General features: G+C 40.7%; 3 protein-coding genes and 15 non-coding genes across 24 annotated transcripts in view; 17 read left to right on the forward strand and 1 right to left on the reverse strand.

The window, feature by feature from the left end:
* sting1 (stimulator of interferon response cGAMP interactor 1) overlaps positions 1 to 15,537 on the forward strand; it is a 19,362-nt gene extending 3,825 nt beyond the window's left edge. The window contains exons 2-7 of the mRNA XM_053641973.1: positions 768 to 1,006; positions 4,228 to 4,402; positions 6,922 to 7,030; positions 9,930 to 10,159; positions 11,627 to 11,813; positions 15,278 to 15,537. Coding sequence (XP_053497948.1) covers positions 780 to 1,006; positions 4,228 to 4,402; positions 6,922 to 7,030; positions 9,930 to 10,159; positions 11,627 to 11,813; positions 15,278 to 15,537 — 1,188 coding nt within the window. The 5' untranslated portion in view covers positions 768 to 779. The remainder of the gene's footprint in view (positions 1 to 767; positions 1,007 to 4,227; positions 4,403 to 6,921; positions 7,031 to 9,929; positions 10,160 to 11,626; positions 11,814 to 15,277) is intronic.
* Positions 15,538 to 34,432: 18,895 nt separating this feature from the next.
* si:ch211-39i2.2 (DNA damage-inducible transcript 4-like protein-like) lies at positions 34,433 to 36,591 on the forward strand. The gene is made up of 2 exons (XM_053642342.1): positions 34,433 to 34,686; positions 35,753 to 36,591. The coding sequence occupies exons 1-2, from the start codon at positions 34,536 to 34,538 to the stop codon at positions 36,205 to 36,207; spliced, it is 606 nt and encodes a 201-aa protein (XP_053498317.1). The 5' UTR covers positions 34,433 to 34,535; the 3' UTR covers positions 36,208 to 36,591.
* Positions 36,592 to 37,006: 415 nt separating this feature from the next.
* On the reverse strand, positions 37,007 to 60,996 carry brd8b (bromodomain containing 8b). 7 transcript variants are annotated; one of them, XM_053642335.1, is made up of 20 exons: positions 60,847 to 60,996; positions 60,121 to 60,217; positions 58,101 to 58,170; positions 57,963 to 58,012; positions 56,828 to 56,950; positions 54,996 to 55,076; positions 54,625 to 54,689; positions 54,365 to 54,504; positions 53,969 to 54,160; positions 53,352 to 53,454; positions 51,790 to 51,915; positions 51,042 to 51,217; positions 50,309 to 50,806; positions 49,859 to 50,049; positions 49,654 to 49,746; positions 49,486 to 49,554; positions 48,913 to 49,195; positions 48,649 to 48,747; positions 47,773 to 47,883; positions 39,407 to 39,464 (listed from the first exon to the last, which is right to left on the reverse strand). In XM_053642335.1, exons 1-19 carry the CDS (start codon positions 60,863 to 60,865, stop codon positions 47,773 to 47,775), a joined length of 2,586 nt encoding a protein of 861 aa, XP_053498310.1. In that variant the 5' UTR covers positions 60,866 to 60,996; the 3' UTR covers positions 39,407 to 39,464. The 7 variants fall into 7 exon arrangements, with proteins under 7 accessions (XP_053498312.1, XP_053498316.1, XP_053498310.1 ...); XM_053642337.1 differs by lacking the exon at positions 47,773 to 47,883 and having other exon boundaries at positions 37,007 to 39,464; XM_053642336.1 differs by lacking the exon at positions 39,407 to 39,464 and having other exon boundaries at positions 46,035 to 47,883; positions 51,790 to 51,885.
* Positions 60,993 to 61,065, forward strand: trnaa-agc (transfer RNA alanine (anticodon AGC)). The gene has a single exon. It is a non-coding gene; the product is annotated as a tRNA-Ala (tRNA).
* Positions 61,066 to 63,994: 2,929 nt separating this feature from the next.
* Positions 63,995 to 64,067, forward strand: trnaa-agc (transfer RNA alanine (anticodon AGC)). The gene has a single exon. It is a non-coding gene; the product is annotated as a tRNA-Ala (tRNA).
* Positions 64,068 to 65,115: 1,048 nt separating this feature from the next.
* Positions 65,116 to 65,188, forward strand: trnaa-agc (transfer RNA alanine (anticodon AGC)). The gene has a single exon. It is a non-coding gene; the product is annotated as a tRNA-Ala (tRNA).
* Positions 65,189 to 66,758: 1,570 nt separating this feature from the next.
* On the forward strand, positions 66,759 to 66,831 carry trnaa-agc (transfer RNA alanine (anticodon AGC)). The gene has a single exon. It is a non-coding gene; the product is annotated as a tRNA-Ala (tRNA).
* A 4,327-nt stretch (positions 66,832 to 71,158) lies between these two features.
* Positions 71,159 to 71,231, forward strand: trnaa-agc (transfer RNA alanine (anticodon AGC)). The gene has a single exon. It is a non-coding gene; the product is annotated as a tRNA-Ala (tRNA).
* Positions 71,232 to 73,919: 2,688 nt separating this feature from the next.
* trnaa-agc (transfer RNA alanine (anticodon AGC)) lies at positions 73,920 to 73,992 on the forward strand. Its single transcript has one exon. It is a non-coding gene; the product is annotated as a tRNA-Ala (tRNA).
* A 1,515-nt stretch (positions 73,993 to 75,507) lies between these two features.
* Positions 75,508 to 75,580, forward strand: trnaa-agc (transfer RNA alanine (anticodon AGC)). The gene has a single exon. It is a non-coding gene; the product is annotated as a tRNA-Ala (tRNA).
* A 4,281-nt stretch (positions 75,581 to 79,861) lies between these two features.
* Positions 79,862 to 79,934, forward strand: trnaa-agc (transfer RNA alanine (anticodon AGC)). Its single transcript has one exon. It is a non-coding gene; the product is annotated as a tRNA-Ala (tRNA).
* Positions 79,935 to 81,316: 1,382 nt separating this feature from the next.
* Positions 81,317 to 81,389, forward strand: trnaa-agc (transfer RNA alanine (anticodon AGC)). Its single transcript has one exon. It is a non-coding gene; the product is annotated as a tRNA-Ala (tRNA).
* Positions 81,390 to 83,614: 2,225 nt separating this feature from the next.
* trnaa-agc (transfer RNA alanine (anticodon AGC)) lies at positions 83,615 to 83,687 on the forward strand. The gene has a single exon. It is a non-coding gene; the product is annotated as a tRNA-Ala (tRNA).
* Positions 83,688 to 88,716: 5,029 nt separating this feature from the next.
* Positions 88,717 to 88,789, forward strand: trnaa-agc (transfer RNA alanine (anticodon AGC)). Its single transcript has one exon. It is a non-coding gene; the product is annotated as a tRNA-Ala (tRNA).
* Positions 88,790 to 90,300: 1,511 nt separating this feature from the next.
* trnaa-agc (transfer RNA alanine (anticodon AGC)) lies at positions 90,301 to 90,373 on the forward strand. The gene has a single exon. It is a non-coding gene; the product is annotated as a tRNA-Ala (tRNA).
* Positions 90,374 to 92,602: 2,229 nt separating this feature from the next.
* trnaa-agc (transfer RNA alanine (anticodon AGC)) lies at positions 92,603 to 92,675 on the forward strand. Its single transcript has one exon. It is a non-coding gene; the product is annotated as a tRNA-Ala (tRNA).
* A 1,289-nt stretch (positions 92,676 to 93,964) lies between these two features.
* trnaa-cgc (transfer RNA alanine (anticodon CGC)) lies at positions 93,965 to 94,037 on the forward strand. The gene has a single exon. It is a non-coding gene; the product is annotated as a tRNA-Ala (tRNA).
* A 2,922-nt stretch (positions 94,038 to 96,959) lies between these two features.
* Positions 96,960 to 97,032, forward strand: trnaa-agc (transfer RNA alanine (anticodon AGC)). Its single transcript has one exon. It is a non-coding gene; the product is annotated as a tRNA-Ala (tRNA).
* Positions 97,033 to 144,179: the final 47,147 nt, after the last annotated feature.

A 144,179-nucleotide genomic window follows, 5' to 3' on the forward strand; every position in this document is an offset into this window, starting at 1 on the left:
TCTTGAGTAGCCAAGAATGTAGTCAAGTGTCAGAGAGAGGGATTTTCATTAGTATATAGACTAGACCTCCACCTTTGAATGTGGAATTGTTCACTTACCTTTAAGCCCTCAAAAAAAAAAAAAATCAGGGATAGAAAATGCAAACTGAAGAAGGAAATAGGTGTTTGATGTTTGATGTCATATGATGTAACGTGCAAAACTCTCATACACTGAATAGATCTTAAGTCTGAGGTCTGAATACCGATGTGCACAATTTTAGTATTAAATCGGCACAATACACGTTTAACTCAACCCGAACAGCAAAACCTGACTATTATCTCTTATGATTGAGATTACTGAAATTTGTTCTCCTAGCAACGTTAGCATGGCAGACAACAACAAAGTCTCACAGGAATAACAAAAATACACCACAAATGTGTTATGTGTTAATTAATGTGTTTCAAAGGGGAGTTTTTCTTTTAATTTATTTAGGAGATGTCAGTAATCCAGTAGCGTAACAGCAGTGGGCATCAAGATTGTTAGCTAACCACTAGCTCTGTCAAGATTTTATACAGTTTTATAAAGTTTAAAGTCAGGCCAGACCTGCAGAACAGGTTAGGATGTTTGTGGTTTGTTTACATTTGAATGATTAATTTATCATTTTGGGGAAAACCTGTTTGGCAGTTGGACTCAGATGGTGGAGTACAAAGAAACTATTCACTGAATGTGAGCATACATGGATTTCCACTTTTCTCAAGGCATTGTGAAGTGAAATGTATTATGTTCAGACACAGGTCAAGATGGCGGAGGAGTGTGTGGTTCCAAGGCCTCGGGGCCATGTGCCGGTGGTGTGTGCAGGGGTGTTAAGCAGTCTGGCGCTGGTGACAGTTTGGCTGCTGGATTCCAGGTTCACGATGGATGAGTTAACACTTCTCATAGCACAGGTCATATTCACTCTGAGCCTGGGGGTGACACTGCACAACCTCTGCCTGCTTACTGAAGAGTGGCTGTTTCATTCACAACAGAGGTAAGTTTGAACCTACTTTTATAAGACTATAATGTGTGACAATAATGGATAAAAAAAAATAAATAAATAAAATAAAAAGAATTGATGAAAAATATCACTAGTACTTATTGCAGTTATTCACTTTCAATATGTTTTCATTATAAACATATGTTATAAAGCTTAATAAAAACAGGGTTTCAGTCAAATTAATTGACTGCATCAACTTACTAGAAATATCCATGAAATGTCCATTACTGGGCCAGTCTGACCAATAAAAAGATGATGTTAATGATCTAGTTTTGGTCTCTGCTGGTACACCTTAGTTTGGAATCAGATGCACTACCATTCGACCAGCACTGCACAGCCCTAACCGCTGAGCCACCAGGATCATCTTTATGCTGTCATCAAAACACATATTAAAAACGATAGGTTACCATTAATGTCACCTCAGTTCTTGAGTGGACAATCATGGAGTGAAGAGATCAATGTGTGGAAAGATAAATCTTTAACTGACCTCTGTGGAAGCGTGCAATTGCATCGAGACTTGCTTGACAGATTTGAAGGAAAGGTCCTACCGTGCTTTCAGGCATATCGGATCCGGCTGCACTCACGATTCTCAGTGAACCTATTCACTTCTTGTACATCAGGCATGGATCTGGGGAAACTTTGCACTCAAGGATTCAGAAAAAAGACTACAGTAATGCTAGCTCATCATCTTGTGTTTGAGATTGAACCCTCTTCCTTGAGAGCTACCTTTTTGCATGTTTCATCTCCAGCCAAAATCTAACACACCTGTTTAAGTTGATAAAGAACTTCTTAAGGCAATGATTAGATGGTCAACTGGGCACAATTATAATTGGAGCTAAAGTCTTCAGGAGGGTAGATCTCCAGGAACAGGGTTGGTAACCATTACTTTATGCTATATACTGGAAAAGGCTGATCCTCTCACAGAGGTCCTGATTCATCCTATGATGAAGGTGGTTTCACATCCAGGATACAATGAGTGCACCCCCCCCTGCTGGTTGACATATTCTACAGATGTCATGTTGTCATGGCACACTAGTATATGGTGTCCCTGGGGACCTCATATACAAATGTCTCAGAGGTATCCAGAGAAAAACTCCAGATAATTTATGTGAGTCCTATTCACAGTCCTGAACTACTGGGTGGCTTCATAACCAGTAAGTGATGCAGCTGTCTTTCCCATTTCTAGACTTCTCCCAGAGGGATCCTGTGGGAATAAAATGCAGCACACGTCCAACGATGCAGCGATATTGCATGTGTAGTGATGGAGGTTGCTAATAAAGTTGAGGCGAAGAGATGAAATCAATAAAGCCTCTCATTCTCAGTAGCCCTAATGATAGTATCTGAATGGTTGACACCACTGGGCATCCCTTGACAGGTGTGCATGCATAAATATAGAATTCAACTGCAGTTCCAGGAGTAAAATTACTTTTTGTTTCTAGAATGAGCAATAACTTATCATCTATATACATCTGTCCCATTGAGCCCCGCTAGTTTTAACATTGATAATCCCACCTTTACGTACAAAATGATCATCCATGAGTTTAGGGAAAACCTGGGGGGAATACATGGGAGAACCATGTGCTTGTAACAAAACAAGGGGATCTGAGGGATAAGATATCCTTAAAAAAAAAAAAATTTGTGAGCCATTTGTGCTTATGAATGGACATACACATTAACATCTTGAAACTGTATTTCTTTACATCTGTTCAACACTCTGGAAGCAAGGAAATATCACAACTAAAATCCCTGTTAATATTGAACTGAGGGGAAGCACCCAAATTTCAAGAAAAATGAAATACCCTCCAGTAGGAAAAGAGCAGAACTTTTGTTGGTGCAAGAGAAAACGATTCAGCTAAAACACAATTTGGGTTTGTGGCAATTTGGAGCTCCTGGTTATTGTTTTGACAACCCACCTGGTTGATATACATGCAGATTGCTAAGCAGTCAATGACCGCCATCTATTCGTGAAGCTGTTGGCGACACATTTATCTCCTGGAGTGATTTTCCTCCAGTAGCTGAATTTCACAGCCTTAGGCTTTAACTGAAATGAGTGAGTAGTGTTGTGTAAATGGTGTGGGAACAATGCTTGTCAAGTCTCCTTCCGGCATGATAGTCCACAATGCTGTGTGCTGGAAGGGGCCACTGTTTTTGGTAGCACGAAAAATGAGGAACTGTGCTATAACATAGGGTGGATACCCGTGGTTGGGGAGGGGATGTCCCTACTGAAGGAAAGATTGCTTTTTTGGCAGGAGGGAAAACCCGGACTTAATTCCTCGTAAGATCACATATCAGGCAGGCCTTGGGGAGAATTTTTCTTGGGGAGACTTGGGGAAATTGGGGATTTCCCTGCCATGGCAAAAACATTTAACCTCAGGCCTTGTACATGGGGTAAGGCTGCTTGCTGATGGCTTGATATGGGGCCTGCTCAGAGCTTTGATGCATCAGGCCAATGTGGTGGCTTGTGAGGGTTGCATAGAGGGTGGCAGGTGTGGCATTGCCTTCCTGGTAGGCAGAATTCATATGATTTGTACTTCCTCTTCTTCTCATCACATGTCTGCTACATTAGAATTAATCCTGCGCCAAAGAGAGCTTGGCCTGACTCAACAAGTACGAAGGTAATTTTGCCAATTTCCAGACACTAACTAGCTCTCAGCTATCATGCGACAGCTACCATTCAGGAGGGTGAGTGCTTCCTGTGAGACATAAGAAGCCAGACATCTTTTCAAACTGCTGCTCATGCTATATCACAGGGCAGCTGGACACGCTCGGAGGAAAGTGCTGACTGCACTTTTCTGCATACATGAGTTCACAGTGGGCCACGATTGGCTAGTGTTGCTCTGATTGACAGGGAAGAGAGTAATGCCATCCCTCCTTGCCCATGTAGGTGAAGATATCTTTTTGTGAAAATGGAGTTGTTGACTTACACAACGGTGTTCTTTTAATGCTATCTAACATCATCCTATTAGCTATATTTAGCTAAATTTCTCAAAATCACGGTCACTTGGGTCTAATTCATTAAAGAAGACAAAAACCATGATTAAAACGTGATTAACTGCATAGCCCTAGATCATGCTATATGAGTGTCTGCCCGTCCATGGACAATACACTAAAATAATCACAAAAAATTTTTCTTAAGGAAATACCTATTTTAATTTACAGTATATGTATGTATGTGTAATCAGATAAACGACTCTTCATTTTGTGCTCTCTGTCAGGTATGGTGGCAGCATCCAGCAGATGCTCCAGGCTTGTTTCAGCCGTGCTCATGTAGTAGCAATGTGCGTGGGCTTTTTGCCGCTGCTGGGACATTCTGAATGGACAAATGAGAAGTGGGTCTTATATGTCTTAACCAGCACTTCCTACCTGCTGCTGAAGACCTTTGGATGTCTGGTAAAGACTGCTACATATCTCACACAAATCATATCAGCACTATACAAACTCCTAACTTACAACTCACCAAAATCTCCTTAAGATATCATGCCCTCCCAAACATCTATATTATATTTATATTTGTGGTGTATTCAGGGGTCCAAGCACCTAGTACTGGGAACCCTTTTTAAAATTTTCCTTTTTGTCTATGCAAAATCACAAAATATAGAGGCATGAGAATTGGCCAGTAGATAGTACTCCCCACTACTAATCATGCTAAGAGAGACCTAGAAATCTATATCTCAAGAACCATGAGTCATAATTTGCTAGTTGGACCTTTATGCTCCGGCTCCGCCGACTTTGATTTTGAGAAAATTTGCACAGTATGCTACACATATTTTTGCTGGTATACCTTCACAAAACTGGTCTCTAAATACTCAGTAGTGTCTGTAGCTTAATAAGGATCCAAAATGTTTTGAGATTTATAAACAGTATGGCCACCACATACTAATACATTCTAGCCTGGCACAGCTAAATTTTCTCCAAATGCTGTAACCTAATAATTGGTGGCATAGGCTCACATGAATGTTGAAATCCATATTCAGGAAGATTCTGTGTGTAAAATATAGGACATAGCCTTTAATAGGGGGTGCTATAACATTCAAATAACGGGAGCAGTAATTCCAAACAAGCTATCATTTTATACGCTAGTTCGTAAGTGGATTTCTAATGATTAATTGGAAACGGCAGTCATTTCACAGGGCTAATACTGACCTATCATAAAAAAAAAAACCTCTATGTTCTTCTACGGTCTACTGCTCTGTACAACTTGGCAAGAACTGCCCACTGGAAGCATTATTTGCAAAGTGTGCTTGGACCCTGCACATCGGCACTTTCATTTATATTTATATAAATTTAAAGTTGTTTTAACAGACAGAATCAATAGCACATTCTTCTGACTGATCATCTTTACCCTCTGATGAAACATTTCAATCCTGATGGAAATTATCTAATCCAGGATGACTCCGTCCCCATCTACAGGGCATGAGGGCTCACTGAATGGTTTGATGAGGATGAAAATGATGTAAATCATATGCTATGGCCTCCACAGTCACCAGATTTCAACACAATGGAACATCTGTGGGAGATGCTGGGCTGACTTTTATGCTAGACAGCACTATCCATCATCATCATCATCATCAAATTATCAGCAAATCAAAAGGAATATCTTTGAGAACAATAGTCTTCATTTTTCCAGTAGCATTCCAGATACTTGTGTAATCAGTGCCAAGGGGCAGTGAGTCTGTTATGACAGGTCATGATGGTGCAACACTGAGGTGCTTAATAAAGACTTTATGTTGGTTTTTCCTTTAGTTTGTCAACCATCTGTATAGTTGTATCGGAGTTATATTTGTTTCTAGTTATAATTATATTTATACATGAGCTGTAGTTGTATTGAAAGTGGTTGTGCAGTTATATTTGTATTTAGGGCTTTGCACCAGAGTTTGTGGCACTGTATATTTAGACATATATGTCAGCACTATAGTATTTGAACCATTCACAGGACTGGACTGGTCACGGGACCGAAGGGACTGAACTTGAGTAGTAGCTTAGAGACATGGGTTTTAATTGGACATGAAAGTCCTATGACAGGAATTGACGTAACTACAACTGTTATAAAAAGCTATTCTGATCACAAGGTCAGGTATACAGCAGAAAAAGGTTTCTCAGTAATTCCAGTGAGGGAAGTGATATTTCGAGCTAAGCTGCTTTCTATGTAGTGAGGGGAAATAAGTATTTTTTATTATTTTGCCATTTACTGTAGTTCCAGTGCATATATCCACGTTAAATATATAGACATAATGTAATTATGTATATTTTTGTAATAGAAAATTTACATTAATAACATCTATCTATCTATCTATCTATCTATCTATCTATCTATCTATCTACACATACACGCACACCACACACACACACACACACACACAAAATGCTTGTCTACCTGAGGTTAAAAGGCGCTATATAAGTGCAGACCATTTACCTACAGCCACGCTCCAAAATCTAGTGGAAAGTATTCACAGAAGAGTGGAGGTTATTATAAAGGGGGACTATATTTATAATAATAGATGTTGGACTTCTGATCGGAAAGTTCAAATCCCAGCACCACCACTTCTGCCACTGCTGGACATTTGAGCAAGGACCTTAACCCTCAACTGCTCAGTTGTATAAATGAGATAATTGTAAGTCACTCTGGATAAGGGTGACTGGCAGGTGTCCACAAACTTTTGGCCATGTTAAATAACACTGTTATTTAACCCCTGTGAAAACTATCCATCTGAAGTCATTTGTGAAGTCTATTGAAGAGATTTTATTCTGGGTTTTTAAAAATATGATGTCTAGACAGCTTTTGTCTGTATGACTGTCATGTACTGTAATCAACAAATGGCTTCTATTTCCTGTTTCTTTGATCCTCTTTCTCTTCTCTTCTCTCTCTCTCTCTCTCTCTCTCTCTCTCTCTCTCTCTCTCTCTCTCTCAGGGCCCTGTGCCAGTGGAGATCTCAGAGGTGTGTGAGAGCAGGAAGCTGAATGTAGCTCATGGCTTAGCCTGGTCCTATTACCTAGGTTATCTAAAACTTGTAATACCAGGTACACCCTCACACCCACCCACACCCACACCCACCCACACACACACACACACACACACACACCTTTACGCCATTATGAGAATGGTACACAACACTTCTACACATTCCTTGAGCAGAGCTGTGTTGATAAAAGACTACTTGGTGGCAACACACTTAAAGGGTCATGAAACCTCCCTCCTTCAGCTCAAGTGTACCTCTGACTATGTTTACATGGACAGTAGTAATCTAATTATTGACGTTATTCTGAATAAGACAATATTCTGATTAAGGTGTTTACATGAGTCGCTTTTAGAATACTCCTTTCATGTTCCCGTTTTACATGTTATAGAACATAGATCGATTAACGGCACATGTCATTACGTCCCCACGCCACAACATCCGATGTTCCCTCCAGAATTTCAAGTATCGACATACAGTTCGTCTTCGTTATGGTACTGTGTACAGTTATGGGTGTTTCATTGTGTGTAATTTTACGAAAGCTTCAAGTGCAGTTAATTATTTGTCATGCTATATGTTCAAAGAAGGGGAGGGGGAGTGGGCGTGGCAGGGAAAGGCAGGGGAGGAAGAGGGGGGTGAGCCTTCAGAACACTCACAATAAAGATGGATAGTGACAAAAAGTTTGCAGATGAGGCAGAGGACTTCTCTCCTCTTGAATCCCCAGGGCTAAATGGAGACACAATAGATAGTGGTGCAGGCCCTCAGCCCTGTCTATTTGAACCATTAACCCTTGGCATGATTATGGAGGAAAACAAAACAAAACTGGAGGCAGTGCGGATGCGAGTCTGAATGGTAGCTAGCTAATAGGCTCGAGCTTTTCAGAAATAAAAGAGGGAAGGTTCTACCTTTCGACACGGACTCTCGTTGCATAGTTTGCACGTGACGGCCTGCAGAGCTTTAAGAGGTTTAATTATTTCAAAAGGCAAGTAAAACTTTCATAGTTAAAAATTAGACACACACCTCATTTGAAGGGATGGAAAAGTCCTCAGAACTGAGTACCGCATCATTGTGTAGACACAAACTGCTTTCATGAGCAAATCCGAAGTCCACCTTTCTCCAATTCTCATAGTTCTCCCGAGAAAACACACTCAAACTCTTACACCACTGAAACAAACACTTTGGACCCATTTGAACGCCTCTCTCATCTACTACATCTGTAGGAAAGTACCATGTGCTGTCATGAATAATTAAGAGACAGCATCTTCTCATAGGATAAGAACACGCAGGCTCATGAATAATTATGAGACACCAACACGTCATCGATGTACTGTAGTACATTGCCATGTCACTGCCTGTGACCTGTGACAGGACAAGATTTTAAACCAGAAAGACTAAAATAGTGGAAAAAAACCTCAAAATTAACCAGTTTTTCTCCTACAATTAAAATGAACGTATGCTAAGATTGTCTTTTATGATGTGTGATATCAACACCTCTGTTAAAAATCTCAGAAAATGTAGTTTAGTGTTTCATGACGCTTTAAAGAGCTTAAATACTGCATACTGTAATCTTACTATCTGGTGTCACATGGAAGAGGATCCTTTTGGGGCTGGTCCCTCTCAAGGTTTCTTCTTTGCCACTTTCATCTCTTACGTGTATATGTTTGCTTCAAACAACACAACACTGTTAAGACACATAAAGAAGAAGAAGAAGAATCTATGGAGTAACTGCACTGCACTTAATGGATGTGCACAAAGAAGTAAATAGTTTCCACAGAAACAATGCTTCAGCAAGTAGCAGGGAAACCCGATATGGTTTCACTGTTGTAGCCTATCTACATCAAGGTTTGCAGTGTTGTGTGTTCTGACATACTTTTCTGCTCACCACGGTTCTAAAGAGTGGTGAGTTGAGTTACTGTAGAGTTCCTGTTGGCTCAAACCAGACTAGAGGAGCGTTTCTCAACCACCGCTTCATTGTCTGCTGTGTCACGAGATCTTTTCAGTCATGAGTACAAATTATCAATTAGAACTGTATATTTGCAATGTTTAGGGCAACAGTGAGCTCTATCGTCGAATCGTGTTAATGTCGCTAAGTTTACGTAAATGACTGTAAGTAAAAGGCTGAGGTCCGCTGTTAGTTGTTCAATCATAGACCTCAATCAAGGTCTCCTAACACACGGGTTCCCAAACTTTTCCAGGGCAAGGCCCGCCAAATGGCATTTACATTTGACTGAGGCCCTCCTTTTGCAAGATGTCTTTAAAACACATTAAAAATACAGACTTCTGAATATATCCCCCCTTTTTTTTAATTAATAATTACCGCTTTCATCTTTACATTACATTACATTAGGAATTGATTGTGTGTGTGTGGTTGTCTGAGAGTGAGAATCATGTATTTATTTTTCACACCAAATTGTTGAGGCCCCCCGGGCAGCCCCCACTTTGAAAACCACTGTCCTAACATATCGTTGTTGTTACGTATGGGCTAGCTCCATGCACCGTGCTAGACTGAACACAATTCAGTGTCTGCATACTTTCTTTTAAAAGAGCAAAATGGGTTCACAAGTACAACCCGGAGTATATTAAGTACGGTTTTACAGTTACATTGGACGAAAAACCACAGTGTGTGTTATTATTATTATTACATTTTTTTTAGAAAAGTGGGCCATGGTGACAGGTGAGCCATGGATGACTTGGATTGTGCCTGATGAAGACCTGACAGTCGAAACGTTGCACTTTCAATAAAAAGTTGTTTGGAGCTGTAAATTCAGTGTGTGGACATCACGCTTCTTTTTTCCATGGATGACTACCATTCCAAAAAAGTGGATCACAGTGGGCGAAACATTGAAAAACCCTGGTTTAGAGCTGCTTAATTTTGGCCAGCAGGTTGGTTATTCAATTATTGTGTGTGTGTGTGTGTGTGTGTGTGTGTGTGTGTGTGTGTGTGTGTGTGTGTGTGTCCACAGTGCTGGAGGAACAGTTGAGGAAACACTACAACCAGAACGGAGAGATTCTCCACTCTTCCCGGCTGCACATCCTCCTGCCTCTAAGCGCAGTGGTCCCAGCCAAGGTGGAGGAAGAGGACCATAACATATGTTTCCACCAGAACCTCCCGGACATACAGCTCGACCGGGCTGGTGTCAGGAAGAGAATCTACAAAAACAGCATCTACAAAATCACTGACAACCAACAAGAGGTGAGGAGCAAAGCACTGAAAATCCAACTTATTCAACTACATCATATAATACACTGATTGGCTGACATTTGTCTTGCACCTCCAGGGGGTTGGGGGTTCAATTCCTTCCTCTGCCCTTTGTGTACCAAGTTTGCATGTTCTCCCAGTGCTTCAGGGGTTTCCTCTTTCTACTCCAGTTTCCTTCCCCAGTCCAATGACATGCGTTGCAGGCTGATTGGCATTTCCAAATTGTCCGTAGTGTGTGAATTGGTGTGAGATGGTGCCCTGCGATGCGTTAGCACCCTGTCCAGGGTATCCCCTGCAATGTGTTGGCACCCCATCCAGGGTGTTCCCCACCTTGTGCACCAAACTCGACCCTGTGTAGGATAAGCGGTATGGAAAAAGGATAGATGGATTGATTCATCCATCAGGATTTGGTTTCAGGAATGTTCTTTTTAATCCAAGGTTAATCCAAAGTTATACTGAATATGAGATTTGTTAGCTCAAGCACTAAACTGATTCTTTCAGTAAAGCGATATTACTCTTTTTTTTGTTGCAATATTCATAAATATAGCTCAAAATATATATTAAAAAAAAGTTATCTAAAAAAATATGGGTCAACGACAAATATTTGCATATAATCTAAAAATATATTTTGAAATATGTTACCTTTCCGTATTGTTAATGGGGTTGTTGTATACAAGACTAACATTATAAATGAATGAATAAACATAAACATTATAAATGTAGTAATAAACTCACAGCCTTGCTTTAAAGTCTGGGTCATCTCAATTATTAATAATATATAACAATATGTATGGAAATAGACACATAAATGCCTCTTCACACACTTCATCGCTCCTTGTGGCAGAGATTAAATTAAAATGAGATTAAACATGTGACAGCCTGTAAAATCACGGTTTATGTTTTACAGCACACATAATCTCTGTAGTATCTGTAAAAAAAAAACATTTGTTTGCGTTCATTAGTCAAGAAATAAGGAATCTGTATAAGAACCTGTATAAGGAAACTGACATTGCTTTATTAAAATGTTTGTAACTGGAGAAGCAGCACCACTGTGTGGATAATGTCTACACTAAAATGCTGCACTTTCTTACAGTCCCAGACGTCACTCAGTTACATTGCATTACATGTACATTAACATTAACATTAAGTTTGCAGAACGTTTTCTGAACGTTTCAGTCAGAAAAACCTTTCGATCAATTAACGTCTTTTATTTAAAATTTTCCTCCGACAACATTTGGATTGTTAATGCTCAATGTTTGATGTCTAGCTGGGAAAGTTGTATGAGAAATGTTTTAACACACCACTGTTATGGTAGATATTTTTAGAACATTGCAGAAACGTTATGTTTGTAACATTACAGTAACATTACCTTCTGTTTTTTGTTCGGTCTTTCTTCTAATTCTCTCCCTGTTGTCATGTCATTAGCTGATCTCTCTAACCCCTCCGTGTCTCCGTCCCCAGCCGTATTACTGTGTGGTGGAATACGCCACTCCTCTGCTCACGCTCTATCAGATGTCTCAGGACAGCACTGCAGGGTTCAGCATGCAGGACAGGAGACAGCAGGTCCTGCTCTTCTACAGGACTCTCAGCCAAATCCTGGAATGTTCTCTAGAGTGTCGCAACCGCTACCACCTTATCCTGCTCGACGGTGAGTCTACGTTCACACTGAAGTCGCCGCTGTACTATGAAGTCGCCAGTAGGCATTCCTACTACTGCTTGCCATAGTAACATGGGTGGCACAACTAATATTCCACTTTTGACAACAGACCAGTTTTCTTTCTGCTAAAATGAAACGTTCTGGAGGGAGAGCGAGCTCTTATAAAATTCACCTGTGTGTGTGTGTATATATATATATATATATATATATGCATCATATCCTACGAGATGAAGGAGAAGCAGTGTGTACTCTTTGCCATTGCGACCATCTGTCTGCAGCAAAGGCGCAAGCGCCAATTAGCTTAGCTTAGCTTATAGCCTTAGCGCATTTAAAACAAATTAATAATAATAGTTTAACACTCGTTTTTTGTTACAATTGAGCAAAATCCCGGTGTAGCTCCTATCTCAGTAAGTGAGCGTCACCATCAGGGTGCCATTCACTATACTGTATGTTCGATGGTGACTGGGAGCTGGACCGCAGCTCTTTGGCTGCGGCCTCTGTGTTTCCTGGCAGAAGACACTTCACCCAAGATAGGAGCTACACTGGGATTTTGCTCGATTGCAACAAAAAGTGAGACTTTCATTATTATTTCTTTTATTATTATTATTATACATTTTTTTTGCTTTAAACCCACTAAGATCCTAAGCCAAGCTAATTGGCTACTGCCGCAATGGTGCTGCTTCTTCTAGTGAGCACGAGTGGCTACGGATCACGTGCGCGCTTCTCTCGCATTGGTAGTCGTTGCAACAATTCACTCCAAATTTGCATAAAGTTAAACTTTTCTCAACTTTCAACTTTGCGGGACACACCAACATCTAGTGTTGTTTGCCGTCGCTCATGTCGCCGGAAGTCGCCTTGAAACTCGCATTGAACTCGCATTGAAAATGAACAGTCTCTGGTCGCTTTGTCACTGCGAGTCGCTGTGTGTGTGAACGTACCTTTACTGTAACTTAAACTTCTCATGCTGGAGAAGGCTATTATCGTTAACAAAAACTATCACAAAAATAAAACTATCAGTGAAAAAACATTTTCATTAACTGAAATAAAAATGTGAATTTCTAAATGAATACTAAAGAAAATAATAAAATAGGTACTCAGAATGAGGTAGGATAATATGGTGTAATCTAGCTAATGACACCCCACATATATTGTAGCTAGCTAGCTAATACATTGCAATTTCCCCAAAATTATCAATATCACAAGTTAGCGAAAAACAGCCTTGTATTATGTTATCTAAGTTTTATTTTAATAGTTTCCATTATTATCAACTACAAGGTTGTTCACACTGGACGTCCGGTTCACTCTGTGCACTACAGTGGCATGTAAAAGTCTCACAATAATTGATGTGTATACGTTTAAATCAGTTCAGTGCGCATTAATTTGGACTGTTATTATGCCCTGTGGAAATTGTTTTAATGAAACAATCATTTGATCAGAAATGCTTGTGGACAAGAGATAGATTAGGCAGATAGATGGATGGATGGGTGGGTAGATAGATAGAAATATAGATAAGCAGTGGGAAAATATGTAATGACAGTGCAGATGTAACAAAGCTGAGGGATTTCCCGCCGTTTATTTTTTTTTAAATCTTTTATAATTTAATTAAAAAAATATCAGGAAGCATACCCATTCACACTTCAATTCAACCCCCCAATTCAACTCGCGCTGAATTTAATATCGGCCCTCCCACTGAATTTAATATCAAACCCCCACTGAATTTAATATGAATCCCCTACTGAATTTAATATCAAACCCTCACTGGATTTAATATCAATCCCCTACTGAATTTAATATCAATCCCCTACTGAATTTACTATCAACCCCTCACTGGATTTAATATCAATCTCCTACTGAATTTAATATCAATCCCCTACTGAATTTAATATCAACCACCACTGAATTTAATATCAATCCCCTACTGAATTTAATATAAATCCCCTACTGAATTTAATATCAATCCCCTACTGAATTTACTATCAAACCCCTACTGAATTTAATATCAACCACCACTGAATTTAATATCAATCCCCTACTGAATTTAATATCAAATCCCTACTGAATTTCATATCAATCCCCTACTGAATTTAATATCAAACCCCTACTGAATTTAATATCAACCACCACTGAATTTAATATAAATCCCCTACTGAATTTAATATCAATCCCCCACTGAATTTAATATCAATCCCCCACTGAATTTAGTATAAATCCCCCACTGAATTTAATATAAATCCCCTACTGAATTTAATATCAAACCCCTACTGAATTTAATATCAATCCCCTACTGAATTTAATATTCATACCCATTTAATATCATTACCATGATATTAAAAACTAAAGCGATACTAAAACTAAATACAAACTAAAATTAATTTAGTTAAAAACGAAATCGTAACTATTTATGCACCATTAAATCATATTAAACCATTAAATCATGCACATATTAAAGATTTTTAATAACCATGCTCCAGAGGTGGGAAAAGTACTGAAAATTTTAAAGTATAGATAATGTGTCAAAATCTCTCAAGCTTCCTTAGGTCGTGTGTGTGTTAGGAGATTTGTAAACTCAAATGAAAAAAAAAAAACAAACAAACAAAAAAAAACCCCAAAAGTTGCTCCTTTTAAAAGTATTAAGAAATACAAAGTGAATGTTTTTACTGATGAAATTACATTAATGTCATGTTTTTATGGGGAAAAATTCCTTTAAAAATATCATTAGAAGATTTTAAAGGTTTTAAAGCAACTATACTGTTGAAAACAAGTGTGCTTTTCTCATGATTTATCAGATAGCTTCTGCACTGTCACATCATCAAAACAGAGAAGAGCACTCACGCACTCACAGCACTTTCAAGTTTTAAAAGTTTAATAAAGCACAATACAAAAAGACAATAATAACACGAAATTTCCCCAGCGATGTTAGCATGAGCAGAGATCAGTCGTGTGAAGAGATGACGATGAGGCTCGAGTTTAAATCAGAAATGTTGGGTGGGTTTATTTACCTCAGTCGATGAGACAGAGGCTGATGTGGATGATGCTAATAATCAAAGTGAGAACTCATTTCTTCTTGTAAAATTATAAATCTTTCAAATTTGGCAGTAATGTTGTTTTCACTTAAGTAGGTTATGAGGTTATAAATGTAGAGCCAGTCTTTCAGTGGAATTGGAATTCAACCTATAAATGCAATTTTCTTGCTTTGCACTTTTGAGGATTTTAAAAATGATAGAACTTTACTTCTTATTGAGATATAGACAAAAGAGAAATATATTTCAGTCCAGCTTTCTGAACTATATAAAGAAGAAAATGTTTAAAAAAAAATTGACCACGTGAAGGGTTTTCACACTTTTAGGTAAAACTTTCTATGAACACTTTTTTAAAAAAAAAAAAAAATACATTGCTAATAATCTTCGTAAGCATTTTCATTAACTCTAATGATGTATATATTTTTTTTAATTCAGACCAGCGAGCTGATGGTGACCCTCACTATCTATCCATGGAGATCATCAAGCACTTACAGCAGCAAGAGCATGAGATCCCCATGGACCTGCCGGAGGAACTGCCCCAGGCTGTACCAGAACAGGGCGTGAATTATATCCACCAGCAGGAGGAGCCACTCAGCTCTCTGCCCAGCCTGATGATTAGTGCACCATGTTCACTGAGATCAGAACCTGTGGAGACTACAGACTACACCCACTATAACCACAACAGACACAGATAAACTAATGCTCCATGCACTTCCTGTACATACTGATCCTAGTGTATTTAGAGATATGTAAACTAATCTCTACACACCTCAAACCTGACGTGGACTACGTTTACATGGACAGTAATAGTCTAATTATTGACCTTATTCTGAATAAGACAATATTCTGATTAAGGTGTTTGCATGAGTTGCTTTTAGAATATTCTTTTCATGTTCCCGTTTTACATGTTATAAAACATAAATCGATATATGGCAAACGTTATTGAGTCACGGTGCCTTATAGGGATGAAACGGTTACCGGTTCGACAATAAACCATGATACAATTCCCCTACGGTTAGTATTACCGTGTCACATTTAATTATCATTAAAACCGTACGCGATGCCATCCACACACTCCCAGCATGAGTGTGATGCAGGCGCACGGCATGCAACATTGTTTTTTGAGCATGCAAAAAACATTACAATGAAAAACTGAACGCGAATGAGTTAGAGTCGCAGCACAGATCAGCAGGAGTCAGATTTCATTCATCACGTGATGAAAGTGAGGTGAACTGACTGACAGGAAGAGTGAGGCAGGCTGACTGACAGGAAGAGTGAGGCGAGCTGACTGACAGGAAGAGTGAGGCGAGCTGACTGATAGGAAGAGTGAGGAGAGCTGACTGACAAGACGAAAGATTTGGTTTAATATAAGTGAGTTTGTGTCATTGTACTGTTTTGTTGTTGTTGTGTTTTTCATTAAGAAGAATAATAATGAACCCACCATTTAAGCAATTGCCACTCCCGAATTGCCTCTAATTCGAAAGCAAAAGTGAAATTTAAAAGTGAGGAGGAAAAGAAGGAAAAGCGCCAAAGTCCCCTTTCACAACAACTTTCTTCTGGCAAGCTCTGCACACAGGGTTAACATCTTCCTTTAAGTTTCCCTCAGCATTTTTATAAAATCCAAAATATGACCACACTTCAGATTTGGTCCTCTTGGAATGTCCAGAGTGCTGTCACTGCCTTCTGCCATGTTCTCAAAGTGAACTAAATTATTTTTAATACTATAAAAAAAAAGCAAAACAAGTAATGTTATCGGTGTACGACTGCACACAGTGTAACACCGGGAACACCGACTATGGCATCAAGCCTAGTGACAACCATCCATCACTTTATAGTCAAATATAAAACCTGTTTAAATAGTGAAATATAAAACCTTTCAATGATTTCACTGTGTGTATCAGTACTTTTTGTAGAGTTTCAGCACATTTGAAAAATACAGTGATAATACTGATAACCGTGATAGTTTTGGTCACGATAATCGTGATATTTTCATACCATTACCTCTCTAGTGTCTTAATAAAAATGAATAAACATTAAAAAAAATCATAAAAACTTATTTTATTCATCATGAATTCATGACCACTAGGCTTTTTGAATTTACATTAAGGTTATCAGAACACATTTCACTGTTAATACTACTTGAATTATGATCATATTTATGCATTCAAAGGTAAAAAAAATCTCTATCTGAGTGTTTAAGATTTTTTACCTTATAGTCTGTCAAAACACAATTCCTAAAGTTTGTGGTGAATTCCGCATTTTGTCGAGAAATAATTTTGTCAGACATTTTGTTCTCACATATTTCCTTATAAATGTTCTATTTCAATTAAATAAAAACAATCCAAGACGTTGAAGTACCAATTGGAAGGTCGTGAGTTCAAACCCCAGCACCGCCAAGCTGCCACTGATGGGCCCTTGAGCAAGGCCCTTAAACATCAACTACTCAGATGTATAAATGAGATAAATGCCGCTCTGGATAAAGGGGTCTGCTAAATGCCATAAATGTAAATGTAAATGTGGTTAATATCCAAAAGGCACTTGTTTATTTTACAGTTTTTTGTTTGTTTTTTTTTTTGTTATTGTTTATGTAAAACATTGTATTGGTTCTACATCTTGATTCACTGTGAATGATATATGTGTGAATATAAGCTAAACATCCTAAATGATTTTATGTATGCCAGTTTTCATAAAGAATGCAAAATTGAAAAATTTTTATTTTTTTTTTACTTTTTAGGTTGTTTTTTCCCCCCCATTAAATATTGTAAAACGTTTAGCTATTTATATTCGGAAACATATTAACATATTAAATATTACCATAAATTTCTTTTCCATATGGATTCTCTCACTTCATGGATAGCTGCAAGAACTTTTAGAAAAAGGGTGAAACATTTCAAGATGGAAAAATGGAGACCTTCGAGAAGGTGTATCTTTTGCTGTATTTTCATTATTCCTGTGAGAAGCCTGCAGTTGTCTGATGTCACAGGAAGACATTGCTAGAGCAATTACGTTGTCGTTTAATAGAAGAAACAAATGCAAGGGATAGCTGTCAGATTTCACTGTTGAAAACAAGCATGATACATTAAGAGTCGGGGGGGTGGGGGTGTAAACTTTTGAACAGGATGATTGGTGTAATTTGTTATTATTTTGTTTAAAGATCTTTTTTTTTCCATTTAGTTTCACTTTCACTAGTTTTCATTCCTTCAGAAGCTACATAAGATATTTACATGTTTCCACAGAAGACAAAACAATTTACACTGATTATCCTGTTCAAAAGTTTACACCCCCCTGATCTTAATGTATCGTGTTGCCTTCTTGAGCATCAGTGAATGTTTGCACCTTTTGTAATAGTTGTGTTCAGCTGTCCTCAATGTGAAAAGATAGATCTCGCCATCATATAGAGACTGCTGGAAAGGGGTCAAATATGCAGAAGATGCTGGAAAAGTAAAGAATGTGCAGGACCTGGAGGATTTTTCTGAAGAACAGTGGGCAGTTTAACTGCTCAGGACAAACAAGGGACTCATGAAGAACTCTCACAAAACATAAACACAATTTTTGATCATCCAGGTAACAACACACAATATTAATAATCCAGCGTATGTAAACTTTTGAACTGGTTCATTTGAGTAAATCCAGTCTAAATTCAGTTTAATCGTGTCACGTTTAAATTACAAAAGTCAAATAAAATAAATGTTTCATGCCACTGAAGAGCACGTTAATTGTAAAATGTAATACGCAAGTTGTTCAGGATGGATTTTCTCTTTTAAAACTTATTTACTTATTGTCCAAGTTAAAGAGTTGTTTCTAATGAAATACATGGCAAGTGACACATAGGAAGTGGAGAAATATCATGCTGACACGTACATGTGTGTGGTGTAGAGTTCAGTACCATGTATGGACTGACATGTGGACTTTGTTAGACAGAAGTGGGAGACGACTATGCTTACAGAAAATGACATCATCATGAAGCGTCTTTCCCTTTGTGGTGTATCTTTGGTAATGGTATTAAAATATCCTTGTCTGGTGAGTCACCACTAACCTGATTGCCAGGTGTCTAAATTATATATAGAAAAAAGTTGCCCATTTAGCCTCATTTACTGAAACATTGTTATTAACACTAAGTGGAAATTAGAAGGAAGGGCAGGGATAGGAGCATTATGTTTAAACATAGTAGAAAAAAAATTCACAGCAGTCATATCCACTGAGACTAACTCTAGAGCACATGTGTAATTAGTATATTTATAACTCTATAGTTAGGCCAATTATCTTGATGTTTCTGAATGTTGTTGTTTTTTTTTTATCTTGTCACAAACTTAACCACTCCTGCCTGTTTTAAGTCTTAAAATATCTCATCAAGTGAAAATATCTTGAATATAGTCATATACCAGGAGACCATATTATTGTGTCCAGTTTTGGTCAGTCTGTGCCCATTGTAGCCTCAGATTCGACAGGAGTGTAACTACATGCTGTTGTAGTCCATCTGCTTCAAGGTTCAATGGGTTGGGCATTCTGAGATGCTTTTCTGTTCACCGCAGCTGTAAAGAATGGTTGTTTGAGTTACTGCAGAGTGCTTGTCAGCTCGAACTAGTCTGGCCATTCTCCTCTGACCTCTCTTATCAACAAGCTGTTTCCGACCGCAGAACTGATGCTTACTGGATGTTTTTAGTTTTTCGCACCATTCTGTGTAAACTCTAAGGACTGTTCTTTGAGAAAATCAAAGGATACAGTGGGGGAAAGAAGTATTGAACACGTCACATTTCCAATGAGGCTATTCACATGAAATTTTTACCAGCTCATTTGGACAAGCCTATGAGATACTGGGAGAGTGTAGTCTGGTCAGATGAGAGCAAAATTGAACTTTTTGGCTGTCATACTACACACCATGTTTGGAGAAGAAATGGCACTGCACATCACCCTAAAAACACTACACCAACAGTGAAGTTTGGAGGTGGAAGCACCATGGTGTGGGGCTGTTTTTCATCACATGGTACTCGCAGACTTAATATAATTGAAAGAACGATGAATGGAGCCCTTTACCGGGAGATTCTTGAGAAGAATCTGCTGCCATCCACCAGGATGATGAAGATGAGACGTGGGTGGAGCTTCCAGCAGGACAACGATCCAAAGCATACAGCAAAGGAAACTCTCAATTGGTTTCAGAGAAAAAAAAATCGACGTGTTAGAATGATCCAGTCAATCACCTGACTCGAATCCAATTGAACAAGATTTAAAGACAATATGTTTAGAAGAACGGGCCAAAATCACACCTGAATACCGCGGCCCATTCATTTCTTCATACAGGAAGCATCTTGAAGCTGTCGTTACAAACAAAGGCTTCAAGTATTAAATAAATTTCAGTTAGCGTGTTCAATACTATTTTTTCCCCGTGTCATTCCCCTTTATTACACATAACTTCATTTATGGACTTTAATGTTTGGATTTCTTTAAATGTGTGGATTTCTTGCGTTAATACCAAAGTCTGGTGAAAATTTCATGTGAATAGCCTCATTGGAAATATATTTACTGAAACAAATGTTGACGCGTCCAATACTTATTTCCACTACTGTATTTCTGAAATATTCAAACCAGCCCATCTGGCACCGACAGCCATGCTACGGTCCAAATCACATTTTTTCCTCATTCTGATGTTTGATTGTGAACATTAACTAAACCTCAACCTGCATCTGCATGATATCATGCATTGTACTGCTCCCACACAATCGATCGATTAAATGAACAAGTGTACAGGTGTGCATAATACACAGTGGCCGTTGCATGTATATATAATATTTCTAATTTTGAAATTATTATAAAAACAAATATAAGACTACTAACCCTTTTCTGGACATTTTTTTAAAATTTTATTTATTTTATTTATTTATTTTTGCCTGGCTTATTTTTCCATGGGATCTAGAGGAAAAGAATAAGAAAAAAACATATACATGCAGGTCAGATCAAGTGAGTCACAAACCCTTCTCTTCAGCATTATATCAGATTCAGATTCAGCTTCCCTTCTTTTTTCTTTTTTACATAATCAAACCATCGTACCTGTCAGAAGTGAGCCATTTTTAAATCTTTTGTCTTAAAATAACCCTGAAAAAGTAATCGTGCCACAGATCAGTAGATACGTTTAAGTAGTGTTAAGATGTGGAAATGAACTATGAGGAAATATTAGCACCCTGCTTAGAAATGATCCTTCCTCTTAACTGGATCATCAAGTAAGGGCAATAATGACTATAAATAATAATAAAGAGCAAGCAATGACTGAAAAAGTGCTGAACCTGGGAAGGAATTAAAATATTTACTAATGAATCTGATTTAGCGTGACATAGTGGTTATTTTTTAATATGGTGTGGCCATGAAATATGACAATTAACTGCGTAAACTAAGCGAAAAATGTAATATATTGTGAGAATATGTCATACATAATGCATTGTCTTTAGTTAATTAATTGGTGGAAATGGGCAAAAAAAGTCTATTCACTTTGAGAATTTGCTGACATGGGTTAATGATTAATGGTCAGATGCCAGTGACTCCAGTATGTCTTTATGAATCATTCTAAGATTGTATTAAAGTGCAATATCATCAATCATCTCCATGCTTTTAGGTTCCTGTGACTACAATGTCTAATCTAATTCATTTCTGTCTCTCACTCATTTTAAAATACAATAGTAGCCATGAGTGACCACCATGTTGACCAATATATAAAAATAATAACCACCGTCACCTCAGTGTCTCCGTACTCCTTAAAAATGTGATTTTTTAAAATTTTTTTTTTAAAAAAACAGTTATGTCATTTTGAATGGCTGCTTTAAATTATGAAATTTGTGTTTGAGTCACAGAAGCAACCATTTAAAATAGAAAGGATTTTAGTTCTCCTGAAGGAAAAAAGAAGAGATTTGGGAAGTCTTGCGTATGAGCTCAACTAATGACATCAAGAAGGCTCAACCTCTTAAACCTCATGTCGTGGATTATCTATCAATTTTTAACCAAAGAACGTAACTAGCTGACTTAGCCAATGTTGGTCGTTGACAAAATCTTGGGTTTATGGGAATGGTTATACAGATTGAGACTCGTACTGTAATCCCACTAGCTATGCCAGAATAGCAGGAGAACATGGGAGCATTTCTGAAAAGCATATTAAGCAACGATTATTCAAATGTAAATCAGAAGCCTGATAAATCTAGACTATACAGATAATCTGACAGTTTTATGACTAACAAATGGTTGGTCTGTGTCAAGGCAAAAAGTACTATAATTATGAACATTTAATAGGACAGTGTGAAACTGAAAACCTTTTTAGGTTATTTATATGTACATTTAAAACATTAATTCCACCAAGAGATAAAATTGCTGCAGTCTATGTAACAACAATCTAATGCTTACTTTGTGCAAAATTAAATATAAATGATTTTTAGACACTACTTCGTCTCATGGAATAAAGGCGGCTTCCTACAACTACGTCTTGGGAACATGATCATAAGGGGGAAAAAAATACTATTACTTACTAGTCTTTCCATCCATCCATCCATCTTCTATACCGCTTATCCTTCAGGGTCAGAGGGAACTCTTGCAATTTTTTTTTATTGTGAGTATACTAAGTACAGTACCATACAAGTCCCAATGTAAGTTACTATAGAAATTAAATGTCATTTTCGACTTCAGAGCTGCCGTTATAGAAAATTAATCAACAGAATGAGTTAGAATCGATAGTTTAATTGCTCTGTGCAGTATACATGCAGTATAAACATGACACACTGTGTAGAGAAACTTTTGTGATGATCATTATATCCGCTTTCCTGCTTCGGGAAAAGCAACGGGGAAAAAAATTATACACATAAAAAAAAAAAAAGCAGAGAAACTAGTTTAGGAGTAAATGGGGGGAAGAAATTATTCTTAGATAAAGTTTCAGATAACTTCATCATAATCTGAGTCAGGGACAGGAATTTCTGCTTACTTAAAACTGCAATAAGATAAACCAGTTAAGATTTAGAGACTTAGATTTAGACCACGGTTAAGTTATTGGGACCCGAAAAGCCATAATTGTTCACCATAACAGATTGTGCAGCTAACCTGGATTATCAGACATTAATCAGGATGGTGATCAGGAAGCCTGAAAAAAAAAAAAGCAACAACAACTTGATGACGATTGGAAAAATAAAAATAGATAATTTACATCCATGGCATTTGGCAGATGTCCTTATCCAGAGTGACTTATGACTTATTTATACAACTAGGGCCTTGCTCAAGAGCCTATCAGTGTCTGATCAGAAGTCCAATGTCTTAACCACTGAGCTACCATGAATGAATTACTGAACATCTGGAGCATTAAATAAAACACTAAACACAACAAATCAACTACCGGGAAGAAGTGTGAGTAAGTAATGACAACGAAAATAATTTGAGCATGATGTCTGAGCATTTCATAAAAAAAAAATAATAAAAATGCAAAAACTGCAATAACTTTTATATGCTTTATACACCAATAACATCCTAAATATTTGTTATGTTTTTCTTAGAATTATTTTAGAACAATATCACCAACATCCAAAGGTACTGTATCAGAGAAACCAACAGCATTAGGATATTTAGCATGTGTTTGGCCTGGAGGTATTATGAAGACGTGCAGGTTTGCAGTCATACATAGATCATCTGACTAAGAGAACGTGTCTGTCTGGTTCTGTCCCACTGGTTTGGAACGACATTTCATCAAAAATGATAAACTATCTTTCTCTTGTGGACAGCTCGTGATGCCATGTGATGGATCACGAGCTTGAGCAGTACGCTGTCTGAAATGAGGCATGTCAGAAATCGCTTGAGAAGCGTTGAGTTTGGACTGGGTGGTTTCTTAACTGTTACTGTTAACAATGGACATTGTCAGAGAAAGCAACTTTACAGGAATCAGGATTTAGATTTAGATCCCTAATGAGCAAGCCAGAGGAGACCGAGACAAGTAAATCTCCCTGAGACAACATAAGGAAGAAACCTTGAGAAGAACCAGACTGAAGAAAGAACTCATCCACTTCTGGATGAAATTCTAAATCATTACAGTATACAGGTGTAGAGTAAAGTCAAACAGTACTAAATGTATTGAAAGGATGCTCAGTATGAGTGCTGAGATGATCACAGGACAGACTTTATGATCACAGCACATGTTAACAGTTAAATGAATGGCATGTGCTGTAACTTTTGAGACGTATATATCTGTACTGAGGCAGGATATTACATCATCCCCACAGAACATTGATCAGTTTCTTAGCATAACTTCAGATTCTTAGAGGCTAAAAAAAAGTGCTGTATGGCATCGCACAATGTTATGGTTTAGACCCTATATTGTTTTACACGTAATTCATAAACATAATGCTGTTTTTCACATCTACACTCTTATATCTGGTCTGAATCAGCAGCACAGCTACGCAAAATATGCAAATTATCAGTATCTCAGAATCAAATGAGAAATTCAAATCATGTCGGTTATTCACACAATAACTTTTCATCAATTCCGGTGAACGAGATGTTTATTATTATTATTATTATTATTATTATTATTATTATTATTATTTCATATAGGATTTTTTATAAATGCAATTCTAAAGAATATTATAATTATATTTCCTTACAAGCTTTTGAAGCTCATCATAAGCCCTTTGTGACAGCTACACGAAAGGTATAAATGAAGAACGTGAAATTAACCTCGGTAAATAATATGCAAAACAATGCTAGGTAGAAAGTACTAATTTAGATACAATGACAAATTAAGGTAAAACATTAGCTCTGTTATTCTGTGGGAGCCATTTTGCTGATGATTTGGCTCCAATTGTCCCCTTGTCCCACTTCTTTCTTCTGACTGAGCACCTTTATGCTACGATGAAACATTTCTATCCAGATGGGCATGTTCTCTTCCAGGATGACGCTGCCCCCATTCGCATGGCACGAGGGCTCACCGGAATGGTTTAACGAACTGAGCAAATATCTTTCGGAAGAATGGTGTTTATCACCCAGTACAGTTCCATGGACTTTGTAGCCAACTAATACTTTACTAAGACATTTTATGCTGCTCTTAATCTATGTGACAGAAAGCTTGTCTGGAAAAAAATACTTTATTTATTTATTTATTTATTTATTTATTTTACAGCTCAGCGATATGAACTTGTGATATAAATTTTGCAAAACAGTACAGTAGTGGATAGCAATGCCACATCGCCTCATCTATTTTTGTACCAGCTCCTTGCATTTTTTTTTTTTTAGGTCAAATATTTAGTACTACTTAATGCTCGTTTTCTGTCTGTCTCTCTCTCTGTCTCTTACGTACACACATTCTGTGGTAAACCATTTCTTGTTCCCGTACAGTAACTTGCTCAAGTGGTTCCTACAAAGCCTTATTTCCAAATTACTGTGAACACACAGCTCTACACAGAGTACACCTTTCATTGCACTAAAGAGTGTTCATGAGCAAAGGTGAGGTCACTGTTAAGGGGAAAACACCAGTGTGACTCACACAGATGCGTGCACGCACGCGCGCACACACACACACACACACACACACACACACACACACACAGACTACTGGCAGACAGAGAGGTGTGTGATACATGCAGGATACATGTACAGACTGAGCAGTAAAAGTGTGGATTAAAATGAGTTTATTACACACTGTTCACTGTTTGGAATAGGTTTACAAATGTTGCTTTACATTAATTTGAGCACTTTGATAGATGCTAAGTAAAGACTTAAAGAATTAGCTCAAATTAGCATGATGTCTGATGACTCACATGTGTAACATCTATCCTACATACACTACCAGCTTCGACACGACCTGATTTTCTTCTAAAAAAAATTGTTTATATTTGAAATACTTAACATTATTGTTCATAAACACAATTCTTTTACACTCTCTCGGCATCTTCTCACCCAGCTTCATGACCCATGAGGCTTTTCTTAAAGTTCCCAAATCAGCCGAGCCGCTTTGGAAGCAATTTCATATTACATAAAAACTACTTATCAAAAATGGCTTTTGATTTAGAAAGAAATGTATACATTGGCATTAACTTCACTATTTACATTTGTCTTAGAAACAAATTTCAACCATAAGCCTTAATCAAAATGTCTTTAAGACATTGACAAGGATATATTCTAGTGTCCAATTGTTTGATTGGTAGTGTACATCCATCCATCCAGATCATACTATTCTCCTTGATAGACTAGAATATGTTGTTGGCATTAAGGGAACAGCCCTCTCCTAGTTCAGGTCTTATTTGACTGATCGTTATCAGTTCGTAGATCTAAATTGTGACTTCTCCACACATACCAAGGTTAAATTTGGTGTTCCACAAGGTTCTGTTTTAGGCCCACTGCTTTTTACTTTATATATGCTACCACTGTCTCAAATTATTCGAAAACATGGAATTAGCTTCCACTGTTGTGCTGATGATACACAGCTGTATGTTTCAGCGAAGCCAGATGACAGAGAGCAGCTTAATAAAGTTGAAGAATGTTTAAAGGACATTAGATACTGGATACTTATTAACTTCCTTTTACTTAATTCTGATAAGACAGAAGTACTTGTACTAGGACCACATGTAGCTTGAAGTAAGCTTTCTGATTACATAGTAACTCTGGATGGACTTTCTGTTTCAACATGTGCAGCAGTAAAAGACCTTGGTGTGATTATTGACTCCAGTCTTTCATTTGAAGCTTGTGTAGATAATATTACTAGGATAGTCTTCTTTCATCTCAGAAATATTGCTAAGATAAGAAATATATTGTCACTACATGATGCAGAAATACTAGTTCATGCTTTCATCACCTCTAGACTAGATTATTGTAATGCCTTACCATCTGGATGTTCCAGTAGGAGCATAAACAAACTCCAGTTAGTACAGAATGCAGCTGCTAGAGTCCTAACTAGAACCAGAAAGTATGACCACATCACCCTGATCTTTTCCACACTGCATTGACTTCCAGTGAAATCTCGCATTGATTATAAAATACTACTACTGACCTATAAAGCACTAAATGGTCTCGCGCCACAGTACCTAAGCGAACTTTTGGTCTTTTATGATCCGCAACGCCTACTTAGATCAAAAGGTGTGGGCTGTTTGTTGGTAGCTCAAATAGTGAAGGCTACAGCAGGGGGAAGAGCTTTCTCTTATATAAAGCCCCACAGTTATGGAACAGCCTTCCAATTCATATTTGGGACTCAGACACAGTCTCTGTGTTTAACTCTAGGCTGAAAACATATTTGTTTACTCAAGCCTACCCTGACTAGACTTTCTTTTACGCAAAGTACACAGTCTTATCCATCACGGGATAGCATATCTAATAATCTCTCCCTCTCTTTACCTCCCTCTCCCTCTCTCCTATCGAGCCATACATGATTTTATGGAGATGCCAGTGATTCTGACCCTTTCTGCTCTCCGGACTTGCCTGATCCATCCAGATACCCTACCTCTGGATGGAGCTCTCATCAACTGGAGGCTACAGCCTGGAGATTGCTGAGAACGGTACCACTTGAAGTACCATGGAAATGGTTTTGGACCTTGATTCCACACGAACATTCTCGCGGTGGTTGCTGGGACTACGGTTGGTACTATGGCCTTGAGACTGCAATTACCACATTTGCACTCAAGTCTCCTTTGGTGAACAGTGGACTAGTTCAAAAAAACAGACTATATGTTAAAACCATAATTACCTTTTTTTTTTACTTTCACACTATCCATTGTTACAAAGATGAGGACGGGTTCCCTTCTGAGTCTGGTTCCTCTCAATGTTTCTTCCTCATATCATCTTAGGGAGTTTTCCCTCGCCACCGTCACCACCGGCTCGCTCAATAGGGATAAATTCACACACTTAAAATCTGTATCCTGTGTTTATATGTTTCTGTAAAGCTGCTTTGAGACAATGTCCGTTGTTTAAAGCACTATACAAATAAAAGTGAGTTGAATTGAATCCATTTTCTATACCTACAGTGTTGTGGGGAACCTTGAGCCTATCCCAGGGAGCATTGGGCACAAGGCGAGGTACACTATGGACAGGGTGCCTGTCGCAGGGCGCAATCACATACACATTCACACACCCTTTCATACACTACGGACACTTTGGACATGCTACAATGTCAGTCTACAATGCATGTCTTTGAACTGGGGGAGGAAACCGGAGTACCCGGAGGAAACCCCAGCAGCACGGGGAGAACACGCACACGCCACGCACACAGGGCAGTGGCAGGAATCGAATCGCCAACCCTGGAGGTGTGAGGTGAATGTGCTAACCACTAAACCACCGTCGATGATGAACATGTTGTAGTTATTATAATCAGCTATTTAACTTTTTCTGTTATTATATCTTGGGCATTTTCACAAACACAAACTAGTAGACCTATTATATAATGAGGTGCTTATTATATATAATTGACATTACTAGACATACCACAATATTATTATATTATGCCATTATATTATATTAGTTAATTCCTTTAGGTCTATTATTCAGCTATTTATCTGAAACAATATTATTCACTATAAGTACTATCAGTTATTGAGTAACTACAGCCAGTAGCCAGTGCTAGTAGAAGTAGTAGAAAAAGTGCAATATTACAAGTGTAAGTGTGAGTTTAAAGGACTGTTTGTGGAAATGATCAAATATTTATTACTTATTATTAATTATTAAACCCCTCACCTTCAGAAAGAGTCACTTTTTAGCTCTTTTGTTGGTGCATTTTCTCTCTTCTGTAATTTGCTACCAATCCTCAGAGAAATTCAGTAGTGTTATATGTTTTCTTTATCATGAAAGAGTCTCTTAAGTAATGTGATATTATAATTCTTCAATAATATTTGATGAGTGCCCTGTGACACTTGAGATCATGCCAGGACTTTCCCTGTGAGGTTAAGTCAGGTTGAAGGTGGCCTGATCCAGTGATCTCAGCAACAGGGAAAGCAGTGTCATCATTAACACTGGTGAGATTTTCAAAGATCACTTCCCGTCTTAGTCTGCTCACCTGTGGCTCACGTCTGACTCATACTACTTCAACAAACTACAGCGCTAAAGTCTGACTCGCTGCCTTACACCTGCCTGTACTTGCACCTATATATCAACTTATCCATGCCTGAGGGTTATAGGTGTGTATATCTCTGCAAGTTTCATTAAATGTACAGCTATTTCAGAGTGACTGATTTAAAAGGGGTCGGGTTGGGGGGGGCGGGTTGGGGGGGGGGTGGATATGCAAAATATACACTCTCAATTCACATCTCTCTATTAAAGATTTTTAAATGGCAAACATAAAGCCTGAATCTTCAGTTGCAGTAGAAGGTTCTGTGCATGTTCTACCAATGTCTGCGTGAGGTTCCTCCAGGTTCTCCAGCTTCCTTTCACCTATCAAAAACAGGCCAGTAGGTCTACATTGCTACTCTAAATCAAGAGGTTACTGAAAATGAATGAATGAATGAATGAATATAGAGATATATAGAGATATATTCCATTTCTCTCTAAATGGAATTCCACATTTTTTTATTAATGTGAAATAATCTTGAAACAAAAGGTACTGCTTCTGGACAGAATGGACCTCACATAGTATGTAGGACATCACAGAGTTGCTGATGTGTTTGTTAGGTTTTGTTTTTGTGGTTTTGTTAGAATGGGGTTTTAGGGTGTTGGTGATCTTGTTGTTTGGTCTTTTTTTAAATGTAGCCTGAGCCAAAACAATGAAACACTGCACAGCTGATTTTAAATCTTGCTAAGTTGTCTTGTTGCAGCACTTCCTCCATTGGCTTCCTGTATATGTCCACATCTAGATTTAAAACATTACACAGGCAAAAATGCTACCCCCTACCCTACATGAAGGCACTCATCACACCATTCTCTGCACCATGTTCCCTTTAAACCTCGAGCACAGCATGACTTCACCCGATATCACTCAAGGTACTCATGCTTCAAGATTCTTCTCTGATCTGGCACCAGGGTGGTGGAATGACCTTCCCCTGACTATACAAAGAGCTGAGTCAGTGGCTGCCTTTAAACGAACACTGAAGACCTATTTCTTCACTGAGCCCTCAAATGAACATTAACTATAAAAAAAAACCCTAACAACTTGTATTCTTTCTTTTTTTTTTTTGCTGTACAACTTCATCCCAGGTAGCAAACTGACCAAACATTAGCCCAATGTAATTTTGTCCATTGGGAAACGGACCAGGGCCAACAGATATTCAGCCATCCAGGGTCCGCCAAACTTGGTCCAACATTAGTAGGGTTGTTATAAGAAAGTGAGCAGAACATTGTCTAGGGAGGTCAACATAGCCATCCAAAATAGACCTTGGGCCAAAAATCAGTTTGCTACCTGGGATAGTAGACCTTGACCTTAATCTCTGACCTATTTGTACCTATGTGAGGATCTCGTTCTGATGGAGTTACAGGTGCTCTAGATAAGGGCATCTGTTAAATGTCTGTATATTTATGGTATACTGTACATCATAGGAAGAACTCTTTCTTTCTTGTGTTCTTCACTCACCACACCCACACACTTACGCACTCATACATACCCAAGTCATGTTTTGGCCCAACCTAGACTGGGGCATGACGATAGTACGGGAACTTCTCTGCTCTTCAGGCTATTACAGCCATCTCCAGGCTCTTTCATCAAATCTGGAAAAAGTACCTAAAAAAATGTATCTTGCAATGTCTTGTCACTGGAGTGAATTCCTCAAGGTTCTTTAGTACCGTTAGTTACCTTTAAAACTAATTTAGGAACCACAGTTAAAATATTTGTACTTGAATTTATACTTATATTTGAATGTAGGTCTCCCAGGACGAGAGTATGTACCCTGTGTGTTGTTGTTACGTTATTCATTTTTTGTAGGGAAAAAAACTACTTTTATTTGGCAGTCAGGCTCCCTAAGATATATGATGTAGTTATATGTTTCAATAAAGTACTCCCACAAAAATTGTATTCATATTCTCATTTTTCATTAAAAAAAAAAAAATTCCAACAGTCTAGTACAGGGGTGTTCAATCTTATCCAGAAAGGACCGCTGTAGGCGGAGGTTTTCATGACAACCAAGCAGAAGCCACACCACAACCAAGCAGCTTGGACACCCCCGGTTTAGTCCATCTAAGACTAAGTGTCATGCATGTTGCCTGATTGGCACTGAACATGACCCTCACCCTTCAGTTTCCAGGTGATGAGCCCATAAGATAAGTGATAAGTCCCATGTCACAATTTGGGACTGAGCCCGATCAGGTCACATTTCATTGTTCTTTTTTTTCTTAATTTTTTTCAGTGTATATTTCAGCCAACCACCCAGCGTCAGCTGACCTTACCCAAGATTTGTTGTATAGCGAAGGCCAACATAACCACTCAAAACAGACGTCAGATTGCTAACTGGGATTATTATCTTAGATGCCGAGCTACTGCACTAGTACAAAGATTTATTTTTGATGAGTCAAAGTCGCACTATACAATATAAGGGTGTCTGGTGTACATCATAGGAAAAACTATTTCTGTCTTGTATTCTTCACTCACCACACCCACACACTCGTACGCTCATACATACACCATTCATATTGTGACCAAACTAGCCTGGGGTGGGAGTATCACAGACACGTCCCTACCATCACTGCAGAATGCACAGTATACCACACACGAGCTTCTCACTCCCAGTGAAAACAATACTAAACTAAATACTAACACCTATGTGGCACTGATGTAGATTCCACACAGGTGTGTCTCTTGTACATTTAGTACAATAAAGTGTCCTTTGTACACTCATCACTGTTGTATCCTGGAAGGTACAACATGTCTCTCTGTACTTGAAATGTACCAGTGTATGTACCCTGAGATGTACAGTTTGTTGCGGAGTAATTTATTTTTGTAGATGTTTGTAGACTTAAAACCACTTTTTATTTGACGGTCGAAGCTCAGATCATTCTAAATATATGTTTTTAAATGTCAAATTAGCATTCGTCTTCTACATCATTCGGGGGTTTTTATTTTAGTGTAATTTCCCATCACATTCACCCATAAACAGCCCGGACTTTCACACCATTGTTGCGAAGTCTTGCTTGATCAGTGATGTCACTAAGCCTTCGTTCTCATGATCCTGGATTTCCCAGGTTTGACTTTGATAGGTTTGTTTATTGATCTCTGCTTCTGTCTCATTTCACCTGGTTGCTGATTGTCTGATTTTCTGCCTGAACAACATTCCTGATTATTGCTCTCTCTTATCATTTTTTTTACAGGTTACATTTCATTCTACATGTGCATTTGAGCAGGCTATGGAATTTTACTTCAACATACAGCGATAGTAAATTACAGGAGCTTACATGAGAAAATTATTAAAATATGATGAATTGCAATGTTACATATTATCAATAGATAATTCCTAGTCTGGGTTATCTATCTAGAGCAATGCAACAACAAACAGGCTTGATTATCTGTATAATGCAAACTTCAGCAGAATGAGGTTTCACGTTGAAAGAAAAAAAAAGTTCTACACTGTTTCTTCTTTTGTGTAAAATTATAGCCTGTGCTTCACTGAATAAAATCACAGTAAACATTGATGTTGATCCAAAAAAATAAAATAAAAATAAAAATAAAAAAAATAAAAGAAACATTTTTGAGCTTGTAGGTATGAGATAAATAATAACCCTGTTGAAAAATCCAGCTTGGTCTGACTTCCTGCTTCCAGTTGTGAAAACACAGACTGAGCTGGTCAAGCTGCATTTTGTAACAGGGCAGTTAGACGGAATGAAGAATTAATGGTAAATGATAATGGAGATGTAAAAGGTTCTGTTTTACTCTCAGTTAAGGATGATTACATTTTCTGTTGCATTTTGGTTCCTAGCATTGTTCCAGTTTTCATTTTCTTTCCTTGAACCCTGGGTCCAGGCTGTAAAAACCGTAAATTACCTTCACCAATCAACATCCACCATCCACCCACCACAGTCTGATGCAACTCCTTCAACTGTTTATCCACACAACAACCCCCACTAATTTTGCCACCTAATTTTTTTGTTTGTTGCAATGAAGAACTTCAAAAGGATTTCAATCACTGAATATTCACTGAATTCTTCAGCCATTTCTACAATACACAGTAAAATACTGTTTATTATTAATAAACATATTATATATATATATATATATATATATATATATATATATATATATATATATATATATATAATTTTTTTTTTACATTTTTATTTCTTAAAGTATAGGGATATATATATTTAACTATATATAGAAATAGAAACATTTTTAGAAATCTGCAAGCCTTTTAATCATTTTAAACATCGCATTACAAAATTTTTGAACATCACAAGCTGATTCAAGTTTGTAATGACGCACGTTGCGCAACACTGTGGTGAGGTTAGATCAGCTTCTGCTACACGCAATTCCCAGAACCTCTTACATCTCTATAATACTGCTCAGCTATATTATTACACTTTATTATATGTACATTTATATTACGGCATTACATATTATAGAAACTGAAAGGAAATTCTCTTATATCATGTACTCTCTTATATTATGAATTGCTATCAAATACCTATAATGAATGTATGCATTTAATTACCTCTTTAAATAAGCTGATCAACTGCCATTTTTCTTATAGCTGGCACATGTATTTTCTGTGTCTTGAAAAGACTTATTTTCATAGTGTGCTGTGTGTTTTGTTTTGTCTATCTGGCTGGCACCTGCACCAGTAGAAACCATCCACGCACTGCCGTTATCAGTGTGTACAATGTGAATAAATACTTCTGTTTTGAATGAATAAACCGGAAGTCTCTGTGAACATTCATATGTGTCAGTGTGTGTGTTCATTCGGACTCTCCGGGCACCTGAACTCTGCAGTAAACCACACTTTCTAGCTCATAGCAGCACAAAACTAAAAGTTAATAGTTAATAAGTGTAGAATAGGCTGAAAGGGCTGACGGAGATCTGGAAGACACAATCTGAGATTTGGAGATTCCTGGGATACATGGAAATCTAACAGAAACTTTATGATATATTATCGCTGGATGCGACATAGCAAGGGCGATATGACGATAATATCGATATCGCGACACATTTTCTCAGTACGCTTTTCTGAGATTTTGTGTAGGCCTATATCACAATATCCTTATTAGCAATTAGCAAATTAGCAATTAACTACTAATTTTTCTATCTAGATAATTGTGAAAAAATTAACAAAAGGATATCGTGATATCCACAAAATCTCAGAAGTACTGATATGATGTCACGATATCGATAATATCGCCATATCGCCCATGCTCTGTAGCATCCAGCAATAATATCCAATAATATCATTAATTATAATAGATATATGATAGTATTATATAACATTCAATGTGGTAGTTTAATGTACCTATATAATAAAGTGTAATAATATATCTGAGTGGTATTGTAGAGATGTAAGAGTTTCTGGGAATTGCGTGTAGCTGAAGCTGATCTAACTTCACCACAGTGTTGCGCAACGTGCGTCGTTTCTATAGAAGCCTGCGGCCCTCCTACCACGTGCGAGAGCGCTCCCGACCAATCAGCGCGCGGTGTCTTCCAGCTGATGCAAACGCCGGCGTATAAATACGGCTCGAGCGCTGAGAGGACGCGCACTTTAGTTTCTAGAATGTACGAGACCAGCGTGAAGAGACAACTCGTGGTCGAGGAGGCCGTAGAAATCTCAAAGTTTAGTCAAGAAACGACGCGGAAATGGTCTACAGTCAGGCTCTGGTGTTCGGGTACGGCTTGTCCGCTGCTTCCGAAGAGGATAACCTAGCCGAGATGTGGAGGAAAGTGCTGCAGCACTTCAGAGCCGGTAAACAAACCGCTGGACGCCTCAAGAAAGCGACTAGCTCCTCGAGTAAGTGTAGAAAAAAATGTAGAATGAAAATAATTTTTAAAATTATTTTTAAACACTTAAAATAATAATAATAAAAATTTAAACAACGCCGACATGGACAATTACAGGCTATACCGCGAAAGGAGGGGGGAAAACCACCCAGTTTCTGAACTAGGCTATACCTTATTTATTTTTAGATATTTATATATAGATAAAAATAATTATCTATGTATCTAGGTGAATTTATTTTTGCTACTACGGTAAGTAGGTACCTGCCTTGTGTGCGCATGCGCAGTGTGGCTATAAGAATGGGACGTTTCCAGCTGACGTCATCAGAGGTGAACTCAGCTGATAGCAGCGTGACGCACGCACACACACTTGCTGACAGCTGCGGTTTCTCACTCAGCCAGCTTATTAAGTCAGTCAGTTTGGCAAATAAAACAAAGTGAATACTTGCAGTTTGCTTGAAACGTTTATGTAATTTTTAGTACTTGTGCTATAATGGTTATATTGTGTACACACTGCAGAGGGAGAGTGCTAGAAAATTTAGAAATGCCTTGATGGACCTGCATGATCAGTCCAACTAAACCACTGCTTTAGGTCAAGAATAAATCCAAGTGAAATAGGTTTGCAGTATTTCGTGCTGCGGTATGCAGCCAAATTGGCAGTGAAGTTGTCTTTGTTACTAATGACGCAGCCTCGTATGTATTAAAATTATGAAAGTCATGACCACTAAAATTCATTCATCTTCAGTAAGCGCTTCGACTTGATAAAGGCTTGCGCTGGATCCGGAGCCAATCCTGGACACAGGATACTCCCTGGTACACACGCTTGGGTTCATATCTGGGGCAATTTAGCATACCCAGTCCACCTAGTGACATGGGGTGTGGGTGTTTGGCTTTTTTTTTTTTTTTTTTTTTTTTTTTTTTAGGAAACCCCTCATGGACCTGGGGAGAGCATGTGCAGAAACTGCTCAACTGCATGTGTAGCCACAACTGCTTAAGTGTCATGTATTAAATTATAGCCTGTACAACACACGGTGTTCAGGATGCAGCCTTTTTAAAGTTTCATCACTTCCTCCTGACAGGTCTGGAGTCTGCGTACAGCTTGGAGGATGATGACCTGGAAGCGAGTACCCAGCTGCAGCAGCAGGATTTGGCTGTGCAGTTCGAGAAGTGTCTTGTGAAGGCGAAAGCATCGAGTCTGCAGTGCAGCGAGCTGCTGGTCCCGGCTCGCATGAGCTTGCGTGTAGCCAGAGACGTTCTCCGTGCATCTGAGGACGAGCCGTGCGGTTTGAGAGGAGCTCTCATTCACCTGTTCACCGAGACCCAGGCGGGTTTACAGAAAGTGGGCACCGTGACGCGGGAGCACAGCGTCACGCCCACCTTCGAGCTATCTGTGGTGTTCAGAGCCGAGCTGCAACGCTGGCTGCCGTTAAAGCACCTGCTCGGGTCTGACAGGGTCCTGCGGCTCCGACCCGAGTACCGGCTCATCAAAAGGAAGCTGTACTCGTCCGCCAGCCCTACAGTGATTGAGTTTTAAGCACTGGAGTACAAGCTTGACTGTTACATTTATTTATTACCTGTCTTACTGAAGATACAGTTTGAAGTTGTTACTGATTATTTTTTTGTAACCTTTTGCTCACTACTGCACTGTTTACAGCGTGTATGAATGAAGTTATTTCCATGTCTTCTGTTTGTGAATGTTTTCAGATGCACTGTGTAAGGGGGACAAGTATATCTCCCTAGAAAACACTAATTTCAAACAGACAGGTTTGACGGAATAACTTGGATGTGTAATTTGTGCCCATTATTCCCATGCCCTTTATATTTATGTTCCCAGATGTTAAAGGAGCCAAGCTGGGTTTGTCTCCAAGGTGTGTTCCCTCAGGATTGAAAAATAAAATATTTGCACTGTATTCAAATGTTCAATATGCCTCGGGGGGGGGTTTGTTTTATTTTCAAACTTGTTTCATTAGGTCAATTTAATGTTTACTCATCTGAAATCTAACGCTTCCCACTTTTGAGGACAAACTGAAATCCAAACTTGACTTTTAACTCGCTTGTATGACTGAAGCAGCTCCTATTGTGCTTGATTCATCAGTATCACTTCAGAATTTTATTTCTGTAGTAAGATTTAAGTCTCATGTACATTTTCAATATTGCACAACGATCCTGTCACGTTACTTCACTTACAGCATGCAAAAATGCTGAGTTTTACCTAGAAATGCCACATCACATGAGAAGCATTATGTATTTAGTTTGTCAGTATTTCAAAATGGGCAAATGTAAAGGTTGTTGATCAGCCGCATTAAAAACAAAACCACACAAACTCGTTTTTAAAAAGTTAACACATCCTTTCAACAAAACTCTGTTGAAAGATGCAGACTTGTGTTTACATCTGTTTGGGACAAACAAGCTCAAACAACCAGATACAATTTCTAAATTTTTATTAGCTCATAACTTAAAACAAGTAGAAAGGTTCATTTACATGTACATTTTGTAAAATATATATATAGAAAGTTTCCTTCGCTGTGTTTTAACCTGTCTTAGGAATTGATCTTATCTACAAGTTGTCACTTGAGCACAAACATTTGACTGCACACCTACTGAACTGATTAAACAAATACAGTTTACTCACGGTTTCCTTTTACCACAGTCAACCAAGAACATGCTCGACATCAAACATCTAGTTTTTTTTTTCACTGGAGTAAATACATTCACATTATTAAGAACACCTGGACATTCATGCAATTAACCAATCCACCAAACGTGCAGCAGCATTGCAACGTGTATAAATCTTGAATTCAAGAACTTCATTTAATGTTCACATCAAACCTCAGAAGGAAGAAAAAAAATGTGGCCACAGCCTTGGAATGAGGTATGGTTGTTGGTGCCAGACAGGCTGGTTTGAGTATTTCAGATACTGCTGAGCTCTTGGGGTTTTCCCACACAACCAGTTTCTAGAGTTTACACAAAATGATGCAAAAACAAAAAAACCAGCCCAGTGAGCAGAAGATCTGCAGGTGGAAATGCCTTGATATTGAGAATGGTTTGAGTTGACAGGAAGGCTATGGTAACTCAAATAACTACTCTTTAAACTGTTCTCAAACTTGGTGAGCAGATCTTGAGGCAGATGGACTACAACAGCAGAAGACCACATCAGGTTCCTCTCCTTTCAGCCAAGAACAGGAATCTTGAGGCTACAATGGACACCGAAACCGGACGGCTGAAGACCAGATAAACATCACCTGGCTCTTTTTCACTGAAGCTCCTGATTTATATTAGCATGAGTGGATTGGTTGTGCTGCTGCCGCCACGTGATTGGATGATTGGATAACTGCAGGAGTGGTTCTAACACAAGAGGCAGGTGAGCGTATAACTGCTATCCAAATTTTCATCAGCTATGCTATCTCGTATTTACAAATGAAATGGAATGATGTTAAGCGATTCCAGGTGTCTAAGATGGCAGTGTTCAGCTATTCGGTGAAGTTTTTTCATGTTTAATAGATTACAGCAAGCCACACTGTGCTAAACCACACACCCCACCACCTTGAGACCACGGCTACATTAAAAGCTACACTCACTTCGTAGCAAAACCTTGGACACCAAACACTAATCGAACTGGGTGATTTTTAAAAAAATTTTGTTGCGCCAAACCTTTTCCTTTATTAGTGGTGAATTTGTCTACACTGGTTTAGTATTGTTTTCTGATTCAGCAGAGAGATAATGCTGACTTCAGCTTTAGGAACAACATTCTCTTCACTCTAATGGGACCAGTGACACTGTGTCCTGGAAAAGACGATACTGCTGACAGCATGACTAATCACACACACCCCTATTTATCCAGCTACTCAAAACACCTTTGATCATGAACCAAGACGATGAAGCTTCTCCAACACATAAACGTTCCTTATACTGAATCTGACACCGTGTTCAAGACGCATGCAGCTGTAGAGTCTGAAGAACTAATACACGTTGAGGAACGTTCACACCCAGATCGGAGAACGAAGATAGACGGTCAAGACTGTAAACAGCCCAAAAACAAAGCCGTACCATACTGTACGTTCACACTAGCAAGAGATTTTTCTACATATGTGTCTGCGTCACGCGGAGCCACAATTTTGAATAACGTCTAAATGAGATTATTTATTTTTTATTTTTTTAAACGTATAAAGTTGTAAAGCGACAAATCCAAATGACTTCCTCGGACCAATCCTACAGCGCGTGCGGACTGATGTTTCTTCAGTTCCTCGCTCAACTTTAGTCCCCAAATCTGATGAGCAAAAAATGTAAGAAAACCCAAGCACGGTTTCATCTCATCCCGTCATCTGTGCCCTGCTGTTACATGTCTACAGAGGCATTACAAGGAAAAATAAAGCTTGCAAGGATGGAGCAGAGACAGTTGATGCCTCTGGTTGCTAGTACACTACTTATCTTGCTTTGCTAATCTACCGACTAGTACAAAGCAGAGCATGTAACATACAATTAAACCAAACTGCACACTAATTACTGAAATATTTCAATTGTTTTTGAACGACAAAGCTTTAGAAGATATTTATAGCTATTACTGCTTTTCACAATAGACAAAATATACATATGCAAGAGATTTGTTGTTTGCTAGTGTGAAGGTAGGATAGATTACCGAGATCAATTACACACACACACACTTTGTTCTGTAATAGCTCCAGGGTCATTCTGGGAGAGAGATCAGTCTGTAAGGCCTTGTGGACTTTCTCGTCATTTCTTCATCTTCATATCAGCCTCTATAGCACTGCGGCGCCCCCTGGTGCCTCCGTCCTGGAAGAACAGAAGAAAGCAGAGACGAAAGGAGAGACATGAGAGCAAACAGGAGCTTCTCTGCTGACAAAATGAACTACTTTCTGTTAGCCGTGACACACCAGACTGTACACACGGAAACCAACAAAGAAAGGGGTTTAAATATTTTCTTATTTAGATCAAACGTGACTTGCCGCTTAATTCTGTTACAACTAAGCCAAATAATCGAAGAGAATTCAAATTTATGCATAAACAAATTATGTATGTATGTGGTCTGAGCACATCTCCATTCAGTCTTACTACAACAGGAGAAAGTGAGCGAGTATATGTGTCTGTGTGTGTGTATGTGTGTAAGAAGCAGAAAGACAGGCCTTAAGGGGGCAGAGAGAAAAGCTCGGAGCTGGATACTTACAAAGAGAGAGAGAAGGAAAGCAGGAGAGGCCATGGGGAGACTGTCCTGTAGGAGGACAAACAGCAGTGAGAAAGAGAGTCTCACACACTCACACACACTTCTATGCAACTCGCAACAGACAGGTTTTAGCCTACAGAGATTCATATAACTACAGACACACAAACAGTTTAACAGACAGACAGACAGTTAAAGCAGAGTAAAGCACATATAGAACAACAAGGAACCTTGCTGTCTGTGGGTTTATTGAGTAAATTTACTCATAATAAATGAGCGTTTTCACATCAGGAGCTTTTCCACGAGAGGATCCGGCGCTGGATTTATGCCGCATTAGAGGCGAAGTTGCAACTTGTTATTCCTTGCCACAGAAAACATCCCTCAGTGTGAAACTTCAACTCGTCGACTTGGGGTGGTCTTCTCTACTGCCAGTGCCTTCCCCAAATCAACATGGCCACTCACACGGTCAACAATGTAAAGTCCTCCTTCTTTTAAATCAGATTATAGCAGTATTGGATTTAGATAAGTTAATATACAGATACAGTACTTGGTTAAATCTATAAATCACCGTTTGAAGTTTTCTATAGTAGAACAGAACCAGTAGGCACTCAGGCATGTAACTGTAAAAGTAAGATTAAAGTGGCGTTTGAGGAGCTTTATGTGCTCCAACAGAGCAAATGAAAGATCCATCATTGTGGGGGCGTTCATAGTTTTTTTTTTTATCTTCAACTCCCACAACGAGGTGGGAAATGACGCCATTACGAATTGCAAATGGCCGCTTACAAGGCACCATGAACGCATCATTAGCTCCTGAGCCACAGTTTCAGGAAGCTTTTCTTATTTCTCACTTTACTGTGGAGTGCACCATATCCGCTCGAAGTCCCAGAAGTCATTACGGCAAAACAATGGCAGATGACGGAAGCCTGACTCATAACTAATTTTACCGTCTTTTTAACTCCAATAATCTAAATATGTATCTAAAAGGAATGATTCCATTCATAGGACATGCTGAATTAACTGTTGGTTAATCAGACAGTTAACAGTAAATCTATTAACCAGCTGAACCATATTATTTAGGGAGCACTGAAGAGACGATAGTCTAGTCCGAGTACTAGTAATGTACTGGGACGGTTCCTGGGCGCAACAGGAAGATCGCAGCACATCTGAGTTCTCGCAAAGATGTGTCCTATGTCCTCCTGTCCTTCTGAGTTCATTCTTCCAAGGCAAGACCGGTCTTCGCGAGAAGTTCTTAGAACTGAGAAACAGCCTAATCCTTCATCGACACCAAGTTTATTCCAACAACCTATTACATTTTATCTGATACAGTGGGAAGACATGTTTACAGTAACCCAAGTGTCCAATACAGACAATTTGTACATTTATAATTTAATTACGTATAATGAGAAAGCACCTGAATGAAGCTCTGAACTTCAGCGAATGAATGAATGATGTCCCGGCTATCGTGAACTGAAAAGCTTGATGCACAACAGGCTAAAGAAATATTAAGGGTTCGTTTGTAGAAGAGATTCTTTGTTGTTGCCTGGTGCTGGACTTGGGTTGATGTTAAATGTGCTTGAAAAACTTTGTAAATCTAAAGAACACTTAAAAATGAATAAACGGTCATAAGGAGTTCAGAAACCATGGCTACATGTGCAGGAGTTTCGCAAAAAAGACTTCTGCATCAGTTGCCTTGGTAGGGTTTCAATACTTAATGTCCCACTGTTATCTCCGATTTCTCATTTATAGCCTAGCAGTAAACCTTCCCACTACCTGACCTCTAATTTAGTGATTTTCAGTGATCTCTCATCACTCTCTCATAGTGAAACCTTGATGAGTGTATTTGTGTCAGGGTATAAAGTTACATTTTGAAAGCGTGGGAAGGAATAAACTCCTTCCCAAGGATGAACCGTCATCACAGTGTGGCACTCTCGTCTAAAACAAACCTTCAACTGTTTCTGTAAAATACACTACTAATAAAACATGATTTAAATATATATATATATATATATATATATATATATATATATATATATATATATATATATATATATATATATCTCCATAGATGAGAGATAATACACTTTAAAACACCATTTCTGCTGAATTTTTAATGAAAGTCACAGTTGTTCTATAAGCACCAGTCATGGTTCCGGCAGTATAGAACAGGAACTGCATGGTTTTTATTAAGGAGATTTCCAAAACTCGAAAGATTCCAGGACCTCAGTGGAAACACGTCTAATGAAAGATTACAGACTCCGACGAAGATGGATATGAAAATGAGAGTGGTGTTAACTTTCATGGACTTCTAACGGTTTGGCTGAAAGCAGGGAAGTCACAAAACATAAACAAGACAAAGCACTGTATGTTCATAAAACACACAAAACTAACACCGGGAGAAAGCTCACAGACACATATTAGTACACAGAAGCTTGTGAACACACACACACACACACACACACACACACACACACACACTCACACACACAGAGGAGCTCAAGTAAAGGCGAGATGGAAATGAAAGCGAAAGAGAGAAACGGTGCGTTTCAGTGCACTTTTTGTCACGCCCTCGTCGACACCCCATCCTCTTTGTCTCTGTGGAGGAAGGTGCAGCTCCGAGTTTGTGTAGAGCTCTACAGTTTGTATAAATTTGAAGGAGATGAAAGAGACTCATTAATGTAACCCTTGATTCATTGATCATAAATTTGGCAATTTTATACATGGATGTGTTTCAACTGCATGCACAAATTTCATGAAAACGTTGTGGACAATCAGTCATTTCGTATAAATGGCACGATTACAAACCAACCCAAACGAAATGAGTGATCTTAATCGAACAGCTAGACTTATTTAATTCAAAGTAAGAACACAGACAGACCGGTGTGTCTGTGCCTGAGCTGCATTGCTGGAATATTTAGTTCATGCCACGCTTAAGAGGCTCTCTTTCACCGTTTAGTTGTTTTCAGGTTCAGAGCTTTTTACCTTTTATGGAGTTTTGTGGGCGTCAATAGATGTAAATCAGCTGTGCTGTGAACATGCTAGGTAATTTTACAGCTGACTGGCATTTAATCAACATGCACCCATGGATAAGAGGAAAATCTGTGTTGATGAAACCTTTGTAAATCGAGCTAGAATATTGACCTACAAAAACATTAACGCACGGGTTTATTAAAAGATTTTTTTTTTACGTTTCATTTTGAAAAGGAAACTCCTGATTGGAATGCCATATGGCACAGCTTTCGCTAATGTAGACTCGATCTCCTGGGCCATCAAGGAGTGATCTACCAAGGTTTATTTCAGTTAATAACGTAGGGGAACGCAGTGGCACGTAAGACAGAGAGAGGGGATTCCACAAAAGGGAAAATTGTGAAGGAAAATCAACAAGGGCGTGTTGAAAAGTGTACTGAAAGGTGGGGAGCCACTGATGTGTGTTTTGTCTGAGATGCAGCTGAGAAAGAAGACAGACCAGTGCTTGATAGGAGAATGTGTGAGAGATGACTGGTGTGTGTGCGCACATTAAAAAAACAACAACAACAACAACAACATCAACACTAATGTGAAGTGAATTGTGTTTGATAAAATGTGAGTTGGGAGGATGCAGTAAAATGTCTGATGTGTGTGTGTGTGTGTGTGTGTGTAGTTTTCACAAATACTACAACACTGATGCAAATCACAACTGTAAACAATGGCTGTTAAAAATAAAAACAATAAAAAAGGTTTTAGGGCCAAGTTTTCCAAAATCCTTGCAGTGAGGAAATCATACACACGTTTAAGACATTTTTCCGCTTTTGAAGCCATTAATGTGTGGTGTATGATTGTGAGGTTTCCATGTGAGGAGCTGAGGGTTCCCTGGCTGCTGATGGATCCACATGGATCCTATATTTTCTAGTATACTGAGCGTCCACCTATAAGTATAGAAGCCAAGACTGAAGAAGTGAGAAACACGATCAATTTATTAAATAGTGGTGACTTCCTCATATTTCTTGTATTTACAATTGTATTTTATATTTGACTAAATAATCATGTGAATTTTTTTTTAACCTGTGACCAGTAATAAGTGAAAATGTATTTTAATTCATCTGTATTTTGAAAACGGTCAACAGACCTGAAATAACTGTCGTATCATATAACGCGACTAACCAGGAAACCGCGACACTGTAACAACCCTTGTATCAAGAGAACCAGAAGTGCCGGAGCAGAAATAAGCAGAACATGAACGTGACTGTGCAAACAGTCCATTCTGTTGCAGCTAGAGGTCGACCGATAGTGTATTTTACCGAAACCGATAACTAAGTCGGACGGTACCTGCCGATAACCGATTAATCAACCGATAGTTTTTAAAACTGATACCGAATGAAAACCTAACACTCAAAATAAAATATAGCTGAACTTTATTACAAAACAGTACTGACTGTACCATGAAAATATGCTGTACTTTTTTTTTTAATGAAATAAATATATAAACATTAATATATATTAACTATAAATAATATTAAATTAAATAAAATATATACATCCAAACCGAACCAAAAATACTCCAAATAACAAATAAAAATAGAGACATCCAAAATGAATATAAGAAAATCAAACAAACAAAATAAAAACACTTCAAATATCACAGCAAAATGTGTCAGTGATATTGTCATTTCGCCTCTAGAGGCCACTCTCGTACTGTACAATGACAGCGGACCCTTCTCAGCCGCTCCTGCAACAGATGCAACCGTGAAAAACTATCGGTGTGGATTTTTTTTTGCTAATAAACGATAGTTCCAGCAGTTCTGGAAAAACCCATCGATCGGTCGACCTCTATTTGCAGCTGATATAAAAGTGTTTAAGCATTTAATGACGATTCCACAGTTTTTACATTAAATCGCAGACTTCCTCTTAAATAGGTGGAAAATAAACTAGACAAGTAGCACCCAACGAGACCGTTCTGGTTTTGAGAAACCTGGCCCTTCACTGAGCCCTCAGGCTGCTTCACCATCAGCCATGTTCATCACTACACCACAACATACACAGTTTATTTAAACTGAAATAAATACACACACGTCATCACAAGGCAGGAACAACAATAGGGATGGAGACATAATGGTGACGTGTGTTTGTTACAGGTCTGGTGTGTTTTTAAGTTTGGAGTACACATGACTGGAGGGCACAGAGAGGAATCATGCATATGAAACGGGTTCATGCAGATGATAAGGCCACAAACCGTTACGGACACGATCACGTACTGCCCAACTACAGCAATAAAGGTTTATCCATCACCTTGTGTTTGTTACGTTGCTTTTTAGCCAATTTCAGCTCAAGAATGGGACAGCGTTTATGTGCCATTGTGGCAATACACTAATGACATATAACTGAGTATTTAGTGAATTAACTGTTCTCAATGACAAATATCATCACTGCTCACATTCTAGCTTGTTGAAGACTTACCATCAGGTGATCTTTCTAGAAATTTATGGCAGCTGAGCGTTTATAGTTGTGTCGATCGTTTTTATGAAAATTCATGCCAGACATTTGTTGACTGGCTGATGATTCTTGCTTCCTGAGGTGTCCAAGACCATAATTTACACCTGGCATTCTCGTGTAACTGCTATTGTTAAAAAATCAGTTTGCTGTATTGTACATTATACGCAAAATCACCGCATAACGCCTTGACCATCAACTTCCTGTGCTGTTCCTCGCTTCCATCCGTTTCTAATGAAAAACATTTTTTTTTGCATAGAACATTGTGATTTTTGCATGGTGTTTTTAATTTCTTCCAGGTCATGAGGACGGAGCCAACTTTCAGAGAGTTTAGTCTGCTGCAGCTTCACTTAGGTGTGAGGACGATGTGACGATGCGAACTGTCTTTGGTACCTTCACTGAGGCAGACCTGCTAAACTCTCAAATACACAGGCCAGTCAAAATAGTTTTTAACATGTTGAGGGTTTTTAAAAACATTTTATTACAGGTTATTGACTACCAGCGATTATGCAACTGATCTATCAAATGGCTCAATCTTCACGGTCCGCTCTCAGATTGTAACGGGATTTTTAATAAAAGCTTTATTAAAAGGTGACGTGAACTTGTTTGGTGGTGCATTTTCCATAAGTTGTAAGATCAGTCATTTCTAGTTAGGAGAACCCATTGTAATGCTGTTTATGCACAAATGTGTATGCAAGGGTTTCAAAAAATTATGACTGGCATTGAGTGTACAGAGCCTCTTTTAATTACATACATTACAAAAAAAAAAATCTATTGTTCATTATGCTAGAGAGATATTTGTATAGATATTTCCAGCCCAGTTTGACAGAAAAAATGTTCGCACCTTCTATACGATGAATATCCACGTCTACAAATTTCTACTCAAATGTAAAATGGAATTTTAAAAATATATCGGGCCTCATTTATCAGCTGTATACAAATGCATTCATGTGCAAATCGTTCGTACGAACGTGCGGTTACACAAGAACATTGATATTCATGAAAACGTTCATGTCCCACACATGTTCTTATGTGTGTGTGTAAATTTACGCATAAAGGCCTGTTCACACCGGAAAGTTTTTTTTCAGTGCGTAAAACGGTCCGTTTTTCGACGTGTTTTTTTTTTGCGTTTACACCCACGCGTTAAAACACTAGTGCTGAATGAAAGTGCAGATTCACTCCCTGACAGTAGATGGCGCATATTGAAATGCAGAAACACCCCCGTACACAAGGTGGCGCTGCACAACTTTCCGTTTCTGACACCCGCTTATCACTGAGAAGAAGAAGAGAGGCAGTCTTTACGTGTTTGCAAAAAGCCGTTCACACTCTTTTTTGCGAACTGGCTAACAAAAAATGGATTTTTCAGACACCAAAGACACTGAACATCCATCTTGCTTATTGCTTGCATCTTCTTCTTCGTCTTCTTCTTGTTATTATACAGAAGAAGAAGAAAGCGCGAATCTCATTGATCAACCAGTTTTTAATGCAGCTCGTCCAAAAAAACCCCAGAAAAACTAACGCCGAGACGCTAAAAAAAGTCGATGCTTTGACACCGCGCCTTTTACACACTCCCACTGACAGACATTGTTTTAGACATGGGGCGTTAAACAGACCGTTTAACGCGCTGAAAAAAATGTCCTGGTCTGAACAGGCCTTAAGAAGACTAACTAATGTAAACCTCGACTCGATCGTCTTCAACTCATAAATTGCACGGATTACTGTACTCTTATATACAGAATACCACTGACAAGTTTACAGTGCTCGTTTTTATTACGTTTACAGCATTTAACAGACACCCTTATCCTGAGCGAATCACAGAAGTGATCTGGAGTCAAAAACACATCCTCGTACTAGTTCACTCGCTCCGGGACTAATAAGAATACCATCCAGAACATTTAGTGAAAACCAAAGTCGTTTTATATTACAGAATATGAAAAAAATAAAGAAAGCGAACCAATACAAATTCATAAATTGAGTCTTTCCTTACAAAAAAGAAAAAGAAGTGATGGCGTGTAAATGGAAGACAGGCCGGTCTCTCTCTGTGTCCGCGACTAGCCGTAGTACCTAAACAAATGCCTCGGCAGATGGAAGATTTAGTGCTCACTTAATGATTATTAATATTATATATGATCCAATATTTTTGACCAAAAAAAACCCTTCACTACAAGACTGATAAATGAGGCCCATTGAGTATAACCCACTTCATGCCCAACGTCTGTGCTTTTCACATCTTCTCTTCTCTGCAAAAAAAAAAAAAAAAAAAAAAAAAAAAAAACACAAGCAGGCTTGGAAGTGATGTGGTACCGTGGTGCGATTACACGTGTAGTTTTCAAAATGCAGAACATTTCGGCTACGGAGATTACCGAGACATTCTTATTCGATCGGGTGGGCGTGCTTCAATTACACCGGTGCAGAACATGTCATACAGAGCAATCGAGTGAAAGTTTGATATGTTTATACCTAGTTTGCTTGTGACAGATCTTTGATATTCATATAGAAGGTGCTGCAAAGAAGTTTTCTGTGAGACTGGGTTGGCATTTCTGTGCTTCTCCAAGTAGTCTGTAGTTTATTCTGTGTAAAAAAATAAAATAAAAGAAATAAATCTCTAAGCACTTTATATACACTAACGGTCAAAAGTTTAGACACATTCTTTATTTTTATTTTCCACATTTTATTATAATAATTATAAATTCATCAAAATTCTGGAGTAACTCAAATGGAACTATGGGAATTATATTGTGATTAAAAAAAAAAAATCTAAATAAATCTAAATAATTTAGTATTTTAGCATCTCCTAAGTAGACCCCGATTTTGCCTACAATTTACAGAAATGTATTCTTGGCGTTTTCTCAACCGATTTCTTGAGGAATTTCCCTGAGATGCTTTTTAAACAGTATTAAAGGAGTTCATACCGACGCTGCACACTTACCACCTGCTTTTCGGAATATTTCGCTCCGAGTCGTTTGTTTCAAAAAATATTTATTTGTAAATAAAATGTTCGTTTTCTAATGAAAGAAATGAATATGTCGGCACAATTATATTTTTTCTACAACACCGATTTCAAACAATTAATCATACATCTTTTTTTTAAGATCAAGAGAAACATTTCAGTCAAGTGTCTCAAAAGTTTTACCGGTAGTGTATGTGGATGTGTGTTGATGTGTGCAAGTTTTTGGGAGAGGCTTACACTTTGTATGGACACCTCGGACAGACAGAGCAATCCGATTTTAATGTATTTTAAAGGGGCTTTTTTCCCCCTTTTTCAGATGCAAGTTGCATGAAACTGCCAGGTGTAAACAGATTCTAGTGCATATGCACATGTTTAATCTCACTGACCTGTTTGTTAGTATCTTGTTTGGAGTTGTTCCTTTTCCTTCTGGGCATGGCAGCTGGTTCTGGCTCTAAATGTGCATCTTTGTGTGCCGGACTCAGGCTCTAAGTATATGAGACTGTGGGTTAGGGGAGTGTAACGCTAGCCTTATCGACAGGGACTTTTAGCAGGCTTTGGGAATTGTTTCCTCCAGCCGTGATGAAATGAAATCGGTTTTCTGACCGCTCTTCCTTTCGCCGCAATCAGCATGTCGTGTGTACACGTCTCACCTTGTCGTTAGGGTCTTGTTTACGGTTGGCCTCTCGCCCACGCAGGCTCTTGGCGCTGATGCCCGATTCGGACGTCTGCATAATGAGCTGAGTGGCCAGGAACTGCTGGATCTGCTCCAGGACATCACGCTGCATCTCCAGGGCCATGTGGTAGACGTCGTGGTCCGAGCTGTTGTACATGACTGCATTCTGAAACATGAGCATGATGTCTCGCTGGAACTCGGCTGTCGTGCGGATCTGCCCCGTCTCGATGTTCTTCTTGATCGCAGACAGGTCCATGGGCCTGATCGAGGGGACAGGAGGTTTGACTGACTGACTGATAGCTAGTTGTTCTAATTTAAACAGTTCTACAAGCCAGTTATAATACTTAGCTCATGCGAGATAAACCACAACTTCCCTGAAAACATTAACAAGACCTTTCGTTAAGTTCTGCACACACCCCTTCCCTTTGATCACCTAAAATAAATAAAAGCTCACTGCTTATTTTCCCTGCAATTAGACTAATAAAAAAACCATACTAGTTCAGTGCTTGCTCTTAGAAATATGACCCCGACACATCATGTGTTTTAGTACCTGTGTACGATGCTGTGGTAGCCAGGAGCAATGTCATCGGATACAGGTTGCAGAAACACACTCGCGTACCTGCGCATATGAACGGATAGAAATCTCAAAATCACCAGCCGGGAAGTAATACATCATTAAACAATCTGCTTTAATCTAATCTAATCTCTCACGGCTAACCTGTGATTGGCTGCTGCACGCCACACTAGCATGATGGCCTTCTTCCAGATTTTTTGGGCCTGCAAAGCCTCCTGATCCTCGCTACACATTGAACTGGCAGACAGATAGCAAGAACGAAGAGAGAGGGTGATTGGCAAAATGATATTCGCCTCGTTATGGAGTCCATTCTTGCTCGAAATTCTGCAAACACTCACACACTACTCACAACTGGGATGAGGCGGGGCTGCTGGCGGTGGAGTCTGCGGTGGTGTAGCGCTGGGAGTTAGTGCCATACCCGTCCTCGCTCTCGCTGGCTGGCGGGTCCACCTCCGAAAGATATGGCCCCTCTCCGCATTCTTTCATCTCCATCCCTTCATCTGCATCCACCTCACTCCCTCCGTCTTCATCCTTCACCTCCTAAAGTGAATAAGAGAAAGAAAAAGAGAGAGAGAGAGAGAAAGAGAGAGAGAGATCAAAAGATTACTCGTCACTACGACACTGAATTATTCACGTTCGGTCTGCTTTAGCTGAAAAAGTGCAGAATTTTCACACGTCTCCTTTATCCGTGTAGTAAACACATAGATGTCAGCACCTCTGTTTGTGTAACCATGGAAATCTGGTGGTAGGCGTATTACTTTTTATCCATTTTCGAGAAATCGCATTTAGAATCTAGTACCTTCGGGTCTCTCCCAGAGGCAGAGCTGTCCTCCGAGTCAAGGCAGGGTGTCTCGGCTTCCGGCTGCGTCCACTCCTCGCTCTCGCACTTCACCGACGGACTTGGTGTTCGGTTCTCCGTCTGTTCCTCTTCCTCCTCCCTTGGTCCGTCCTCCTCCCTGTCCCTCTCTTCGTCGCCTGCCGTCTCAGGCTCACTTTTCACGTTTCCTGGAACTGGCGGAGGTGCAGAATCGGACGCCTCCGTGGGTGTCTCAGACGCTCCGGTCGGTCCTACCTCTTCCACCATCACAGATTCCACCACGATAGCAGTGGGCACGGGTGAGGGTGCGGGAGAGCTAAGCTGGGGACCGGTGAAAACTCTGGACTCTGGCTCGGGTGGTTTAAAGGGCTGGGATTCCCAGGGGTCTGAGAGAGAGTGGCCCCCGGCCACCGCCTCCTCGCACAGAGAGAGAGCAGCCTCCACTGCTGCCGCGTCCAACACCTCCACTGAGTCATCCACCTGAGAGAGAGAGAGAGATAGGCTGAGAAAGGAAGCAGCATCTGCCTGCAAAATCAGAGAGGTATCTATACATATGGAGTACCATCAGAAAAAAAGTAGCTAATCTGGTCCCTATCGTAATTTCTCATGGGAGGAGGAAGAAAACTATCATCCCGGCCAATCTGGACTATAATGAAATCACAGAGTAGTACCTCCAAATTATGTTTTTGGGGGTCTCTGGGTCTGTTATTTGTACCTTTTCTTCAATTATGGCTATAATATCCCCCACTGTCTCCAGGTCCAACTCATCCTCCATGTAAGACACAGCCACCAGGTCCTCCACCAGCTCTCCCTCTCTCCCCTCCGTCTGCTCTGACCCAGACTGTACCGCCAGCACCGACTCTGGACCAGAACATTCTGCTACCGCAGCTCCTAAACACACACACACACACACACACACACACACACACACACACAGAGACAGAGTTTAATTCCAGAATCAAGAACATCACTAATGTTTCTCCTTGTGTTTTGGTGATGGTGGTGATGCAGCAGAAAGCTTACAAACGCCCATCACACTGATATCTCGATGGGGTTTTTAAATCAGTTAGCAGTCTGACTGATGGGCATCATAAATTGTAGACTGTGCACAGATGGACGGGCAAAAAAAAAAAAAGAACAGTTTAACAACAACAACAAAAAAAACCCATCCGACATGAAGCTAGTAGCCAGCGATCAGCATTATGCAAAAATGTATCGTGCAAGTATATGGCCAAATTAAAAGGAACACTCTTACTGCATCTCTGCACGTCTACATGACGTTACCATGTGTTTCACAATTAAAGTATTTCATTTCATTTCATTATACTGTATAAGTCTCCATTAGGTTGAAAAACACTGAAGTGTTCCTTTAAGGATTTTGCGCACATCAATCCCTTTATAAATGGACAGACAGAAAAGGAAAGCTACAGAGAGGTGTAATAAAGAGTGTGAGAGGCAGAAACCTGTGCTGGATATAAAGTGGTGTCCGGAAGCAGGAGGAGCTACAGCGGGGGGGTTAGAGGGCTCAGCGCTGGCTGGCATCTGGACTGGGGGAGCGCCTTCCAACAAACGTGATAATGTTGGTGCATCTGACACACACACACACACACCCACACGCACACGTGCGCACACACACACACACACACACACACACACACACACACACAGAGATAGCGCTACAAACACACAAACACTAAAGCAGCAGATTCACTTCTATTAGGCAGAAACTATGGACTAGGGAAAAACAATCCAGTTGACGATGCAGTGCAAGTCTATCTCGGACAATTCTAATCCTAATCAAACACATCTGATTAAAAATAAATAAATAAATCTTACAGCCTATAGAGGTATGTGTTTGCATATTATAGAACTTGTACTTTTACACTGACAGACAGAGCAAATGTTAGCAGTAGCACTAACACACTATAGCTTCAAGCAAAGGGAATATACGAGGCAATATCCTGCTTAAGTATTGCTTTTCACATTCTTTGCATAAATACACACCGTCAGGGCTGTTTGCTCTTTCTGCTCACTAATTATAGGGTATAATATAATGGTATTGTAGTACATGGGATTCAAGGTGCGTTCACACATACAGTCTGGCGACGCAACAAAGTTGAGAAAAGGTTGAACTTTATGCAAATCTGGAGCGACTTGGTACGGCAACTACCGATGGGAGTGAAGACAGTAGAGCACACGTGATCCGCCACGCTGCCTGCGAGTCCGAATTGTTTCTTGGACCCGGACGGTCCGGCACTTGCTCTTCTGCCGCAGATAGATGGTCGGCAATGCCGAAGAGAACACACACACACACACACACACTGCTTCTCCTTCATCTCGTATGATATGACGCACATACACTTGAATTCTACATATAAACGCTCTCCCTCCAGAACGTTTCATTTTAAGGGCACAAAACACCAGCCGCTGATAAATGTTACTATGGAAACCAATAGTGACGACTTCATAGTACAGCGACTGGCGATTTGCAGCGATAAAACCGCTGTGTGTGTGAGCGTACCTGTAGTCAGAGGAACCCGTGAATTATTATATATAACCTAATATCACTTGCAGGACATTATGTAAATGTTCATACATAATTTTAAGACGTGTGAAAATAACGCATGCTGTTAATGACGCACTTACACAGAGCATTTTTACCCAGAAAGCTTATTATCATGTGTTTTCGACTTATGGTAGCTGAAAAGGCTTGGGACCTTAAACGATTTCTTTCTTCTTTTATTTGCTTTTGAATCCCTAACAGTCCTAATGCAACTATCATTTTGATCCATCACAAAATATAAAGCATTGTTTTCAAAGCAGAAAATGGTAACGTCAGTCGATAGAATTCTAACAGCGAGACAGATTAAAAATCAATCCATAGTTATGATCGAAATGAAAGGGAATAGTGAGGGACACAGCGTTGTTAAAACGTGCACATTAAGCACAGAAACCTGAAACGGTGAGTTAGACACGCTGTCAGAGTGTACAGCGAGACGCAGTGTGACGGCAGGCGAGTGCTTACCTGTCGAGGCATCATGGCTGGTGGAATGAACAGCTGCGGGGACATGAATGTCCACACCATGAGCACCGTTACTGAGAGCTGCAGCCATCTCACCCTCCACCACCTGTACGCAACGCACAACCGTCATCAACACAACATACAACCTTTAGTGTTCGAAAGGAAGTCTAAGCTTAAGAGAAAAATCCAACTGGAGTTTTATTATTGTTTTTAAATAAAGTTTTCACCAAATGGAAACTACATACAGGTGCGGAATACATGGAGTAACAGAGGTCGTTGTTAATACAAGTTACTACACGCATGTTTTTTGGGAGGTAGGAGGAAACTAGAAACCCCAGAGGAAACCGGTGAGGCTGGCGACGCTACTCGTTTTGCCAACGTAAAACGATTTAATACTTGCACTTTAAATAAATAAATAAAATTAAAAAAGGGTTCCTTGAGACTTCCTAAGAGAATTAGCGGTTCTTCTTAAGGGGCTCTACTAGGAATCCTCTCTGAAAGGGGGAAACCCTCTACTACAAAGATACGTTAAGGGTTCCCCCAACGGGATGAACCAAAAGGACTCCTCAGATGTATATTGAAAATATAACCGTATTTGGTCTTAGTGTCGTGATGCTTACCAGTCTGGGGCTGGTTGACAGGAGGCTACCTTTCTTCAGCAGCTCAGACAACAAAGGAGAAGGTGGGGGCGTGGCCTTTTGATTCGGGAGCTTCTTCTGTGGGGATTCGTCTATCAGAGCGCCCAGACTTCCCTCTTTATGCACTGGGCCAGTGGACTCAGACACCGGCATGAACACCGGAACACCCTGTGCCTAAGCAGAAAATTACGTGAGTGATTACGATAAATGTTCAAAGGTTCTTCACTAGTGACCGCGACAAAGTCTCTAGCAGAAGCTTAACCCTGACCTGTTCAACTCTGTGACTGGATTTGACTCTGCCTCAGGAGAAATATATAAATGGAACGGAATGTATAACACGTTACCTACAGAGACCTCTAGAGAGGGGCACAGACTCACCATAGGACTGGGACACGACTCGTCTATCATCGGCTGAGGGGTGTCAGGTTGTGGGAGGTCCATGCTGGGTGAACCGGACCCCAGTGGAGAGCGGACAGTGATGCTCGGGTGCCTCTTTGTGTTTTTAGCGGCTTGTCGTGCTGGAGAAAAAAAACAAAACAAAAAAAATCACACAACAAGGAATAGTTCTTTAGTTAGAAACACATGGCAGATGTTTATTTCTGAGTGTAATTTCTCAAATTCGGCTCTTCTGCGCTTACCCTGATAAGCCGACTCTGTAGCTCTCCTCTTCTGCTCGGCCTCCTCCTCCTCCTGCTTCTTTTTTCTGTCAGATTCATTCACACACAGGAAGTGTGCAACACAAACTCGTTTTATACACCGAATGAGCGGTGGGTACAGGTGTTCCTTTTATAGTGGCCAGTGAGTCTAGGTAAAACTGGTACTGTAACTTGTAACTCGTACTCATGTTCTTGCTCAGCAAAACTACTTCCTTAGGCTTACTTTATCAATACGTTCCCCTATACTCAAGTGAATTATTCCTACAGGAGACATTCTCTTGCTCACACTTACACACTCCAGAAGCATGGCGTGGTGAGTCAGCAAGACATGTCGAGTAAAAAGCTCTACGTACTGTTCAATCTCTCCCCACAGCTCCTCCAGTTTGGAGTCCATGTGTCCTGCCTGAATCAAATCCACCTCCTTCTTCAGCTTCCTACAAGCAACAGAAACAAGCAGAGTTCAGTTATTAACTCAAAAAACTCAGTATTTACATTAAAAACATATTTAAAAAATCAGACGCAAGAATTACACTGAACAGCGTGTTTACACACCCTTAGATAAGTAAATAATATAATAATAGGAAATGATAAAGTTTGCACATTATCAGTCAGTCAATAAGTGTGTATATTCTATCAGCAAAATAAACAATGACAAATGAATGTGATAATGTGAACACTCTGAAGTTGGTTATCTTCCAATAACAGCATGCCCCTAAATGTTTTATTCCTTTTGTAGAGGTCGACCGATAGTGGATTTTACCGATAACCAAGTTGGGCGGTACCTGCCGATAACCGATTAACCAACCGATAGTTTTTAAAACTGATACTGAATGAAAACACAACACTCAAACACTCCAAGTACAATACTACTGAACTCTATTACAAATATAAACAGTACTGACTGTACCATGAAAATGTACTGTACTTTTTTTTAAAATGAAATAAATATATAAATATTAATATATATTAATTATTAATAATTATTAATGTAAAAAAAGATATACATCCAAACTGAACCAAAAACGAACACTCCAAATAACAAAGAAAAATGGAGACGTCCGAAGGGAATCAAAAAACACTAAATCTGTCAGTGACGGTTTTTATTTCGCCTCTAGAGGCCGCTCTCGTACTGTATAACCACAGCGGACCCTTCTCAGCCGCTCCTGCAGCGGACGCAACCGGGAAAAACTATCGGTGTGGATTTTTGCAGATAAACGATAGTTCCAGCAATCAGTCATCGCTGCCGATTAATCAGCAAAACTGATCAATTGGTCGACCTCTTAATTTTACACCGCAGCAATTTGCCATATCCAACATTTAAAATTTGCTCACGAATGACAGGCTGGACGTTTTATCAATTTATAGTTACTTTTACTATTGTAAAAACAAAACAAATGCCTTCCTGTTATTACTTACATTATAGCAGCTATAAACAGTCTTTCCCTCTCGTACCTCGATTCTTTTCTCTATCGTCCAGTTACTAAGACGGAACGCAGCTTGTTGCGTTACGGAGGAACTGGAAAACACAAACTCCTCCATCCTGAAGACTTGCCTGTGTCGGAAAACCTACTGACTGTTACAAAGCACTGACGCTGGAGACTCCTTCAACAATGTTAAATAAACGTTTAATAAAAGGAAACCTCACCATAATGACGATTAGACATTTTCCTTTGTGAAATAACGTTTTAAAAATCCACTAATTATTCCACTATCCAAGTCCCCGTGAATAAATGAGCAGTTACTATAGAAACGATAAGGTATTAGAAGGAACACTTTAATAAATGCCTATGATGTTAATTACAGCCAGAAATGTTATGAAAGCTCTGTTGTGAGTCTCTTTACGGGTAACGGTTTTTATTTGTGGGTTTTTTTGTGGTTGAAAATTTCACATAATGCTGTTCATCTTCAAATTGTCTGTTTTTATTCACAACTTCCCCCCATCTCAGGTTATATCTACAGATATTTCATAAAAATATACTGACTTATATATTGAATTTTTGGGGCTAAAACCAGATGTTGGGATTTATTCAAATATGATAACCTATTTTTTTTTAAACAGATTTTAAAACACTGTGCTGTTAACTACTAATTATAAAATAATGTTCTAAAATGTTCTGTGCGCCATTTGGTTGATGCGGTTAGTGTACAGGATTAGTGCTGCAGGGTCAAAGGTCAGGACAGGCACCTGTATTTCTCCTGGGTGTCTTTGAGGAGTCTTTTGAGCTCGTCTATTCTCTCAGCCGTCAGCCTGCGCACGATCACGTCCTCGATGGTCTCCACCACTTCTCCCTTTTCACCACGCTTCCGCCTGGGGAACATAAAAACATCGTCAGCGCTCAAAACAGTCACGACTCATTTAAACAGCATCCTCATCTCTGATACTATAATGCCTTCCAAAGCCACATGTCCAAAAAAAAAAAAAAAAAAAAACATTAAGCAGCAGTAAATAAGTGTAGTGTAGAACATACAGTGGTGCTTGAAAGTCTGTGAACCCTTTTAGAATGTTCTGCATAAATATGACCTAAAACGTCATCGGATTTTCTAAAAGTAGACAAAGAGAACCCGACTAAACAAACGGGACAAAAAGATTATACTTGATCATTGAGGAAATTGATCCAATATTACATATCTGTGAGTGGCAAAAGTATGTGAATCTCTAGGATTAGCAGTTTAATTTGAAGGTGAAATTAGAGTCAGGTGATTTCAATCATTGGGATGACAATTGTCTACTTTTAGGACTCGTGTGAAAATCTGATGATGTTTTAAGCATTATTTAGGCAAATATATAGAACTGAAGGGTTCACAAACTTTCAAGCACCACTATAAAGTTTCCAGAGAAACCGAATAATACATTTATTATTCAAGTACACCACAGTTACTTCATGTTTCCTTGTACATTAGAGCAGTGAGAAACAATTTCCTGGTTTACATAATGTTGGGATTTTTCATATTTATGTTTTCCAAACCTAAAATAACATTGCTTTGCCTTAAGGTCGCCTAACCTCATCACTTGAGGTATGAAAAACACGGTTGTTGCAAAATCACTGGAAGGTCATAGGCTTAACAATTATACAAGTAAACAGTTTTACATTTGAAATGCAATCTTACAGATTTTCTCATGAATCCAACAAAGACAAAGTAAGCAAAAAAAAATCTAACTAAACATAATAATAATAATAATAATAATAATAATAATAAGAGGAGGAAGAAGAAAATAAAAATGTTAATATTTGCATACCTAATCACTGAATCTTTAAAGATACAGCTTTGTGTTAAAAGTGGCTGTGCAGTGTGTACAGTATGCTGGTAGTGACACTTACTTCGGGGCCTCTGTGGTCTCCAGCAGCTCTGAATACTGCGAAGCACAGTGCTGTGTTGTTCGCAGAGAGAAGAAATTTGCGTGAATCTTGAGAAACTATTCATCGAGCTTAAATTGTAACTTTAAGAAGTCTGGATACCTTTTGAGAAAACCAGTCTGGAGGGCGGCCTGGCTCGGAGAAAGGTTTGATGGCTCTGCTCACGGACACCCTGTAAGAAGAAGAGCGGGAGAAACTCGAGGCCTTTACGTGATGTACATGCTGAATCAATTTAAAACGATAGAAACGTCCCTGACTGGAAAAGTTCTAGAAACTAAATCGGGGCTCGTACAGGTGCTTCGTAATGAAAGTCCATGACTTTCAAGGATTACTAAACAAGAGCTGTCATTCAAACATATTCTTTATTTCGTCTTTTTAAATAATAAATAAATAAGCAAGTAAATAAAGTAGAGCTGCAACAATTATTTGATAAATTATCTAATTAAAACACTATGATCAAAAGTAAAAACAAAAGTAAATAATTAAAACAATTGTTTTAAAACAATTAAAAGTGAGTAACAGAAACCACAAGGTGCAGTGAAAGTGGGATTTTATTGTTCATTTAGGACTGTAGTTTAATTGAATGCTTTTTGTGCATCCATAAAAAAATAATGCATAAATACTATTATATTATATAAAGTATTTATGCATTATTTTTTTTTTAGATGCACAAAAATCATTCAATTAAACTGCTGTCCTAAATGAATAATATATATTCTGGCATGTGTGTGTGTGTGTGTGTATTGGGTTCTTTACAGTCTTGTATAATTGGACAAACAGTTGTGTAAAGTTTTAGTCAGAAGTTTATATTTGTAACACTCAGTTTGTGGATTTTATTTTAAATAAACGAAATAAAAATGGTACTGAAAGTTTGCCCAACCCCCTCTAATATAATTACATTTAAAAAATATTATTATAATTAATAATAAGAAGAATAAAAACACTACCAATTTTTACATGGCACCTTTTAAAGCCATATTTCTTGTCATATTTTAAATGAAAGGATTGCATTTGTGTACTATCGAAAATAAACACTTTAAAGTTATTCAGCGATTTCATATTTATAGACTTTTTATCATTCAAGCCCTTTTTAAGCACCACTAGATAAAAATTGAAATATTGAAATATCGATATGAAATATTGAAATGAAATATTTTCAAGATTTTCCAGTACTTTAATTTCAAAAAGCCCAATTCAACTACTTCAAGCACCTTGTACGAACCCTGCTCAATGCCACAGATCACACACACGCTAAAGAAAACAAAGAGTACTGAATAATAACGATAGACATTAGTGCGTGTGTGGAAACATAACATTTAAAATCTTCCATAAAAGCATAAATCCAGATTAAACGTCACATAGTAATTCCTTGAGAGGAAAGAAACTACAGAATCTACAGTTTTCCTGCCATTTCATATCAGCTAAACACAGAGTCATGATACTCTATACACAGAAACCCAACAGTGTACCGACTATTCTTAACAGTGTTAAAATAATTCATTTGTTTATACCAACTGAAAAAAAACCCAGCATACTGCGAGAAAGGGTTCAATGTAAAAATATATATATATATTTTTTTTAAAACTACTTTGTTTATTGTTAATATCATGAGTGTCACTTGCTGAATTCATGGGTTAAGCAGACCGTCCTGAAGGAGACTTTTCTTTTGTCAGATGTCAGAAATTCCAAATTACGAGCGTTAATCAAATGCAGCTCAAAAAAAAAAGACTGAAATGGTTGAGAACCCCTGCTGTACTGCAAGCAACGTGCAAATCTCACACCTATAACAAACAATTTGCTGTGTTTTTTTTTAAAAAATTTTAATGCAAAGGCAAATGATGAACGAAAGCTGCTGCATTGAAAACTGCGATACACAATACAAAAGAACGGCGGTGACTTCAGTATTGACGGCATGACTTGTGGAGTTTCGGGTGTGAAATGTGGTATGAACAAATTTACCTAAAGCGCATCTCAGACCTCATGAAGTGTTGGATAATCAGATGATAAGATAATCAGATTTAAATATAATAGATCTGGATATAATCAAGGATTCTTGGTATAAATATAAGGGGTTCTGTGTGTCCGTAAGTCGTAAGTTTGCTAGTTGTGATGTCTTCCTCACCAGTTCTGATCTCCGCTCCTCATCACTGAGGATGCCAGGCACAGCTTCTCCCGGATGGACCACGGCTCTGTCGGCCCAAGGGCCAGCATCTTATGTTCTACACAAGCCAAAAACAACAAAGATATATGGTTTATTTACTTTATAACAATACAAGAGTTATCTGTATATAATTTAAATATAAACATTAGTGAGTGTTAGTCACACGTCCTCAGCAACACCTTGTTTTTCTTACTTAATACCTATGGGACCTCAATTTCTAAAGATGAAGCTCAAATAACTCTCATATCCCTACATAAGCTCCCTATGAATGGAATTACAGCGTCCTAATAATACACTACACTTCTAGCGGCTAACCCTAAGCTGATTCAATGGCAGAGATAATTAGCTTAGCTGTTAATACCAGTCAGGCATTTCTTGTACTGATTTGATGGCTAAACCAAAAGCAACAAAATTATATACTTAATATATCAATGTTATTATTTATTACACGTTACACTGTGCAATGTAATAACAGTGGTAATTTCACTCGGGTGTTAGCTACCAGTCGGACTAGCTAGCTTTTTGTTGGCTAGCCTCACGCTAGCTCGCTAGCAAGACTGGACATTAGCTAGGCGTTTATTTAAAAAAATGTATGATAGCTGCTCAGAAATGAAACACTAACGCGCTTTAGGGTTTATCAATAATATACAGTATGCCAGCGCCAGGAAATAAATTATCATTACTTACTCCCAACTCCGGTGGACATTTCGGCTGCTAGCTGCACTCGGCACACATTTACCTCTATTTACACTCTTTACTCGGGGTTGCGCACTTCCGTCTGCGTGCTAAAGTTATGACGTATTTAGTGCCGTGCTGTGATGACACTGTAGAAAGGGGGATTAGCTCAAATGGTAGAGCGCTCGCTTAGCATGCGAGAGGTAGCGGGATCGATGCCCGCATCCTCCAGCACTTTTCCTTCATTTTCTTAAAAGTGTTTAGATAATGCTTTAATAGTTCTACAATACAACTCAATTCAAAAATAGATTATTATTAATGTTGGTTTATAGTCTTCTTTATAACAATTCACATTTAAAAGAAGTGTTCTAGCACCGTGTGTGTGTGTGTGTGTGTGTGTGTGAGCGCGAGAGAGAAAGAGAACTAGAATGTAAGTAAGTCACACGTCTTGGCATTTAAGTAGAGAAAGATGAGTCCAAATAAACATACAGACCCTTAACTTAAAGTTCTGAGTCCTAAACAAGACACTATTTTCTCTTTACCAAATATAAGGCCAGCTCAGGCAAACATTTAAAAGAAATGGATCTTCCACCCTGTCTGGTAATAATGGCCACAGAAATCAGTTCTGGGTCGACTGCTCTTTTCTATCTACAATACATCTCTGGGACAGGTGATTGAGTCTCATGGCTTCTCATACCACTGATATAGATACCACTGATAGATCCATGATATATAGCCATATAGGCAGCGGGATTAGCTCAGATGGTAGAGCGCTTAGCATGCGAGAGATAGCGGGATTGATGTCCGCATCCTCCAAATTTTGCTCTTTTCCCAGTGTTAAAAATTAACTCTGAGAACCTTTTCAGGAACAGCTGCACAAATTCATGCATTATACAACTAAGCCAATCATCTCACACTGTCTGGTAATGTGGAGATTCTCCATCACCTGTAGGGGGATTAGCTCAGATGGTAGAGTGCTTGCTTAGCATGCGAGCGGTAGTGGGATTCTCCCGCATCCTCCAAAAACTGCTCTCTTCTCATTGTCAAAAGCTATCCTTGAGAACCTTTTAAGGTAAAGCTGCACACATTCATGCATTTTTCTTGCCAGGCAATCATGTGGCAGTCCTGCAATGCATAAAATCATGCAGATGTGGGCCAGCAGCTGCAACTAATGTTGTGGGGATTCTCTGCATGTGAGAGGTAGTGGGTATTTTCACTTTACCAAATATAAGGCCAGCTCAGGCAAACATTTAAAAGTAATGGATCTTCCACCCTGTCTGGTAATAATGGCCACATGGCATCCCACAGAGATCAGTTCTGGGTCGACTGCTCTTTTCTATCTACAATACATCACTGGGACAGGTGATTGAGTCTCATGGCTTCTCATACCACTGCTATGCTGATGACGCCAAGCGCTATTTGTCCTACCAGCCTGACGATCCATGATATCCAGCCTTATAGCTGCACAAATTCATGCATTACCCAACTAAGCCAATCATCTCACACTCTCTGGTAATGTGGAGGTTCTCCATTGCCTGTAGGGGGATATCCATGATGTCCAATCTTGAAGGCAGGGGGATCAGCTCAGATGGTAGAGCGCTTGCTTTGCATGTGAGAGGTAGTGGGAGCCTCCAAAAACTGCTCTTTCTCATTGTCAAAAACTTTCCATGAGAACCTTTTAAGGTACAGCTGCACACATTCATGCATTTATCTTGCCAGGCAATCATGTGGCAGTCCTACAATGCATAAAATCATGCAGATGTGGGGCTGCAGCAGCTAATGTTGACTTTAACCAACATATTGGGGTATGTAAGTAAGTCTTGCTTTGCATGCGAGAGGTAGCGGGATCGATGCCTGCATCCTCTAAATACTGCTCTTTCCCCAGTGTTAAAAACTAACTCTGAGAACCTTTTCAGGAACAGTGGCACAAATTCATGCATTATCCAACTAAGCCAATCATCTCACACTGTCTGGTAATGTGGAGGTTCTCCATTGCCTGTAGGGGGATATCCATGATGTCCAATCTTGAAGGCAGGGGGATCAGCTCAGATGGTAGAGTGCTTGCTTTGCATGTGAGAGGTAGTGGGATCCTCCAAAAACTGCTCTGTTCTCAGTGTCAAAAACTATCCTTGAGAACCTTTTAAGGTACAGCTGCACACATTCATGCATTTATCTTGCCAGGCAATCATGTGGCAGTCCTGCAATGCATAAAATCATGCAGATGTGGGCCAGCAGCTGCAGCTAATGTTGTGGGGATTCTCTGCATGTGAGAGGTAGTGGGATCCTCCAAAAACGGTTATGTTCTCAGTGTCAAAAACTATCCTTGAGAACCTCTTAAGGTACAGCTGCACACATTCATGCATTTATCTAGCCAGGCAATCATGTGGCAGCCCTGCAATGCATAAAATCATGCAGATGTTGGCCAGCAGCTGCAGCTAATGTTCACTTCAACCATCATATTGGGGTATGTAAGTAAGTCTTGCTTTGCATGCGGGATGGACGCCTGCACCCTCCATATACTGCTCTTTCCCCAGTGTTAAAAACTAACTCTGAGAACCTTTTCAGGAACAGCGGCACAAATTCATGCATTATCCAACTAAGCCAATCATCTCACACTGTCTGGTAATGTGGAGATTCTCCATCGCCTGTAGGGGGATTAGCTCAGATGGTAGAGTGCTTGCTTAGCATGCGCGAGGTAGTGGGATTCTCCCGCATCCTCCAAAAACTGCTCTCTTCTCATTGTCAAAAGCTATCCTTGAGAACCTTTTAAGGTAAAGCTGCACACATTCATGCATTTATCTTGCCAGGCAATGTGGCAGTCCTGCAATGCATAAAATCATGCAGATGTGGGCCAGCAGCTGCAACTAATGTTGTGGGGATTCTCTGCATGTGAGAGGCAGTGGGTATTTTCTCTTTACCAAATATAAGGCCAGCTCAGGCAAACATTTAAAAGAAATGGATCTTCCACCCTGTCTGGTAATAATGGCCACATGGCATCCCACAGAGATCAGTTCTGGGTCGACTGCTCTTTTCTATCTACAATACATCTCTGGGACAGGTGATTGAGTCTCATGGCTTCTCATACCACTGCTATGCTGATGACGCCAAGCGCTATTTGTCCTTCCAGCCTGACGATCCATGATATCCAGCCATAAAGGCAGGGGGATTAGCTCAGGTGGTAGAGCGCTCGCTTAGCATGCGAGAGGTAGCGGGATCGATGCCTGCATCCTCCAAATATTGCTCTTTTCCCAGTGTCAAAAACTAACTCTGAGAACCTTTTCAGGAACAGCTGCACAAATTCATGCATTACCCAACTAAGCCAATCATCTCACACTGTCTGGTAATGTGGAGATTCTCCAGTGTGCATGGGAGAGGTAGTGGGTTCCTCCTGTATCCTCCTAAAACGGTTATGTTCTCAGTGTCAAAAACTATCCTTGAGAACTTCTTAAGGTACAGCTGCACACATTCATGCATTTATCTAGCCAGGCAATCATGTGGCAGCCCTGCAATGCATAAAATCATGCAGATGTGGGGCTGCAGCAGCTAATATTGACTTTAACCAACATATTGGGGTATGTAAGTAAGTCTTGCTTTGCATGCGAGAGGTAGCGGGATCGATGCCTGCATCCTCCAAATATTGCTCTTTTCCCAGTGTCAAAAACTAACTCTGAGAACCTTTTCAGGAACAGCTGCACAAATTCATACATTATCCAACTAAGCCAATCATCTCACACTGTCTGGTAATGTGGAGATTCTCCATCGCCTGTAGGGGGATTAGCTCAGATGGTAGAGTGCTTGCTTAGCATGCGAGAGGTAGTGGGATTCTCCCGCATCCTCCAAAAACTGCTCTCTTCTCATTGTCAAAAGCTATCCTTGAGAACCTTTTAAGGTAAAGCTGCACACATTCATGCATTTATCTTGCCAGGCAATCATGTGGCAGTCCTGCAATGCATAAAATCATGCAGATGTGGGCCAGCAGCTGCAACTAATGTTGTGGGGATTCTCTGCATGTGAGAGGTAGTGGGTATTTTCTCTTTACCAAATATAAGGCCAGCTCAGGCAAACATTTGAAAGAAATGGATCTTCCACCCTGTCTGGTAATAATGGCCACATGGCATCCCACAGAGATCATTTCTGGGTCGACTGCTCTTTTCTATCTACAATACATCTCTGGGACAGGTGATTGAGTCTCATGGCTTCTCATACCACTGCTATGCTGATGACGCCAAGCGCTATTTGTCCTTCCAGCCTGACGATCCATGATATCCAATCTTGAAGGCAGGGGGATTAGCTCAGATGGTAGAGCGCTTGCTTAGCATGCGAGAGGTAGCGGGATCGATGCCCGCATCCTCCAAATATTGCTCTTTTCCCAGTGTCAAAAACTAACTCTGAGAACCTTTTCAGGAACAGCTGCACAAATTCATGCAATATACCCCTAAGCCAATCATCTTACACCCTGTCTGGTAATGTGGAGAGTGGGTATTGCATACAGGGGGATTAGCTCAAATGGTAGAGCGCTCGCTTTGCATGCGAGAGTTAGCGGGATCAATGCCTGCATCCTCCAAATAGTGCTCTTTCCTGTGTTAAAAATTAACTCTGAGAACCTTTTCAGGAACAGCTGCACAAATTCATGCATTACCCAACTAAGCCAATCATCTCACACTGTCTGGTAATGTGGAGGTTCTCCATTGCCTGTAGGGGGATATCCATGATGTCCAATCTTGAAGGCAGGGGGATCAGCTCAGATGGTAGATCGCTTGCTTTGCATGTGAGAGGTAGTGGGATCCTCCAAAAACTGCTCTGTTCTCATTGTCAAAAACTTTCCTTGAGAACCTTTTAAGGTACAGCTGCACACATTCATGCATTTATCTTGCCAGGCAATCATGTGGCAGTCCTGCAATGCATAAAATCATGCAGATGTGGGCCAGCAGCTGCAGCTAATGTTGTGGGGATTCTCTGCATGTGAGAGGTAGTGGGATCCTCCAAAAACGGTTATGTTCTCAGTGTCAAAAACTATCCTTGAGAACCTCTTAAGGTACAGCTGCACACATTCATGCATTTATCTAGCCAGGCAATCATGTGGCAGCCCTGCAATGCATAAAATCATGCAGATGTTGGCCAGCAGCTGCAGCTAATGTTGTGGGGATTCTCTGCATGTGAGAGGTAGTGGGATCCTCCAAAAACTGCTATGTTCTCAGTGTCAAAAACTATCCTTGAGAACCTCTTAAGGTACAGCTGCACACATTCATGCATTTATCTAGCCAGGCAATCATGTGGCAGCCCTGCAATGCATAAAATCATGCCGATGTTGGCCAGCAGCTGCAGCTAATGTTCACTTCAACCATCATATTGGGGTACGTAAGTAAGTCTTGCTTTGCATGCGGGATGGACGCCTGCACCCTCCAAATACTGCTCTGTTCTCAGTGTCAAAAACTATCCCTGAAAACCTCTTAAGGTACAGCTGCATGCATTTATCCAGCCAGGCAATCATGTGGCAGCCCTGCAATGCATAAAATCATGCAGATGTGGGCCAGCAGCTAATGTTCACTTCAACCATCATATTGGGGTATGTAAGTAAGTCTCACGTCTTGGCATTTAAGTGGAGAAAGATGAGTCCAAGTAAACATACAGACCCTTAACTTAAAGTTCCGAGTCCTAAACAAGACACTATTTTCTCTTTACCAAATATAAGGCCAGCTCAGGCAAACATTTAAAAGAAATGGATCTTCCACCCTGTCTGGTAATAATGGCCACATGGCATCCCACAGAGATCAGTTCTGGGTCGACTGCTCTTTTCTATCTACAATACATCTCTGGGACAGGTGATTGAGTCTCATGGCTTCTCATACCACTGCTATGCTGATGACGCCAAGCGCTATTTGTCCTTCCAGCCTGACGATCCATGATATCCAGCCTTATAGGCAGGGGGATTAGCTCAGATGGTAGAGCGCTCGCTTAGCATGCGAGAGGTAGCGGGATCGATGCCCGCATCCTCCAAATATTGCTCTTTTCCCAGTGTCAAAAACTAACTCTGAGAACCTTTTCAGGAACAGCTGCACAAATTCATGCAATATACCCCTAAGCCAATCATCTTACACCCTGTCTGGTAATGTGGAGAGTGGGTATTGCATGCAGGGGGATTAGCTCAAATGGTAGAGCGCTCGCTTTGCATGCGAGAGGTAGCGGGATCGATGCCTGCATCCTCCAAATAGTGCTCTTTCCCCAGTGTTAAAAATTAACTCTGAGAACCTTTTCAGGAACAGCTGCACAAATTCATGCATTACCCAACTAAGCCAATCATCTCACACTGTCTGGTAATGTGGAGGTTCTCCATTGCCTGTAGGGGGATATCCATGATGTCCAATCTTGAAGGCAGGGGGATCAGCTCAGATGGTAGATCGCTTGCTTTGCATGTGAGAGGTAGTGGGATCCTCCAAAAACTGCTCTGTTCTCATTGTCAAAAACTTTCCTTGAGAACCTTTTAAGGTACAGCTGCACACATTCATGCATTTATCTTGCCAGGCAATCATGTGGCAGTCCTGCAATGCATAAAATCATGCAGATGTGGGCCAGCAGCTGCAGCTAATGTTGTGGGGATTCTCTGCATGTGAGAGGTAGTGGGATCCTCCAAAAACTGCTATGTTCTCAGTGTCAAAAACTATCCTTGAGAACCTCTTAAGGTACAGCTGCACACATTCATGCATTTATCTAGCCAGGCAATCATGTGGCAGCCCTGCAATGCATAAAATCATGCAGATGTGGGGCTGCAGCTAATGTTCACTTTAACCATCATATTGGGGTATGTAAGTAAGTCTTGCTTTGCATGCGAGAGGTAACGGGATGGATGCCTGAACCCTCCAAATATTGTTCTTTTCCCAGTGTTAAAAACTAACTCAGAGAACCTTTTCAGGAACAGCTGCACAAATTCATGCATTACCCAACTAAGCCAATAGTCTCACACTGTCTGGTAATGTGGAGATTCTCCATTGCCTGTAGGGGGATATCCATGATATCCAATCTTGAAGGCAGGGGGATCAGCTCAGATGGTAGAGCGCTTGCTTTGCATGCGAAAGGTAGTGGGATCCTCCAAAAACTGCTCTGTTCTCATTGTCAAAAACTATCCTTGAGAGCCTTTTAAGGTACAGCTGCACACATTCATGCATTTATCTTGCCAGGCAATCATGTGGCAGTCCTGCAATGCATAAAATCATGCAGATGTGGGCCAGCAGCTGCAGCTAATGTTGTGGGGATTCTCTGCATGTGAGAGGTAGTGGGATCCTCCAAAAACTGCTATGTTCTCAGTATCAAAAACTATCCTTGAGAACCTCTTAAGGTACAGCTGCACACATTCATGCATTTATCTAGCCAGGCAATCATGTGGCAGCCCTGCAATGCATAAAATCATGCAGATGTTGGCCAGCAGCTGCAGCTAATGTTGTGGGGATTCTCTGCATGTGAGAGGTAGTGGGATCCTCCAAAAACTGCTATGTTCTCAGTGTCAAAAACTATCCTTGAGAACCTCTTAAGGTACAGCTGCACACATTCATGCATTTATCTAGCCAGGCAATCATGTGGCAGCCCTGCAATGCATAAAATCATGCAGATGTTGGCCAGCAGCTGCAGCTAATGTTCACTTCAACCATCATATTGGGGTACGTAAGTAAGTCTTGCTTTGCATGCGGGATGGACGCCTGCACCCTCCAAATACTGCTCTGTTCTCAGTGTCAAAAACTATCCCTGAAAACCTCTTAAGGTACAGCTGCATGCATTTATCCAGCCAGGCAATCATGTGGCAGCCCTGCAATGCATAAAATCATGCAGATGTGGGCCAGCAGCTAATGTTCACTTCAACCATCATATTGGGGTATGTAAGTAAGTCTCACGTCTTGGCATTTAAGTGGAGAAAGATGAGTCCAAGTAAACATACAGACCCTTAACTTAAAGTTCCGAGTCCTAAACAAGACACTATTTTCTCTTTACCAAATATAAGGCCAGCTCAGGCAAACATTTAAAAGAAATGGATCTTCCACCCTGTCTGGTAATAATGGCCACATGGCATCCCACAGAGATCAGTTCTGGGTCGACTGCTCTTTTCTATCTACAATACATCTCTGGGACAGGTGATTGAGTCTCATGGCTTCTCATACCACTGCTATGCTGATGACGCCAAGCGCTATTTGTCCTTCCAGCCTGACGATCCATGATATCCAGCCTTATAGGCAGGGGGATTAGCTCAGATGGTAGAGCGCTCGCTTAGCATGCGAGAGGTAGCCGGATCGATGCCCGCATCCTCCAAATATTGCTCTTTTCCCAGTGTCAAAAACTAACTCTGAGAACCTTTTCAGGAACAGCTGCACAAATTCATGCAATATACCCCTAAGCCAATCATCTTACACCCTGTCTGGTAATGTGGAGAGTGGGTATTGCATGCAGGGGGATTAGCTCAAATGGTAGAGCGCTCGCTTTGCATGCGAGAGGTAGCGGGATCGATGCCTGCATCCTCCAAATAGTGCTCTTTCCCCAGTGTTAAAAATTAACTCTGAGAACCTTTTCAGGAACAGCTGCACAAATTCATGCATTACCCAACTAAGCCAATCATCTCACACTGTCTGGTAATGTGGAGGTTCTCCATTGCCTGTAGGGGGATATCCATGATGTCCAATCTTGAAGGCAGGGGGATCAGCTCAGATGGTAGATCGCTTGCTTTGCATGTGAGAGGTAGTGGGATCCTCCAAAAACTGCTCTGTTCTCATTGTCAAAAACTTTCCTTGATAACCTTTTAAGGTACAGCTGCACACATTTATGCATTTATCTTGCCAGGCAATCATGTGGCAGTCCTGCAATGCATAAAATCATGCAGATGTGGGCCAGCAGCTGCAGCTAATGTTGTGGGGATTCTCTGCATGTGAGAGGTAGTGGGATCCTCCAAAAACGGTAATGTTCTCAGTGTCAAAAACTATCCTTGAGAACCTCTTAAGGTACAGCTGCACACATTCATGCATTTATCTAGCCAGGCAATCATGTGGCAGCCCTGCAATGCATAAAATCATGCAGATGTGGGGCTGCAGCTAATGTTCACTTTAACCATCATATTGGGGTATGTAAGTAAGTCTTGCTTTGCATGCGAGAGGTAACGGGATGGATGCCTGAACCCTCCAAATATTGTTCTTTTCCCAGTGTTAAAAACTAACTCAGAGAACCTTTTCAGGAACAGCTGCACAAATTCATGCATTACCCAACTAAGCCAATAGTCTCACACTGTCTGGTAATGTGGAGATTCTCCATTGCCTGTAGGGGGATATCCATGATGTCCAATCTTGAAGGCAGGGGGATCAGCTCAGATGGTAGATCGCTTGCTTTGCATGTGGGAGGTAGTGGGATCCTCCAAAAACTGCTCTGTTCTCATTGTCAAAAACTTTCCTTGAGAACCTTTTAAGGTACAGCTGCACACATTCATGCATTTATCTTGCCAGGCAATCATGTGGCAGTCCTGCAATGCATAAAATCATGCAGATGTGGGCCAGCAGCTGCAGCTAATGTTGTGGGGATTCTCTGCATGTGAGAGGTAGTGGGATCCTCCAAAAACGGTTATGTTCTCAGTGTCAAAAACTATCCTTGAGAACCTCTTAAGGTACAGCTGCACACATTCATTCATGCATTTATCTAGCCAGGCAATCATGTGGCAGCCCTGCAATGCATAAAATCATGCATATGTTGGCCAGCAGCTAATGTTCACTTCAACCATCATATTGGGGTACGTAAGTAAGTCTTGCTTTGCATGCGGGATGGACGCCTGCACCCTCCAAATACTGCTCTGTTCTCAGTGTCAAAAACTATCCCTGAAAACCTCTTAAGGTACAGCTGCATGCATTTATCCAGCCAGGCAATCATGTGGCAGCCCTGCAATGCATAAAATCATGCAGATGTGGGCCAGCAGCTAATGTTCACTTCAACCATCATATTGGGGTATGTAAGTAAGTCTCACGTCTTGGCATTTAAGTGGAGAAAGATGAGTCCAAGTAAACATACAGACCCTTAACTTAAAGTTCCGAGTCCTAAACAAGACACTATTTTCTCTTTACCAAATATAAGGCCATCTCAGGCAAACATTTAAAAGAAATGGATCTTCCACCCTGTCTGGTAATAATGGCCACATGGCATCCCACAGAGATCAGTTCTGGGTCGACTGCTCTTTTCTATCTACAATACATCTCTGGGACAGGTGATTGAGTCTCATGGCTTCTCATACCACTGCTATGCTGATGACGCCAAGCGCTATTTGTCCTTCCAGCCTGACGATCCATGATATCCAGCCTTATAGGCAGGGGGATTAGCTCAGATGGTAGAGCGCTCGCTTAGCATGCGAGAGGTAGCGGGATCGATGCCCGCATCCTCCAAATATTGCTCTTTTCCCAGTGTCAAAAACTAACTCTGAGAACCTTTTCAGGAACAGCTGCACAAATTCATGCAATATACCCCTAAGCCAATCATCTTACACCCTGTCTGGTAATGTGGAGAGTGGGTATTGCATGCAGGGGGATTAGCTCAAATGGAAGAGCGCTCGCTTTGCATGCGAGAGGTAGCGGGATCGATGCCTGCATCCTCCAAATAGTGCTCTTTCCCCAGTGTTAAAAATTAACTCTGAGAACCTTTTCAGGAACAGCTGCACAAATTCATGCATTACCCAACTAAGCCAATCATCTCACACTGTCTGGTAATGTGGAGGTTCTCCATTGCCTGTAGGGGGATATCCACGATGTCCAATCTTGAAGGCAGGGGGATCAGCTCAGATGGTAGATCGCTTGCTTTGCATGTGAGAGGTAGTGGGATCCTCCAAAAACTGCTCTGTTCTCATTGTCAAAAACTTTCCTTGAGAACCTTTTAAGGTACAGCTGCACACATTCATGCATTTATCTTGCCAGGCAATCATGTGGCAGTCCTGCAATGCATAAAATCATGCAGATGTGGGCCAGCAGCTGCAGCTAATGTTGTGGGGATTCTCTGCATGTGAGAGGTAGTGGGATCCTCCAAAAACGGTTATGTTCTCAGTGTCAAAAACTATCCTTGAGAACCTCTTAAGGTACAGCTGCACACATTCATGCATTTATCTAGCCAGGCAATCATGTGGCAGCCCTGCAATGCATAAAATCATGCAGATGTGGGGCTGCAGCTAATGTTCACTTTAACCATCATATTGGGGTATGTAAGTAAGTCTTGCTTTGCATGCGAGAGGTAACGGGATGGATGCCTGAACCCTCCAAATATTGTTCTTTTCCCAGTGTTAAAAACTAACTCAGAGAACCTTTTCAGGAACAGCTGCACAAATTCATGCATTACCCAACTAAGCCAATAGTCTCACACTGTCTGGTAATGTGGAGATTCTCCATTGCCTGTAGGGGGATATCCATGATATCCAATCTTGAAGGCAGGGGGATCAGCTCAGATGGTAGAGCGCTTGCTTTGCATGTGAAAGGTAGTGGGATCCTCCAAAAACTGCTCTGTTCTCATTGTCAAAAACTTTCCTTGAGAACCTTTTAAGGTACAGCTGCACACATTCATGCATTTATCTTGCCAGGCAATCATGTGGCAGTCCTGCAATGCATAAAATCATGCAGATGTGGGCCAGCAGCTGCAGCTAATGTTGTGGGGATTCTCTGCATGTGAGAGGTAGTGGGATCCTCCAAAAACGGTTATGTTCTCAGTGTCAAAAACTATCCTTGAGAACCTCTTAAGGTACAGCTGCACACATTCATTCATGCATTTATCTAGCCAGGCAATCATGTGGCAGCCCTGCAATGCATAAAATCATGCAGATGTGGGGCTGCAGCTAATGTTCACTTTAACCATCATATTGGGGTATGTAAGTAAGTCTTGCTTTGCATGCGAGAGGTAACGGGATGGATGCCTGAACCCTCCAAATATTGTTCTTTTCCCAGTGTTAAAAACTAACTCAGAGAACCTTTTCAGGAACAGCTGCACAAATTCATGCATTACCCAACTAAGCCAATAGTCTCACACTGTCTGGTAATGTGGAGATTCTCCATTGCCTGTAGGGGGATATCCATGATATCCAATCTTGAAGGCAGGGGGATCAGCTCAGATGGTAGAGCGCTTGCTTTGCATGTGAAAGGTAGTGGGATCCTCCAAAAACTGCTCTGTTCTCATTGTCAAAAACTATCCTTGAGAGCCTTTTAAGGTACAGCTGCACAAATTCATGCATTTATCTTGCCAGGCAATCATGTGGCAGTCCTGCAATGCATAAAATCATGCAGATGTGGGCCAGCAGCTGCAGCTAATGTTGTGGGGATTCTCTGCATGTGAGAGGTAGTGGGATCCTCCAAAAACTGCTATGTTCTCAGTGTCAAAAACTATCCTTGAGAACCTCTTAAGGTACAGCTGCACACATTCATGCATTTATCTAGCCAGGCAATCATGTGGCAGCCCTGCAATGCATAAAATCATGCAGATGTTGGCCAGCAGCTGCAGCTAATGTTCACTTCAACCATCATATTGGGGTACGTAAGTAAGTCTTGCTTTGCATGCGGGATGGACGCCTGCACCCTCCAAATACTGCTCTGTTCTCAGTGTCAAAAACTATCCCTGAAAACCTCTTAAGGTACAGCTGCATGCATTTATCCAGCCAGGCAATCATGTGGCAGCCCTGCAATGCATAAAATCATGCAGATGTGGGCCAGCAGCTAATGTTCACTTCAACCATCATATTGGGGTATGTAAGTAAGTCTCACGTCTTGGCATTTAAGTGGAGAAAGATGAGTCCAAGTAAACATACAGACCCTTAACTTAAAGTTCCGAGTCCTAAACAAGACACTATTTTCTCTTTACCAAATATAAGGCCATCTCAGGCAAACATTTAAAAGAAATGGATCTTCCACCCTGTCTGGTAATAATGGCCACATGGCATCCCACAGAGATCAGTTCTGGGTCGACTGCTCTTTTCTATCTACAATACATCTCTGGGACAGGTGATTGAGTCTCATGGCTTCTCATACCACTGCTATGCTGATGACGCCAAGCGCTATTTGTCCTTCCAGCCTGACGATCCATGATATCCAGCCTTATAGGCAGGGGGATTAGCTCAGATGGTAGAGCGCTCGCTTAGCATGCGAGAGGTAGCGGGATCGATGCCCGCATCCTCCAAATATTGCTCTTTTCCCAGTGTCAAAAACTAACTCTGAGAACCTTTTCAGGAACAGCTGCACAAATTCATGCAATGTACCCCTAAGCCAATCATCTTACACCCTGTCTGGTAATGTGGAGAGTGGGTATTGCATGCAGGGGGATTAGCTCAAATGGTAGAGTGCTCGCTTTGCATGCGAGAGGTAGCGGGATCGATGCCTGCATCCTCCAAATAGTGCTCTTTCCCCAGTGTTAAAAATTAACTCTGAGAACCTTTTCAGGAACAGCTGCACAAATTCATGCATTACCCAACTAAGCCAATCATCTCACACTGTCTGGTAATGTGGAGGTTCTCCATTGCCTGTAGGGGGATATCCATGATGTCCAATCTTGAAGGCAGGGGGATCAGCTCAGATGGTAGATCGCTTGCTTTGCATGTGAGAGGTAGTGGGATCCTCCAAAAACTGCTCTGTTCTCATTGTCAAAAACTTTCCTTGAGAACCTTTTAAGGTACAGCTGCACACATTCATGCATTTATCTTGCCAGGCAATCATGTGGCAGTCCTGCAATGCATAAAATCATGCAGATGTGGGCCAGCAGCTGCAGCTAATGTTGTGGGGATTCTCTGCATGTGAGAGGTAGTGGGATCCTCCAAAAACGGTTATGTTCTCAGTGTCAAAAACTATCCTTGAGAACCTCTTAAGGTACAGCTGCACACATTCATTCATGCATTTATCTAGCCAGGCAATCATGTGGCAGCCCTGCAATGCATAAAATCATGCAGATGTGGGGCTGCAGCTAATGTTCACTTTAACCATCATATTGGGGTATGTAAGTAAGTCTTGCTTTGCATGCGAGAGGTAACGGGATGGATGCCTGAACCCTCCAAATATTGTTCTTTTCCCAGTGTTAAAAACTAACTCAGAGAACCTTTTCAGGAACAGCTGCACAAATTCATGCATTACCCAACTAAGCCAATAGTCTCACACTGTCTGGTAATGTGGAGATTCTCCATCGCCTGTAGGGGGATTAGCTCAGATGGTAGAGTGCTTGCTTAGCATGCGAGAGGTAGTGGGATTCTCCCGCATCCTCCAAAAACTGCTCTCTTCTCATTGTCAAAAGCTATCCTTGAGAACCTTTTAAGGTAAAGCTGCACACATTCATGCATTTATCTTGCCAGGCAATCATGTGGCAGTCCTGCAATGCATAAAATCATGCAGATGTGGGCCAGCAGCTGCAACTAATGTTGTGGGGATTCTCTGCATGTGAGAGGTAGTGGGTATTTTCTCTTTACCAAATATAAGGCCAGCTCAGGCAAACATTTAAAAGAAATGGATCTTCCACCCTGTCTGGTAATAATGGCCACATGGCATCCCACAGAGATCAGTTCTGGGTCGACTGCTCTTTTCTATCTACAATACATCTCTGGGACAGGTGATTGAGTCTCATGGCTTCTCATACCACTGCTATGCTGATGACGCCAAGCGCTATTTGTCCTTCCAGCCTGACGATCCATGATATCCAGCCTTATAGGCAGGGGGATTAGCTCAGGTGGTAGAGCGCTCGCTTAGCATGCGAGAGGTAGCGGGATCGATGCCCGCATCCTCCAAATATTGCTCTTTTCCCAGTGTCAAAAACTAACTCTGAGAACCTTTTCAGGAACAGCTGCACAAATTCATGCAATATACCCCTAAGCCAATCATCTTACACCCTGTCTGGTAATGTGGAGAGTGGGTAATGCATGCAGGGGGATTAGCTCAAATGGTAGAGCGCTCGCTTTGCATGCGAGAGGTAGCGGGATCGATGCCTGCATCCTCCAAATAGTGCTCTTTCCCCAGTGTTAAAAATTAACTCTGAGAACCTTTTCAGGAACAGCTGCACAAATTCATGCATTACCCAACTAAGCCAATCATCTCACACTGTCTGGTAATGTGGAGGTTCTCCATTGCCTGTAGGGGGATATCCATGATGTCCAATCTTGAAGGCAGGGGGATCAGCTCAGATGGTAGAGCGCTTGCTTTGCATGTGAAAGGTAGTGGGATCCTCCAAAAACTGCTCTGTTCTCATTGTCAAAAACTATCCTTGAGAGCCTTTTAAGGTACAGCTGCACACATTCATGCATTTATCTTGCCAGGCAATCATGTGGCAGTCCTGCAATGCATAAAATCATGCAGATGTGGGCCAGCAGCTGCAGCTAATGTTGTGGGGATTCTCTGCATGTGAGAGGTAGTGGGATCCTCCAAAAACTGCTATGTTCTCAGTATCAAAAACTATCCTTGAGAACCTCTTAAGGTACAGCTGCACACATTCATGCATTTATCTAGCCAGGCAATCATGTGGCAGCCCTGCAATGCATAAAATCATGCAGATGTTGGCCAGCAGCTGCAGCTAATGTTGTGGGGATTCTCTGCATGTGAGAGGTAGTGGGATCCTCCAAAAACTGCTATGTTCTCAGTGTCAAAAACTATCCTTGAGAACCTCTTAAGGTACAGCTGCACACATTCATGCATTTATCTAGCCAGGCAATCATGTGGCAGCCCTGCAATGCATAAAATCATGCAGATGTTGGCCAGCAGCTGCAGCTAATGTTCACTTCAACCATCATATTGGGGTACGTAAGTAAGTCTTGCTTTGCATGCGGGATGGACGCCTGCACCCTCCAAATACTGCTCTGTTCTCAGTGTCAAAAACTATCCCTGAAAACCTCTTAAGGTACAGCTGCATGCATTTATCCAGCCAGGCAATCATGTGGCAGCCCTGCAATGCATAAAATCATGCAGATGTGGGCCAGCAGCTAATGTTCACTTCAACCATCATATTGGGGTATGTAAGTAAGTCTCACGTCTTGGCATTTAAGTGGAGAAAGATGAGTCCAAGTAAACATACAGACCCTTAACTTAAAGTTCCGAGTCCTAAACAAGACACTATTTTCTCTTTACCAAATATAAGGCCAGCTCAGGCAAACATTTAAAAGAAATGGATCTTCCACCCTGTCTGGTAATAATGGCCACATGGCATCCCACAGAGATCAGTTCTGGGTCGACTGCTCTTTTCTATCTACAATACATCTCTGGGACAGGTGATTGAGTCTCATGGCTTCTCATACCACTGCTATGCTGATGACGCCAAGCGCTATTTGTCCTTCCAGCCTGACGATCCATGATATCCAGCCATAAAGGCAGGGGGATTAGCTCAGGTGGTAGAGCGCTCGCTTAGCATGCGAGAGGTAGCGGTATCGATGCCCGCATCCTCCAAATATTGCTCTTTTCCCAGTGTCAAAAACTAACTCTGAGAACCTTTTCAGGAACAGCTGCACAAATTCATGCATTACCCAACTAAGCCAATCATCTCACACTGTCTGGTAATGTGGAGATTCTCCAGTGTGCATGGGAGAGGTAGTGGGTTCCTCCTGTATCCTCCTAAAACGGTTATGTTCTCAGTGTCAAAAACTATCCTTGAGAACCTCTTAAGGTACAGCTGCACACATTCATGCATTTATCTAGCCAGGCAATCATGTGGCAGCCCTGCAATGCATAAAATCATGCAGATATGGGGCTGCAGCAGCTAATGTTGACTTTAACCAACATATTGGGGTATGTAAGTAAGTCTTGCTTTGCATGCGAGAGGTAGCGGGATCGATGCCTGCATCCTCCAAATACTGCTCTTTCCCCAGTGTTAAAAACTAACTCTGAGAACCTTTTCAGGAACAGCGGCACAAATTCATGCATTATCCAACTAAGCCAATCATCTCACACTGTCTGGTAATGTGGAGATTCTCCATCGCCTGTAGGGGGATTAGCTCAGATGGTAGAGTGCTTGCTTAGCATGGGAGAGGTAGTGGGATTCTCCCGCATCCTCCAAAAACTGCTCTCTTCTCATTGTCAAAAGCTATCCTTGAGAACCTTTTAAGGTAAAGCTGCACACATTCATGCATTTATCTTGCCAGGCAATCATGTGGCAGTCCTGCAATGCATAAAATCATGCAGATGTGGGCCAGCAGCTGCAACTAATGTTGTGGGGATTCTCTGCATGTGAGAGGTAGTGGGTATTTTCTCTTTACCAAATATAAGGCCAGCTCAGGCAAACATTTAAAAGAAATGGATCTTCCACCCTGTCTGGTAATAATGGCCACATGGCATCCCACAGAGATCAGTTCTGGGTCGACTGCTCTTTTCTATCTACAATACATCTCTGGGACAGGTGATTGAGTCTCATGGCTTCTCATACCACTGCTATGCTGATGACGCCAAGCGCTATTTGTCCTTCCAGCCTGACGATCCATGATATCCAACCTTATAGGCAGGGGGATTAGCTCAGGTGGTAGAGCGCTCGCTTAGCATGCGAGAGGTAGCGGGATCGATGCCCGCCTCCTCCAAATATTGCTCTTTTCCCAGTGTCAAAAACTAACTCTGAGAACCTTTTCAGGAACAGCTGCACAAATTCTTGTAGTATACCCCTAAGCCAATCATCTTACACCCTGTCTGGTAATGTGGAGAGTGGGTATTGCATGCAGGGGGATTAGCTCAAATGGTAGAGCGCTCGCTTTGCATGCGAGAGGTAGCGGGATCGATGCCTGCATCCTCCAAATAGTGCTCTTTCCCCAGTGTTAAAAATTAACTCTGAGAACCTTTTCAGGAACAGCTGCACAAATTCATGCATTACCCAACTAAGCCAATCATCTCACACTGTCTGGTAATGTGGAGGTTCTCCATTGCCTGTAGGGGGATATCCATGATGTCCAATCTTGAAGGCAGGGGGATCAGCTCAGATGGTAGATCGCTTGCTTTGCATGTGAGAGGTAGTGGGATCCTCCAAAAACTGCTCTGTTCTCATTGTCAAAAACTTTCCTTGAGAACCTTTTAAGGTACAGCTGCACACATTCATGCATTTATCTTGCCAGGCAATCATGTGGCAGTCCTGCAATGCATAAAATCATGCAGATGTGGGCCAGCAGCTGCAGCTAATGTTGTGGGGATTCTCTGCATGTGAGAGGTAGTGGGATCCTCCAAAAACGGTTATGTTCTCAGTGTCAAAAACTATCCTTGAGAACCTCTTAAGGTACAGCTGCACACATTCATTCATGCATTTATCTAGCCAGGCAATCATGTGGCAGCCCTGCAATGCATAAAATCATGCAGATGTGGGGCTGCAGCTAATGTTCACTTTAACCATCATATTGGGGTATGTAAGTAAGTCTTGCTTTGCATGCGAGAGGTAACGGGATGGATGCCTGAACCCTCCAAATATTGTTCTTTTCCCAGTGTTAAAAACTAACTCAGAGAACCTTTTCAGGAACAGCTGCACAAATTCATGCATTACCCAACTAAGCCAATAGTCTCACACTGTCTGGTAATGTGGAGATTCTCCATCGCCTGTAGGGGGATTAGCTCAGATGGTAGAGTGCTTGCTTAGCATGCGAGAGGTAGTGGGATTCTCCCGCATCCTCCAAAAACTGCTCTCTTCTCATTGTCAAAAGCTATCCTTGAGAACCTTTTAAGGTAAAGCTGCACACATTCATGCATTTATCTTGCCAGGCAATCATGTGGCAGTCCTGCAATGCATAAAATCATGCAGATGTGGGCCAGCAGCTGCAACTAATGTTGTGGGGATTCTCTGCATGTGAGAGGTAGTGGGTATTTTCTCTTTACCAAATATAAGGCCAGCTCAGGCAAACATTTAAAAGAAATGGATCTTCCACCCTGTCTGGTAATAATGGCCACATGGCATCCCACAGAGATCAGTTCTGGGTCGACTGCTCTTTTCTATCTACAATACATCTCTGGGACAGGTGATTGAGTCTCATGGCTTCTCATACCACTGCTATGCTGATGACGCCAAGCGCTATTTGTCCTTCCAGCCTGACGATCCATGATATCCAGCCTTATAGGCAGGGGGATTAGCTCAGGTGGTAGAGCGCTCGCTTAGCATGCGAGAGGTAGCGGGATCGATGCCCGCATCCTCCAAATATTGCTCTTTTCCCAGTGTCAAAAACTAACTCTGAGAACCTTTTCAGGAACAGCTGCACAAATTCATGCAATATACCCCTAAGCCAATCATCTTACACCCTGTCTGGTAATGTGGAGAGTGGCTATTGCATGCAGGGGGATTAGCTCAAATGGTAGAGCGCTCGCTTTGCATGCGAGAGGTAACGGGATGGATGCCTGAACCCTCCAAATATTGTTCTTTTCCCAGTGTTAAAAACTAACTCAGAGAACCTTTTCAGGAACAGCTGCACAAATTCATGCATTACCCAACTAAGCCAATAGTCTCACACTGTCTGGTAATGTGGAGATTCTCCATTGCCTGTAGGGGGATATCCATGATGTCCAATCTTGAAGGCAGGGGGATCAGCTCAGATGGTAGATCGCTTGCTTTGCATGTGGGAGGTAGTGGGATCCTCCAAAAACTGCTCTGTTCTCATTGTCAAAAACTTTCCTTGAGAACCTTTTAAGGTACAGCTGCACACATTCATGCATTTATCTTGCCAGGCAATCATGTGGCAGTCCTGCAATGCATAAAATCATGCAGATGTGGGCCAGCAGCTGCAGCTAATGTTGTGGGGATTCTCTGCATGTGAGAGGTAGTGGGATCCTCCAAAAACTGTTATGTTCTCAGTGTCAAAAACTATCCTTGAGAACCTCTTAAGGTACAGCTGCACACATTCATTCATGCATTTATCTAGCCAGGCAATCATGTGGCAGCCCTGCAATGCATAAAATCATGCAGATGTTGGCCAGCAGCTGCAGCTAATGTTCACTTCAACCATCATATTGGGGTACGTAAGTAAGTCTTGCTTTGCATGCGGGATGGACGCCTGCACCCTCCAAATACTGCTCTGTTCTCAGTGTCAAAAACTATCCCTGAAAACCTCTTAAGGTACAGCTGCATGCATTTATCCAGCCAGGCAATCATGTGGCAGCCCTGCAATGCATAAAATCATGCAGATGTGGGCCAGCAGCTAATGTTCACTTCAACCATCATATTGGGGTATGTAAGTAAGTCTCACGTCTTGGCATTTAAGTGGAGAAAGATGAGTCCAAGTAAACATACAGACCCTTAACTTAAAGTTCCGAGTCCTAAACAAGACACTATTTTCTCTTTACCAAATATAAGGCCAGCTCAGGCAAACATTTAAAAGAAATGGATCTTCCACCCTGTCTGGTAATAATGGCCACATGGCATCCCACAGAGATCAGTTCTGGGTCGACTGCTCTTTTCTATCTACAATACATCTCTGGGACAGGTGATTGAGTCTCATGGCTTCTCATACCACTGCTATGCTGATGACGCCAAGCGCTATTTGTCCTTCCAGCCTGACGATCCATGATATCCAGCCTTATAGGCAGGGGGATTAGCTCAGATGGTAGAGCGCTCGCTTAGCATGCGAGAGGTAGCGGGATCGATGCCCGCATCCTCCAAATATTGCTCTTTACCCAGTGTCAAAAACTAACTCTGAGAACCTTTTCAGGAACAGCTGCACAAATTCATGCAATATACCCCTAAGCCAATCATCTTACACCCTGTCTGGTAATGTGGAGAGTGGGTATTGCATGCAGGGGGATTAGCTCAAATGGTAGAGCGCTCGCGTTGCATGCGAGAGGTAGCGGGATCGATGCCTGCATCCTCCAAATAGTGCTCTTTCCCCAGTGTTAAAAATTAACTCTGAGAACCTTTTCAGGAACTGCTGCACAAATTCATGCATTACCCAACTAAGCCAATCATCTCACACTGTCTGGTAATGTGGAGGTTCTCCATTGCCTGTAGGGGGATATCCATGATGTCCAATCTTGAAGGCAGGGGGATCAGCTCAGATGGTAGATCGCTTGCTTTGCATGTGAGAGGTAGTGGGATCCTCCAAAAACTGCTCTGTTCTCATTGTCAAAAACTTTCCTTGAGAACCTTTTAAGGTACAGCTGCACACATTCATGCATTTATCTTGCCAGGCAATCATGTGGCAGTCCTGCAATGCATAAAATCATGCAGATGTGGGCCAGCAGCTGCAGCTAATGTTGTGGGGATTCTCTGCATGTGAGAGGTAGTGGGATCCTCCAAAAACGGTTATGTTCTCAGTGTCAAAAACTATCCTTGAGAACCTCTTAAGGTACAGCTGCACACAGTCATGCATTTATCTAGCCAGGCAATCATGTGGCAGCCCTGCAATGCATAAAATCATGCAGATGTGGGGCTGCAGCTAATGTTCACTTTAGCCATCATATTGGGGTATGTAAGTAAGTCTTGCTTTGCATGCGAGAGGTAGCGGGATCGATGCCTGCATCCTCCAAATACTGCTCTTTCCCCAGTGTTAAAAACTAACTCTGAGAACCTTTTCAGGAACAGCGGCACAAATTCATGCATTACCCAACTAAGCCAATAGTCTCACACTGTCTGGTAATGTGGAGATTCTCCATTGCCTGTAGGGGGATATCCATGATATCCAATCTTGAAGGCAGGGGGATCAGCTCAGATGGTAGAGCGCTTGCTTTGCATGTGAAAGGTAGTGGGATCCTCCAAAAACTGCTCTGTTCTCATTGTCAAAAACTATCCTTGAGAGCCTTTTAAGGTACAGCTGCACACATTCATGCATTTATCTTGCCAGGCAATCATGTGGCAGTCCTGCAATGCATAAAATCATGCAGATGTGGGCCAGCAGCTGCAGCTAATGTTGTGGGGATTCTCTGCATGTGAGAGGTAGTGGGATCCTCCAAAAACTGCTATGTTCTCAGTATCAAAAACTATCCTTGAGAACCTCTTAAGGTACAGCTGCACACATTCATGCATTTATCTAGCCAGGCAATCATGTGGCAGCCCTGCAATGCATAAAATCATGCAGATGTTGGCCAGCAGCTGCAGCTAATGTTGTGGGGATTCTCTGCATGTGAGAGGTAGTGGGATCCTCCAAAAACTGCTATGTTCTCAGTGTCAAAAACTATCCTTGAGAACCTCTTAAGGTACAGCTGCACACATTCATGCATTTATCTAGCCAGGCAATCATGTGGCAGCCCTGCAATGCATAAAATCATGCAGATGTTGGCCAGCAGCTGCAGCTAATGTTCACTTCAACCATCATATTGGGGTACGTAAGTAAGTCTTGCTTTGCATGCGGGATGGACGCCTGCACCCTCCAAATACTGCTCTGTTCTCAGTGTCAAAAACTATCCCTGAAAACCTCTTAAGGTACAGCTGCATGCATTTATCCAGCCAGGCAATCATGTGGCAGCCCTGCAATGCATAAAATCATGCAGATGTGGGCCAGCAGCTAATGTTCACTTCAACCATCATATTGGGGTATGTAAGTAAGTCTCACGTCTTGGCATTTAAGTGGAGAAAGATGAGTCCAAGTAAACATACAGACCCTTAACTTAAAGTTCCGAGTCCTAAACAAGACACTATTTTCTCTTTACCAAATATAAGGCCATCTCAGGCAAACATTTAAAAGAAATGGATCTTCCACCCTGTCTGGTAATAATGGCCACATGGCATCCCACAGAGATCAGTTCTGGGTCGACTGCTCTTTTCTATCTACAATACATCTCTGGGACAGGTGATTGAGTCTCATGGCTTCTCATACCACTGCTATGCTGATGACGCCAAGCGCTATTTGTCCTTCCAGCCTGACGATCCATGATATCCAGCCTTATAGGCAGGGGGATTAGCTCAGATGGTAGAGCGCTCGCTTAGCATGCGAGAGGTAGCGGGATCGATGCCCGCATCCTCCAAATATTGCTCTTTTCCCAGTGTCAAAAACTAACTCTGAGAACCTTTTCAGGAACAGCTGCACAAATTCATGCAATATACCCCTAAGCCAATCATCTTACACCCTGTCTGGTAATGTGGAGAGTGGGTATTGCATGCAGGGGGATTAGCTCAAATGGTAGAGCGCTCGCTTTGCATGCGAGAGGTAGCGGGATCGATGCCTGCATCCTCCAAATAGTGCTCTTTCCCCAGTGTTAAAAATTAACTCTGAGAACCTTTTCAGGAACAAATTCATGCATTACCCAAATAAGCCAATCATCTCACACTGTCTGGTAATGTGGAGGTTCTCCATTGCCTGTAGGGGGATATCCATGATGTCCAATCTTGAAGGCAGGGGGATCAGCTCAGATGGTAGATCGCTTGCTTTGCATGTGAGAGGTAGTGGGATCCTCCAAAAACTGCTCTGTTCTCATTGTCAAAAACTTTCCTTGAGAACCTTTTAAGGTACAGCTGCACACATTCATGCATTTATCTTGCCAGGCAATCATGTGGCAGTCCTGCAATGCATAAAATCATGCAGATGTGGGCCAGCAGCTGCAGCTAATGTTGTGGGGATTCTCTGCATGTGAGAGGTAGTGGGATCCTCCAAAAACGGTTATGTTCTCAGTGTCAAAAACTATCCTTGAGAACCTCTTAAGGTACAGCTGCACACATTCATTCATGCATTTATCTAGCCAGGCAATCATGTGGCAGCCCTGCAATGCATAAAATCATGCAGATGTGGGGCTGCAGCTAATGTTCACTTTAACCATCATATTGGGGTATGTAAGTAAGTCTTGCTTTGCATGCGAGAGGTAACGGGATGGATGCCTGAACCCTCCAAATATTGTTCTTTTCCCAGTGTTAAAAACTAACTCAGAGAACCTTTTCAGGAACAGCTGCACAAATTCATGCATTACCCAACTAAGCCAATAGTCTCACACTGTCTGGTAATGTGGAGATTCTCCATCGCCTGTAGGGGGATTAGCTCAGATGGTAGAGTGCTTGCTTAGCATGCGAGAGGTAGTGGGATTCTCCCGCATCCTCCAAAAACTGCTCTCTTCTCATTGTCAAAAGCTATCCTTGAGAACCTTTTAAGGTAAAGCTGCACACATTCATGCATTTATCTTGCCAGGCAATCATGTGGCAGTCCTGCAATGCATAAAATCATGCAGATGTGGGCCAGCAGCTGCAACTAATGTTGTGGGGATTCTCTGCATGTGAGAGGTAGTGGGTATTTTCTCTTTACCAAATATAAGGCCAGCTCAGGCAAACATTTAAAAGAAATGGATCTTCCACCCTGTCTGGTAATAATGGCCACATGGCATCCCACAGAGATCAGTTCTGGGTCGACTGCTCTTTTCTATCTACAATACATCTCTGGGACAGGTGATTGAGACTCATGGCTTCTCATACCACTGCTATGCTGATGACGCCAAGCGCTATTTGTCCTTCCAGCCTGACGATCCATGATATCCAGCCTTATAGGCAGCGGGATTAGCTCAGGTGGTAGAGAGCTCGCTTAGCATGCGAGAGGTAGCGGGATCGATGCCCGCATCCTCCAAATATTGCTCTTTTCCCAGTGTCAAAAACTAACTGTGAGAACCTTTTCAGGAACAGCTGCACAAATTCATGCAATATACCCCTAAGCCAATCATCTTACACCCTGTCTGGTAATGTGGAGAGTGGGTATTGCATGCAGGGGGATTAGCTCAAATGGTAGAGCGCTCGCTTTGCATGCGAGAGGTAACGGGATGGATGCCTGAACCCTCCAAATATTGTTCTTTTCCCAGTGTTAAAAACTAACTCAGAGAACCTTTTCAGGAACAGCTGCACAAATTCATGCATTACCCAACTAAGCCAATAGTCTCACACTGTCTGGTAATGTGGAGATTCTCCATTGCCTGTAGGGGGATATCCATGATGTCCAATCTTGAAGGCAGGGGGATCAGCTCAGATGGTAGATCGCTTGCTTTGCATGTGGCAGGTAGTGGGATCCTCCAAAAACTGCTCTGTTCTCATTGTCAAAAACTTTCCTTGAGAACCTTTTAAGGTACAGCTGCACACATTCATGCATTTATCTTGCCAGGCAATCATGTGGCAGTCCTGCAATGCATAAAATCATGCAGATGTGGGCCAGCAGCTGCAGCTAATGTTGTGGGGATTCTCTGCATGTGAGAGGTAGTGGGATCCTCCAAAAACTGTTATGTTCTCAGTGTCAAAAACTATCCTTGAGAACCTCTTAAGGTACAGCTGCACACATTCATTCATGCATTTATCTAGCCAGGCAATCATGTGGCAGCCCTGCAATGCATAAAATCATGCAGATGTTGGCCAGCAGCTAATGTTCACTTCAACCATCATATTGGGGTACGTAAGTAAGTCTTGCTTTGCATGCGGGATGGACGCCTGCACCCTCCAAATACTGCTCTGTTCTCAGTGTCAAAAACTATCCCTGAAAACCTCTTAAGGTACAGCTGCATGCATTTATCCAGCCAGGCAATCATGTGGCAGCCCTGCAATGCATAAAATCATGCAGATGTGGGCCAGCAGCTAATGTTCACTTCAACCATCATATTGGGGTATGTAAGTAAGTCTCACGTCTTGGCATTTAAGTGGAGAAAGATGAGTCCAAGTAAACATACAGACCCTTAACTTAAAGTTCCGAGTCCTAAACAAGACACTATTTTCTCTTTACCAAATATAAGGCCAGCTCAGGCAAACATTTAAAAGAAATGGATCTTCCACCCTGTCTGGTAATAATGGCCACATGGCATCCCACAGAGATCAGTTCTGGGTCGACTGCTCTTTTCTATCTACAATACATCTCTGGGACAGGTGATTGAGTCTCATGGCTTCTCATACCACTGCTATGCTGATGACGCCAAGCGCTATTTGTCCTTCCAGCCTGACGATCCATGATATCCAGCCTTATAGGCAGGGGGATTAGCTCAGGTGGTAGAGCGCTCGCTTAGCATGCGAGAGGTAGCAGGATCGATGCCCGCATCCTCCAAATATTGCTCTTTTCCCAGTGTCAAAAACTAACTCTGAGAACCTTTTCAGGAACAGCTGCACAAATTCATGCAATATACCCCTAAGCCAATCATCTTACACCCTGTCTGGTAATGTGGAGAGTGGGTATTGCATGCAGGGGGATTAGCTCAAATGGTGGAGCGCTCGCTTTGCATGCGAGAGGTAACGGGATGGATGCCTGAACCCTCCAAATATTGTTCTTTTCCCAGTGTTAAAAACTAACTCAGAGAACCTTTTCAGGAACAGCTGCACAAATTCATGCATTTATCTTGCCAGGCAATCATGTGGCAGTCCTGCAATGCATAAAATCATGCAGATGTGGGCCAGCAGCTGCAGCTAATGTTGTGGGGATTCTCTGCATGTGAGAGGTAGTGGGATCCTCCAAAAACGGTTATGTTCTCAGTGTCAAAAACTATCCTTGAGAACCTCTTAAGGTACAGCTGCACACATTCATTCATGCATTTATCTAGCCAGGCAATCATGTGGCAGCCCTGCAATGCATAAAATCATGCAGATGTGGGGCTGCAGCTAATGTTCACTTTAACCATCATATTGGGGTATGTAAGTAAGTCTTGCTTTGCATGCGAGAGGTAACGGGATGGATGCCTGAACCCTCCAAATATTGTTCTTTTCCCAGTGTTAAAAACTAACTCAGAGAACCTTTTCAGGAACAGCTGCACAAATTCATGCATTACCCAACTAAGCCAATAGTCTCACACTGTCTGGTAATGTGGAGATTCTCCATTGCCTGTAGGGGGATATCCATGATATCCAATCTTGAAGGCAGGGGGATCAGCTCAGATGGTAGATCGCTTGCTTTGCATGTGGGAGGTAGTGGGATCCTCCAAAAACTGCTCTGTTCTCATTGTCAAAAACTTTCCTTGAGAACCTTTTAAGGTACAGCTGCACACATTCATGCATTTATCTTGCCAGGCAATCATGTGGCAGTCCTGCAATGCATAAAATCATGCAGATGTGGGCCAGCAGCTGCAGCTAATGTTGTGGGGATTCTCTGCATGTGAGAGGTAGTGGGATCCTCCAAAAACTGTTATGTTCTCAGTGTCAAAAACTATCCTTGAGAACCTCTTAAGGTACAGCTGCACACATTCATGAATTTATCTAGCCAGGCAATCATGTGGCAGCCCTGCAATGCATAAAATCATGCAGATGTTGGCCAGCAGCTGCAGCTAATGTTGTGGGGATTCTCTGCATGTGAGAGGTAGTGGGATCCTCCAAAAACTGCTATGTTCTCAGTGTCAAAAACTATCCTTGAGAACCTCTTAAGGTACAGCTGCACACATTCATGCATTTATCTAGCCAGGCAATCATGTGGCAGCCCTGCAATGCATAAAATCATGCAGATGTTGGCCAGCAGCTGCAGCTAATGTTCACTTCAACCATCATATTGGGGTACGTAAGTAAGTCTTGTTTTGCATGCGGGATGGACGCCTGCACCCTCCAAATACTGCTCTGTTCTCAGTGTCAAAAACTATCCCTGAAAACCTCTTAAGGTACAGCTGCATGCATTTATCCAGCCAGGCAATCATGTGGCAGCCCTGCAATGCATAAAATCATGCAGATGTGGGCCAGCAGCTAATGTTCACTTCAACCATCATATTGGGGTATGTAAGTAAGTCTCACGTCTTGGCATTTAAGTGGAGAAAGATGAGTCCAAGTAAACATACAGACCCTTAACTTAAAGTTCCGAGTCCTAAACAAGACACTATTTTCTCTTTACCAAATATAAGGCCAGCTCAGGCAAACATTTAAAAGAAATGGATCTTCCACCCTGTCTGGTAATAATGGCCACATGGCATCCCGCAGAGATCAGTTCTGGGTCGACTGCTCTTTTCTATCTACAATACATCTCTGGGACAGGTGATTGAGTCTCATGGCTTCTCATACCACTGCTATGCTGATGACGCCAAGCGCTATTTGTCCTTCCAGCCTGACGATCCATGATATCCAGCCTTATAGGCAGGGGGATTAGCTCAGATGGTAGAGCGCTCGCTTAGCATGCGAGAGGTAGCGGGATCGATGCCCGCATCCTCCAAATATTGGTCTTTACCCAGTGTCAAAAACTAACTCTGAGAACCTTTTCAGGAGCAGCTGCACAAATTCATGCAATATACCCCTAAGCCAATCATCTTACACCCTGTCTGGTAATGTGGAGAGTGGATATTGCATGCAGGGGGATTAGCTCAAATGGTAGAGCGCTTGCGTTGCATGCGAGAGGTAGCGGGATCGATGCCTGCATCCTCCAAATAGTGCTCTTTCCCCAGTGTTAAAAATTAACTCTGAGAACCTTTTCAGGAACTGCTGCACAAATTCATGCATTACCCAACTAAGCCAATCATCTCACACTGTCTGGTAATGTGGAGGTTCTCCATTGCCTGTAGGGGGATATCCATGATGTCCAATCTTGAAGGCAGGGGGATCAGCTCAGATGGTAGATCGCTTGCTTTGCATGTGAGAGGTAGTGGGATCCTCCAAAAACTGCTCTGATCTCATTGTCAAAAACTTTCCTTGAGAACCTTTTAAGGTACAGCTGCACACATTCATGCATTTATCTTGCCAGGCAATCATGTGGCAGTCCTGCAATGCATAAAATCATGCAGATGTGGGCCAGCAGCTGCAGCTAATGTTGTGGGGATTCTCTGCATGTGAGAGGTAGTGGGATCCTCCAAAAACGGTTATGTTCTCAGTGTCAAAAACTATCCTTGAGAACCTCTTAAGGTACAGCTGCACACATTCATGCATTTATCTAGCCAGGCAATCATGTGGCAGCCCTGCAATGCATAAAATCATGCAGATGTGGGGCTGCAGCTAATGTTCACTTTAGCCATCATATTGGGGTATGTAAGTAAGTCTTGCTTTGCATGCGAGAGGTAGCGGGATCGATGCCTGCATCCTCCAAATACTGCTCTTTCCCCAGTGTTAAAAACTAACTCTGAGAACCTTTTCAGGAACAGCGGCACAAATTCATGCATTATCCAACTAAGCCAATCATCTCACACTGTCTGGTAATGTGGAGATTCTCCATCGCCTGTAGGGGGATTAGCTCAGATGGTAGAGTGCTTGCTTAGCATGCGAGAGGTAGTGGGATTCTCCCGCATCCTCCAAAAACTGCTCTCTTCTCATTGTCAAAAGCTATCCTTGAGAACCTTTTAAGGTAAAGCTGCACACATTCATGCATTTATCTTGCCAGGCAATCATGTGGCAGTCCTGCAATGCATAAAATCATGCAGATGTGGGCCAGCAGCTGCAACTAATGTTGTGGGGATTCTCTGCATGTGAGAGGTAGTGGGTATTTTCTCTTTACCAAATATAAGGCCAGCTCAGGCAAACATTTAAAAGAAATGGATCTTCCACCCTGTCTGGTAATAATGGCCACATGGCATCCCACAGAGATCAGTTCTGGGTCGACTGCTCTTTTCTATCTACAATACATCTCTGGGACAGGTGATTGAGTCTCATGGCTTCTCATACCACTGCTATGCTGATGACGCCAAGCGCTATTTGTCCTTCCAGCCTGACGATCCATGATATCCAGCTTTATAGGCAGGGGGATTAGCTCAGGTGGTAGAGCGCTCGCTTAGCATGCGAGAGGTAGCGGGATCGATGCCCGCATCCTCCAAATATTGCTCTTTTCCCAGTGTCAAAAACTAACTCTGAGAACCTTTTCAGGAACAGCTGCACAAATTCATGCAATATACCCCTAAGCCAATCATCTTACACCCTGTCTGGTAATGTGGAGAGTGGGTATTGCATGCAGGGGGATTAGCTCAAATGGTAGAGCGCTCGCTTTGCATGCGAGAGGTAGCGGGATCGATGCCTGCATCCTCCAAATAGTGCTCTTTCCCCAGTGTTAAAAATGAACTCTGAGAACCTTTTCAGGAACAGCTGCACAAATTCATGCATTACCCAACTAAGCCAATCATCTCACACTGTCTGGTAATGTGGAGGTTCTCCATTGCCTGTAGGGGGATATCCATGATGTCCAATCTTGAAGGCAGGGGGATCAGCTCAGATGGTAGATCGCTTGCTTTGCATGTGGGAGGTAGTGGGATCCTCCAAAAACTGCTCTGTTCTCATTGTCAAAAACTTTCCTTGAGAACCTTTTAAGGTACAGCTGCACACATTCATGCATTTATCTTGCCAGGCAATCATGTGGCAGTCCTGCAATGCATAAAATCATGTAGATGTGGGCCAGCAGCTGCAGCTAATGTTGTGGGGATTCTCTGCATGTGAGAGGTAGTGGGATCCTCCAAAAACGGTTATGTTCTCAGTGTCAAAAACTATCCTTGAGAACCTCTTAAGGTACAGCTGCACACATTCATTCATGCATTTATCTAGCCAGGCAATCATGTGGCAGCCCTGCAATGCATAAAATCATGCAGATGTGGGGCTGCAGCTAATGTTCACTTTAACCATCATATTGGGGTATGTAAGTAAGTCTTGCTTTGCATGCGAGAGGTAACGGGATGGATGCCTGAACCCTCCAAATATTGTTCTTTTCCCAGTGTTAAAAACTAACTCAGAGAACCTTTTCAGGAACAGCTGCACAAATTCATGCATTACCCAACTAAGCCAATAGTCTCACACTGTCTGGTAATGTGGAGATTCTCCATTGCCTGTAGGTGGATATCCATGATATCCAATCTTGAAGGCAGGGGGATCAGCTCAGATGGTAGAGCGCTTGCTTTGCATGTGAAAGGTAGTGGGATCCTCCAAAAACTGCTCTGTTCTCATTGTCAAAAACTATCCTTGAGAGCCTTTTAAGGTACAGCTGCACACATTCATGCATTTATCTTGCCAGGCAATCATGTGGCAGTCCTGCAATGCATAAAATCATGCAGATGTGGGCCAGCAGCTGCAGCTAATGTTGTGGGGATTCTCTGCATGTGAGAGGTAGTGGGATCCTCCAAAAACTGCTATGTTCTCAGTATCAAAAACTATCCTTGAGAACCTCTTAAGGTACAGCTGCACACATTCATGCATTTATCTAGCCAGGCAATCATGTGGCAGCCCTGCAATGCATAAAATCATGCAGATGTTGGCCAGCAGCTGCAGCTAATGTTGTGGGGATTCTCTGCATGTGAGAGGTAGTGGGATCCTCCAAAAACTGCTATGTTCTCAGTGTCAAAAACTATCCTTGAGAACCTCTTAAGGTACAGCTGCACACATTCATGCATTTATCTAGCCAGGCAATCATGTGGCAGCCCTGCAATGCATAAAATCATGCAGATGTTGGCCAGCAGCTGCAGCTAATGTTCACTTCAACCATCATATTGGGGTACGTAAGTAAGTCTTGCTTTGCATGCGGGATGGACGCCTGCACCCTCCAAATACTGCTCTGTTCTCAGTGTCAAAAACTATCCCTGAAAACCTCTTAAGGTACAGCTGCATGCATTTATCCAGCCAGGCAATCATGTGGCAGCCCTGCAATGCATAAAATCATGCAGATGTGGGCCAGCAGCTAATGTTCACTTCAACCATCATATTGGGGTATGTAAGTAAGTCTCACGTCTTGGCATTTAAGTGGAGAAAGATGAGTCCAAGTAAACATACAGACCCTTAACTTAAAGTTCCGAGTCCTAAACAAGACACTATTTTCTCTTTACCAAATATAAGGCCATCTCAGGCAAACATTTAAAAGAAATGGATCTTCCACCCTGTCTGGTAATAATGGCCACATGGCATCCCACAGAGATCAGTTCTGGGTCGACTGCTCTTTTCTATCTACAATACATCTCTGGGACAGGTGATTGAGTCTCATGGCTTCTCATACCACTGCTATGCTGATGACGCCAAGCGCTATTTGTCCTTCCAGCCTGACGATCCATGATATCCAGCCTTATAGGCAGGGGGATTAGCTCAGATGGTAGAGCGCTCGCTTAGCATGCGAGAGGTAGCGGGATCGATGCCCGCATCCTCCAAATATTGCTCTTTTCCCAGTGTCAAAAACTAACTCTGAGAACCTTTTCAGGAACAGCTGCACAAATTCATGCATTACCCAACTAAGCCAATCATCTCACACTGTCTGGTAATGTGGAGGTTCTCCATTGCCTGTAGGGGGATATCCATGATGTCCAATCTTGAAGGCAGGGGGATCAGCTCAGATGGTAGATCGCTTGCTTTGCATGTGAGAGGTAGTGGGATCCTCCAAAAACTGCTCTGTTCTCATTGTCAAAAACTTTCCTTGAGAACCTTTTAAGGTACAGCTGCACACATTCATGCATTTATCTTGCCAGGCAATCATGTGGCAGTCCTGCAATGCATAAAATCATGCAGATGTGGGCCAGCAGCTGCAGCTAATGTTGTGGGGATTCTCTGCATGTGAGAGGTAGTGGGATCCTCCAAAAACGGTTATGTTCTCAGTGTCAAAAACTATCCTTGAGAACCTCTTAAGGTACAGCTGCACACATTCATGCATTTATCTAGCCAGGCAATCATGTGGCAGCCCTGCAATGCATAAAATCATGCAGATGTGGGGCTGCAGCTAATGTTCACTTTAACCATCATATTGGGGTATGTAAGTAAGTCTTGCTTTGCATGCGAGAGGTAGCGGGATCGATGCCTGCATCCTCCAAATACTGCTCTTTCCCCAGTGGTAAAAATTAACTCTGAGAACCTTTTCAGGAACAGCTGCACAAATTCATGCATTTATCTTGCCAGGCAATCATGTGGCAGTCCTGCAATGCATAAAATCATGCAGATGTGGGCCAGCAGCTGCAGCTAATGTTGTGGGGATTCTCTGCATGTGAGAGGTAGTGGGATCCTCCAAAAACGGTTATGTTCTCAGTGTCAAAAACTATCCTTGAGAACCTCTTAAGGTACAGCTGCACACATTCATGCATTTATCTAGCCAGGCAATCATGTGGCAGCCCTGCAATGCATAAAATCATGCAGATGTGGGCCAGCAGCTGCAACTAATGTTGTGGGGATTCTCTGCATGTGAGAGGTAGTGGGTATTTTCTCTTTACCAAATATAAGGCCATCTCAGGCAAACATTTAAAAGAAATGGATCTTCCACCCTGTCTGGTAATAATGGCCACATGGCATCCCACAGAGATCAGTTCTGGGTCGACTGCTCTTTTCTATCTACAATACATCTCTGGGACAGGTGATTGAGTCTCATGGCTTCTCATACCACTGCTATGCTGATGACGCCAAGCGCTATTTGTCCTTCCAGCCTGACGATCCATGATATCCAGCCATATAGGCAGGGGGATTAGCTCAGATGGTAGAGTGCTCGCTTCGCATGCGAGAGGTAGCGGGATCGATGCCCGCATCCTCCAAATATTGCTCTTTTCCCAGTGTCAAAAACTAACTCTGAGAACCTTTTCAGGAACAGCTGCACAAATTCATGCATTATACAACTAAGCCAATCATCTTACACCCTGTCTGGTAATGTGGAGAATCTGTATTGCGTGGAGAATCTGTATTGCATGCAGGGGGATTAGCTCAGATGGTATACCGCTTGCTTAGCATGTGAGAGGTAGTGGGATCGATGCCTGCATCCTCCAAATACTGCTCCCTTCTCGCTGTCAAATTCTATCCCTGAGAATCTTTGTACAAATACTATCCTTGAGTACCTTGTTAGGAACACTCTTATACCTTCATGCACTCAGCCAATCATGTGGATGCATTGCAAGTAGCTTCAGCTTATGTTCACTTCAATCATCATATTGGGGAAAGATGTGATCTCAGTGATTTTGTCCGTGGCATGATTGTTGTTACCGGATGGACCGGTTTGACTATTTCTATAACTGTTGATCTCCTGGGACTTTCATATACAAAATTTTCTAGAGTTTACTCAGAATGGTGCAATAAAGAGAATAACATCCAGTGAGGAGCAGTTTATACTCTATATTGTCAAAAGAACTGAATAGAAAACAGAAGAGATACATTATATGACCAGAAGTACGTGGACACTTGAACATCACACCCATATGTCTTTCTTCCACAAACTTCCAAAGTTGGAAGCACACAATTGTATAAAGTATCTTTGCATGCTGTAGCATAACAATTTCCCTTCACTGGAACTACTATGTACAATAAAAAATTGTGATTACAAAGTGAATACAAGGTTTAAGTGCAATTCTTTGAACAACCACACATACACATTGAACAACTGTACAAAAATAAACAAAATATTCAGTGCAAAATAGTTGAAGATTTCCAGTGCAAGAAAAACTATGTAGATGTCTTCAGCAAAGGTGCTGACATGAAAAAAAAACCAGCTGTTTAGGCCGCCTTCCTCTGTTCAGCCTCAATGACTGTCACCATGTGCCCTAGACGTCCAAGTAGAGATGCTAAGGTATCATTCATACTTGTCATGATGTCTTGATGCAGCGCTCTTATTTGCAGCATGAAACGTTCATCCTCAGCTTCAAAATATTCCAGCAGATCCTGGTTACTGTCACATTTTCTTTTTCCTGTGTAAGAGAGGAGTAACAAATTAGAACACAACTTAAAGGGAACTAGTGTTATAATAACATACACACAGGGAAATTTTGGATGATGCTTGTTGTGCAAAGCAATGCCATTATGTGCTCTTCTGCTCTTCGGTGTATGTGATGAGGCAATACCGCTCGTGGAAGTCTCTGCCTCCTCCAGGTCATCTTGCTGATTGGAGCAGGAGTCTAAATAGCTACAAGGGAACAAAAAGTCAGCATGCAGGTCACTCTTACTTATTAATGCAGTGCGTTATCCATAAAGCGGACTATGCTGTAGTGCAACCTATAGTTTGATTTGCATTGTGTAAATTGTGAAAGTGGACTGCACACTGATGAAACAAGCATTACAGAATTTCACTTACTGTTAAACTTGTGCAAGTAATAGTGATAAAGAAATCTGATTTGATGAATCGTGTACTTAATGGTTTTTCAACTCTTGGCCCTCAAGGTGTCCTGTCCTGCAGAGTTTAGTGTGAACCATGATCAAACTCAACTGCCTGTAACTTTCCAATTCTGAAAATCTTGGTTAGCTTCTTCAAGTGAGTTTGGTCATGGAGGAAGCAAAACAATAATGCAAGACAGTGGACCTCGAGGGCCAGAGTTAAGAAAACCAAAGGTAGCTAGTAAACATGTTAGCCGGCGGCTAGCTAGTTCGAACAGCATAACACATATTCTCATAACGTTAGAAAAGCATGAATATAGGCTTGCTAGTGTTGAATACTGTTGAACCGACATGTTTAACCTCTTGGTTGTTAATGTTTAATGCAACTCCGAAAAAAGCTGTTAAATATGGCGCCTTTCAAACTGCGATCTGTAGTGAAAACTCTGTCTACTGACGTCACAGGTGCTCCTGTTTGAGACTAGCAAGGTTTCAGGGCTGGTTCGACTCCAGGAATTGGGCAACGGCCCAGGGTTTTTTGTGTGGAAAAGCACAGCCGGGTTCAAGATTGGACTCCGGCCCTGGTGGAAAAGAGCTAAAAACATGTTCCAGCATGACAATGCCCCTGTGTCCCTGTGTGTGCGGAGTTTGCATGTTCTCCCCGTGCTGCGGGGTTTCCTCCTGGGTACTCCGGTTTCCTCCCCCAGTCCAAAGACATGCATGGTAAGCTGATTTGTGAGTCCAAAGTGTCTGTAGTGTATGAATGGGTGTGTGAATGTGTATGTGATTGTGCCCTGCGATGGATTGGCACCCTGTCCAGGGTGTACCCTGCCTTGTGCCCGATGCTCCCTGGGATAGGCTCCAGGTTTCCTGTGACCCTGAAAAGGATAAAGCGGTATAGAAGATGGATGGATGGATGGACGGATTAGTAGTAGTAGAACTTTTCATATGTTTGTCATGATAATGATCCTTACAACATAGGGCTCTAATTAAGGCATTACATAAGTCTATCTAAAGTCAGCGAATTTTAGCAAACTGGATATTATTCAACAAATAGCTCATTTAAACAAAAAAGTCTTCAACTAAATAATATGTATTGACACAGTTAATGAATGTGTGTGTGTGTGCGTGTGTGTGTGTGTGTGTGTGTGTGTGTGTGTGTGTGTGAGAGGCCACTAGGCGGCGACATTGTCCTGTGTATAAAACACACACCGGCGCCTTCAGTCTCCTCAGAAAACCGGAGAGAAACTCATACAGAAACCTGAATTTATAGAAGTGCTAATCATAACGACTTAGTATGCAGTATCACAGCTATAATATATACACACACCATATCGAATTAATTTGAGTCATTTTCCCCTTCTCTTGAAACATGCCTAATAGGGGGATTAGCTCAAATGGTAGAGCGCTCGCTTAGCATGCGAGAGGTAGCGGGATCGATGCCCGCATCCTCCAAGCAATATTTTTGACTCACAAAGAAACATATGAACGTTCGTCTTTTACGCAAAGGCATATTTACAACAAACTACAGCAGCACCTGAACTAAATAATCAAATATTAATCTAATTACTGTGACGCCACATACTGTATTTACCCATTTATTGTGATGTCACCTATTTATCATCATTACCCTCACTGTACCTGACCATGTGTACTTAATTAATATGCAGGTGTATGTACAATATGTATACAATATGTACACACACACACACGTTACAGTAACACAAATAAAATATATAAAGTAATATACAAATAAAAGTCACAGGAGTAAATAGACAGAACAAAAACATTTACAGCTAAACGCTACTTAATCATTTCAAGAAACAACAGAATAAATGAATAAATAAACAGATAGATAAATAGGTGACATCATAATAAATAGAAGAACAAGTGACATCACATTGTGCCCTGCGATGGACTGGCACCCTGTCCAGGGTGTACCCCGCCTTGTGCCTGAGGCTTCCTGGGATAGGCTCCAGGTTCCCCGCGACCCTGAAAAGGAGTAAGCGGTTGAAGATGGATGGATGGATGAAGTGACATCACAATGAATAAATAGGTGACAAATTGATAGATAAATAGGTGACAATAAATAGATAAACAAATGAGTGACATCACAATACACTACACAGTTTTAACTCTAGAGGCCCAAATGAACAAAAACGCCACAATTAACACATGGAATCAGAAATCCCATAATAAAGAACATTCAGCACGAACACCACAGCAATTGGCATCCATAATACACACATATGCAAACACGCACACACACACACACACACGCAAACACGCACACATGCCCCACACCCCATCTGCTGAAATATAGTCACATGATTGTTGCAGTGTGGTATATGTTGATAGTGTGCTGTAGCCTATAAGCCTATTAGTTTTACAAATGCTATACATGGTGCCCGCCATTAATATTGGCACCCTTCGTAAATATTAGCAAAGAAGGCTGTGAAAAATTGTCTTTATTGTTGAATCTTTTTATCTTTTGTTCCAAAAATTCACAGAAATATCAAACAATTGGAAACAAAACACAGGTTTATCAAAAAAACCTTTGTTTAATATAGGTGTGCAACAGTTATTGGCACCCTTTTAGTCAATGCTTTGTGTTACCTCCCTCTGCCAATATTACAGCTCTGAGTCTTCTCCTATAATGCCTGAGGTTGGAGAATACCTGGCAAGGGATCTGAGACCATTCCTCCATAAAGAATTTCTCCAGATCCTTCAAATTTCGAGGCTTCAAATTTCGAGATTTCTTCAGTTCACCCCACAGGTTTTCTATGGGGTTCAGGTCAGGGGACTGGGATGACCATGGCAGGACCTTGATTTTGTGGTCAGTAAACCATTTTTGTGTTGATTTTGATGTATATTTTGGATCATTGTCCTGCTGGAAGATCCAACCACGGCCCATGTTAAGCTTTCTGGCAGAGGCAGCCAGGTTTTCATTTAATATCTGTTGATGTTTGATAGTCCATGATTCCATGTATCCTAACAAAATGTCCAGGTCCTCTGGTAGAAAAATAGCCCCAAAACATTAAAGAGCCACCACCATATTTAACCGTGGGCATGAGGTACTTTTTCATATGGCTACCTCTCTGTGTGCACCAAAACCACCTCTGGTGTTTATTGCCAAAAAGCTCTATTTTGGTTTCATCTGACCATAGAACCCGATCCCATTTGAAGTTCCAGTAGTGTGTGGCAAACTGAAGATGCTTGAGTTTGTTTTTGAATGAGAGTAGAGGCTTTTTTCTTGGAATCCTTCCAAACAACTTGGGGTGATATAGGTGACTTCAGATTGTAGTTTTGGAGACTTTCTGACCCCAAGACACAACTAACTTCTGCAATTCTCCAGACATGATCCTTGGAGATTTTTTGGCCACTCAAACCGTCCTCTTCACAGTGCATTGAGACAATATAGACGCACGTCCAATTCCAGGTTGATTCATAACATTTCTTAATTATTGCCCTGATGGTGGAAATGGGCATTTTCAATGCTTGTGCAATTTTCTTAAAGAAACTTCCATTTTGTGAAGCTCAACAACCTTATGCCGCACATCAAAGCTACATTCCCTTACCCATTGTTATGAATGACTAAAGGAATTTGTCCTATGTGTTACCTCATATTTATATCCCTGTGAAACAGGAAGTCATGTTTGAACAATTTCCTGTTCCTAGTCACCCAGGTGTACTAAAAAAAAAAGTAAAATATTAATGAGAATATACTTCAAATATATTTTTTTTTCATATGAATTCATAGGGGTGCCAATAATTGTGGCACACGCATATATTTAGCAAAGATATTTTTTTGATAAACCTGTGTTGTGTTTGCAATTGTTTGATATCCATGAGAGCAGAGTATTTCTGTGAATTTTTTTTTTTTACCAGAATATCAAAAGGTTTAACAATAAAGACAATTTTTCACAGCTTTCTTTGCTCATATTTACCAAGGGTGCCAATATTAGTGGAGGGCGCTGTAGTTGTATATAAAGCTGTATTACATCAATTAAACAGTAAAGTCTCAAACCAACACTGTCTACAAGAATGAAATTTAAAGTAGCAGTGGGTATGTTTCTGAAATACAGAAAGGCTAGAGGTAATTGTTAATTTTATTACGATAGATGGAGATATATACAATGACAGAGTGATGACAGTGTAACAAGTGATATTACAACACAGAAAGATAGAAATAGACATCTGTATCGAAACTACACTCACTTCTCCATCCATTCATCTTTAAATGTTATGTTTTAATTGTCAACATAGTCGGTTAATGATGACCTAATCATGATGGGTGGAGTGGCTGTTGTGAGAATGTAACTGAGTTCTTCTCAAACTTTTTTACAAATGGGGTCACAAGAGAAACTTCCCATCTACTCTTTTGTTTCATTCATTCATTGATTGATTCATTCATTTTAAAAATGAATATTAGAGAGAGATTGTTTGTGCTAATATTTTTGGGGTCACACATTCAGACAAGTCTTATTTAAATGAATAGGGTGCATGTTATTTTGGACTTTTTACTATCCTTACACTGCATTACTGTAATGAAGCAAAAAAAAAAAGAAGGCTCCCATCTCTCTACCAATGCTGAACAAAAAGCATTGTCTCTTAAATCGCATACACAAACCAGTTTTCTTATTACAGTTAGTGTTCCAATTTTGTAAACCTTTAAACCTTCCGAAAGTGCTCATTTGTGTGCATCTTTTGGCTTTTCTCCATTAGAAAATACATTCGAATGTAAGGTTAGAGTTTTCAATTTGAAACACAGCTCATGACAACAGTCATGATGACAGCAGAAAGTTGTGAGGGACAGCTCATCAGTGTGCTTAATGTCACTGTGTATAAAATGTAACATTTTACAGTTTGACTTGGAAACCTGACAGGGATGTTTTGGCTCTGCAGTGCCGTCTAGAGATGTTGCTTTTAAATCGCCCAGATGTACGTAGTGAGTGTGTGAATTATAATGCTGCTGGCACAACTGGTGCTTCTGCACACATAAACCAGGCTGATCTGCTTCACATGGGGTCGTACAAATGCGGACCCGAGTAGCGTTCACATTCACGCGAATCACGGCACAGATCCAGTGCAACCGAACTCAGACAACCTCCTACGCTCTTAAAAATGAAGGTTCTTTAAGGGATTATTTACAGCACCATAGGTTATACAAAGAACCTTCTTCTTGTCAAGAACCATTTTTCATTGCATAGGGTTCTTGAGTTGAGCTATATAGCTCTGTGGAAATTAAAGAAGTTCATGTTTTATTATAGGTTCTTCAGAGCAGTGTATTGGTTCTTCAAGGTATCATCCCTTAACAGGTTAAAGTGAACCCTATAAGGTTCTTTGTAGGACTGGCAATGGTTCTTCTGGCATCACTCTTAAGAACCTAACTTTAGTTCCTTAAAGCACTAAGGGCTTTTTTTTTTTTATTTTAAAGAACTTATGATAACATGGCTTCTTGTGGCACTGCTGTGGAGAACCATTTCTGGGTTCTTTAAAGCACCAATAAATAGAGTGTTCTCTAAAGAACTTGAAAGTAAAAAGTTCTTTGTGCAACTTAAAAGGGTTCTCCTGTGGCACCAGGCTGAAAAACCCTTTTTGGTTCTAATTGGAACCTTTATTTTTAATAAAGGTTCCTGCGCTTCCTGGACTGCATGACAGCTTTCACATTATCAATTTTTCATGCAAACCGTGCTCTGTTTCAGACTGAACCACCAGTGTGAAAACTCCCTTATGCAGCAGTGTGCAAATACGAATTATTTGTTTTTACACACTGTCCTTTTTCGAGAATATTACATTTATGGTCAATTATTATCAATAATAACTGACTTAGAATCAACTGAAATTGATATATGATTGCAGAAAAAATGACAAACTACACCTTTAAGTAGCCTATAGCATCATGACAGATTGTGCTTTTACACTTTTTGAACTCAGCGTTTTGGAAAGCTCTGACACGGTCCGTTTCTGTTACACTCCCAAAATCTGCCACGCGCCCACGCAGGCTGCCACGCTCGTGCGCCGGTTCCTCATTTTAATAAACTCAGTCCATAAATATGGAACCCTGCGGCAGCTACAGCAGCTGTGTTCAGTCGAATCGATCCTTTTGGTTCGTTTAATTGATCGCCTCATCTTATTCGGTGTAGCGAAGAAAGTGCCTGAGGCGCACAGGCAGAGACAGGCGGCAAGTTTTCGGTATGCCAGCAATTCTCGGGTGCGGGTTGTCAGATTGAACTGACTATTTTCAATCCCAAATGTTGTGTAGTCTATAGACTGTGAGTCTACAGGCGACTTGTGATGGATTATACACACAGGGTCATTGAGGCTTTATGATTGACATTGTGTCTGAGTCTCACACACACTGTAAAAAAATGCTGTAGATTTTACAGTAATATTTTACGAAGTGTAAAATTATTCAAGACATTTGCTAATTTGGGTGATGCTGGAAACATCTGAGCTGAAGGTCATTGTTCAATGACCCAAGCAGGGCAGTTTGGAGCTGCTGGGATTTCAGCACACAACCTTCCGAGCTCAAAGCCTTAACCACTGAGCCAGCACAACTAGCTGTGAAAGCAAAGACCATATAAAAACATGTCTGAGGCACACAGGAGCAAGGCGGTGGTGGGTTTTTTTTTTTTTTTAATCAATCCCAATCAAAAATGGAGCTGGGCATTATGTCAACATTATTTTGAGTTCGTGACAAATTTTGTCACGATACGCTTTTCTGTGATGTCGTGATATCGTGATATATTTCTATTATTAAAAATGTGTACAAAATAATTATTATTTGTGCAGATTTTTTATATAATTATTTTCATTTACATTTTTTCATAGTAAATAAAAATTATGTTTTTCTAAATATAAAAAAGTAACTTTTTGTAGACATTAAATCATCAAACTGGCTTCTTCAATGCAACAATACTGTTTTGATTCTAGTTTGCTTACAAACCTACGCTATTAGGCTTTATCATGATTAGAGATGGTACCCACTCGATACCGACAATCTGCAGCAAAAATGAGATATTACAGGGGGAAAAAGAACACATTTTAACTGATCCTGGAAAAGATTTAAAATTAATTTGGAATTTTTTTTTTTTATCTTTATTATTGGAACTGGAAATGTTTACATATTACAAGAGGATTGATAGTATTTGTATTTTCTTAGGACTGATTTTATACTTATAAATATAGTATACTTTTCTACTTATAAATTATATTTAGACAATATTTATACTTTATTATATAGTATATACATTGTTATATTTGCTATGTATTTCCCCTGTATTTTAAGTGATTCTGTTTAAAACATCATTTAAAGCTTAGTGTCATATATATATATATATATATATATATATATATATATATATATATATATATATATATATATATACACACACACACACACACAAACACACACACACCCCTCAGATAAGTATCAATACTTATCTACTGATACTACTCAAGCTTTTAGCATCAGTATTGCAAAAAATAAAATAAATAAATAAATGTCTAATCATGACTCATATTGTGTATGACAGTCTTTGAGATTCATGATGTGATTTTTTTATTTTCTCCCTGAATCAAAAATAATTCTGATGATTAATTTTTAAAGTTGTTGTCTGTATCAGAAGCACAGATTTTTTCCATATACTTTGATGGCATTTTACAGTCGAGTCATGTAGACATGGACAAAACAAGCTAAACCCCAGAAATTATGTGATATCCATGCAGCACAAGCTCACAAGCTCATGCAGCACAAGGCTGTAATTTATAAAGCTGTAGTAATGTTTGCTAACCAGATACGGATTTGAAAATTTTGTAAAGTTCACTGAGTGAAGCAGATTGTGTGTCGCTTTCTGACAGAATTCGGAGTCTAAATTGTCATATTGTCCAATAATTTACTTAACTTCACTGCAGTATTCAGTGCATAGCTATTAGCTCACTCCAGACTAGCTAGCTGACTCAAGCTAACTCGACAGGATTTCCGAGAAGATTGTTTACAGAACAAAAAACACATTTAGTAAAGTACAATGACTTAATCATCTATTTCAACCCAGCATCAATAATGCTGATGTCAGCTTCCAAACATGCCTTCGCTAAGTTTGCATAAGCAGTTAGCGAGTTAGCTTGGGTGCTAATGTGATAAGCATAAACATTCTTAAAAAAATAAATAAATACATTAACGGTTATTTCTAAAAAATATAGGCACACAGTTTCCTTGTCTGTCTGTAAATTATTAATGCTACAGTTTTTTTTCAGAAATGACTAGAGAGATAAAAGTTATTTTATTAAAAGTAACAACAATTTTCTCAATCGTATTGCTTTTTGCTCTGATGAGCAGGACTGAGAGTCATTCTCAGAAAAAATTAGAGAAGTTTCTGATTTAAGTTTCTGAGTTAAGAGTTAGCTCCAAATTGTTTTTTAGTGGTGTCGTTCGTAAATCAGTTGAATCTTTGAGTCAGCTCCTCGAGGTGAACGTTGGAGGTGCGTTATGGTGATTGGACTGCTGAGAAAAATAAATAAATAAATAAATAAATTATATATATATATATATATATATATATATATATATATATATATATATATATATATATATATATATATATATGTGTGTGTGTGTAATTAACTGGAGATGCTCAGTATAGTTAAAGTAGACATTTGTTTTTTTAAAATGGAGTGGAGTAAAAGCTAAAGCTGAAAGAGTCATCTACACACAGTCAAGATCAAATATTCCTGAAATGTATTTAAGACCAAAAGCAAAGTATTTCTGTTGTGTTATTTAACACCTCTGAGCAGTTCTAGAATACTGAACTTCTGAAGAAATCATAGAATACTGAGCAACTAAAATAATTCTAGAACAGTGAGCAGCTTAAATAGTTCTAGAACAGTCATTTGATGAAGTAGTACTAGAATACTGCACAGCTAAAGTAGTCATAAGATACTGAGCAGCTAATATTAGTGCTAGAATACTGATCATGTGAAGCAGTTCTAGAATACTGAGCACTTGAAATAGTTCGACAATACTGATCAGCCAAAGCAGTTCTAGAACCCTGAACAGCTGAAGTGTCATATAATACCAAGCAGCTAAAATAGTTCTAGAATACTGAGTAGCTAAAATAGTTCTACAACACTGAACAGCTGAAGCAGTTCTACAAAACTGAACAGTTGAAGTAGTCATAGAATACTGAGTAGCCAAAATAGCTCTAGAATAGTGAGTAGCTAAAATAGTTCTACAATACTGAACAACTGAAGTAGTCATAGAATACGAAGCAGCTAAAATAGTGCTAGAATACTGAGCAGCTGAAGAGGTCATCAAAATATCGAACAGCTAAAATAGTTCTATGATAATGAGGAGCTGAAGTAGTTCTGGAACCTTGAACAGCAACTAACATAGTTGTAGAATACTCAACTGCTGAAGTAGTTATAGAATACTGAGCAGCTGAAGTAGTTTGGAAAAAGTGAGCAGCTAAAATAGTTCTAGAACACAGAACCAACAGCACAGAACAGCTAAAATAGTCATAAGATACGTAGCAGCTAAAATAGTGGTAGAACGCTGAGCATCTGAAGCAGTTCCAGAACTCTAGTGGCTAAAGTAATTTTAGAATACTGAGCAGTTGAAGCAGTTCTAGAATAGTGACCAACTGAAGTAGTTCTAGAACATCAAACTGCTGAAGTAGTTCTAAATTAATGTGGATGAAATAGTTCTAGGCTGTCCTGGTTGGAGAACTGGACCTGACAGAATCTTTCATAATAAATAAATAAATAAATAAATAAATGGAATGACCAATCACAGACAGCCTGTGAAACATCATCAAACAGCTTGTGTGACATCATCAAAGTGAAACCGCATAGCAACAAGAAGCTGATTGAATGTTAGGCAATTATGGCATGTTCATATTCAATCTTATCAGTTTGCTTTTGTTCCTTATTAAGTGATCTTTTTGTGAATGATATCAATGTAATATTTTATAAATAATGTGGAATACCATCTGTCTCAACTTGTAAGCAATCCTCAGATCATCCAATTTGTTGGATAGTAAAAAAAAATGTTTTAAAAGGCCCCCCCCCCCCACACACACTTTTTTTTACCGATATCATTAACCATTTACATACCAGTTAGAATTCAAAATGTAACTTTTGGAAAATACATGTCAGACCTGTATAAATGATAGTGCCCATAAATAATCAACAAATGTACCACAATTATATCCATAGCCCCAAGTTATTTTGTTTCGGCCCAGTGGAAAAGAAACTCATTTGGGAGGGAAACCACCCAATCTGGCATCGTGTCCCCCACAGCTGAAATGGCCTTTGAAGTGCAGGGTCTGGTTCTGTGAGAGAGCTCTGGGTGCAGCTGGACATGAGCTGCTGTCACTGAAGCGTAGCAGACGTTGCACTGGGAAACCTTTGAGAATGAGCAGGAGGGAGGGAACAAGAGATGTGTGAGGGAGAGTGACAGATGAAGAAATGGGATATTGAAGAACAGCTCCAAGACACACACGTGAGCAGCACGAGGATGTTTTCTGAAACTAGGCAGTGTTCTATTCGTTATTGACCCATTTTTTGTGTTTCTATTAAGTGAGGCCTACAGAGATACCTCAGTCTCTCTCTTTCTTTCTCACTCACTCACTTACTCACTCACACACGCACACACACCCAGACACACACACACGCGCACACACACACACGCACACACATATCTAGGAGAGGAGGTGGAGGCTGGACAGAAACAAGCTGAAATTACTTTGTTTATTACAGTTGCGTAATTAATATGGGCATCATGCCATTACAGTAATGCATCTACTCATTCCTCTCTCTCTCTCTCTCTCTCTCTCTCTCTCTCTCTCTCTCTCTCTCTCTCTCTCTCTCTCGCTCTCTCTCACCCACAGAGTCCATTAACCACAGAGACCTGAAACACACAGGCTGATGGCCTCCCTCTGGCCACTCCACTTCATCTTCCTCCATCATGCCTCAGTCTTTCTCGCTTTATCTCTGTACCTCATTCCCTTGTTTCTCATCACATCCATTTTCCCCAACTTGTGTTTACCCAAGGTCACGAGCAGTGTGTGGATTCATAAGAGATTCAAATCCCTCCACTCCACTTCTGATTATCTGTTTCCACAATTTCTCTCTCTCTCTCTCTCTCTCTCTCTCTCTCTCTCTCTCTCTCTCTCACTCATTCACTCACTCTCACTCTCTCTCTGTGTGTATCTGTCTGTCCTCTGTGCCAGTTTGTTGATATTCCTGGTTGAAATCAGGCCATGAATCATCATGGCCTCATTTTTATGATTAGGGCAAGATCCACCTGAGCCCCAGTAACTAACTAACTAATTAACACACACACACACACACACACACACACACACACACACACACTTTCATCATTCTATAAGAAATTCATACAGGTTCTGTCCAGTCACTTTTTTTTTCATCTTCCTCTTCTTCGTGTAGATGAATTTAGATCTATAAAAACTATAGTCCCTTTTATTCTGTTTGTAACCATTGATGATGTCACACCCCCTCAAACACACAGGAGGGGAAGAAAACCCAATAGCACTCTAACTAGCTAAGCTAGTCAACACGGCTGTCATCCTCCTGTTAAAAAAATTACTATTTCAGAAACAGCTGATATGGGATTTTTACGGATAACACTAGAATTTCACAGTATGGTGAGGGGGAAAATACACAGTGAGCCGCAGTTCTGCAGAAACACCTTGTTAATGAGAGAGGTCAGAGGAGAAAGGCCAGACTACGTCAAGCTGACAAGAAGGCTACAGTAACTCAAATAACCGCTCTTTACAACCGTGGTGAGCAGAAAAGCTTCACAGAATGGACAGTTTACTTTTTACTTAAATGGGCTTCCTAATAATCTGGTTGGTGAGTGATTCTGTAAAAAAAAAAAGAAAAAAAAGAAAAAAATGAGTTGCATTATTTTTATCAGTGATAAAAACAAATGTTGTGAAAATGATACTAAATCAATGTAATAAATGAGTCAGTATATTAAAATAAAAATATATACATATATCTTTTCTCTTCTGTCGCGATCCTGTGCAAACAGAATGAGCCACAGAGAGTTCAGAAAGTGTATTACTCTCTGCTCTTGTTTTATTAAAGAGGGGGATGGACACATTTTATGTGTGAAGTGTATGGAAGTGGAGCATGCTGCAGCAGCCCTCAAGGGGGCTGACTGCACTCATTGTGAATGCTTCACAATGAAGTGGCTCTGCTCCCGGCTCTCTTGCTTCTCAGCCGAAGTGAGATGGGTTTTGGAACCTCAGGACTCTGTGCTGGCCACTGTCAAGGCAGCCAGCCGGCTCAAATCATGGCAGTCCCATATGGATCTGGAGGGGGGACCAGAGACGAGTGTTGTTCTATCTCTTGCTCTTTCCTCCAAATCCAACTCTCCGCTTCCGGGTTTTGGAGCTCACGAAGCAACTTCTCCCTCTGGTATGGAGAGTCAACCCACCCTCTCTAACTCTGAGGAGCGAGAGGGGGGAGGCAGTGCATCAAGAACAGAGAGTAGCTCTCAGTTCTTAAAAGAGCTGCTCAAAGTGATCACTAGGGCAGTTGAGAAGTTAAAATTACACTGGTCCGCGGAAGAGAAAGAGGGTTGTGGCAGACTGGACAAGCGCTTTCTTCCCAATGAAAATAAAACTCCCTCACACCGCAGAAAACTCACCTTTTTTCCCCAGAGGTGCATCACGAAATATTGCGCTTCTGGGGAAAGCTGTACACCAGCCATACTTATATCCCTGCGATGTCGGATTATTCGACCATTGTGGGGAATAAACAGTACGGTTATTTTGCTATAACGAAAGTGGAGGAGGCACTTGCAAGCTACCTCTCTCCATCGACGGTAGCAAAATTAGGGGGCCAGCTTTGCCATCCAAGCTGTGTAAGGCCACCTCAGCATTGGTTGGTGAAGCCTTGCAGGCCTATCAGGCAGACCTGCTAAATTGTGAGGGAGGAACAGGCCTGATGTAAAAACAATAATCAGTGAAAGAAGTGGTCCTGATGGACTGCGGAGGGAGGAATCAGGGGACGAGAGGTTGTTAGAGCAGTTAGCCCCAAGTATTACTGTAAGGCTCCACTAGTCAATGTCATACCCAAATATGATGGTTGAAGTGAACATTAGCTGCAGCTGCTGGCCCACATCTGCATGATTTTATGCATTGCAGGGCTGCCACATGATTGCCTGAGTAGATAAATGCATGAATGTGTGTAGGTGTTCCTAAAAGGTTTTCAGGGTTAATTTTTGACACTGAGAACAGAGCAGAATTTGGGCATTGACCCCATGACCTCTCACATGGAAAGCAAGCACTCTACCATCTGAGCTAGCCCCGCTGCATGCATTAGAGATCCATTTCTTTTAAATGTTTGCCTGAGCTGGCCTTATATTTGGTAACGAGCAAAGAGTGTCTTGTTTAGGACTCAGAACTTTAAGGTAAGGGCCTCTATGTTTACTTGGACTCATCTTTCTCGACTTAAATGCCAAGACATGAGACTTACTTACATACCCCAATATGATGGTTGAAGTGAACGTTAGCTGCAGCTGCTGGCCCAGATCTGCATGATTTTATGTATTGCAGGGCTGCCACATGATTGCCTGGCTAGATAAATGCATGAATGTGTGCAGCTGTACCTTAAAATTTACTCAAAGACAGCTTTTGACACTGAGAACAGAGCAGTATTTGGAGGATGCAGGCATCGATCCCACTACCTCTTGCATGCTAAGCAAGCGCCCTACCATCTGAGCTAATCCCACTGCAAGCAATGAAGAATCTCTACATTACCAGACAGGGTGTAAGATGATTGGCTTAGTTGTATAAAGCATGAATTTGTGCAGCTGTTCAAAAAGGGAATCTTAGGGTTAGATTTTGACATTGAGAACAGAGCAGTAGCTGGAGAATGCAGGCATCAATCCCGCTACCGCTTGCATGCTAAGCAAGCACTCTGCCACCTGAGCTAATCCCCCTGCCATAAAGATTGGATATCATGGATCGTCAGGCTAGAAGGACATATAGAGCTTGGCGTCATCCGCATAGCAGTGGTATGAGAAGCCATGAGACTCAATCATCTATCCCAGAGATGTATTGTAGATAGAAAAGAGCAGTTGACCCAGAACTGACCTCTGTGGAATGCCATGTGGCCATTATTACCAGACAGGGTGGAAGATCCATTTCTTTTAAATGTTTGCCTGAGCTGGCCTTATATTTGGTAACGAGCAAATAGTGTCTTGTTTAGGACTCAGAACTTTAAGGTAAGGGCCTCTATGTTTACTTGGACTCATCTTTCTCGACTTAAATGCCAAGACGTGAGACTTACTTACATACCCCAATATGATGGTTGAAGTGAACGTTAGCTGCAGCTGCTGGCCCACATCTGCATGATTTTATGCATTGCAGGGCTGCCACATGATTGCCTGGCTAGATAAATGCATGAATGTGTGCAGATGTACCTTAAAAGGTTCTCAGAGACAGTTTTTGACACTGAGAACAGACCAGCATTTGGAGGATGCAGGCATCGATCCCGCTACCTCTCGCACGCGAAACGAGCGCTCTACCATCTGAGCTAATCCCCCAGCATGCAATTGTGAATCTCCACATTACCAGACAGGGTATAAAATGATTGGCTTAGTTGAATAATCCATGAATTTGTGCAGCTGTTCCTGAAAAGATTCTTAGAGTTCGTTTTGCCACTGAGAACAGAGCAGTAGTTGGAGGATGCAGTAGTTGGAGGATGCAGACATCGATCCCACTACCTCTCGCATGCTAAGCAAGCACTCTACCATCTGAGCTAATCCCCCTGTACTAAAGACAGGATATCATGGATTGTCAGGCTGGAAGGCTTGGCGTCATCAGCATAGCTGAAGACTTCAGCATAGCTAAAGACTGGATATATATAGTTTCAGTACCTCTCACATGCAAAGTGAGCACTCTATCATCTGAGCTAATCCCCCTACACGCAATAGAGAATCTCCACATTACCAGACAGGGTGTAAGATGATTGGCTTAGTTGTATAATGCATGAATTTGTGCAGCTGTTCATAAAAATGGTCTCAGGGATAGTTTTTTGCACCGAGAGTATTTGGAGGATGCAGGCATCGATCCTGCTACCTCTTGCATGCTAAGCATCTGAGCTAATCCCTCTGCCCAAAAGACTGGATATCATGGATCGTCAGGCTGGAAGGACAAATAGAGCTGGGCGTCATCATCATATCAGTGGTATGAGAAGCCAATGAGACTCAATCATCTGTCCCAGAGATGTATTGTAGATAGAAAAGAGCAGTTGACCCAGAACTGACCTCTGTGGAATGCCATGTGGCCATTATTACCAGACAGGGGGTATGGTTGGAATGAAAATCTGCACCCACACAGGCCCTTTGCGGATAAGATTTCCCACCCCTGCTCTAGGGGCATCTCTTTATTGCAAGACGGTAATGTCAGTCACCTCCCTCACTGCCAGCCATGTGGTACTCATCTAGTGTGGCATATAAATCGCCTATAACTGTGGGCCATATTCATAGTGCTTAAATTTTTCTCCTCAGTTGATAGGTCACCATGTGTTAGTTATGACAGATAATACAGCAGTGATTTCATATATCAACCACCAGGGAGGGTTACATTCGCACACCCTGTTCAGGCAGGCACAACTAATTCTTCTCTTGCAGAAGGGAAGTTTTGTCAGTAATGCAAGGTAAATTCTGAGCAACCAGAATGTGGGAGCAGCCATCCTGTTGATGCAGGTGCTGGATTGGGGCTACATCCATAAGTGGTGAAGTCCATATGGCAGAGGTTCGGCTGAGCAGAAGTGGATGTGTTTGCCTCCAAGGAGACAACACACTGCCCGCTGTTGTTCATCCTCACTCCTCACGCACCAAAGAAAAAGGTTAGGGATGGAAGCCATGGTATACACATGGCCGAGGTCACATCTGTACACCTTTCCCCCAATCACTCTAGAGAGAGTTCAGCAAGACCATGTACATCTGCTACTGGTAGCACTTTATTGGCCAGCTCAAATATGGTTCTTGGAGATAATCTCTACTGGACGTCACTCCCAGGGAGATTCCTGTTTTGCAGGGATCTATTGTCTCAAGCCAGAGGGTTGATTTGTCACCCTCAGCTGGAACCATGGAAACTGTGGTTCTGGGCCCTGAGGGGCACTAGCTCATAGATTCCGGTCTCTCAACTGAGGTTGTGAAGCTGTGTCAAAGCAGTGCATCTCTATTTGGATAGTGGAAGCACTCTCTATTGCAATCTCTAAGCAATCTCTAAGGGCTCACTCTTGGGGGGTTGCCTCCTCAAAGGCTTAACTTAAGGGTTACCCTTACAGGATGTGCGTGCTGCGGCGGGGTGGTCTATGCTTCACACAATCATTTGGTATTACAGTTTGGTCAAGGATCTTGCAGTGAATCTCAGGCTCAGACCTTTTTGGACATGCCATAACCTCAGTGTGACAGAGTGGGTATATTCATTCCCATAGCGTGAAGCTCATGCAATGTTGAGTTTCCTTTGAAAAGGAACATCTGGGTTACACATGTAACCCTGTTCCCTGAGAACAGGGCTTTGTTATACTGGGGTATACCTGTAAATTGCGTCTTCACTTCAGACAAAGAGAAGCTGATCACGTGCTTTACAGGCACCATTTTATAGTCACACGACACACGAAATGCCACGTCACTTGACCACGGCAGGCCTATAAATAGGCGTGATTTTACACAGACTTCAGATACCAGTTGCATGTGAGGGGACCTCCCACAGCATGAAGTTCATGCAATGTCTCGTTCCCTTTTCAGCTAAATTTAGGCTATAAACAAACTACACCATGGTTGCATGACTTCAACGTCACTACCACTAAGCTTCTGACAACTCTTTCAATCTTTATTTAAAAAATATTACAAGTGGAATATAGTATAAATTTAAAATGTATATGTCAGAAAGTTTAGGTTGGAATAGTTTACAAGATCATGAGTATAAACACAGCAAGGCTGTAGTCTCTGAGTTTTCCTGTTTGGCGTGATATCTCCGACAACCTCTGTAGTCCCATTTAGACACTCGTTAGCAATGGTTAGGACAATGGAACCGGAAGTGCTAAAATGCTAACTCATTTCCAGGTTTTAGGACTCATTCCTGTTCTACTCTATACAAACTAAATAAGTTCTCACACTGTCCATTTTTCCCCTGACCAAATCCACCTCATTCACCCACTACATCATAATCATGTACACATAAACTTCTGAGGAGGACTTAAAGGTATAAAAAAAATCTATGAAAGCAATATAAACTACATATACAGCTCAAGCCCATTTAGTTTCAACCTTATGAAGTTGAAAAAAAAAACAAAAGGTCCAACTGGGGCAGCCAATGTGGCCACATGTCCAAATGAATCAGGACTGTGACTTAGCATTGCACTGACTCAAACCCAGCATGTGAAATCGTTTCTATTGCTGATGATTAGATCACAGGTGCTGTGTTCACTCCTGGAGCTCCACCGCCCTGCTGAGATCCTGCTAATCAAGTGTGTAGAAGCATCTAAATATTAGAGTCAGGTGTGTTCAGTCAGAGCATGCCACGACTGTCAAAGATAGAGAAGAAACTAAAGAAACTAGAGCTATAAAAAGGCTGATTGACACTGTATTATTGTTGTCATGGCAATGCTGCCACAAGCAAAAATAATAAATCAGTAGTAAAACGTTACTGTGAGCGACATACGAAAGAATATTTTCTACCAGACGTAGTACTGTGTCCTTTTGCATAAAGTATAGAAAAACACACTAGTAGCTACTAGCTGGCCTATGCTAACATGCTAGCTAAAACATTTTAGAGGGTTCAGACACAGACTTGAATTAACGCACCCTGCATTTCTATTTATATATCACCAAGAGCAAATAGATGTATCAATAAACTAACTTTTGTCAATTTAAACAGGTTTGAGTTACAAAAATGCATGTAGCTCATCAAACACACAGTTAGCCACTAGTCTAGCTAAAAAGCTATCATTCATTATTGTACTGCATTACCACATTACACATGTATATCAACAATTGTGAAACTAAGAAAGGTTCTCATCTACATCTCAGGCCAGCAGTTCCACTACCCTGCTTTTCCTGCTGGTGTGTTTGGATTGGTGCAGAAAATCCTGTCATATGACACCAAAATGTACAATTGCAAAAAACCTTTATGTTAGGTTTTCGCAACAAATCACGCATCAACAAACAATTTATCTGATAACTTGAAACAGGAATTTTTTTGTATTGCAAACATTTAAAAAAAAAAAAATTCTATATAATCTCTAAGAAGGAATCCAGACTCATGTCACCATTCATTATGTATGTTTCCATCCAAATGTTGCACATATAGTAAGCAAATTTCCAAAAACTCAGTTAGTCATCGTGTGTTTTCATCAACTATTGCTATGATGAATAATCTGCAGAGAAGCATCAAGATGGTGTAATCAAAAGAGCACCCGCCAAACAAACACACTCTGTCAAGGAGAGACTGGAACACACACTCGCAAGCTCATTTATTTAAAAAATCTGTTTCCATCTGTTTATAATGATGTGGAGCCAGAGGCGGTTGGATGCAAGTGCAAAGGCTTTTAATTGGAGATTTTCCCAAAATCATAATCTGTCGTGGAGGTCAATACACAGGCAGACACGAGTTCAACAGGTAAAGCTATTTTCAAGGTCAGGACGTGTGCAGAATCAGAGGCAATATGATATTTGAGAGTTCAAATCTCACTGCCAGAATGCTACTGTTAGGTCCTTGAGCAAAATCATCTTAATACTTAAACCTATCACACCAGTGTGACTGCTGCAACGTAACAGCATTGTCAGACAAGAGAACACAACAGAGAACAAGCAGGTAAGTGAGTTTCTACACCTACGTGAGCTACATAGATAGATAGATAGGCAGATAGGTAGATAGACAGATCTATCCATTCATATTTTGTTTAAAGATCTTTTTATATTTTATTTAGTACTGCCCTTCAAATGCTAAATAAGATAGCTACATGTCTCCCAAAATACAAAATACTAACAATATACACCGATCATCCTGTTCAAATGTTTACGTCCCCGTGGCTATTAATGTATCATGTTACCTCCTTGAGCCTTAGTGAATGTTTGCACCTTATGTAATAGTCGTGTACGAGTCCCTCAGTCGTCCTCAGTGTGGAAAGATGGATCTGAACATCATATAGTCGCTGTTGGAAAGGGCTCAAATATGCAGAACATGCTGGAAAAGCAAAGAATGTGCAGGATCCGGAGGATTTTTCTGAAGAACAGTGGGCAGTTTAAGTGAACTTTTGAACGGGGTAATTTTTATAAACTCAGCTATTATCTTGCCTTGTGGACTATATGTAAACATATATATGTAACATCACTTTTATGTGAAATAGTTTATTCAGGACAGGACTAAATAAAAAACAACATGGGATTTTTATGCTCCCTCATATTTTGTTAAGAGTATTAAGATTTAGCAGATTCTGCAAGGGGTATGCAAACTTTTGGGCACAACTGTGTGTATGTATATATATATTTTAAAAAACAGTTATTTTCTGTAATTGATCAGGTTGATGAAGAAATAGTTCTGTGAAGTATACATTTATAACATGATCAAGTATCAAAGGTATCAGTGCTAACTTTGCTAACTTTTTTTATTTATTTATTTTTTATAACAAAACACACTTTTATTCAGCCATATGGTGTTAAACATGTATGTAGGCACACACACACAAAAGTCACCAGCAGACACCAAAATGTTCCCCTCTACCCACCCACCCACTTCTATTACCATGTGTGCTCTCTCACACACACACACACACACATTACAAAGTGATGGTAGGTGATATGTAGCCATTATGAGCACGTGGGTGACCGATGTCTCACCGTGGTGACACGCTGAGGTGTCACTTGGTACAGATAATGGAAAGGTCAGAGGTCAAGTGTGAGAAAGAGGTTGTGGGGAGGGGACAACGCAGGCACTTTGGTAAATTAGTTACTGTCCCAGGGGAGGGGGGCGGGGCACCAGACACGGGGCAATGCTCAGACATGACATCATAGAATCCCCAGAAAACGATGGGAGGTGGGTGGTGGGTGTCTGGTATGAGTGAGTGCATGTGTGAGTGTGTTCGCCTCCCATGGTGATGACATCTACAAGAATGACACACAGCCAAGGTGTGATAAGTGAGTATAGAGTGTGTTATTGCACACATAAAGACACACAGAAACACTGCAGGGTGTTTTAATGATGATCCTGGTCCAGATGGACTCATCACACATAATAATTCACTCACACACACACAGACACACACACACACACACACACTCACACACACACACATGCAGACTGACTCACATACCCCAAGTGACGTTATCCTTGATTTTCAGGGTGCTGTAAATTGTTGAGATGTAATAATTCACTCACACACACACAGACACACACACACACACACACACACACACACACATACACACACACAGTATGAGAGAGACAGTAGTGGGAAGCATAGAAAAGAATCCTGATAAACATCAAATATCCCCTATTACCCTAGCTCAGGTTATATGGTTTAGGAGATTTCCAGCATCTCAGAATTACGCCGTGGTCACAATCCTGAATTCCACTTAGTTTAAACCCATATATCTAATGAAATGTGGTTTGCCCAATCTACAACCCCATATAAACTCTACAAACACTGCTGTTCCCATTGGCATTTCAAATATAAATCTCTATCTAAAAGCCCCACGCATACTGCAGGTGTCCCGTAAAATCAATGACATAATTTATAGACTTTTAGGGAAAAGGATTTCTCAGGGCTTCTTTGGATAGTTCATTGGTTCTTTAGATTGAAAGTTTTCAAAAGATATACACTGATGCTTGAAAGTTTGTGAACCATTTAGAATTTTCTATATTTCTGCATAAATATGACCTAAAACATCATCAGATTTTCACAAGTCCAGTACTTTCAAAAGTAGACAAAAAGACCCCAATTATACAAATGAGATAAAAAATATTATACTTGGTCATTTATTTATTGAGGAATATGATCCAGTATTACATATCTGTGGGTGGCAAAAGTATGTGAACCTCTAGGATTAGCAGTTAATTTGAAGGTGAAATCAGAGACAGAATTTTCAGTCAGTGGGATGATGATCAGGTGTGAGTGACCGAGTGAGAACAGATCTATTAAACCCTAACCCTAACCATTGTTACCCTCCCCAGGAGGGATCAACCAGCAACGATCACTCCAAGAGCAAGATGTATAATAGTCTGTGAGGTCACAAAGGAACCCATGGCAACTTCTAAGCAATTAAACGACTCTCTCACATTGGCTAATGTTAATGTTCATGAGTCCACCATCAGGAGAACACTGAACAACAATAGTGTGCATGGCAGGGTTGCAAAGAGAAAGCCACTCCTCTCTAAAAAGAACATTGCTGCCCATCTTCAGTTTTCTAAAGATCAAGCCAAAAGGCTATTGGGAAAAATTTTTGTGGATAGATGGAACCAAAATATAATTTTTGGTTTAAATAAGTGTTGTTTGGACAAAGGAAAACACTGCATAAGAACCTTATTCCATCTGTGAAACATGGTGGTGGTAGTATCACGGTTTGGGCCTGTTTTGCTGCATCTGGGCCAGGACGACTTGCCATCATTGATGAATTGATAAATTCTGAATTATACGGGCAAATTCTAAAGGAAAATGTCAGGACATGTGTCTGTGAACTGAATCTCAAGGGAAAGTTGGTCATGCAGCAGGACAATGACTCTAAGCACACAAATCATTCTACCAAAGAACGGTTAAAGAGAAATAAAGTTAATGTTTTGGAATGGCCAAGTCAAAGTCCTGAACTTAATCCAATAGAAATGTTGTGGAAGGACCTGAAGCAAGCAGTTCATGTGAGGAAACCCACCAACATCCCAGAGTTGAAGCTGTTCTGTACTGAGGAACGGGCTAAAATTCCTCCAAGCCGATGTGCAGGACTGATCAACAGTTACCGGAAATGTTTATTTGCAGTTATTGCTGCACAAGCGAGTCACACCAAATACTGAAAGCAAAGGTTCACATACTTTTGCCACTCACAGATATGTAATGGATCATTTTCCTCAATAAATAAATGACCAAGTATAATATTTTTGGTCTCATTTGTTTAATTGGGTTCTCTTTATCTACTTTTAGGACTTCTGATGATGTTTTAAGTCATATTTATGCAGAAATATAGAAAATTCTTAAGGGTTCACAAACTTTCAAGCACCACTGTAGTAGATAAAGTTAATGCTGGTTGTTCTAATATTTCTATTTTTCCCTCAAAGGCTTTTTTTTTTTTTTTTGGGAAATATGTTTACTTTGTCTCTTTATATTCTATTGCAGTTAATAATAATCTAGAGCAGGGTCTTCAGTTTTTGGTCTTTAGTCTAGGACTATTTAAATGTATTGATGACAATATATAATAATCAAGAAGATTGTTAATTTAAAATACTGACTGTTTTTACTGAAATAAAGGACTGAAAAAAGACTTATTTAGGTGATATCAACAAAAGTGCTGGACTATTTTAGTCACATTAAATTCTTAATGTAACCACCACCACTTTGCTGTCCAATGTGTAATTGTCATTTTAATGTACGTTTCATTAAGAGTTAGAGTTTTGAAACAGAGACAAAATGACATTAGTGGTAGCCAAGTTGGCACAGGTTTCATTTGTCCAGCATATGTAGTACATAGAACTTTCTTCATATCCTCCAATGAGTCCTTTGCCATATCCATGCCCTTTTGAACATTGTTTAGGGTCTGAAATGCATGATCAGCATGACAGAAAATCCAAATAGTCTACTGATGGTACATTCCTTATTAAGGTAGGCAGTAAATAGCTAGCTAACACCGCCCACACCCTTTGTGGTTATGAAAGTCTCCGCTCTTCTGGGAAGGCTTTCAACAAGATTTTTGAGTATGTCTGAGTATGCCCATTTGGTCAACAAAGCATTTGTGAAGTCAGGCACTGATGTTGGACGAGGCCTGAGTCTCAGTCGACGTCAAGGCTCTGTACAGACCACTGGAGTTCCATCCATCCATCCATCTTCTACCGCTTACTCCTTTTCAAGGTCACGGGAAACCTGGAGCCTATCCCAGGGAGCATCGAGCACAAGGCGGGGTACACCCTGGACAGGGTGCCAGTCCATCGCACGGCAAAATCACATACACACTCACATTCATACATACACTACAGACACTTTAGACACACCAATCAGCCTACCATGCATGTCTTTGGACTGGGGGGAGGAAACCAGAGTACCCAGAGGGAACCCCCACAGCACAGTGAGAACACGCAAACCCCATACACACAGTGGGAAGCGGTAGGAATCGAACCCCGGACCCTGGAGGTGCGAGGCAAACGTGCTACCCACCAAGCCACCATGCCCCCTCCACTGGAGTTCCTCCACACCAAACTCGTCAAACCATGATTTTTAAGGCCCTCCTTGTGCACAGCAGCACAGTGAAGCTGGAAAAGGAAAGAGCCTTCCCCAAACTGTTTAGTCTTTTAAATTGTCGAGCCACACATGATTTTATGCAGATGCTGGCGATTCTGATCCTTTCTGCTCTCCGGACCAGCCTGATCCATTTGGATGCCCTACCTCTGGATGGAGCTCTCATCAACTCCAATTCCACTTGGACATTCTCACCGTGGTTGCTGGGACTACGGTTGCTGTGATGGCCCTGGGATTGCAATCACCACATGCAGTTTTGCACTCAGGTCTCCTTTGAACAGTGGACTAGTTCAACAAACAGTTTTCATATAAAACCATCATGAACTTTCCTTTACTTTTACTTTTATCTGCTGTTACCCAGATGAGGATGGGTTCCCTTCTGAGTCTGGTTCCTCTCAAGGTTTCTTCCTCTAAACATCTTAGGGAGTTTTTCTTTGCCACCATCGCACCGGCTTGCTCAATTGGGATAAATTCACACACTTAAAATCTGTATCCTGTGTTCATATGTTTCTGTAAAGCTGCTTTGAGACAATGACCATTGTAAAAAGCGCTATACAAATAAAATTTTATTGAATTGAATTGCCACAAAGTTGAAAACCTACAAATGCCTAAAATGTCTTTGTATGCTGTAGCGTTAACATTACCCTTCTCTGGAACGAAGGGGACCAAATTCTATAAATCAGCCCCAGACCATTATCCCTGCTCAACCTAATTTTACTTTGGGAACTATAAATTCCAGTAGGTCGTGTTCTCCTGGCATTCACCAAACACAGATTAATTCATCAGACTCCCAGATAGTGATGCGTGATTCATCACTCCAGAGAACATTTTTCCACTGCTCCAGAGTCAAGTGTAGCTTGTGTGCAGTTGCTCGGCCTGGGAAATTCATTTCAGGAAGTTCCTGACACACAGGTCTTGTACTGATGTTGTGTCCAGTGGCAGTTTGGAACTCTGTTGTGAGTAATGAAATAGAGGATAGGCGAAGTTTATGCTGTATGCTTCAGCATTCAGTAGCTCTACTCTTTGTGTTTGCACGGGTTTACTGCTTTGTAGCTGAGCTGTTGTTGCTCCTAGATGCTTCCATGTCACAATAATAGAAGTTAAAGTTGACTGGGCAACAATAGCAGGGCAGAAATTTCACAAACTGGCTTGTGGCAAAGGTGGCCTCCTATGACAATGCTATGTTTAAAGTTACTGAGCTCTTCAGTACAACCCATTCTACTGCCAATGTTTGTCTATGGAGATTGCTTGGATACTTGCTTGATTTTATGCACCTTTTAGCAATGGGCGTGGCTGAAACGCCTGAGCTTAATCATTACTAGGGGTGTCTACATAGTGTATATACAGTATATACTGCAGCAGATCCAGGTCCCATACACACCGCTGGATCTTCTGACTTCGTCCCATTGAAATGTTCACCCTCATCCCTGCAAATAGCACAAAGTCATTTCTTTCTCACAAGCACATCAGTGGTAAATGAGTAAAAGTCATGCCCTTTGGTTGGAGTTCTCATCAATTGGAGGTCACTCGCTGCTGATGAGTATGGCCCCACGTGGTCGAGCCTAAAGATCATTGAGATTACTGAGGGTGGGACCATTTAAAAACCATAACGATGGCTTTGAACAATTCATATGAACAATTATTCTATGATGGCTTAGGACTACAATTGCTATGATAGCTTTAGGACTGCAATTGCCACAAACAATTTTGCACTCAAATCTCCATCATGTGAAAACTGTAATGAATTTTCCTGGTTAAACAATTGCACTATTTGACCATGTAGTACACAGTTGTGGAAGGGATTTATTTTTAATCATACTGTCCGGTGTCACCCAGATGAGGATGGGTCCCCTTTTGAGTCTGGTACCTCTCAAGGTTTGCTCCTCATATTATCTAAGGGCGTTTTTCCTTGCCCCCATCACCTCTGGTTTGCTCATTAGGGATAAATTCATACATTTAAAATCTATATCCTGAATTTATATATTTCTGTAAAGCTGCTTTGGGACAATGTCCACTGTTAAAAGCGTTATACAAATAAAACTGAATTGAATTGAACTCGTGTTACTCAAAAAAAGAAGATTGAGATCTATAGGGGGTTTCTTTTGGATTTTTCCCAAGTGAGAATGAAGTGAACATACACATTAGAAGAAAAAAAAACAATCAGAGAAAACAGAAAAGCTAGAAGTCTGAAGCTCATGGAACACTGCACCCTGCAGCCTCATCTCAACTCACACTTTCATCTCAGCCTCAGCAGTGGCATAAGTCCCAGCATTGAGACGTGACCTCTGAGTGGTATGCACAGAGGGGCATGACCTATGACCGCGTGGCCTTTAGTTGGACTGATCTCCTGGCTGATTGCAGTGCAGGGTGATCTGGGTCTGAGAGAAAGATGAATGGGGTTCTGTTCTGCAATGAAAGGCTCTAGAGACTGAGACTTAACTCATTAATGATGTCATGATGACCCAAACTCCATACAGTGAACGTGATTTTTATTCACCAGAGGTGTCTCTAGTTCTGTAATGTCTCATTCCCTTTCTCCACCCCCTTGTTCTCCCTTTATTGCTAATTCTTCATCCCATTCTCTCTGTGAGTTGGAGAGGGGGACAGAATGATGGCTGATTGGATTAGGGAGAGATGCATCTGTAATCAGAGGTATTATCTTTGCTGTCATGTGCATTAGGGAGCATTAAGAGAGACAGACAGAGAGGGAGTTACAGGGGAACTGCTACTGTATGTGGTACCTGCTCTCCTGCTATCTGTCCCTTGCTGCTTCCATCCCTTCCTCATTCAGTCTGTGCATCCTTCCCTTGGGATGGAAAGGGGGAGCTGTAGATAGCACCCATTACTGTCAGCCTCGGCTCGCTCTAATGGGCTGAGATAGGAGCCTGTCGCCGCCGAGGGAGGGCCCCGAGATTCAATTAGTCCTCCTGATACGTCCTATTCTAAATTTTTAATGAGCAAGCAACGCAGTGCATTAAACGCTCATGGGAGCCGGACATGATGTAGCAAAAATGAAGTGTCACTAAAATCAAGGGGCGGGCGTAAATGTCAGTCCGTGCGGGAAAGAAGCTCAGCAAGACACAGGTTGATTGGGATGACGGCTCATAATTAAAGCTGCACCGATGTGCGTTCATCATCGACTTGACTGCAAACCCTACGGAGAGGAGCTTAGGCAGGAAAGCCTCTCGTATAGCTACTGAGGATGGAAATGGACTCCAGTGAACTCGTATGACTTGCTCCCTCTCCTTCTGTTTTTAATTAAGGCTGTTATTGTACTGATAATACCACTGTTTTCTCTGGAGCCCAGAGCCACATTGGCCCTATATATAAACCTAGGATTATCAGCTAGAGGGAGAGGAAGGGAGCACAGGGAACATGAAGGAGGTGGAATGAAAGAGGGACAGAGTATTGTAAATATCTGTCAAAATCCTTTTAGTTAAAGGATAGTTTCAATCTGAAATAATATTCTAGTAGCACTGTGGGTTTCCTTAGGTTTTTTCCACATGGGGCACTCACTCCATAAGCCTGTAGCTTTATTTATTGAACAAAGCATTATCCCTGTGCGTGGAGAATTAAAGAAAAATACACTCTTTCGAGTCTGAATCTCTGAAAGTAACATACTTGACCGTCTTCACATTTTCAGAGCACTCCCTTGCAGTGGCTTGCATAAATGTTCCACCTTCTTTTCCACATTTGTTTGTATTACAACCTGGAACTGAAATTGATTAATTGGATTATATGTACACAGAATAACCCATGATAGTGGTGTGTGTGTGTGTGTGTGTGTGTGTGTGTAATTATGTTTAGGCATGTTCTATATCAAACCTTATATTGAGTTCATGTAACACTTTAATTGTACATGGGTTGGCTCCATTCATTTACTTGACTTAGTGACTTCTGATGGCATCTGAACTAATTTAGAGGTTTCACAGCGATGGGAGGGAATACATACTGTATACTTGCATGACGTTGTCGTCTGTTTGTAAATAATTTTGCAAACTATATTGATTTTCCCCATCTTCAATATTATGAGATATTTTGTGTCTAAATAAATACATAATCCATAATCCAAATGAAGACCATTTCATTTCCTGGTTGTAACACTACAAAATGTGGAAAAGCTCAAGGGGGTGAATACTTACTGTATGCAACACTGTATATCATTATCCACACCAAGTGTCAGGCTCCTTTTCCACTTTTCCACACAAATGTAGGTCAGATTCTTCTCTGGCTCCTGCTAAGTAAAATAACTGAAATAGCCAGATCACAGGGTCCATCATGGAACCCAAGAATCCTTTGTTTAAAAGGTTTCCAAAACTTTCCATTATTGTTGTCATGGATATTAGTTGTTGCTGTCATGGATATCTGCCTAGTTCAAACATTGCATGTCATTGTGGTATACTTACCCAAACATTTATAGTATGTTGGTATTGCATTCTTTAGTTGATGCACTGTTTCTGAGGATGCATACAACTAACACGACAAACTGACACAACAATCTGGTCGTAACCTGCCTCAACCTCCTCTCCCTGGTATGAAAATTAGACAATAAGAAATCATATATCTGTATGTTTGTACACTTATTCTTTATTTGTTTTGTGTGTGTGTGAATGATGAGTATGTGTATGACGTGTCATAATGCGGCTGATACTCAGGCTATTAACGTGTTGACACTTTGGGGTCAGGCTGACGGAGGTCTTGCGCTCAGTATGACAGAGTGGAACCTCTTTATTATCCACAATGTAATGGTCTCATCGCTGAGGGCTTTCCGGTCGTTTCTCTCCCTCTCGTTCTCCGTCATTCTGAATGCCATGCCCCTCTCCCCCTCTCCTTCTCCCTCTATCCTCTTTCCCTCAGTTGCCTCCTGCCTATTATCATACTATGAATCTGCACTACACCTCTCTCTCTCTCTTTCTCTATCTCTCGCTCTCTCTCTCTGTCCTCATCCCTCATTCAGCTCTCGTTTTCTCATTTGTCTCTCTGTCCCAAATCCTCCTCTCTATCGCTTCATTATTCACTCTCTCCTCTATGTTATTCTCCTCTCATCACCCCTTCATCCTTCACTACATGTTCCCCATCACTCTCTCTGTCTCTCTCTTTCTCTCTCTCTCTCTTGTTTCTATTTCTCGTCAACACACACATCCATTACTGCATCTCTGTCTCCCTTTATGCGTTGTTGTTTTGATCAACTCTTTTTTTCTTCCCATCATGTCTTTCTCTCTGACTTTCTCCAACTTTTATTCTGACTCTGATTCTGTGACTCATTTTACGCTTTCTGGCCTGCCATTGTTTCCACTCTGTAATTACATAAATACATGGTCTCATGCAAGTCAGGGCAGATCATCAGTGCTGTAACCTGGGCTTCTTTTGGATCTCTCAGCATCAGACACCCTCACCCAGGTAGCCCAACTAGGATTGATCAGATAAGATCAGATAAGAGCAGCTTCCCATAAATGTCTTGATCCAGAGCCACCTGAAAACTCTCTTTGCCGCTTCTATGTTGTTGTAGATGGCATTTCTCCTAATTTCTCTTGGAGTGCAGAATAGGCTTTGCAAAGAGACTGCTTCACAAACCTAAACCCTACCCCCTATTTGCAAAGGCAAGAAAATCACTCGAGCCTTTTCTATCATAGTTGTGGATCTGGCTCTCTTACTTCTTCCCCTTCTGTTCATCTGCCTCTACTATGTGGTCCTCCATCATGACAATATCGGTTGTGTCATACAAGGTCTGGTCTGGTCACATGCTAGGGGAATTTAAGTTTCCTACAAAAGTGGTTTAGATGAAGTCATGGTTAATTTCTGCTATTAATAACCGCACTACTCTTAATCCTTGCAAGCATCTAGAGCACCTGATGGACAGTCATTGATATAGACCTTTTTTCAAGGACCGTTGAAGAGCAGTTCAGGATATGCTTAAGGGTTCATTTTCGGGCACGCTAGTGTATCCACCAAACTACAGCATCGAATGTTTGATTAAATGTGGAGAATGTGAAGTTGATGCTGTGTGATTTTGTTATCCAGAGATCAGACCAATTAATGTTCCTGTCCACAACATGCCTCCATCTTGTCTGGGCATCTTGCTGTCCTGGTCCTCACCGCTCTGCTGGACCTTTTCAAGTCCAGCTTCTTCTATTGTAGCCTCTACTCTTTGGTTCCATTCATGACTGTTACCTTTGCCCTTGTGGGTTGCTTGTACTCAAGCAACTACTGTTACAGTATGTTGTCCATAAAAACACAAATTGGTGGATCCCTGAAGGCAGGGTAACTGAGATGGTGCAGCCTGGGAGGATTGCCACCTTCACTCCATGCCCCTCTGATGTAGTTAACTCACTGATATTGTGTATTTATTGTCCTGTGTAATTCTTGTCCTGTTCTGTGTATTTATTGTCTTGCACTCGTCTCACACTGTTGTGTATTTGCACTTAATGTAGTGCAGTAGTGTACAGTTCTGTGTTGCATCATTGTCCTGAAGAAACAACATTTCGTTCCAATGTGTAAAAGCTATATAAAAGAATGACAATAAAAACCCATTTGACTTGACTTGATAATCCTCAAAGTGTTCTCTCACTTGGTTACAACATATTGCTCTACCAGCAATACCCTGCACCAGCTATGGCGTATTGAACAAATGATTTCTTTGGTTTCTCTGATTAGCTGAGAGACCACTCCTGTGTGCTCTAGACAGCCTGTTCTGATTCTGATGGTCCTACCACTGGATCACACTACCTTAGGCCTTGCTCTTTGTTGGGATTATTCAGCATGTCAGGAAGGTGTTTATGAACATCTTCCACCAACCTGAGTGGGTATCCACTGCACTTCTGCATGGTGAACCCAGATGGGTTGTTGATAAAAGCAGCTCACTTCCTGTCTCATTTGCTCTGATGCCTACTGCATTACTTGATAGAGCACGTCATGCAAGACTGGTAGAACATCATGAAATGCTCAGGAAGAAGCTTTATTGGCTTTTCAACATGATTTACCGTGATGCCTGTAGTTTCTCAGCTGCATCTTTAAGACATTCATTTTTCTATCCTGATGTTTTGATTTTGATTGGTCTTTAGTTCTCTCCATGTGCTCTCCTCAATAGTGAATCTCTCAGAACCCATTCTCATTACACTGGACATTTGCATGAGCCACTTAAAACTCATGTTACTCTGATGGCTAATTGTCTTGGGGCCAGCTGATCCTTCTTTTTACTGACCTGCTTGACTGAAGGGACTAGCTCTGTGCTTTGTGAAGTGCTACTAATGCTGTATCCACCTCCATCTCACCAAATCCTAGACCTGAGTATTGCAATGTTTGCGGGATGTCCATGCATTTCTTCCTTTATAACGGAATCTTTGAGTCTCTTTCATTTGAATCCTTAGAAACGTCTCTCAGAATCCTCCATCTTTATTAATCACTTCAATATTTACGCTTACCTCCATGCTTCCACCACTCCTCAATCCTTCATTGATTCTACATGCCTCATCACCCCCTCTCTATCTCTCTCTCTCTTATGTTTCTATTCCCTGACCACATCCATTATTCCTTTCCCTTTATGCTTCATCCTTCTGATCAGCTCTGTCTCTTTCTCTTTCTCTCACTCTCTCTGGCAGAAATGTTGGCCTGCCTCTGTTTCCACCCTCTTTTCTGTTTTGATATTGTGATCCCTCTCTCCACCTTTCCTCATCTAATTCTCCCTCCCTCTTTCTCAGCCTTCTTTTTCCAGTTTATTACATTCTTCGATTATCCGCTCTTATCTTCTCCATTCAATACTTTCATTTCATGCTCTTCTCCCGTAATCTTTCACCCAATTTCCCCTCGTTTGCTAGTTGTCTTCCTTCTCGGTTCCTTTAACAGTGCTCCTTGTGTGTCTGTTCCTCTCTCTATTTATGTATCTCTTTCACTTTTTCAAGAGTTTTCAAGTCTGCGGACTTTACAGCCAAAGCTGCGTCATTGTGGCTCACTCTGCATGGCTTTCTCTCTTTTTTTTTTGGATAACATTCCCAATCTGCTGATGGACCACACTGGAAATGTGTTTCTCACATAAAACACTTTTCATGCCACTTCATGTACAGCTGGGAAAAAATATGGTAAAACATGGTGTCAAGGTGTTGATAATTCTCTCTCTCTATCTCTCACACACACACGCACACTTGCCCATTCCATCTCTGCGCCATCATTCTGTCATAGCATCCCTCATTCACCTGAGAAGTGTATTTGCAAATGCCAACAAGCATAAATTACCCCGCATCGTCCCCACTCGCCTGTATGCAGACAACACTTTGACGAACTTATACGCTCTAAACTTAACACCATCTGCAGCAGAGCCCTACACAAAGCACACACAGAGCTCAGCTGCTTCTCTGAGGGAGTATGGGCAGGTTCTTCAATGTGTGTGTGTGTGTGTGTGTGTGTGTGATGGCGAGAGAGACAAAGATGTGTGTGCTTTGGTTCCATTAATTGTATTCGGAAGCAGACATATTTGCAACGCCATGTGCCAGTATGCGTATACAGAGAATGCCCATCTGTGTGTGGGAATTTATAAACCTGGTTTGTGTGTCTCAGCATCACTCTTGGTATATCGAGCAAACATTAGCAACATTAAACACACACGCAGACACACATAAACACACTTCAGCAAGGATGGTACAGATGGCTTCATTTTTCAAACCTGTTCAAAACTGATCACGTGACACCAGGGAACTCATCAATAAACCAAGCGACTACACACTCACTCACCAAACCTGTACCAATTCTTTCACCCATGCACTGGGTATTGGTCAGTGGTGTGTGTGTGTGTGTGTGTGTGTGTGTGTGTGTGTGTGTTATAGATTTTTCAGTCATTGCAGGTGCTGCTCTCCAAAGCCCATGGTGGCAGGCAGGCAGTGATGGATACACCACGCAGAGATATTCAGTGCAAAAGGCCATCGATCAAATGTTACAATGGCAACCAGCAGCTTAGACTGTTTGATGCTGTGAATGCTAGAAATGTAATTGTACACAGTCTTTTTCATGTGTCAGTTTTTCAACACCGATCAGAGTCTGGACTGCAATCATACACACTCTGTACATTTGGCAAATGCTAATGTAATTTGACTTGTTATAACAACCTAGTGACAAGACTGTGCACCTTAAAACTTTCAGTTCACTACTTTTTCCTGAGAGCTTTTTTTTTTTATTATTTTTTTTTTTAAACTTGCTAACATTTCAGCACTTTCTCAATATTCCATACACATATTCCTGTACAAACGCACTGAAGAGTAGTCACATATATTTACAGTGGGGCTTGAACCATTTAACATGTTCTACATTTCTGCATAAATATGACCTGAAGCATCAACAGATTTTCCCACAAGTCCTAAAAAGTAGATAAAGAGAACTCAATTCAACAAATTGGACAAAACCATTATACTTGGTCATTTATTTATTGAGGAATTGATTGTGCAGAAATAACTGCAACTAAACATTTGCAGTAACTGTTAATCAGTCCTGCACATCGGCTTGGAGGAGTTTTAGCCCGTTCCTCAGTACAGAACAGCTTCAACTCTGGGATGTTGGTGGGTTTCCTCACATGAACTGCTTGCTTCAGGTCCTTCCACAACATTTCTATTGGATTAAGGTCAGGATTTTGACTTGGCCATTACAAAACATTAACTTTATTCTTCTTTAACGGTTCTTTGGTAGAATGATTTGTGTGCTTAGGGACGTTGTCTTGCTGCATGACCCACTTTCTCTTTTCCTTTAGAATTCGCTGGTATAATTCACAATTAATTGTTCCATCAATGATGGCGAGTCGTCCTGGCCCAAATGCAGCAAAACAGGCCCGAACTATGATAAAACCACCACCATGTTTCACAGATGATATACGGTTCTAATGCTGGAATGCAGTGTTTTCCTTTTAATTACACCAAAAAGTTCTATTTGGTCTCATCCATCCACAAAACATTTTCCCATTAGCCTTCTGGCTTATCCACGTGATCTTTTGCTACAGATGGTCAGCAATGTTCTTTTTTCAGAGCAGTAGTTTTCTCCTTTCTCCTTTAGAGACGGTTTTATAACCTTTTTCAGTCTGATGAGCATCAACAACTATTTTTCTGAGGTCCTCAAAAATCTCCTTGTACAGGATACACTTCCGCAAACATGTGTTGTGAAGATCAGACTTTGATAGATCTTTAAATAAAACAGGGTGCTCACTCACACCTGATCGTCATCCCATTGAATGAATAAACACCTGACTCTAATTTCACCTTCAAAGTAACTGCTAATCCTAGAGGTTCACATACTTTTGCCACTCACAGATATGTAATATTGGCTCATTTTCCTCAATAAATAAATGACCAAGTGTAATATTTTTGTCTCGTTTGTTTAATTGGATTCTCTTTGTCTATTTTTTTGTACTTGTGTGAAAATCTGATGATGTTTTGGGTCATATTTATGCAGCTATATAGAAAATTCGAAAGAGTTCACAAACATTGAAGCACCACTGTAAATAGTCACCTAAAACAAACACAAAATGCTACAGATTTGCAATCTAGCCAGAATACTAACTGTCAGTTAGAGCACAATGGCCAAAGAAAAGACTTACAGTACAACTGCTGGTAATATAGCAGGTTCACTATTTTTAATGTAAAATTTGATACGAACACTTTCCTTTTATTATATTTACAATTTTATATTTTATATAACAGTGGAACAGAGGGTAAATTTGCCGCTTCGTAGCTCAAAGGTCCCTAGTTCGGTTCATGTTCTCTTTGTGTCTATGTGGGTTTCCTCTGGGTTCTCAGATTTCCTCCCATAGTCTAAAAACATGTAAGTAGATAGGCTATGTTAATTACCCCTAACTGTGAATAAGTGTGTGAATGCGTGCCAAGTGGCACATATGAACTGGACATACATATTCTCGCTTCATGCCCAGTGCATATGCCCAGATGAAGCGCTCACTGAAGCTGAATGAATGAAGGATTACACTACACGGCCAAAACCACAATCATGTGGTTTTTGAACATCCCATTCCAGATTTAGTCTCCCTTTTCTGTTATAACATTCTTCATTCTTTCATTCTTCTGGGAAGGCTTTCCAGTAGATTATAATATATCTAGAGTAACTGGGAAGTGTGTAATCTTTGGGCATTTCTCTTAGGCTTACCTGCAGTTATTGTTACAGATTTTTGATATATGTGAAAATCAAATGATACTGTCATGATACGATACTATCAAGATGAAAACAAATTAAGCTGAAATACTGTCATTGTGAGGTTTTAACTTCCTCTGCTATTGTCCTTACTTCCAATTCATAGTTATGTGATTTGCTCTGTTCTCTTCGTTTGTTTTTTTTTTTTTTTTTTTTTTTTTTTTGTGTGTGTGTGTGTGTGTGTTTCAGAAAAACACATTAATATAGATTTGTTTCTTTTGAATTAAAATTTGTTTATTGTTCTTTGGTTGACAGTACAAGCAACAAATTGATTTTTTTTTCTCTCCAAAAACCACAAGGCCAAAGGCATGCCATTACTGTTCCAAACATGAGTACAGACAGGAGTATTTGATGATCTAATTAAAAGTATAAAGCCAACTTTCTTTAAAAGTCATTTGAAAACAAAACATGCAAATCTGGCTAGAAAACATGTCTCAAGGTTAAAAACAAGGCAATCTTAATAAAAAATGTGAGTAACACGATCTGCATTGCATTCTTACAAAAAATTATATGAATATTTTACAATATGAAAATAAACAGATTATTATTTATGGTTGCAGACTGTAGAAATGGTGAAATGCCACATGACTCTAAATGATAACATGTTTAGCCTTAGCTGGTTTCTTCGCTCCGGCCAAAACTCTGAAGGTTCTGACTCAGTGAAGGTTATAATCATTGTATTGTAGGGTTTGATTTGAGAAAAGTGTTAGAGCAGTATGGTGAATGAATTTGTTGAACACACATTTCGGTCCCCCCTCTGACCCAGGACCCTGATCATGTGGTTCCTTCCTCAGTGTCTGTGTCAGTAGCACAATTCTTTTTTTTTAAGGGCTTGATTGAAGGGGAACACTTTACAATAACAGTACAGGAATAATCATGCACTAATCCCTGCATTAATGCTTACTTAATTATGAACTAATGATGAGTTAAGGCATGTACTAATCACAAACTAATGAAGAGCTAACCTTAACTATGACAAGCTAACCTTAACTATGACTAATGAATGTGTGAGACTATAAATAAGCATGCAGAATTCAACACATGCATATTCTCTCTCTCCTCTCTCTCTCCTCTCTCTCCTCTCTCTCTCTCTCTCTCTCCTCTCTCTCTCTCTTCTCTCTCTCCTCTCTCTCTCTCTCTCAGACACACACACACACACAGTACTACACTGTGTGTCTGACCCTGTAACCCTATAAATATGTTGGGGCCCTGCTCACATTTCATTCTGCACTAGCACAATGAGCAAACTATTCACTGTGTGTGAGGCTCTTGAGCATGTATTTGATCTGAACTTTGATAAGGATGAAGGAGGCCTAGATGACCCTAAGGAAGTGGAAGTGTACGTGTCTGAACTGGAGGACCACACCGAATATGACCCAAACCTTAAACGATCCGATGAGGAAGAATAAGCTGATAACGAAGTGGACCCTCCTGATGTGGATAATGCATTCTTGTGGAAGAATGGAAAGTTACCGTAATCTTCATCCATCCATCAGGGCACACTGGCCGATGGGGGCGTTTTATAACATCTTAGATGATTCTGCCTACAATGCCTTTGTAGTGTGGACAGAAATCAGCCCAGGGAAAGTCCTACAGGAGAAGACTCATCCTGGAAGAGCTAAGGAGAGCTCTGGTGACTCCTAATATCGAAACACCTTCTTCACAAACCGACTTCTGCCAGTTTGGTGAGGGATGGACAGCAGTTACCTGCAAGAAAAGAACAGGAAGAGGTGCCAGTTCTACGCCCCAAGCAATGTGAAGATCAGAATTGTTTCACACAAATTCAGTAAATATATTTGCAAGGCACACATTATCCTTACCACACAATGCCACTCTCGTGTATGAACACACACACACACACACACACACACACACACAAATGTGACATGAAATATTCAAATGAGTTTTTATAACCTGTCAGAATGTTTGATGTTTGCCAAGTAAATGTTCATTTTAATATTTTATCTTTTCTATATAGATAAAACCATATCAGGCAATTTTAACTGGAAACACGCCAGAAGTATTTTTGTGAAACTCCAACAAAATGATGGCAAAACAAGTATTTTGGTGACTTACACATAAAATCTGCATATTTTACTCATAAAGAAGTGGTATGACTTCAGGTAAATGAAGTCTATAGTATATTCCATAAATTCCAAATAGAAGTGAAAAACTTGTGATAATAGCTAGGAAAGAAATGGTTAAGAGGAGTAACACAAAATTGTGTTTAATTATGTTTAATTATCGCTGTATAATCATTTTTAATGAGGCGCCCAAATTTGGCGCAAACACCAAAAGTGTGACACTGACTAACACTGACTAACATAACCGGAGGGTTAAATCTGTCCAGATATTGGTGTGTCAAGTTCATTCAGATATACTACCAAGTTTTTTACAAACAGTATATTTTTAAGAGATACAGTGCTGTGAAAAAGTATTTGCCCCTATCCTGATTTTTTGTTTTGTTTTTGTGTATATCTCATACTAAATTGTTTCAGAAAATAAAACTAAATCTAAGATAAAACAAAAGCAACCTGAGTAAACACAAAATACAGGTTTTAAATGATAATGTTATTTATCGAAGCAAAAAAGTTATTCAATACCAACTGTGCCTGTATGAAAATGTATGAAAATGTATTTGCAACAAAATGCAAAAAAAAAACAAAAAAAAAAGGCACTCAAAAGCGTCCCGTAAACATCGAGTAGCCTAAAGCCTAAAACAGTGAAAATACCATCCGCCGCACCTTTTTGGCAGCGAAGTCATGTATAATGTCCTTGAAGTTTAGATTGTGTGCCAACTGGCAGCACAAGACCATTCAGTCTGTCCTGAGACAGTCTGTCAAGGTAGTTTTTTTTATAAGTTTCATCTTACTGATCGCGCGTTCACCACCCAGTGACTGGCAAGCACAGAAAAATGTGCAGCAAGACACACAAGTCGCTATAAATGCTGTGAAGCTCCATGCTATGTATTGCATTCAGAAGCTCCAAAGGACTTAGGTTCTTGTCAAATATAGTACCATACACACATTTAAGATGCTTGGTCTACGTTTAGAGACAATCTGTCTCATCCGACATATCCCTAAAGTTCCACAACATGGAAAACTCATTACATATCTGCTTCATTGCACTAAACCGTGTCTTAAGTTGTGAAATGATGGAATCAAGAGCAACGTAAAATATCTTGTTCCTAAAAATGACCTCGGGACACTATTCAGATATTTCTACATCTGCCTCGTCGAAGAAGTGTGTTCTCTTTCAATGCCTGAAGTCTAGTTTCGGCTCAATGCTCATAGCCTCCTCGGCCACAACTGTGGCCTCTGAGAGAAGATCCTGCCTTGACTCTCGTAAAGAAATAATTTCATCCACCAACGCCTTGTTGGATGTTGGATGCTTGTAAATCGAGGGGACTTGCCACGGGATTTCTGTCATCAATACACTGCAAAACCTTAACCCAAAAGCCAAGAAGGATAACTGCCGCAAAAAAAGTATGACATTAAACCCCATGCCTCCTATCTGATTTATAAATTGCCTCTAGTGCCTGAATCACACGTGGCAAGTGTTTAGCAATAGGACGCACGGCCTCTATTCGTGCGCTCCAGCGCGTGTCTGGAGGTCGATGCAGAGAGCATCCTAAAATCCCCTGTAACATTTCCCAGCATTCAGGACTGGCACTGAAGAGTACATAAAGATAATTACTTTCCCCCCAAAAATGTGTGTGCAGGACAGGGGGAAAATGTAGCGCATTCAGACTCCGGGCCTGCACTTCCTGACACTTTCCTGCCATATTTGCCCCATTATCGTAACCTTGTCCCCTACAGTCTATAATGGAAATCCCGCGGTTCCCCAATGAATCAAGTAACATTTGAGCAAGTTCTTCACCTGTGAAAAATACTTGAAATCACCAACTGACTAGTAGTGTCAGGTCTATGGACATACCTCAGAATCAACACATTTTGCTGTTTATGCTGTTTCTTCACATTCTTTTTTAATTGTATTTAATACACTCTGCCCACACAACTCAGTGAATTCGTCCTGCATGTCATGGGATAGGTAATGTGTTGCATGTCTCTTTCCTTTTTTTTTGTCATGTTTAACACATGTTCTTAAAGAATCGGGTCATATTTTGCCAACAGCTGAACTATTCCTATTAAAATGTCAGGCTCGCACAGTCGTACAGTCTAGTGTTACCTCTGAAACTCAGATTCCTGGAAGCTAAAAATAAAGTTACAGTAGAAGTCTCTTCAGTCTCTCCAGTAGAGTCTTGTTTCTACTGTCATTTTGATCAACTTCTACTTTCCAGTAGCAGTGCTAGAGTGCGCTAGATCTTTCATGCTCAGGGAAGCTATCATCCACTTTAATTTAGCAATCTCCATTCCGCAATTTGTGTTAAGAGCACTGCATGGTTTTCTCTCTAATTCAGAGGAGAAAAGTAAACATGGGAGGCAAGATAAAGCCTCTTTACTCTTTCTGTAAATCACCCAGTTCCTCTCAGTTTTTTCCTGTCCATTCACGGATTGACTGTACAGCAAGTAGCTGGGCAATGTCCTACTCTCTATGTCTTTAGGGAATCCCTTTTCTGTGTCACTGAAAGAAGGCCTACTTGCCATGACGTGAACTATTTGTGACCTAGCACAATCACTCATTTTCTCAGGTCAAAGTCCTCAAAACAGTCTGCACCACCGCCGGAATCGGAGACGTCAGTGCACGTCTCGCCTGAACCGCCCTTGTCCTCTGTTGTCTGACACTCTCCTCTGTCTCCCTGGTCCCATCTGGTGTAATCCAAACACAGAATTCCACAAAAACAACATCATACTTACGGTCAAGCATGGTGGTGGAAGTGTGATGGTGTGGGGATGCTTTGTTGCTTTAGGGCCTGGGCAACCTGCAACAATTGAGGGAATTATGAATTCTGCTTTCTACTAGAAAATCCTAAAGGAGAATGTCCGGTCTTCAGTCCGTAAATCGAAACTCAAGTGCAACTGGATTATGCAGCAAGACAGTGATCCAAAGCATAGGAGTAAATCCACCTCTGAATGTCTCAGAAAAAGCTAAATTAATCTCTTGTAGTGGCCTAGTCAAAGCCTTGACTTGAACCAATTGAGATGCTGTGGAATGACCTTAAACGGACAGTTCATGCTCGAAAACCCTCCAGTGTGGCTGAACTAAAGCAATTCGGCAAAGAAGAATGGGCCACAATTCCACCACAGCGCTGCGAAAGACTGATCTCCAGTTATTGAAAGTTTTTGGTTGCAGTTACTGCTGCTAAAGGTGGCACGACCAGATTTTAAGTTTAAAGGGCAATTAGATTTTCACATGGGTGATAGGTGTTGGATAACTTTTTTTTGTTTCAATAAAATAATAATAATAATAATAATAATAATAATAATAATAGTAAATGTATTTTGTTTGAAGATTATTTAGTATGAGATATACACAAAAACAGAAGAAATCAGGAGGGGGCCAAAAACTTTTTCACAGCACTGTATACTATTATCCATCCACCCACCCATCAATTTTCTGTACCACTTATTCAACACAGAGTCATGGGGAGCCCGGAGCCTATACCAGGGAACTCAGGGGGACACCCTGGACAGGGTGCCAACCCATCACAGACCCTAATCGCACACACATTCACACACAACGGACAATTTGGAAATGCCAATCAGCCTACAACCCATATCTTTGGACTAGGGAAGGAAACTGGAGTACCCGGAGGAAACCCCTGAAGCACAGGGACAACATGCAAGCTCCGCACACAAGGGCAGAGACGAGATTCAAATCCCCAACCCCAGAGGTGGGAGGCAAGTGTGGTAACCACTAAGCCACCATTCCCTCTATTATTTCTAAGTATATTTTAAAAAGAAAACTACACTAATGCAATTTTATGTGCTGCTATTTTAAGTATACTTAAAGAGAAGTGCACAAGATGCCAGGTATTCTGTATTCCAGCTTTTATTTTAGCTATACAAAGTGTTCTAATGTGAGTATTCTAAATCGTACTTATTTATTGTCTCCATTCCTTTTTTAATGCTTTTTTGTATTTAGAAATTGTTTTCAAATCTATTCGTCAATATGTCATTTTGATTTTACTGCACAGCTCTTGAAAAATAACTTCAATTTACAACTTCCCATGTTGTGCACTGGTAAAGTATTGTGATTTCGAGATTGTGTTCGAATCCTGTCGATGCTACCATCGTCTCTGTTTTGCCTCCTTTAATCACACACACCAAAAAAATCATGTCTCTTTTTTTTGTCTCATTCTACTTCTCCTAAGGAATTTTAAGAGAATTGTTTGTGACACCGAACTAAAACAGAAGAGAGAATCAATATGGAAATGACCCCTGCATGTGAGTACTTTAGTCTCAGTATTTCAGGCAGGTTAAAAAAAAACAAACAAACAAAAAACAAAACAAAACAAAACAAAAAAAAAGCTAATCTGTTTTAAACACTAAGCTGCAGCCAAGAGTGTGAACTTAACCTTGGTGTACGGTCCTGATTGTAAATGTCTCGAGGTCTAACGGGAGATCCAGATCTAGTGTATGGTTCCTGGAGAAATGATTGGAGTTCAGAACGGCCTGAGTGACAGCAGTAAATTCCAGCTCGTCATGCCTCCGTGCATCTGTGGCTCGCTAGAGGAAAACGAATGACTTGTATTTGAAACACATCCCCATTCAATTTCCACACTCGCTGGTAAAACATGTAGGGGAAAAACTGTAGGATGAAAACAATGCCACCTGAGGTGATAACATGAGGATGGAATGTGTGTGTGTGTGTGTGTGTGTGGCTGTGTGCATGTGTGTGGCTGTAATTAGCACTGAGTTCCAGGAGTGTGTCGATCATCTGGGTGCATTTTGAGGGGACCGACAGAGAAAGCCGAATTTTGCTGTGTCTGTGTGTTTATGCCTGCAGTAGTGTGCCAACCATATGTTACCATTCTGTGGACACATCTGTCGCTGTCGCTTTCCCAGACTGAGTGTGTGTCTGTGTGTGTTTGGAAAATATGCTTTTTATTAAGGGTGCCAATAATTCTGGAAATAACCTTAAGCGTGTATGTGCATGTATCGGACATATGTGAGTGTGTATGAATATGCAAATGCTTGTGTTTATGTATGTGCATGTGTATAAGTGTAAGAATACCTATGTGTGTATATTTGAATTTAAGTCCGTACCATATGTGTGTGTGTTTAGCCCTTCTCAGACTCTATCGTTCATATCGGCGTCTCCCTCTGTCACCTGTTCATTTGTATGGCTCTGACAGTTCTTATTATTGCTTTGGCAGTAGCTCAGCTTGTAATGCCAATGCAGCATTTGAGCGGAGTTCGACCGGCAGTGTGTGTGTGTGTGTGTGTGTGTGTGTTCTCGCTTCCTGACTGCAACCCATATCATCACCAAGACAACTACCGTCAATGACCCTGGCCCCACAAACAAACAAACATGACAGGAAGTGTGACAATAATGATCTGCATACAGACATGGTGTACATGTATACAGCGTGGTGTCAGATATACAAAGCAGTTGGAGAGTAAATTAACTAATGAGGAAGTAATTAAGCAAAACTCATTAGAAGATTCAATGCGAGCTGTCTGTCTGCTGTCGAGGCAGCCCTGTAATGGTGAAGCTTACAACTGATGGTGCATGTTAAGACTGTGTTATCTTGTTACACACAGGAATTCATCTACGCTGTAGAATAAAGACTACAGCTGCAATTACACTAATCTTATGATAATTAGTAGAAGGTGAGTGAAAGAAATGGTTGCTTATAGGAATGTCTACATTTTATCTTGTTATCCAGGTCACTTTGTAGGTGTACCATTGATGACTGTAGCACAATGTCTATGAATGGAAAGGGAGAACTGTGGAATGGTACTACACTTGAACCAGGACCACACACACTTCCGAGGTTGATGATGATCATGAAGGTTCAAATCCATTATAGTCATGAATTGTTTATAAAATATTTATTTATTTATTTTTTTAAATAAGAGGGGTCATAAAAAATGCATATTATTTTTATTTAGTATTGCTCTGAATAAGCTATTTCACATAACAGATGTTTATGTATAGTCCAATGATAACTGAATTTACACAAATGAACTAGTTCAAAAGTTTACATACCCTTGATTCTTAATACTGCGTGTTGTTACCTGGATGATCAGCCACTGTGTTTATGTTTAAGTTTTGCGATTGTCTTGTGCATATTTAACCCTGGGGTGCATGGTGGTTAGCATGTACGCCTCACACCTCCAGGGTCGGGGGTTTGATTCCCACTGTGGCCCTGTGTATGTGGAGTTTGCATGTTCTCCCCATGCTGCGGGGGTTTCCTCCCCCAGTCCAAAGACATGCATGGTAGGCTGATTGGCATGTCCAAAGTGTCCGTAGTGTATGAATGAGTGTGTGAGTGTGTATGTGATTGTGTGCCCTGCGATGGATTGGCACCCTGTCCAGGGTGTGCCCCGCCTTGTGCCCGATGCTTCCTGGGATAGGCTCCAGGTTCCCCGTGACCCTGAAAAGGATAAGCGGTATAGAGGATGGATGGATGGATGAACATTTAACCCCAGTGGTTATATGATTTTGAGATCCATCTTTTCACACTGAGGACAACTGAGGGACTCGTACACGACTATTACAAAAAGTGCAAACATTCACTGATTCGCAAGAAGGCAACACGATACATTAAGAAAAGGATGAACAGTATAATTGGTGTAAACTGTTATTATTTTGTTTAATAACTCTTTTTACCAGTGTACTGGTAAAAAGGGTTAAAGAGCTTGCTTTGTGTCATTCAGTACTGCCCTTCAGAAGCTAAATAAGATATTTACAATTTACCCAGAAGACAATATAATAACCATTTACACCAATCATCCTGTTCAAAATTAGAAGGGGCCAAGGAGGTCAGAGACATGCAGTGAGGGGAAATACATATTCAGACACTTTTATTATTTGTTATTTAATATGCTAGTGCTATAATATGCTATTAACATGCTAATGTTAGTGGACATCTCGTTTGGTCTGCAACGCTTCCAGTCTTTTTGAATTTGTTAATAAGTTTGGCAGCAGTGTCGTGCGTGATGTGTTTGCCATGTTTCTTGTTAAAGTCCATCGCAACCTTACGACAGCTTCCTGATCCAGCCATGAGAATGATTTCAATACGCTCTTCTGTGTGTTAATTTCCCCTCTGTATGGAGGCTTTTGGGACACCCTGCAGTCACAAGCATGAAGAAAAATATTTTTCATACAACATTACAACATTAGTACTTTGTTGCAAAGCTGTTTTTGGCAATTACAGCTTTGAGATGTTTATGGTAAGACGCAATTAGCTTTATCCAGGATTGGGTTCAATTTCGGCACGTTCCTTAATTCCCCAAGGTTACAAGGATCCCTCTGATGGACTTGCAATTTCAAAATCCACCCTAAATTTCAAATGGGATTTAAGTCTTTGTTGAATTATTTTGGCTGTATGTAGCTTAGTGTAATCGCCATGTGGATCAGAAATCTTCGATTCAGTTTTATATTGACATCATCTCTCTTTTTTGCTACAGGCCATGTGCTTCACCGCTGTATTTCATATTAGCTGCTGGTGTGACGATGTTCAATGACGATGTTGAAAAATTATGGCTTGTTTTTAGATGGGGAAAAAACAAGCCATAATTTAACTGGAGGACATATTTAGACATCCAGCATTTAATATCCAGTAAAAATAGAACAAATATAAAAAGAGGGTTTCAGAGACATTTTCAACAACTTGGTAAAACATTAATGGTAAAAACAATGGTAAAACTGTTGCACTTCATTCATTTATTTATTTCATTATTAACTAAGGGCTTTATTCTGGTCAGGCTCACAGTGGATCTGGAGCATATCCTGGGAACATTGGGTGTGAGGCAGGCAATACACCATCTCAGAACACACAAATTCACACACTTATTCGTACCCCAGAGCAATTTGGAATAGACAGTCCACCTACTGACCTCAGCTCAGGATTGAACCAGGGATGCTGGAGCTGCGAGCTGTGGTGTCTGGCTACCCACTGCACTACCATTTGGTCCAAATACTGCCCAATTTACCCACATTTTCCCCATCCATAAACTATCTCTCCGCTATCTTAAGACAGCTGCCAACCTGGGAGGGTGAACGCTAATGCATGTTTCCTCCAAGGCACATCTTTTCAAATTGCTGCTCATGCTATCTTACTGAGCACTTAGAAGAAAGCACTATCTACCCTCTTCTTGAGCTCACAGAGGCTCACGATTGGTTACTATCGCTCTGATTGACATGGGAGAGAGTAACAAGCAGGGAAGTCTTCCAGCCACAATAGACTGTGAAATCATCTGGATTCAAACTCGTGGTCTGCTGGCGATAGGGTGAACACGTTTCTGCTGGGAGCCAATGCTGCACTTTTGACCCAAGAATGTACACAATAAAATATGGCCCAGAATGGAGCCCTGAGGTACCCCACAGGTTAATAGCTCATGAGGAAGAGATTATTCTACCACAATTCTAAACGAAAAGTGAACAAACCATTTTAGAGCAGTCGCCTGGATGGGCACACAACTCTTGAGAGGGTTCAGAAGAATAGTTTGGGTGACTGTGTCAAAGGCTGCATGAAGGTCTGATAGAATTGAAACAGCATGCTTTACAGAATCAGCAGTTAAGAGTAAGTTATATCATACAGTGAGGAGGGCAGACTTTGTGCTGTGTTGTGCTCTAAAACCTGACCAGCTTAAAATTGAGGAAAACTGAGGCAAAAGAAAAAAAAACCAAAAAAAACATTAGGCACCAAAAACCAGAGACAAATTTTAGTTTAGAATTTGGTTGGATGACAGAATAGAGCCATCGAGTAAGGATCGGTTTAAAATGATTGAATTTATTAAGCTTTATTTTGGAACCTAACAAAGGAAAGTAAACAGTGTAAAGCTTAGTTAAATTAATCATTATGTTAGAAATCAAAGCAGTATGTTTAGTATAAGTAATTATGTTACTTATAAGACATAACTGCTCTGGCCCTACTTATATACGGTATGTATACCTTTTATAAATAAATAATCAGTAATGAAATTATGCTAGTCATGTAATGTAATTTAATTAGTCATGTTCATTATGCTCATGTTCATGCTATTCGTCTAAATATGAGCCTGATAATGGAAGAGGTAAGAGCAATTTATACAAGGTATCAATTTTATTCAGGTGTTATTGTAAGATAATTATAGGCCATGTACACATGCATTTCGGTGGAAGATTAAATTGTGAAATCTGTTACTGAAAAACATGACTTTTTAAACAATGGCATTTTCCTCAGCTCTTTACTGCATCTTATTGTCATATTTTCTAGAAATAACCTACCATTTTTCTAGATTGTTCCCCACCTCTTTTTGCATTTAAGAGAAAAGCCTTTAAATAGTGTTCTTTTTATAGTAGATGGGCTTTAGTTGTGCTAAGTATGTGTTTGGATGAAGACGTTTGACATTTAAATCTCCCACAGTCCTCCTCTTTTCCACACATTATGCAGTGTGTTCAAAATTAGTGTGTGCAAATTTTTTTATCTATCAATAATCTGCTTATTTTGTACTACATCGTTGGCATTTAAATCTACGGTTTAAAAAAATAAATAAATAAATGTCTAATATTTTGTTTAGTAAACTACAGTATATGTGGATCCACTTAAGACAGTTTGGTGAAAGTGAAGACCAAAGCAAAATCTTCAATCTATTTGCATGAAGGTGATATGATATTTATTCCACTTTTACTTTACACAGCTTTCGTAATAATGGTTTACATTTCCTCTGTTCAGAAAATGGACCGTTTGTTATGTGAGGATGAGTTAGACCATATTAAGGAGTGGACCGATAATGGAAAAATATCTCAAATTAAAAGGTAACGCTCTCATATTTCAATAGAAGAGAGGGATTCATTTGGAAATTCTATTAAACAAAAGAAAAGTGGGGGGAAAAAAAGGTTGCAAGAAGTTAAATATTCTAAATGCCATGTGTACTTTTACTTCAGCAGTGACAAAAAAAAAAAAACCTAAATGTTCAATAGGCCTATTTCCATAGTTGTATGGTGTTTTTGTATGTCAACAAAAATATTACTTTAAAAAATTCAGTTTAAAAATGCAATTTTGTATGGGTGAATCATGATGTTTGCAGTAAAGGGTTAAAACTGTGACAGTTCTTTTTTAAATAGTACAATTTAATTCATCATACACAATTAAAATTAATCACATAGTCCATAGATTCTGCTTTAAGCAAGCAAAGCTGCACTAACAGACAAATTACTTTTGGATGTAAGTTAAATTGGTCGTAACTTTATGCAGACTGAGTCATTAAAAAATAAACATGTGTGTGAGTGTGTGTGTGTGTGTTAGGGTAAGTACTGGTTTTTGGAGCTGTGAGTATAGGTTGTACGTTAATTAGTGCATGAGTTTGAGTCGAGAGGTTTAAGATGGAGCCTGGGTGTAACTCAGGCCAGCTGTCGGGACAGATGATTTGTCCTCATCTCATCTGTCCGAGCCGCATGCAGTGCTTATTGATTATGATTAAGCCTTCATCCTTTCTGCTTATTATTATTATTGATCAACGAACAAGGAAGCAGGGAGAGACCAGAGAGGAGTCTGGAACAGAGGTGTGTGAGTGTGTGAGTACAGTATGTGTGTGTGTGTGTGTGTGTGTGAGAGAGAGAGAGAGAGAGAGAGAGAGCCAATGACAACATGACAAAATGCAGATGGAGGAAGAGAGAGAGGAGAGTTGTTGTAAGTCATTAGTGATCACATGTTTAATAACAGCATGATCACTGAGCAACTCATTAAAAGTGAGAAATATAATGCTTCACACTTTAGCTTCACCACAGACACGGTACAATGACAAACACTGCATTGTGTATGTGTGTGTGTGTGTGGGTGCGTGTGTGTGTGATCCATGTCTGTGGCAGCATTTCATTTGGGAATGGCGGAGACTATCATAACATGACCACTTTTCTCTCACATTGCACTCTTGGGACCCCCTGATCTCTTACAGACTATCAGCTGGTTTCATTTCTGGTTTTGTCTAATACACACACACACACACACACACACACACACACACACACACAAACAGAGGGATGGGTAAAATTAAACAACAAAATATTGCAACTGAAAAATTTTGGACAATAAAATTCAGTATTTTGTGTTTTTGAAAATACACAAAGACAATGTTCTACCAATCAGGTCACAGGTCAGAGAGCAAGCAAGAAAAACAAACATGGAGGGAAAGGAAAAAAATAAAAAAATAATAATAAAAAATAATGTAAGTGTGTGGAATATGATGGAGCTCAATGATATGTTTGGAGATATTTGAGTGTGAATATTTTGCAATGTAAATAAAGATAATAAATCATTCCTATCTGAGGTCACAAGCCGCTCCACTTTTAAGGCTTGGTTTTAGCTACATATATATATATATATATACACGCAAGATGGCTGCCGCACATATTCTTCTGTCGGTGGGGTGTCTCTTTTGCACGTCATTGGAAATAAACTCTAAGCATGTGCATGATGCAGTACCAACATAAATAGTGGGGGGAATAGAACGTCATGTGAAAGTTTCTGCTACTCACTAAATAATCTAGTTTCGTGTCTCAAATCGTATACATACAGACCTGAGTACTATTGTAGATCATTATTGAGCACTAAGACAAACATTTTCCTATTAAGAGAAGATAAGATAAGATAAGATAACACTTTATTAATCCCCAGATGGAAAAATTAGGGTGTCACAGCAGCAGCAAGACCGGTGAAGAAAAAAGAGATATTAAGGAGAACAATACAGGGTTATATAAAGAGTATATACAAGAAGTATAAATGTGTATAGACATAAGTGCAAACTATATATGTATATATATATATATATATATATATATATATATATATATATATATATACAGTGAGGGAAAAAAGTATTTGATCCCCT

The sequence above is a fragment of the Ictalurus furcatus genome, chromosome 14 (assembly GCF_023375685.1).
Source record: "Ictalurus furcatus strain D&B chromosome 14, Billie_1.0, whole genome shotgun sequence".
In the NCBI taxonomy this organism is placed as follows: Eukaryota; Metazoa; Chordata; class Actinopteri; order Siluriformes; family Ictaluridae; genus Ictalurus; species Ictalurus furcatus.

Excerpts from the sequence above, each read along its gene's own strand:
- brd8b (XM_053642335.1), bottom strand. Across the intron at positions 50,050-50,308 it reads CCTCTGGGAGAGACCCGAAG|GAGGTGAAGGATGAAGACGG; the intron begins GTACTAGATTCT and ends TATTCACTTTAG. Across the intron at positions 49,196-49,485 it reads TACCACAGCATCGTACACAG|GCCCATGGACCTGTCTGCGA; the intron begins GTACTAAAACAC and ends CCCCTCGATCAG.
- si:ch211-39i2.2 (XM_053642342.1), top strand. The coding sequence starts at position 34,536 with ATGGTCTACAGTCAGGCTCTGGTGTTCGGGTACGGCTTGTCCGCTGCT. Across the intron at positions 34,687-35,752 it reads GAAAGCGACTAGCTCCTCGA|GTCTGGAGTCTGCGTACAGC; the intron begins GTAAGTGTAGAA and ends TCCTCCTGACAG.